Consider the following 109,653-nt stretch of genomic DNA (forward strand, 5'->3'; position numbering starts at 1 on the left):
CGGACAATGTAAGACTTTACTTCCTGTTTCGGGCGTTCCACTTCCTGTAGGGAGGTGACCTTTTACGGACATGTTGAGGAAGGGTCTGGGGTCCCACATACTAAGTTTCAAGTGGATACAACAATCCCTGTTGGAGCAGCATCAAAAACTATAAATGTAATTCTGTCTGCTGTCACCAGGGGGCGCTGTATTTGAAAATGAATATTTTCATATAGACGTGTTCAGGGCCGGACTGTCATCAATCCTTGCAAGTTTGGTTCAGATCGGACCAGGATTGGCAAAGTTGTAACAGTTTGTTTTTTTAGAATTTTCTACCACCACCAGGAGGCGCTGTTTTCAAAATGTACCGTTTCAGCAACATAGTCGTCTTCAGCAACTAACCATCATCAACTATAGCAAGTTTGGTTGGGATCAGACCTTCCATCGCGAAGTTATAAGAGTTTCATTGTCTGTTATGAAAAATTATTATTATCTCCGATTTTGGCGCCCCCTATCTCGTACGCCATACAATATTTTAAAAAGCTTTTGATAACTTTTGATGCTCAACTCGTCCACATTGATCTCACCAAGTTTGAAGGTGATCGCACAAAAGCTCTAGGAGGAGATAATTGAAATACAAGCTGTCATATTGTCTGCTGTCACCAGGGGGCGCTGTTTTCGAAATTGAATATTTTCATATAGACGTCTTTAGGGCCGGACTATCATCAATCCTAGCAAGTTTGGTTCAGATCGGACCAGGATTCACGAAGTTGTAGCAGTTTGATTTTTTGTCCCAAAAATCCGACTTTGCGTCGTTGCCATGGCAACACCGTTAAACGATTTGTCGTCATATTGATCACGCATCATCTACCATGTGTTTTGACTGTTGTCACCAATTTTCAGTGCGGTACGATTATCTGTGTAAAAGTTATTCCCGAAATCGTAAAAAAACTTTTTTTTGGTGTATTTTCTTTCACCACAAGGAGGCGCTGTTTTCAAACTTCACCGTTTTTTCATAGACGTCTTCAGCCATGGCCCATCATCAATGGTAGCAAGTTTGGTTCGGATCGGACCTTCCATCGCAAAGTTATAAGAGTTTTTTTTTTCTGATGCGAAACATCAGAATCATCACGAACTTTGCCGCCCCCTATCTCGTGCGCCGTGCGACATTTGAAATTTTTTTTGATACCGTGAGCTCCTCAACTGGTCCACAGGGACCTCACCAAGTTTGAAGGTGATCGCACGAAAACTCTAGGAGGAGTTAGTTCAAATACCATTGCTGCGAATTCGCCAAAATCGCCAAAAAATGGCCAATCAACCCAAGATGGCGGATTTCCTGTTGGGTTTGGATCATGGTCATAATGTAATTTTTTCTTCATCCTGACCCACTACACATGTGTACCGAATTTCGGGCATGTGCGATAATTGTGTTGGTCATGGTGAATTTGGACAGGTGGCGCCGCACTTATTGGCCCCTCCCACATTCAATTTTCGACGCACATTCCCCAAACCTTTTTCAGACGTAAATTTACACCACGATTGATGCGGTCACAAAAATCTGTGAGTTTTGGGGTATGGGAAAGGCCTCAAAAAGGCGATTTACTTTAAGGAATAATAAGAATAATAATAATAAAAATAACTAGTACCGCGCGCGGTTCTGAACGGGTTCGAGCCGACCCACGCGGGTCGCCGTGTGCCACGGCTCCCCGCGTGCCTCGCGCTCTCACCCGTTCATTCACCGCGCGCGGTACTAGTTATTTTCAGTACTAGTTATTTTCAGTACTAGTTATTTTCAGCGGCGTCCCCGCGCATGTCGTTCCAAATTTCAAGGGGGATTGGGCAAAGTATGGCAAAGTTATAGGGCACTTCCTGTTTAAAATGGCAGACTTCCTGTTCGGTCAAGTGCGTGTACGTAAACGTGTTCAGGGAACTTCCCTTGTCTTACATATCAAGTTTTGTGCAGATCGGATAATCTTAGAGTTTACTTCCTGTTTCGGGCATTCCACTTCCTGTTGGGAGGTCATCTCTTGCAGACATGCTCAGGACAGGTCCCTGGTGTCACATAAAAGGTTTCGTGCAAATCGGACAATGTACGGCAAAGTTAGAGGGCACTTCCTGTTTAAAATGGCCAACTTCCTGTTCGTCTCCGTAAACGTGTTCAGGGAAGGTCCCGTAACTCACATATCCAGTTTCGTGTCAATCGGACAATGTAAGACTTTACTTCCTGTTTCGGGCCTTCCACTTCCTGTAGGGAGGTGACCTTTTACGGACATGCTCAGGACAGGTCCCTGGTGTCACATATAAGGTTTTGTGCAAATCGGACAATGTACGGCAAAGTTAGAGGGCACTTCCTGTTTAAAATGGCCGACTTCCTGTTCGTCTCCGTAAACATGTTCAGGGAAGGTCCAGAAACTCACATATCTAGTTTCGTGTCAATCGGACAATGTAAGACTTTACTTCCTGTTTCGGGCGTTCCACTTCCTGTAGGGAGGTGACCTTTTACGGACATGTTGAGGAAGGGTCTGGGGTCCCACATACTAAGTTTCAAGTGGATACAACAATCCCTGTTGGAGCAGCATCAAAAACTATAAATGTAATTCTGTCTGCTGTCACCAGGGGGCGCTGTATTTGAAAATGAATATTTTCATATAGACGTGTTCAGGGCCGGACTGTCATCAATCCTTGCAAGTTTGGTTCAGATCGGACCAGGATTGGCAAAGTTGTAACAGTTTGTTTTTTTAGAATTTTCTACCACCACCAGGAGGCGCTGTTTTCAAAATGTACCGTTTCAGCAACATAGTCGTCTTCAGCAACTAACCATCATCAACTATAGCAAGTTTGGTTGGGATCAGACCTTCCATCGCGAAGTTATAAGAGTTTCATTGTCTGTTATGAAAAATTATTATTATCTCCAATTTTGGCGCCCCCTATCTCGTACGCCATACAATATTTTAAAAAGCTTTTGATAACTTTTGATGCTCAACTCGTCCACATTGATCTCACCAAGTTTGAAGGTGATCGCACAAAAGCTCTAGGAGGAGATAATTGAAATACAAGCTGTCATATTGTCTGCTGTCACCAGGGGGCGCTGTTTTCGAAATTTAATATTTTCATATAGACGTCTTTAGGGCCGGACTATCATCAATCCTAGCAAGTTTGGTTCAGATCGGACCAGGATTCACGAAGTTGTAGCAGTTTGATTTTTTGTCCCAAAAATCCGACTTTGCGTCATTGCCATGGCAACACCGTTAAACGATTTGTCGTCATATTGATCACGCATCATCTACCATGTGTTTTGACTGTTGTCACCAATTTTGAGTGCGATACGATTATCTGTGTAAAAGTTATTCCCGAAATTGTAAAAAAACTTTTTTTTTGTGTATTTTCTTTCACCACAAGGAGGCGCTGTTTTCAAACTTCACCGTTTTTTCATAGACGTCTTCAGCCATGGCCCATCATCAATGGTAGCAAGTTTGGTTCAGATCGGACCTTCCATCGCAAAGTTATAAGAGTTTTGTTTTTCTGATGCGAAACATCAGAATCATCACGAACTTTGCCGCCCCCTATCTCGTGCGCCGTGCGACATTTGAAAAAACTTTTGATACCGTGAGCTCCTCAACTGGTCCACAGGGACCTCACCAAGTTTGAAGGTGATCGCACGAAAACTCTAGGAGGAGTTAGTTCACATACCATTGCTGCGAATTCGCCAAAATCGCCAAAAAATGGCCAATCAACCCAAGATGGCGGATTTCCTGTTGGGTTTGGATCATGGTCATAATGTAATTTTTTCTTCATCCCGACCTTCTACACATGTGTACCGAATTTCGGGCATGTGCGATAATTGTGTTGGTCATGGTGAATTTGGACAGGTGGCGCCGCACTTATTGGCCCCTCCCACATTCAATTTTTGACGCACATTCCCCGAACCTTTTTCAGACGTAAATTTACACCACGATTGATGCAGTCACAAAAATCTGTGAGTTTTGGGGTGTGGGAAAGGCCTCAAAAAGGCGATTTACTTTAAGGAATAATAAGAATAATAATAATAATAATAATAATCCTTCCAGTTTCAAGAGGGTTCTTGCAACCTTGTTGCTCGAACCCTAATAAAAATAACTAGTACCGCGCGCGGTTCTGAACGGGTTCGAGCCGACCCACGCGGGTCGCCGTGTGCCACGGCTCCCCGCGTGCCTCGCGCTCTCACCCGTTCATTCACCGCGCGCGGTACTAGTTATTTTCAGTACTAGTTATTTTCAGTACTAGTTATTTTCAGCGGCGTCCCCGCGCATGTCGATCCAAATTTCGGGGGGGATCGGGCAACGTATGGCAAAGTTATAGGGCACTTCCTGTTTAAAATGGCCGACTTCGTGTTCGGTCAAATGCGCGTCCGTAAACTTGTTCAGGGAAGTTCCCTTGTCTTACATATCAAGTTTTGTTTAGATCAGACAATCTTAGAGGTTACTTCCTGTTTCTGGCATTCCACTTCCTGTTGGGAGGTCATCTTTTGCAGACATGCTCAGGACAGGTCCCTTGTGTCACATATAAGGTTTTGTGCAAATCGGACAACATACGGCAAAGTTAGAGGGCACTTCCTGTTTAAAATGGCCAACTTCCTGTTCGTCTGTGGAAACATGTTCAGGGAAGGTCCCGTAACTCACATATCTAGTTTTGTGTCAATCGGACAATGTAAGACTTTACTTCCTGTTACGGGCGTTCCACTTCCTGTAGGGAGGTGACCTTTTACAGACATGCTCAGGACAGGTCCCTGGTGTCACATATAAGGTTTTGTGCAAATCGGACAATGTACGGCAAAGTTAGAAGGCACTTCCTGTTTAAAATGGCCGACTTCCTGTTCGGTCAACGGCGTCTCCGTAAACATATTCAGGGAAGGTCCCATAACTCACATATCTAGTTTCGTGTCAATCGGACTATGTAAGACTTTACTTCCTGTTTCGGGCGTTCTACTTCCTGTAGGGAGGTGACCTTTTACGGACATGTTGAGGAAGGGTCTGGGGTCCCACATACTAAGTTTCAAGTGGATACAACAATCCCTGTTGGAGCAGCATCAAAAACTATAAATGTAATTCTGTCTGCTGTCACCAGGGGGCGCTGTATTTCAAAATGAATATTTTCATATAGACGTGTTCAGGGCCGGACTGTCATCAATCCTTGCAAGTTTGGTTCAGATCGGACCAGGATTGGCAAAGTTGTAACAGTTTCTTTTTTTAGAATTTTCTACCACCACCAGGAGGCGCTGTTTTAAAAATTACCGTTTCAGCTGTACAGTCGTCTTCAGCAACTAACCATCATCAACTATAGCAAGTTTGGTTGGGATCAGACCTTCCATCGCGAAGTTATAAGAGTTTCATTGTCTGTTGTGAAAAATTATTATTATCTCCAATTTTGGCGCCCCCTATCTCGTACGCCATACAATATTTTAAAAAGCTTTTGATAACTTTTGAAGCTCAACTCGTCCACATTGATCTCACCAAGTTTGAAGGTGATCGCACAAAAGCTCTAGGAGGAGATAATTGAAATACAAGCTGTCATATTGTCTGCTGTCACCAGGGGGCGCTGTTTTCGAAATTGAATATTTTCATATAGACGTCTTTAGGGCCGGACTGTCATCAATCCTAGCCAGTTTGGTTCAGATCGGACCAGGATTCACGAAGTTGTAGCAGTTTGATTTTTTGTCCCAAAAATCCGACTTTGCGTCGTTGCCATGGCAACACCGTTAAACGATTTGTCGTCATATTGATCACGCATCATCTACCATGTGTTTTGACTGTTGTCACCAATTTTGAGTGCGGTACGATTATCTGTGTAAAAGTTATTCCCGAAATTGTAAAAAAAAATTTTTTTTGTGTATTTTCTTTCACCACAAGGAGGCGCTGTTTTCAAACTTCACCGTTTTTTCATAGACGTCTTCAGCCATGGCCCATCATCAATCATAGCAAGTTTGGTTCGGATCGGACCTTCCATCGCAAAGTTATAAGAGTTTTGTTTTTCTGATGCGAAACATCAGAATCATCACGAACTTTGCCGCCCCCTATCTCGTGCGCCGTGCGACATTTGAAAAAACTTTTGATACCGTGAGCTCCTCAACTGGTCCACAGGGACCTCACCAAGTTTGAAGGTGATCGCACGAAAACTCTAGGAGGAGTTAGTTCAAATACCATTGCTGCGAATTCGCCAAAATCGCCAAAAAATCGCCAATCAACCCAAGATGGCGGATTTCCTGTTGGGTTTGGATCATGGTCATAATGTAATTTTTTCTTCATCCTGACCCACTACACATGTGTACCAAATTTCGTGCATGTGCGATATTTGTGTTGGTCATGGTGAATTTGGACAGGTGGCGCCGCACTTATTGGCCCCTCCCACATTCAATTTTCGACGCACATTCCCCGAATCTTTTTCAGACGTAAATTTACACCAGGATTGATGCGGTCACAAAAATTGGTGAGTTTTGGGGTATGGGAAAGGCCTCAAAAAGGCAATTCATTTGGGGGAATAATAAGAATAATAATAATAACGAGCCGACCCACGCGGGTCGCCGTGTGCCACGGCTCCCCGCGTGCCTCGCGCTCTCACCCGTTCATTCACCGCGCGCGGTACTAGTTATTTTCAGTACTAGTTATTTTCAGTACTAGTTATTTTCAGCGGCGTCCCTGTGCATGTCGATCCAAATTTCGGGGGGGATCGCGGCAACGTATGGCAAAGTTATAGGGCACTTCCTGTTTAAAATGGCCGACTTCCTGTTCGGTCAAATGCGCGTCCGTAAACGTGTTCAGGGAAGTTCCCTTGTCTTACATATCAAGTTTTGTTCAGATCGGACAATCTTAGAGTTTACTTCCTGTTTCGGGCATTCCACTTCCTGTTGGGAGGTCACCTTTTGCAGACATGCTCAGTACAGGTCCATGGTGTCACATATAAAGTTTTGTGCAAATCGGACAATGTACTGCAAAGTTAGAGGGCACTTCCTGTTTAAAATGGCCAACTTCCTGTTCATCTCTGGAAACATGTTCAGGGAAGGTCCCCTAACTCACCTATCTAGTTTTGTGTCAATCGGACAATGTAAGACTTTACTTCCTGTTTCGGGCGTTCCACTTCCTGTAGGGAGGTGACCTTTTACGGACATGCTCAGGACAGGTCCCTGGTGTCACATATAAGATTTTGTGCAAATCGGACAACGTACGGCAAAGTTAGAGGGCACTTCCTGTTTAAAATGGCCGACTTCCTGTTCGTCTCCGGAAACATGTTCAGGGAAGGTCCCGTAACTCACATATCTAGTTTCGTGTCAATCGGACAATGTAAGACTTTACTTCCTGTTTCGGGCGTTCCACTTCCTGTAGGGAGGTGACCTTTTACGGACATGTTGAGGAAGGGTCTGGGGTCCCACATACTAAGTTTCAAGTGGATACAACAATCCCTGTTGGAGCAGCATCAAAAACTATAAATGTAATTCTGTCTGCTGTCACCAGGGGGCGCTGTATTTGAAAATGAATATTTTCATATAGACGTGTTCAGGGCCGGACTGTCATCAATCCTTGCAAGTTTGGTTCAGATCGGACCAGGATTGGCAAAGTTGTATCAGTTTCTTTTTTTAGAATTTTCTACCACCACCAGGAGGTGCTGTTTTCAAAATGTACCGTTTCAGCTATACAGTCGTCTTCAGCAACTAACCATCATCAACTATAGCAAGTTTGGTTGGGATCAGATCTTCCATCGCAAAGTTATAAGAGTTTCATTGTCTGTTATGAAAAATTATTATTTTCTCCAATTTTGGCGCCCCCTATCTCGTACGCCATACAATATTTTAAAAAGCTTTTGATAACTTTTGATGCTCAACTCGTCCACATTGATCTCACCAAGTTTGAAGGTGATCGCACAAAAGCTCTAGGAGGAGATAATTGAAATACAAGCTGTCATATTGTCTACTGTCACCAGGGGGCGCTGTTTTCGAAATTTAATATTTTCATATAGACGTCTTTAGGGCCGGACTATCATCAATCCTAGCAAGTTTGGTTCAGATTGGACCAGGATTCACGAAGTTGTAGCAGTTTGATTTTTTGTCCCAAAAATCCGACTTTGCGTCGTTGCCATGGCAACACTGTTAAACGATTTGTCGTCATATTGATCACGCATCATCTACCATGTGTTTTGACTGTTGTCACCAATTTTGAGTGCGGTACGATTATCTGTGTAAAAGTTATTCCCGAAATCGTAAAAAAACTTTTTTTTTGTGTATTTTCTTTCACCACAAGGAGGCGCTGTTTTCAAACTTCACCGTTTTTTCATAGACGTCTTCAGCCATGGCCCATCATCAATCATAGCAAGTTTGGTTCGGATCGGACCTTCCATCGCAAAGTTATAAGAGTTTTTTTTTTCTGATGCGAAACATCAGAATCATCACGAACTTTGCCGCCCCCTATCTCGTGCGCCGTGCGACATTTGAAAAAACTTTTGATACCGTGAGCTCCTCAACTGGTCCACAGGGACCTCACCAAGTTTGAAGGTGATCGCACGAAAACTCTAGGAGGAGTTAGTTCAAATACCATTGCTGCGAATTCGCCAAAATCGCCAAAAAATGGCCAATCAACCCAAGATGGCGGATTTCCTGTTGGGTTTGGATCATGGTCATAATGTAATTTTTTCTTCATCCTAACCCACTACACATGTGTACCGAATTTCGTGCATGTGCGATATTTGTGTTGGTCATGGTGAATTTGGACAGGTGGCGCCGCACTTATTGGCCCCTCCCACATTCAATTTTCGACGCACATTCCCCGAACCTTTTTCAGACGTAAATTTACACCACGATTGATGCGGTCACAAAAATTGGTGAGTTTTGGGGTATGGGAAAGGCCTCAAAAAGGCAATTCATTTGGGGGAATAATAAGAATAATAATAATAATAATCCTTCCAGTTTCAATAGGTTTCTTGCAACCTTGTTGCTCGAACCCTAACTAGTACCGCGCGCGGTTCTGAACGGGTTCGAGCCGACCCACGCGGGTCGCCGTGTGCCACGGCTCCCCGCGTGCCTCGCGCTCTCACCCGTTCATTCACCGCGCGCGGTACTAGTTATTTTCAGTACTAGTTATTTTCAGCGGCGTCCCCGCGCATGTCGATCCACATTTCGGGGGGGATCGGGCAACGTATGGCAAAGTTATAGGGCACTTCCTGTTTAAAATGGCAGACTTCCTGTTCGGTCAAGTGCGTGTACGTAAACGTGTTCAGGGAACTTCCCTTGTCTTACATATCAAGTTTTGTTCAGATCGGACAATGTAAGACTTTACTTCCTGTTTCTGGCGTTCCACTTCCTGTAGGGAGGTGACCTTTTACGGACATGTTGAGGAAGGGTCTGGGGTCCCACATACTAAGTTTCAAGTGGATACAACAATCCCTGTTGGAGCAGCATCAAAAACTATAAACGTAATTCTGTCTGCTGTCACCAGGGGGCGCTGTATTTGAAAATTAATATTTTCATATAGACGTGTTCAGGGCCGGACTGTCATCAATCCTTGCAAGTTTGGTTCAGATCGGACCAGGATTGGCAAAGTTGTAACAGTTTGTTTTTTTAGAATTTTCTACCACCACCAGGAGGTGCTGTTTTCAAAATGTACCGTTTCAGCAACATAGTCGTCTTCAGCAACTAACCAGCATCAACTATAGCAAGTTTGGTTGGGATCAGACCTTCCATCGCGAAGTTATAAGAGTTTCATTGTCTGTTATGAAAAATTATTATTATCTCCAATTTTGGCGCCCCCTATCTCGTACGCCATACAATATTTTAAAAAGCTTTTGATAACTTTTGATCCTCAACTCGTCCACATTGATCTCACCAAGTTTGAAGGTGATCGCACAAAAGCTCTAGGAGGAGATAATTGAAATACAAGCTGTCATATTGTCTGCTGTCACCAGGGGGCGCTGTTTTCGAAATTGAATATTTTCATATAGACGTCTTTAGGGCCGGACTGTCATCAATCCTAGCAAGTTTGGTTCAGATCGGACCAGGATTCACGAAGTTGTAGCAGTTTGATTTTTTGTCCCAAAAATCCGACTTTGCGTCGTTGCCATGGCAACACCGTTAAACGATTTGTCGTCATATTGATCACGCATCATCTACCATGTGTTTTGACTGTTGTCACCAATTTTCAGTGCGGTACGATTATCTGTGTAAAAGTTATTCCCGAAATCGTAAAAAAACTTTTTTTTTGTGTATTTTCTTTCACCACAAGAAGGCGCTGTTTTCAAACTTCACCGTTTTTTCATAGACGTCTTCAGCCATGGCCCATCATCAATGGTAGCAAGTTTGGTTCGGATCGGACCTTCCATCGCAAAGTTATAAGAGTTTTGTTTTTCTGATGCGAAACATCAGAATCATCACGAACTTTGCCGCCCCCTATCTCGTGCGCCATGCGACATTTGAAAAAACTTTTGATACCGTGAGCTCCTCAACTGGTCCACAGGGACCTCACCAAGTTTGAAGGCGATCGCACGAAAACTCTAGGAGGAGTTAGTTCAAATACCATTGCTGCGAATTCGCCAAAATCGCCAAAAAATCGCCAATCAACCCAAGATGGCGGATTTCCTGTTGGGTTTGGATCATGGTCAAAATGTAATTTTTTCTTCATCCTGACCCACTACACATGTGTACCGAATTTCGTGCATGTGCGATATTTGTGTTGGTCATGGTGAATTTGGACAGGTGGCGCCGCACTTATTGGCCCCTCCCACATTCAATTTTCGACGCACATTCCCCGAACCTTTTTCAGACGTAAATTTACACCAGGATTGATGCGGTCACAAAAATTGGTGAGTTTTGGGGTATGGGAAAGGCCTCAAAAAGGCAATTCATTTGGGGGAATAATAAGAATAATAATAATAAAAATAACTAGTACTGAAAATAACTAGTACCGCGCGCGGTTCTGAACGGGTTCGAGCCGACCCACGCGGGTCGCCGTGTGCCACGGCTCCCCGCGTGCCTCGCGCTCTCACCCGTTCATTCACCGCGCGCGGTACTAGTTATTTTCAGTACTAGTTATTTTCAGCGGCGTCCCCGTGCATGTCGATCCAAATTTCGGGGGGGATCGCGGCAACGTATGGCAAAGTTATAGGGCACTTCCTGTTTAAAATGGCCGACTTCCTGTTCGGTCAAATGCGCGTCCGTAAACGTGTTCAGGGAAGTTCCCTTGTCTTACATATCAAGTTTTGTTCAGATCGGACAATCTTAGAGTTTACTTCCTGTTTCGGGCATTCCACTTCCTGCTGGGAGGTCACCTTTTGCAGACATGCTCAGGACAGGTCCCTGGTGTCACATATAAGGTTTTGTGCAAATCGGACAATGTACTGCAAAGCTAGAGGGCACTACCTGTTTAAAATGGCCAACTTCCTGTTCATCTCTGGAAACATGTTCAGGGAAGGTCCCGTAACTCACATATCTAGTTTTGTGTCAATCGGACAATGTAAGACTTTACTTCCTGTTTCGGGCGTTCCACTTCCTGTAGGGAGGTGACCTTTTACGGATATGCTCAGGACAGGTCCCTGGTGTCACATATAAGATTTTGTGCAAATCGGACAACGTACGGCAAAGTTAGAGGGCACTTCCTGTTTAAAATGGCCGACTTCCTGTTCGTCTCCGGAAACATGTTCAGGGAAGGTCCCGTAACTCACATATCTAGTTTCGTGTCAATCGGACAATGTAAGACTTTACTTCCTGTTTCGGGCGTTCCACTTCCTGTAGGGAGGTGACCTTTTACGGACATGTTGAGGAAGGGTCTGGGGTCCCACATACTAAGTTTCAAGTGGATACAACAATCCCTGTTGGAGCAGCATCAAAAACTATAAATGTAATTCTGTCTGCTGTCACCAGGGGGTGCTGTATTTGAAAATGAATATTTTCATATAGACGTGTTCAGGGCCGGACTGTCATCAATCCTTGCAAGTTTGGTTCAGATCGGACCAGGATTGGCAAAGTTGTAACAGTTTGTTTTTTTAGAATTTTCTACCACCACCAGGAGGTGCTGTTTTCAAAATGTACCGTTTCAGCAACATAGTCGTCTTCAGCAACTAACCATCATCAACTATAGCAAGTTTGGTTGGGATCAGACCTTCCATCGCGAAGTTATAAGAGTTTCATTGTCTGTTATGAAAAATTATTATTATCTCCAATTTTGGCGCCCCCTATCTCGTACGCCATACAATATTTTAAAAAGCTTTTGATAACTTTTGATGCTCAACTCGTCCACATTGATCTCACCAAGTTTGAAGGTGATCGCACAAAAGCTCTAGGAGGAGATAATTGAAATACAAGCTGTCATATTGTCTGCTGTCACCAGGGGGCGCTGTTTTCGAAATTGAATATTTTCATATAGACGTCTTTAGGGCCGGACTGTCATCAATCCTAGCAAGTTTGGTTCAGATCGGACCAGGATTCGCGAAGTTGTAGCAGTTTGGTTTTTTGTCCCAAAAATCCGACTTTGCGTCGTTGCCATGGCAACACCGTTAAACGATTTGTCGTCATATTGATCACGCATCATCTACCATGTGTTTTGACTGTTGTCACCAATTTTGAGTGCGGTACGATTATCTGTGTAAAAGTTATTCCCGAAGTCGTAAAAAAACTTTTTTTTGGTGTATTTTCTTTCACCACAAGGAGGCGCTGTTTTCAAACTTCACCGTTTTTTCATAGACGTCTTCAGCCATGGCCCATCATCAATCATAGCAAGTTTGGTTCCGATCGGACCTTCCATCACAAAGTTATAAGTGTTTTGTTTTTCTGATGCGAAACATCAGAATCATCACGAACTTTGCCGCCCCCTATCTCGTGCGCCATGCAACATTTGAAAAAACTTTTGATACCGTGAGCTCCTCAACTGGTCCACAGGGACCTTACCAAGTTTGAAGGTGATCGCACGAAAACTCTAGGAGGAGTTAGTTCAAATACCATTGCTGCGAATTCGCCAAAATCGCCAAAAAATGGCCAATCAACCCAAGATGGCGGATTTCCTGTTGGGTTTGGATCATGGTCATAATGTAATTTTTTCTTCATCCTGACCCACTACACATGTGTACCGAATTTCGTGCATGTGCGATATTTGTGTTGGTCATGGTGAATTTGGACAGGTGGCGCCGCACTTATTGGCCCCTCCCACATTCAATTTTCGACGCACATTCCCCAAACCTTTTTCAGACGTAAATTTACACCAGGATTGATGCGGTCACAAAAATTGGTGAGTTTTGGGGTATGGGAAAGGCCTCAAAAAGGCAATTCATTTGGGGGAATAATAAGAATAATAATAATAATGAAAATAACTAGTACTGAAAATAACTAGTACTGAAAATAACTAGTACCGCGCGCGGTTCTGAACGGGTTCGAGCCGACCCACGCGGGGAGCCGTGGCACACGGCGACCCGCGTGGGTCGGCTCGAACCCGTTCAGAACCGCGCGCGGTACTAGTTATTTTCAGTACTAGTTATTTTCAGTACTAGTTATTTTCAGTACTAGTTATTTTCAGCGGCGTCCCCGTGCATGTCGATCCAAATTTCGGGGGGGATCGCGGCAACGTATGGCAAAGTGATAGGGCACTTCCTGTTTAAAATGGCCGACTTCCTGTTCGGTCAAATGCGCGTCCGTAAACGTGTTCAGGGAAGTTCCCTTGTCTTACATATCAAGTTTTGTTCAGATCGGACAATCTTAGAGTTTACTTCCTGTTTCGGGCATTCCACTTCCTGTAGGGAGGTGACCTTTTACGGACATGCTCAGGACAGGTCCCTGGTGTCACATATAAGATTTTGTGCAAATCGGACAACGTACGGCAAAGTTAGAGGGCACTTCCTGTTTAAAATGGCCGACTTCCTGTTCGTCTCCGGAAACATGTTCAGGGAAGGTCCCATAACTCACATATCTAGTTTCGTGTCAATCGGACAATGTAAGACTTTACTCCCTGTTTCGGGCGTTCCACTTCCTGTAGGGAGGTGACCTTTTACGGACATGTTGAGGAAGGGCCTGGGGTCCCACATACTAAGTTTCAAGCGGATACAACAATCCCTGTTGGAGCAGCATCAAAAACTATAAATGTAATTCTGTCTGCTGTCACCAGGGGGCGCTGTATTTGAAAATGAATATTTTCATATAGACGTGTTCAGGGCTGGACTATCATCAATCCCAGCAAGTTTGATTCAGATCGGAGCAGGATTGGCAAAGTTGTAACAGTTTGTTTTTTTAGAATTTTCTACCACCACCAGGAGGCGCTGTTTTCAAAATGTACCATTTCAGCAACATAGTCGTCTTCAGCAACTAACCAACATCAACTATAGCAAGTTTGGTTGGGATCAGATCTTCCATCGCGAAGTTATAAGAGTTTCATTGTCTGTTGAGAAAAATTATTATTATCTCCAATTTTGGCGCCCCCTATCTCCTACGCCATACAATATTTTAAAAAGCTTTTGATAACTTTTGATGCTCAACTCGTCCACATTGATCTCACCAAGTTTGAAGGTGATCGCACAAAAGCTCTAGGAGGAGATAATTGAAATACAAGCTGTCATATTGGCTACTGTCACCAGGGGGCGCTGTTTTCGAAATTGAATATTTTCATATAGACGTCTTTAGGGCCGGACTATCATCAATCCTAGCAAGTTTGGTTCAGATCGGACCAGGATTCGCGAAGTTGTAGCAGTTTGATTTTTTGTCCCAAAAATCCGACTTTGCGTCGTTGCCATGGCAACACCGTTAAACGATTTGTCGTCATATTGATCACGCATCATCTACCATGTGTTTTGACTGTTGTCACCAATTTTGAGTGCGGTACGATTATCTGTGTAAAAGTTATTCCCGAAATCGTAAAAAAACTTTTTTTTGGTGTATTTTCTTTCACCACAAGGAGGCGCTGTTTTCAAACTTCACCGTTTTTTCATAGACGTCTTCAGCCATGGCCCATCATCAATCATAGCAAGTTTGGTTCGGATCGGACCTTCCATCGCAAAGTTATAAGAGTTTTTTTTTTCTGATGCGAAACATCAGAATCATCACAAACTTTGCCGCCCCCTATCTCGTGCGCCGTGCGACATTTGAAAAAACATTTGATACCGTGAGCTCCTCAACTGGTCCACAGGGACCTCACCAAGTTTGAAGGTGATCGCACGAAAACTCTAGGAGGAGTTAGTTCAAATACCTTTGCTGCGAATTCGCCAAAATCGCCAAAAAATCGCCAATCAACCCAAGATGGCGGATTTCCTGTTGGGTTTGGATCATGGTCATAATGTAATTTTTTCTTCATCCTGACCCACTACACATGTGTACCGAATTTCGTGCATGTGCGATATTTGTGTTGGTCATGGTGAATTTGGACAGGTGGCGCCGCACTTATTGGCCCCTCCCACATTCAATTTTCGACGCACATTCCCCGAACCTTTTTCAGACGTAAATTTACACCAGTATTGATGCGGTCACAAAAATTGGTGAGTTTTGGGGTATGGGAAAGGCCTCAAAAAGGCAATTCATTTGGGGGAATAATAAGAATAATAATAATAAAAATGAAAATAACTAGTACCGCGCGCGGTTCTGAACGGGTTCGAGCCGACCCACGCGGGTCGCCGTGTGCCACGGCTCCCCGCGTGCCTCGCGCTCTCACCCGTTCATTCACCGCGCGCGGTACTAGTTATTTTCAGTACTAGTTATTTTCAGCGGCGTCCCCGTGCATGTCGATCCAAATTTCGGGGGGGATCGCGGCAACGTATGGCAAAGTTATAGGGCACTTCCTGTTTAAAATGGCCGACTTCCTGTTCGGTCAAATGCGCCTCCGTAAACGTGTTCAGGGAAGTTCCCTTGTCATACATATCAAGTTTTGTTCAGATCGGACAATCTTAGAGTTTACTTCCTGTTTCGGGCATTCCACTTCCTGTAGGGAGGTGACCTTTTACGGACATGCTCAGGACAGGTCCCTGGTGTCACATATAAGATTTTGTGCAAATCGGACAACGTACGGCAAAGTTAGAGGGCACTTCCTGTTTAAAATGGCCGACTTCCTGTTCGTCTCTGGAAACATGTTCAGGGAAGGTCCTGTAACTCACATATCTAGTTTTGTGTCAATCGGACAATGTAAGACTTTACTTCCTGTTTCGGGCGTTCCACTTCCTGTAGGGAGGTGACCTTTTATGGACATGCTCAGGACAGGTCCCTGATGTCACATATAAGGTTTTGTACAAATCGGACAACGTACGGCAAAGTTAGAGGGCACTTCCTGTTTAAAATGGCCGACTTCCTGTTCGGTCAACGGCGTCTCCGGAAACATGTTCAGGGAAGGTCCAGTAACTCACATATCTAGTTTCGTGTCAATCGGACAATGTAAGACTTTACTTCCTGTTTCGGGCGTTCCACTTCCTGTAGGGAGGTGACCTTTTACGGACATGTTGAGGAAGGGTCTGGGGTCCCACATACTAAGTTTCAAGTGGATACAACAATCCCTGTTGGAGCAGCATCAAAAACTATAAATGTAATTCTGTCTGCTGTCACCAGGGGGCGCTGTATTTGAAAATGAATATTTTCATATAGACGTGTTCAGGGCCGGACTGTCATCAATCCTTGCAAGTTTGGTTCAGATCGGACCAGGATTGGCAAAGTTGTGACAGTTTGTTTATTTAGAATTTTCTACCACCACCAGGAGGCGCTGTTTTCAAAATGTACCGTTTCAGCAACATAGTCGTCTTCAGCAACTAACCATCATCAACTATAGCAAGTTTGGTTGGGATCAGACCTTCCATCGCGAAGTTATAAGAGTTTCATTGTCTGTTATGAAAAATTATTATTATCTCCAATTTTGGCGCCCCCTATCTCCTACGCCATACAATATTTTAAAAAGCTTTTGATAACTTTTGATGCTCAACTCGTCCACATTGATCTCACCAAGTTTGAAGGTGATCGCACAAAAGCTCTAGGAGGAGATAATTGAAATACAAGCTGTCATATTGTCTACTGTCACCAGGGGGCGCTGTTTTCGAAATTTAATATTTTCATATAGACGTCTTTAGGGCCGGACTGTCATCAATCCTAGCAAGTTTGGTTCAGATCGGACCAGGATTCGTGAAGTTGTAGCAGTTTGATTTTTTGTCCCAAAAATCCGACTTTGCGTCGTTGCCATGGCAACACCGTTAAACGATTTGTCGTCATATTGATCACGCATCATCTACCATGTGTTTTGACTGTTGTCACCAATTTTGAGTGCGATACGATTATCTGTGTAAAAGTTATTCCCGAAATTGTAAAAAAACTTTTTTTTTGTGTATTTTCTTTCACCACAAGGAGGCGCTGTTTTCAAACTTCACCGTTTTTTCATAGACGTCTTCAGCCATGGCCCATCATCAATCATAGCAAGTTTGGTTCGGATCGGACCTTCCATCGCAAAGTTATAAGAGTTTTTTTTTTCTGATGCGAAACATCAGAATCATCACGAACTTTGCCGCCCCCTATCTCGTGCGCCGTGCGACATTTGAAAAAACTTTTGATACCGTGAGCTCCTCAACTGGTCCACAGGGACCTCACCAAGTTTGAAGGTGATCGCACGAAAACTCTAGGAGGAGTTAGTTCAAATACCATTGCTGCGAATTCGCCAAAATCGCCAAAAAATCGCCAATCAACCCAAGATGGCGGATTTCCTGTTGGGTTTGGATCATGGTCATAATGTAATTTTTTCTTCATCCTGACCCACTACACATGTGTACCGAATTTCGGGCATGTGCGATAATTGTGTTGGTCATGGTGAATTTGGACAGGTGGCGCCGCACTTATTGGCCCCTCCCACATTCAATTTTTGACGCACATTCCCCGAACCTTTTTCAGACGTAAATTTACACCAGGATTGATGCGGTCACAAAAATTGGTGAGTTTTGGGGTATGGGAAAGGCCTCAAAAAGGCAATTCATTTGGGGGAATAATAAGAATAATAATAATAATGAAAATAACTAGTACTGAAAATAACTAGTACCGCGCGCGGTTCTGAACGGGTTCGAGCCGACCCACGCGGGTCGCCGTGTGCCACGGCTCCCCGCGTGCCTCGCGCTCTCACCCGTTCATTCACCGCGCGCGGTACTAGTTATTTTCAGTACTAGTTATTTTCAGCGGCGTCCCCGTGCATGTCGATCCAAATTTCGGGGGGGATCGCGGCAACGTATGGCAAAGTTATAGGGCACTTCCTGTTTAAAATGGCCGACTTCCTGTTCGGTCAAATGCGCCTCCGTAAACGTGTTCAGGGAAGTTCCCTTGTCATACATATCAAGTTTTGTTCAGATCGGACAATCTTAGAGTTTACTTCCTGTTTCGGGCATTCCACTTCCTGTAGGGAGGTGACCTTTTACGGACATGCTCAGGACAGGTCCCTGGTGTCACATATAAGATTTTGTGCAAATCGGACAACGTACGGCAAAGTTAGAGGGCACTTCCTGTTTAAAATGGCCGACTTCCTGTTCGTCTCTGGAAACATGTTCAGGGAAGGTCCTGTAACTCACATATCTAGTTTTGTGTCAATCGGACAATGTAAGACTTTACTTCCTGTTTCGGGCGTTCCACTTCCTGTAGGGAGGTGACCTTTTATGGACATGCTCAGGACAGGTCCCTGATGTCACATATAAGGTTTTGTACAAATCGGACAACGTACGGCAAAGTTAGAGGGCACTTCCTGTTTAAAATGGCCGACTTCCTGTTCGGTCAACGGCGTCTCCGGAAACATGTTCAGGGAAGGTCCAGTAACTCACATATCTAGTTTCGTGTCAATCGGACAATGTAAGACTTTACTTCCTGTTTCGTGCGTTCCACTTCCTGTAGGGAGGTGACCTTTTACGGACATGTTGAGGAAGGGTCTGGGGTCCCACATACTAAGTTTCAAGTGGATACAACAATCCCTGTTGGAGCAGCATCAAAAACTATAAATGTAATTCTGTCTGCTGTCACCAGGGGGCGCTGTATTTGAAAATGAATATTGTCATATAGACGTGTTCAGGGCCGGACTGTCATCAATCCTTGCAAGTTTAGTTCAGATCGGACCAGGATTGGCAAAGTTGTAACAGTTTGTTTTTTTAGAATTTTCTACCACCACCAGGAGGCGCTGTTTTCAAAATGTACCGTTTCAGCAACACAGTCGTCTTCAGCAACTAACCATCATCAACTATAGCAAGTTTGGTTGGGATCAGACCTTCCATCGCGAAGTTATAAGAGTTTCATTGTCTGTTATGAAAAATTATTATTATCTCCAATTTTGGCGCCCCCTATCTCGTACGCCATACAATATTTTAAAAAGCTTTTGATAACTTTTGATGCTCAACTCGTCCACATTGATCTCACCAAGTTTGAAGGTGATCGCACAAAAGCTCTAGGAGGAGATAATTGAAATACAAGCTGTCATACTGTCTGCTGTCACCAGGAGGCGCTGTTTTCGAAATTTAATATTTTCATATAGACGTCTTTAGGGCCGGACTATCATCAATCCTAGCAAGTTTGGTTCAGATCGGACCAGGATTCACGAAGTTGTAGCAGTTTGAATTTTTGTCCCAAAAATCCGACTTTGCGTCGTTGCCATGGCAACACCGTTAACCGATTTGTCGTCATATTGATCACGCATCATCTACCATGTGTTTTGACTGTTGTCACCAATTTTGAGTGCGGTACGATTATCTGTGTAAAAGTTATTCCCGAAATCGTAAAAAAACTTTTTTTTGGTGTATTTTCTTTCACCACAAGGAGGCGCTGTTTTCAAACTTCACCGTTTTTTCATAGACGTCTTCAGCCATGGCCCATCATCAATCATAGCAAGTTTGGTTCGGATCGGACCTTCCATCGCAAAGTTATAAGAGTTTTGTTTTTCTGATGCGAAACATCAGAATCATCACGAACTTTGCCGCCCCCTATCTCGTGCGCCATGCGACATTTGAAAAAACTCTTGATACCGTGAGCTCCTCAACTGGTCCACAGGGACCTCACCAAGTTTGAAGGAGATCGCACGAAAACTCTAGGAGGAGTTAGTTCAAATACCATTGCTGCGAATTCGCCAAAATCGCCAAAAAATCGCCAATCAACCCAAGATGGCGGATTTCCTGTTGGGTTTGGATCATGGTCATAATGTAATTTTTTCTTCATCCTGACCCACTACACATGTGTACCGAATTTCGGGCATGTGCGATATTTGTGTTGGTCATGGTGAATTTGGACAGGTGGCGCCGCACTTATTGGCCCCTCCCACATTCAATTTTCGACGCACAATCCCCGAACCTTTTTCAGACGTAAATTTACACCAGGATTGATGCGGTCACAAAAATCTGTGAGTTTTGGGGTATGGGAAAGGCCTCAAAAAGGCAATTCATTTGGGGGAATAATAAGAATAATAATAATAATAATCCTTCCAGTTTCAATAGGTTTCTTGCAACCTTGTTGCTCGAACCCTAATAACTAGTACCGCGCGCGGTTCTGAACGGGTTCGAGCCGACCCACGCGGGTCGCCGTGTGCCACGGCTCCCCGCGTGCCTCGCGCTCTCACCCGTTCATTCACCGCGCGCGGTACTAGTTATTTTCAGTACTAGTTATTTTCAGTACTAGTTATTTTCAGCGGCGTCCCCGCACATGTCGATCCAAATTTCGGGGGGGATCGGCAACGTATGGCAAAGTTATAGGGCACTTCCTGTTTAAAATGGCCAACTTCCTGTTCGTCTCTGGAAACATGTTCAGGGAAGGTCCCGTAACTCACATATCTAGTTTTGTGTCAATCGGACAATGTAAGACTTTACTTCCTGTTTCGGGTGTTACACTTCCTGTAGGGAGGTGACCTTTTACGGACATGCTCAGGACAGGTCCCTGGTGTCACATATAAGGTTTTGTGCAAATCGGACAACGTACGGCAAAGTTAGAGGGCACTTCCTGTTTAAAATGGCCGACTTCCTGTTCGTCTCCGTAAACATGTTCAGGGAAGGTCCCGTAGCTCACATATCTAGTTTTGTGTCAATCGGACAATGTAAGACTTTACTTCCTGTTTCGGGCGTTCCACTTCCTGTAGGGAGGTGACCTTTTACGGACATGCTCAGGACAGGTCCCTGGTGTCACATATAAGGTTTTGTGCAGATCGGACAACGTACAGCAAAGTTAGAGGGCACTTCCTGTTTAAAATGGCCGACTTCCTGTTCAGTCAACGGCGTCTCCGGAAACATGTTCAGGGAAGGTCCCGTAACTCACATATCCAGTTTCGTGTCAATCGGACAATGTAAGACTTTACTTCCTGTTTTGGGCGTTCCACTTCCTGTAGGGAGGTGACCTTTTACGGACATGTTGAGGAAGGGTCTGGGGTCCCACATACTAAGTTTCAAGTGGATACAACAATCCCTGTTGGAGCAGCATCCAAAACTATAAATGTAATTCTGTCTGCTGTCACCAGGGGGCGCTGTATTTCAAAATGAATATTTTCATATAGACGTGTTCGGGGCCGGACTGTCATCAATCCTTGCAAGTTTGGTTCAGATCGGACCAGGATTGGCAAAGTTGTAACAGTTTGTTTTTTTAGAATTTTCTACCACCACCAGGAGGTGCTATTTTCAAAATGTACCGTTTCAGCAACATAGTCGTCTTCAGCAACTAACCATCATCAACTATAGCAAGTTTGGTTGGGATCAGACCTTCCATCGCGAAGTTATAAGAGTTTCATTGTCTGTTATGAAAAATTATTATTATCTCCAATTTTGGCGCCCCCTATCTCGTACGCCATACAATATTTTAAAAAGCTTTTGATAACTTTTGATGCTCAACTCGTCCACATTGATCTCACCAAGTTTGAAGGTGATCGCACAAAAGCTCTAGGAGGAGATAATTGAAATACAAGCTGTCATATTGTCTACTGTCACCAGGGGGCGCTGTTTTCGAAATTGAATATTTTCATATAGACGTCTTTAGGGCCGGACTATCATCAATCCTAGCAAGTTTGGTTCAGATCGGACCAGGATTCACAAAGTTGTAGCAGTTTGATTTTTTGTCCCAAAAATCCGACTTTGCGTCGTTGCCATGGCAACACCGTTAAACGATTTGTCGTCATATTGATCACGCATCATCTACCATGTGTTTTGACTGTTGTCACCAATTTTGAGTGCGGTACGATTATCTGTGTAAAAGTTATTCCCGAAATCGTAAAAAAACTTTTTTTTGGTGTATTTTCTTTCACCACAAGGAGGCGCTGTTTTCAAACTTCACCGTTTTTTCATAGACGTCTTCAGCCATGGCCCATCATCAATCATCGCAAGTTTGGTTCGGATCGGACCTTCCATCGCAAAGTTATAAGAGTTTTTTTTTTCTGATGCGAAACATCAGAATCATCACAAACTTTGCCGCCCCCTATCTCGTGCGCCGTGCGACATTTGAAAAAACATTTGATACCGTGAGCTCCTCAACTGGTCCACAGGGACCTCACCAAGTTTGAAGGTGATCGCACGAAAACTCTAGGAGGAGTTAGTTCAAATACCATTGCTGCGAATTCGCCAAAATCGCCAAAAAATCGCCAATCAACCCAAGATGGCGGATTTCCTGTTGGGTTTGGATCATGGTCATAATGTAATTTTTTCTTCATCCTGACCCACTACACATGTGTACCGAATTTCGTGCATGTGCGATATTTGTGTTGGTCATGGTGAATTTGGACAGGTGGCGCCGCACTTATTGGCCCCTCCCACATTCAATTTTCGACGCACATTCCCCAAACCTTTTTCAGACGTAAATTTACACCATGATTGATGCGGTCACAAAAATCTGTGAGTTTTGGGGTATGGGAAAGGCCTCAAAAATGCGATTTACTTTAAGGAATAATAAGAATAATAATAATAATAATAATAATAATAATAATAATAATAATCCTTCCAGTTTCAATAGGGTTCTTGCAACCTTGTTGCTCGAACCCTAATAATAATCCTTCCAGTTTCAATAGGTTTCTTGCAACCTTGTTGCTCGAACCCTAATAATAATCCTTCCAGTTTCAATAGGTTTCTTGCAACCTTGTTGCTCGAACCCTAATAATAATAATAATAATCCTTCCAGTTTCAATAGGGTTCTTGCAACCTTGTTGCTCGAACCCTAATAATAATCCTTCCAGTTTCAATAGGTTTCTTGCAACCTTGTTGCTCGAACCCTAATAATAATAATAATAATAATCCTTCCAGTTTCAAGAGGGTTCTTGCAACCTTGTTGCTCGAACCCTAAAAAGATGTTAGCCACTTAACAAAGGGCTCACCTTCTGCGATATCTTAAAACAAGCAGACACACAAGGACATGATGATCTTTCTAATGATGGTGAACTTTTACAAAGAGCAAAGTAAAAGTCACCAGTCACAAAACACCTCAACATTTACTACCTTCCAATGCTTTCACAGTATACAATATACTGAGTCAATATGACTTTCAGTATGTCTAAAAATGGACTCTATATTTCATCATTTATGTACAGTAGTCCAGGAGACTATAAAATACCTAAAGTTTGTGTCTTAAATGCAACTATACTATAATGTACAGGTGTGGAGAAGTGTCAGGTGACACATTTAAAACACTATTAAAGAAACTATATCATTTGTTTATAAACTTCCTCCTATGTGCATGCAGTATGTGCATTTATTGTACATGTAAATGAATCAATGAGATTGTGCAGACATCAGAGACTGTATACAAAACATGGACATAGTCTCAGTTCAGTCAATGATCAGAAAAGAAGGTAAATGTGATGTCAATGATGTGGTTGTTGGTGTCAGATGGCTTCCTGTAGCTGCTGCATCCGCTTCAAGTCTCTAGTGCTTGCGTTCCATGCTACAAACGGATCTGGTCCAGCCTACATCCAGGACATGATCAAAACCTACACCCCAGCCCGCCCACTCCGCTCTGCATCGGCAAACCGGCTCGCTGCCCCCTCACTGAGAGGATCACAGAGGCATTCACAGAACTCCAGACTGTTCGCTGTCCTAGCTCCCAAATGGTGGAACGAGCTCCCCATCGACATCCGGACAGTGGAAATCCTCCACATCCTCCACCACCGACTAAAAACACATTTCTTCCGACTCTACCTCGACTAAGACGACGACAAAAACAAACAAACGTAAAGGTAAGAGAGGTGATGGTGTGGCAGATACACTCTTTTTACAGCTGTGGTGAGCAAATGAACAACACACTGAACCTGTGAATGATGAATGGACAAGGACAACTTATCACAGTGGCATTATTACAGTGTCCTTGAGAGGTAGCAGCAGAAGCAAACATAGACAGATCATTAAAGGAATGCTGCGTCAGTCTTTTGGGGAAATATGGTGAAGGGAATGAAACTTTCACTGCAGATAACAGGCAACATTGTCACTTTGGTTCACTCACGATCAGCCTGAGGAGGAACTGCTGCCTCCAGATATCAGCTGATCAATAGATGACTCAAAGAGACAAAAGCAGCCGGAAACCTCGAGTGAGAAGACGGGTCACATCTGATCGGATCGGCACCTGATGACAAACAGACGACAGCTGCGGGGTCAGTGGCGTTCCAACCTGAAATGACACAGTGGGTGGGTGGGTGAGAGTGGAGGGTGGTATTTCAGTATTTAACTATAATTAACTAATAATACTTTGAGGTGACCTTGTCAATATTACGCGGCAGCAGAGTTCAGAACACAAACCATGCAACAATAGTTTAAAGTCAAAGCAAACTCTGTTTTTATTTCACTAAAGGGAGCAGTTGAAGGACTGGGCAGGTTTGGTCCTAATGGGAAGATCCAAGGGACAGAGGAGATCACAAATAGGAGGAGATCCAATAAGGCAGGGCATGTGTCCAGAGAGACAGGGTCCAGAGAGACAGAGTCCAGAGAGACAGGGTCCAGAGAGACAGGGTCCAGAGAGACAGGGTCCAGAGAAGGTCTGGATGAACGAGACCATAATTACAAGGACTGGATGCAGCTGGTGAAGTTTGCTCTGCTCTGTCTCCGGGGCAGAGAGGCACACTGGGGCAGATCTAAGGCCAAATCACATTTGTAAGCATATCTGATCAGAATCTGATCTTCCTGGCCAACTGTTCACATTATATAATGCAAGTGATCAGACCTGATCTGTGTGTGTCCATATTGACATAGTCCAGTCTTCCACATGGATCTCTGCAGTTACAGGCCACGCCCCGGAAAAACAAGTGGTCTAAATAAAATACACATAATGGACGACAGAAATCTGCACCGGTTTCTGTCCCAAATGGTTACGTGGAGCCGCTGATCATTTAACGAGCCTCCAATTATCCTCCATCTCTCTGGATCTACAGAAGACCCTCTGAAGAGAAACACAGAAGACCCTCTGAAATCCTATAAATCCTATCTGAGTGACCGAGATGTTCAGATGGAAGCGGATCTGCAAATGTCCCACCAGAAACACATGTGATTTGATTGGTTAGAATCAGCTTTGGATCTCATATGTTTTTTTTTAGCTGTTCAGACTGACAAAAAGTCAAGTTAGACACAAACTGGATGTGCTGAAAATCTGATTTGGGCTGCAGTCTAATGCTTTTTGTTTAGACTGTCGTCCGAATGGAAGACTGGACAATGTCAACATAGACACACGCAGATCTGATCTGATCTCTTATAATGTATCATTTGATGAGCGGATATGATTTGGACTGCAGTCTAAACAAGGCCTAACGGTCCAGTTGTACACACCATAGCATTCAGCTGTTTTTTTTGGGGGGATTTTGAGAACATACATAAATGCAAAGTCTAGATTATATTTAGAACTCCAATCACCACACGGAGAACAACAAGCTGCTGTTTGTATGTATGTGTGTGTGTGTCTTCAATGATGCCGTCACATTGTTAAACACAAAAATAGAAATTTTTTTTACATTTTCATACAAAATATGAAGGAATTTTCATCATCTCAATGAAATACAAATGACAAAATAATATTTTGTATTTTCAATTCAATTCATTTTTATTTACCGCACATTATCTTAAGGTACTTTACATGGTAAGATCAACACCTTAGTACTTAAATACTTGTTTTAAATACATGTATCTTCCCTCTTACTACAGTTTCTATGTTGCCTTTGTTTATTTTAGTCACATATTAAGACGTGATGTTGTGATGAATGCCTTTATGAATGTTTGCATGTCTGCATGTTTTTGGACTGTGGGAGGAAACTGGAGAACCTGGAGAACCCCCCCCCCCCCCCCCACACACACACACACACACACAGGGAGAAACAAACTCCATGCAGAAAGACTCAGGTCACAAACCCAGGTCTTTTTTTCTGCAAATGCAAGTGTACTCACCAACTGTGTGGCTCCGCCCAGCAAACGACGGCATAAAAAAGACTCTTTCCTAAAACACCATGATAACACGTGTGGAGAACTGACCTGCTGAGTTTCCTGAAGGTGACGCTGCAGTTTATCTTCCAGCCCAGCTTGTGATTCACATGAGGAGACGACCTCGACCAGCTGCCCTTTAATGAGGACGGGGGTTTCCTCTGTTTTTTTCTTTCTAAAATCAATGACGAGCTCCATTGTATTGTCTCCATTCACTGATATTAACTATTCACTTCATTTTCATGCACAGTGTGGTCATTATGAAGAATGAGAGAATCTCTGTAAATGACAAGAAACACACGGTCAATAACAACTAAATAACCTACACACACACACACACACACACACAGAGCTCCACATGTTTCCAAGCATCCAAGCAAAAAACATATGTAATAATTTACACTTATTGTAATAACACTGTAACAATACAATTCTTTTTGTCAGAATAATCAAACTGTGGTGATAAATAACCTTTATTTTATAACATCTGTCCAAATCGAATGAGGTAGGCTTTCACTTGCTCTCCACCAGGGGCGTCCTTGTGATTTGCGTCTCCTTCTAACGAGGCCAATCACAGGCACGAGCCCGAGCACGTGCAGGCAGGAGAGGCTCGTCTTGAACACTTCACTGCACCAACCAATTAGGTTGCAATATGTAGCAAGCGACGACGTCGCTGAGGGAAACATAGATCTCCCACCTTGGTTGCTGCCCCTGAACGCATCCTATGTAGAAACTGTGACCTTGTCAAATCAAGTGGTTAAATCATAAAGAAAGAAAAAAAATCGAAATAAATAAATAAATAATCACCCTAATTGTAAAAAATAATCAATTTTCTGCCGGAGGAGGAGGAGGAGGAGGAGGAGGAAGAGGAGGTGGTGTCTCCATCTCTCCATCCAAGGCGGATGGTGTGTGTGCTTTGTAAGAAGAGCAGCAGCAGCAGCAGCAGCAGCTCCTCTGCTACGTCAGTGAACGTCACACAGCACAGGACCTTCTCTCTGTCTTCAGTCTCTTCAGTGAGGAAAAGAGAAGAAAACCTTCGCGGACCTAAAGGTAAGAAGAGAATTATCCACACTCACCTTCCTCATCATCGTCATAATGCATCCATTTCCTCCGCTGGCCTCGTTTTCCTCTTTACTTAAAAGGGATGCAGGATATTTATGAATACTAATAACGTTTATTATAACATTTATTAGTGACAGCTCATTGTGTCGATGGAATACAATAATGAATGATTAATCAGAGAAGAGATTAGAAGAGAATATGGTTGTAAATGATACTTGGTTGAAATGCGCCCTTGGTTGTTGTTCATGCTCTTGCTGGGAGGTCTTGTGCTTTCAAAGAGATCAACATCATCATTGTTCATCGTTCCCAGCGCAGACGAGTCACTCTGTGTTCAGACAGAAGCGCTAAAGAGAAGAAGGTTAAGATGCTGATGTTTTCATGTTTTATCACAGTTTTCCTTTTAATCATCGGTGTTGGATCCATGGCGATGGATTTGGCACCGGCGTCCTTGTCGTTCCGCATTTTCTCTCCGGTAAACGGACTGAAATGTGCAGCTCGGTTTTTTTCTTGACTACAGTTTCTGCACGTGAATAATCGACATTTTATTTATGTTTTTTACATTTGATTATTATTTGTTGGCGGGGACAGGAGGACTGTCCTTCTCCTGTCCAACTGCATCGTGCGCCACAATGACCTTGTGGAAACCCAGCAGGGAGAATGTGATGGAGGAGGAGGAGGAGGAGGAGGAGTTATGATGATGATGAGCATACATGTAAATATATATATTATGCATTTTCTTCAGTAAATACAATCTATTAAAAGATGTCTATTAGTCATATTTCTTAAAATATTTAGTCCAAAACATTACCATAAGACTTTTGTTACATATTTAGATTATCCTTAACATGCCCAACAATGATTTCAACTATAACTAAATGATTATAACATTATTGATTCTTTTAAAAAACCCAACAACATAGATATTGTTCTTGTAAAATAGAAATAACAAAAAAAAGACACTAGAAACAAACATAGATTGTCACAAGAACAGGTTGTGAAATGATTCCTCTGGGCCATAATAATGAATTGGACAGATAACTAAACAGAGGTATTTGAGGGTAGGCTAATTGAAGCGCTGGTATTCAAAATAATACAATGAAGAAGTGTCGGTACTACGTGCCAGACAGTAATGCTATATTATGCTATATATACCATACAGTATAATTATTTATCAATCACTTTGGGAGACATTTAGAAAATACAGGAAACATTGATGCAGTTTAAAAACTGCTTCTACAGTGTCTGACACAACTGACATGTGGCGCGTTTCCACTCTACAGTTCTGGCCCAGCCCGACTCTACACAGTTTAGTTGGTTTTCCATTACAATATAGTACCTCCTTCAACGTGGGCGGAGCCATCAGAGCAACTGTGGGGGGACACAGAGAGCAAATCTTACTTTGTGTTACTTTAAACCTGGAGTGGAACCCGAATCAATTTCACTGGTAAAAACATGTGTTTGTCAACAAAATCTGCAGAATTTCTGAAAGAGGTGGGAGACATCATCTATTTTCCCATGCATCACAATTCTTATGAATCAATTATGAAAACAAAGTAAAATAAATGACAGAAATCCTACCATTTTAATACTGTGCTGTACTGTAATATCTGATAATATCATGATATATAAGTCACTGTTAGTATTTCCAAAATCATATATTGAGATGAGATAAAACATTTTATATATATATATTTTAATGTCAAAGCACAAAAAGTGCTTATTTGTAATGTCAGTTAAATGACAAGTGTAAAATACGACCAGAACAATCTGGATTAAAAATGTTGGCTTCTGTGAAGAACGTGAAACCAAACTAAAATACTTTGAACATGAGCAACTCGTTATCACCTGGAGCTGGAGGAGAAACAAAGAGCTTCACCAAACTGAGAAAACATCAAAGTCATCACAAACTCTCTGTTGCTGTTTCCACTGCAAAGGATTTAGATTTGACTTTCTTTCCTTGATTTCCAGTGAAATCTGTTGTTCTCCTCTTCGTCTCGACCCTGAAACGTTGTAGGTGACGAAGGACAAGGTGTCCACTTGGTAGGTGATGAAGGACAAGGTGTCCACTTGTGTTTTCAGGATGACATTGAAATCCTTCTCAGATTTAGACCATTCTTTGTTTTCACTCATTTTTGGCCGTTTCGTGGGTGGATATTTAGTCTGGGTTAGGGTGCATTTCATGTGCATTATCATGTGCAATGACACATTGACTGATGCTCAGAGGTTCTGCAGCATGAATGTCTGATGTCTTCATACTGTGGCGGCCATTGCTGCAGTATTAAGACTTTCCTGTTTCTGAGCTGTGTGAGCAGTGAGCAGATCAGTAACATGCAGGAAACTGTGCATGTGTGGGGACCACTGGAGGTCCACAACCCAGAGCTTTAGGGGTCTATAAAACAAATAATAATAATATTAATAATAAATCACAACATGTGATTGTGGGTGAGACGGTGATGGCTGTCAGTAGCATGTGAATGGGTATGAAAGATGAGTGATAGAAGTAAATGAATGTGTGAGTGAATGTGTGAATGGCATTGGGATGAGTGGTCATCAAGACCAGAAAATCGTTATAAAAATACACATCATTTATCATGACAGGGGAGATTCAGTAATAACAGATATTATTAAACAGACAGGATTGTATCTGACAAACGAGGCAGATTCTGAGATTCTAAATTAAATAAAGACTCAAATCGGACTTTCTCAAGTCACTTGTGTCTCTCTTTTAGATTCTTTCCCAGGAGAGCCAATGGCTCTCTCCCTGAACTGCTCTGTGATTGGTTAGATCTTGGCTGTAACCAGCTCCAGGTGTCAGTGTCTCTCAGGTCAATTCAGTTACATTTTATTTGTATCGTGGCGATTCATAACATACATTGCGAAAAGATTGGAGTTGAACTGAAAGAGGAAACATTGTTGTCCAGATTTCTGCTGGCTGGTCTTTCCAGCCCAATGCTCCCTTCTGGAAAGGGTAACCAGAACAAGTACGGCGGGCACAACTCGACTGTCTTTCTGAAGGTTTATTCCACATACACAGTTAAGCAACAGTTAAGTTAAGTTGAAGTTAGTTTGAAGTCAGTTAGACGGTCAGTTAGACAGTCAGTTAGACAGTCAGTTAGACAGTCAGTTAGTTGTAAAACCGACAAGTCGTACAAGTTCTAATGATAGATAGCTTTACAAAGGCGCATACGAAGGCAATATATAACAAAACATGGCTTTGACGATGCACCTTAAAGGCACTTTAAAGGCAACGGTGCTTTGATACCAGTTACAACAATGAACAGATTAATAGAATGAAAGACAAATAGCTTTGCCTGCTAGAAAGTTCTACACCTCCCACTTGGCCTACTGATTCCTAAATCCAAGTAGGCCACAACAACCACAGATTTTGCCTTTCGAAATGGCTACATCGCTGGGTACGAACTCGTTACACACAATTTTACCTTTCAAATGGGTACTTAAAGCTACATCGCGGGGTATGAACGTATTACACACACAATTTTTACCTTTCAAATGGGTACTTAAAGCTACATCGCAGGGTATGAACGTATTACACACACAATTTTTACCTTTCAAATGGGTACATAAAGCTGCATCGCTGGGTACGAACGTATTACACGCGATATGAATAACAGATATAAATGACAACTAAAGGTTTCACATTGTCCTTGACGACACAGTGGCGCCCTTTACCGAAACACACCACCACCTCTCGTGGAGGATGGTGGAGGGGGGTGCTTGATCCTTTTTCTTTCCGAAACACACCACCACCTCTCGTGGAGGATGGTGGAGGGGGGTGCTTGATCCTTTTTCTTTCCGAAACACACCACCACCTCTCGTGGAGGATGGTGGAGGGGGGTGCTTGATCCTTTTTCTTTCCGAAACACACCACCACCTCTCGTGGAGGATGGTGGAGGGGGGGTCTTGATCCCTTTTTCCGAAACACACCATCATGTGGTGGGGAATCTATTTCTGTTCCTCCACTGGCAACAGAACCACCAGCCTTCTGACATCTCTGTGAAGGATGGTGGGGGGACGGTTCTCCTTCTCTTTGCCTTTCCCACCTTGTCCACTGGAAACCAGACAACTTTGGCACGTCCTCACCTTCACATCTCGTACTATGCCTTTTGCATCAGGATGGGCCTCCACAACTCGACCAAGCCTAAACTGGCCTCTCAGTGCATTCTGGTCAGCCAACCACACTAAGTCTCCCACTGTGACGTTCCTTGCGGGTGCGTGCCACTTCTGTCGAACAAAGAGGCCCAGGCCCGCCAGCTGGCTCCACCGCTTCCAGAACTTGTCAACCTCGATCTGGACCGCTCTCAGGCGCGCAACGGGGTAAGTCCGGTATTCAAACCCTCGAGAGTCCCCGCTAGGCCCAGCATGGCCGAGCAGAAGTGAGTTTGGAGTGATGACTCCTACAGTCTCGTCTTGTACCTGGACTCCTGCGCCGATTGGTCTTTCGTTTGACAAATTAGCTGCCAGGTAGAGGAGAGTCTGGAACTCCAGTGCTGTCAGGTGACTTTCCACCCCGATGTTGCTCAACGCTCTCTTGAGCGTATGGACTGCTGCTTCAGCTGCTCCGTTTCGATGGGGAGAGTCTGCTGGGTGAAACACCCATGACCAGTCGGTCCCAGCGGCGGCTGCTTTCTTCTGGACTTGATCCTTGTCGATGTTGTTCAGGAATTCGTAGAGCTCCTTTAAAACTGGCTTGGCGCCCACGAAGTTGGTCCCTTGATCCGACCAAAGTTTCCTTGGGTGGCCCCTGAGAGCTGTGAAGCGCTGGTACGCCTTTAGGAAGCCATCCGTTGACAGGTCTTCCACGATGTCAGCATGCAGTGCCCTGGAAGCCATACAACTGAATACTACTCCCCAGACTTTCATCTTTGTTCTTCTCTTTACAGTGTCTCTGACAACGTAGGGGCCAAAGAGATCCAGTGCTGTTAGCTCAAACGGTGCGGCTGGTTCAGATTGTTCACTAGGAAGCTCACTCATCGCAGCTGAAGACAGCGAAAGAGCAGAAGACAGACTGCTCTTGTTTAGTGAGCTCTGGCTCCAATGAGCTGTGGCTTCTCTTCAGTTCCTTTGTCTGAGCCTCCAAACCTGTCTGGGTTGGAGTTAGCAGTGGTGTGGTTAGCAGGAGTTGGCTGGTGTTGGTAGCCAAGTCCTCCTGTGCTAAGCTCAGTCTTTCTTCTGGTGCCTTGAGGTCTTGATGCAGAGTAGACTCTTCTGACTCTTTCTGGTAGAAGTCAGACTGAAGCTCCTCCTGATTTTGCACCAAGGTCTCCTGCAGCTCTGCAGTTTGGGTCTCTTCTGGTGCCTTGAGGTCTTGATGCAGAGTAGACTCTTCTTCTTCTGACTCTTTCTGGTAGAAGTCAGACTGAGGCTTAGTGAGCTTCTCCTGACTTTGCACCAAGGTCTCCTGCAGCTCTGCAGTTTGGGTCTTTTCAGAGCTCAGCTCGCTGCTGAGCTCAGACATCTTGGCCCTCAGTTTACTCTCCTCCTCTACCTTCTTGACATTGACTTTCGTTACTTTCTGTAACTCTGTCACTTGACTCTTCAGTTTCTTCTGCTCTTCTTTAAAGGACTCTGTGGGACCCGCTTGCGCCTGGATACTCTCCCAATCAGCCTTCCTGCTCCCGGAAATCTTAGGCAAGCTTATCGGTGTGATCTTTGCTATGGGTTGGGCCCACTGAGAGCTGTCTTCTCCCCCTGTGACTGTACCAAAGTTGCTGGTGGGCACAGTTCCCCTTTGTCCCATGCTAGTGTTGGTGGGAGCAGTGTGAAACCTTGGTGGCCGTGGAATACTGGTGAGGGTTGGAGGCTGAGTAAAGCTGACAGTGGGTCCATAATTAGGTTGTTGAAGCTGTTGAGGAGGTTGATGAGGGGGACTGGTGCCAGCTATGGTGCCCTGCCTGATAGCTGAGTGGGTGTGAACAAGTGGGGTGGTACTAGCACAAGTCACTGGTTGGGTAAGCCCACCTCCCCGCTTGTTATCCCGGCGGCGTGCCCACTCCTCCATCAGTACCTTCTTTTTAATTTCCAATGTTAAAAGGAGTCTCCACTTTTCTTCACCGTATGGCCGATAGTCTTTCCAAACATACACAGCGTCTCTGAGTTCGTGGAGTTCCTGATCCAGTCCCTGCCTTCTGGCCTCTTGCTGACACCACTGTAGTGCACTTTTCCTGCCGAGTTCCTCGGCCTGGTCGAAAGCTGAATTGAACCGTGCCACGAGGGTGCTTATCACCGGCTCAGCATCCTTAAACCACAACATTTCCATTGTCTCATGGTACCTTTGCCCAATGGCGTCCCTCTTTGTCAGAGTGTCTCTTAACTCACAGTTGTCGTCCGTTGAGTCTATCTGTTCCAGGTCTTCGATATATTCACAGCAGGCGTCGACGAAGATATCATAGTCGTTTTCCAACCCTGCCAACTCTTGCAACAATTTTCCTGTGCCTAGACGACCAGCTTTGAAATTAAGGCGGTTTATACGCGTCGTTAGGCTCCGCTGTGCATTTGATCGCCTCCGCTGTAGGCTTTCCAGATCTGGCTTGTCATCTGCCATTTTTCTTCTTTGAACTCCTGACTCACTCCGGAATTGGAATTGATTTGAGTCGACTCTCTGGTTCGTTGCCAATGACTCGTTCAAAGGATTCAGTTCTTTGCAAATGACACGTCCACTAATGGCACACGAATGTCCACGCCCCAAGCTGTCGACGTTACAATGTCACAGTCTGTGAGGCTCTCTGCCCAGAAGAGCTTTGCATTTGTATTCCTTGTGCAATCTTCACAGCCTTTCCCTCGGCTGCGGCACTTCCTTTAATCCTTCAACGGCCCCGATAGCTCTTTGCTCCGGCTTTTCCGTTGAGTGATTCACGCCTGATCCACTTCACCAGCGTCCTGGTACCTCACGATCGTCGTCCTCCGCTCGGCAGTCCGTACCTCCACTGATACGGCGCCGACAACGGTTTTACAACTGTCCAGATTTCTGCTGGCTGGTCTTTCCAGCCCAATGCTCCCTTCTGGAAAGGGTAACCAGAACAAGTACGGCGGGCACAACTCGACTGTCTTTCTGAAGGTTTATTCCACATACACAGTTAAGCAACAGTTAAGTTAAGTTGAAGTTAGTTTGAAGTCAGTTAGACGGTCAGTTAGACAGTCAGTTAGACAGTCAGTTAGACAGTCAGTTAGTTGTAAAACCGACAAGTCGTACAAGTTCTAATGATAGATAGCTTTACAAAGGCGCATACGAAGGCAATATATAACAAAACATGGCTTTGACGATGCACCTTAAAGGCACTTTAAAGGCAACGGTGCTTTGATACCAGTTACAACAATGAACAGATTAATAGAATGAAAGACAAATAGCTTTGCCTGCTAGAAAGTTCTACAATTGTCGTTCTGCAGTTTGACAAGATACATGTCTGTTGTCCCCGCCCGCCCCTGCTCTGCTGCTGTATACACACAAACGCTCCCACAGCTATTGACTGACAGATGAAGAGTGCAGAATACAAACAGTCTGATGTCATGTCTGTTCACAAGCATCAAAAGAGGCAGAATGATATCAATAACAGAAACATGAAAAGATTTTGTTCATCCCTTAACATCAGACAGTACAACATAAGCAGTAAGATTTAACACCTTTGTAGCAGCTGAGTCTGACACACACTCTAACACACAGTAAAGCAGGAGGAGCTGAGGGAGCTGCTCTGTTTGGTGTTCTCATTTTCTGCCTCTTACTCCCGCTGATTGGACTGTGCGACGCTCTGTCCGCAGAGATTCACCCTGTCACAAGTCACAACTCGCCTCGCTCCCTCCCTGCAGCCAGCAGCCAGCAGCAGTGCTGCCCACATAGAACAGTTAAGAAAATAAAGGAACACACAGCACATCCAAGATCAGCAATTAAACAGCTGTTTCAACCACCTGTTAGGTACAGTGTGTGTGTGTGACTGGAGACATTATGCTGCTGTGTGTTCTTTGCCCTGGAAGCTGCTGCTGAGATACAGCATCTCTGTCTCGTCTCCACACGGTGAGGTGACGGTGGTGGTAGCAATCAGTGTCAAGCACATCACTCTCATTAAGTGGCGTCTTCTGTTTTTAGTCAACAAAACATGTGCATAATGAGTAGATCTGTCTCATTTCAATTCCAATTCCTCGTGTCACCATTTGATTAAAAATAGAATTAGAATAGAAATTTCCATTGAGAATTGATTCAGAACAAATGTAGAGCTGCTAATTTGAGAGTCTGCTCTGCTGCTGTGAGCTAAGAAAAGATTCTGTCGTCACAGTTTGCATGATAGGGAGTTTTTATCTTTTTACTTTTATTGAAGATAAACTTTCACTTTCAAGAATGAGCAAATACATGACCATATTCACAAAGTATTCATTATACTTAAAATATTTTCTGTTCTGCTATTTCTTGTCGTGTGAGTGCAGCTCGTGTGAGAGCAGCTCGTGTGACTGCAGCTCGTGTGAGAGCAGCTCATGTCAGAGCAGCTCGTGTGACTGCAGCTCGTGTGAGTGCAGCTCGTGTGAGAGCAGCTCGTGTGAGTGCAGCTCGTGTGAGAGCAGCTCGTGTGACTGCAGCTCGTGTCAGAGCAGCTCGTGTCAGAGCAGCTCGTGTGACTGCAGCTCGTGTGAGAGCGGCTCGTGTGACTGCAGCTCGTGTCAGAGCAGCTCGTGTCAGAGCAGCTCGTGTCAGAGCAGCTCGTGTCAGAGCAGCTCGTGTGACTGCGGCTCGTGTGAGAGCGGCTCGTGTGAGAGCGGCTCGTGTGAGAGCAGCTCGTGTGAGTGCAGCTCGTGTGAGAGCAGCTCGTGTGACTGCAGCTCGTGTGAGAGCAGCTCGTGTGAGAGCGGCTCGTGTGACTGCAGCTCGTGTCAGAGCAGCTCGTGTCAGAGCAGCTCGTGTCAGAGCAGCTCGTGTGACTGCAGCTCGTGTGAGAGCAGCTCGTGTGAGAGCGGCTCGTGTGACTGCAGCTCGTGTGAGAGCAGCTCGTGTGAGTGCAGCTCGTGTGAGAGCAGCTCGTGTGAGTGCAGCTCGTGTGAGAGCAGCTCGTGTGAGTGCAGCTCGTGTGACTGCAGCTCGTGTGAGAGCAGCTCGTGTCCGTTCAGATGTCCCTCTACCCCCAGTCTGGGTGAGCTGGGATCAGCTTTTCCAACAGTCACTGACATGATCACGTTTTAGTGTTAGACTTCTTGGTGAATGATTCAGTGAAGGAAGATTAAATCCGATCTAATACCTGGTCGTGGATCCTCTGCATCAGTAATTTAGTCCATGGCAGTTTCAGTCTCTTCAAACATCCTGACACTTTGTGGTGCAGGTCCGGGCCCTGGGTGGCTCCCCTCATTGACTCCATGGCAAGAAATTCCTCTGTTATTTTGAACCCGTCATTGAGTCGTTACCATCCATGCTCTTGGCCATGGCCTGCCCATAAAAAGCACTCATGTTTAATGGAACAGATTAGCGTCTTCACAGCCACACACGACCAGGGGTGAGGGTGCAATAGGCACTTGAGTGAGGCCTGTATGTAGACAGCAGCCTCTGTTGCAGTCAAGCAACAGAGGCTGCTGCATGAATCTATTCCTATTAATGATCATTGGCACCATTTATGACAAAGGTTTTGGAAAAGGAACATTTATACTTTGATGCTACTGAGCAGATCATACCTTTGTCAGTGCAGCTAAGCTAAAATGCTAATCATTCTGTACATAGACACACTGAGTAACTGATGAGTGTGTTTCACCATGCAGCAGAGCTTTATACTGCAGTGACAGGAGGCAATGACAGCGACAGCAGCACAGACTCACACAGTTCCAGGTACATTGTTAATATCGATCATAACATTGAACAGCAAAAAAACATCATAATTCAAGGCTTTTCAACCTATCATTGATAATACAGAGCAAATACATGCATTAAAACAAGTGTTGTTTCTGTGCACGTCCAGGAACCTGGGTACATAAAGTGTGTGCTCTTAAACAGAGACAGGAAGTAATCACCACTGTCGAGTGACGCATGTTCGTCAGTAATGATAAACCGTACATTCTTCAGGGAGCTTGTACTGAACCTGCAGGAGACACCACGTCATCTTAATTACCCTGATTTATCTGAATCCATTATAGTACAAATGACCTACATTTTCAATGAATTGGACTCTTCTCTGTCAGGTTTTATTCAAACAGTGTCAGGTTTACATGTCAATGACCATTTCTTTCTGTTGTTTGCTATATATAAATATAGTGGGTGGAGCCCATTGTCATATAGAGTTTGACTGATTTGTCTTGTGACAGTTTTTAAACAAAGTTATCAAACATCTCTTGGAAATGATTCATTTATCAATTCAAAATGATATCAGGTGTTACAGATATGGTGAGTTGCTATATTATGCACAATTAGGTAAATTGGTCACTGTAAATTGACGATTGGCCGTGTGATGGACCGGCGAACTGTCCCGGGTGTACCACGCCTACCGCCCCCTGTCAACTGAGATTGGCACAGCAGTCTGAATACTGCTGAGCTAGACAGGATTTTTTTCTCCATTCATGATTATCACAATAATACTGAATACTGATTGTAAGTGCTTTTTATCACACTGACTCATAACATTGTGTATGGTCCCAACAAGGTTCTCCTGTCAGTTTCTAACCAGCTATCGCCTCCAGCTTCACACAGAAATCTGACCTAACTTGTAGTCAAAGAGAAAATGAAATAAGTGTATTCTTTAAAATACCAAAGTGTGACTTTAATGAATTTACAGACTCAAACAACGTCTTCCCTGCAATTAGCATCTAATTACAGAGATACAGTAATTAGACACTTGGTAGATCATTCTGGGACCTGTAAAGTAAAGACACACACACACACACACACACAGAGCATCTGCAGAGTGCAATGGTGACTATGTCTGCATAGTGGGATTTTCCTTAAATGTTACATATAATCCTTCTCCTTAATCCCTGCAGTATATTCTTGGTTGTGCTGGTGCTCTGCAGTACACTTTTATGATTAAGGCAGTTACTAACCCTCCACCACTTAAGGTTCCTTAATCATCTACTGGAAGGATTGTGATGCAAGGTTTTTGGTGATATCCTGATATATCGGGAGTGCTTGTGTCGATAATGACACCAATATACATACTGGTAACACATACTGTATGCTGCGTATGTTGTATATTGGTATCATTATTGATATACTGTATGTTCTTCCCTGCACCAAACTGCAGAGGCCTTGTTGTCGCTTCTGTAGTGAAATTAACACAATATTCTTCAAACTCTTATAGCAGCAGACGTAGGTATACATTTTCTGAATTGTGCAAAATAAATAAATTAATATAAGAGTGCTTACATTAAATATATATATATATATATATATATATATATATACATATATGTATATATATATATATATATATATATATATATATATATATATATATATATATATATATATATATATATATATATATAAATGTACATATTAATTAACCATCATAGAAAGCCTATATTGTCCAGTACCGATATTGTGTGGATAACATCATGCATTCCATAGTTTCTAGGTGTGTTGGTCAGATTTAGCAGAAGTCTCCACTCATCCAGAAAACATATAAAAGGCTCTGCTAAATACACACATGTGAGAAGTCTGGGAAACGCTGTCATACATGATAGTAAATAAAAAATCTGAAGGTTTTGATCTTTCTGTGTACTTTCTGTGGCAATATCAGATAATAATGTTGTCTTTTAACTGGAAGGTTGTGGATTTGAAGTGGGTTCCAGCTCATCATGTGACCCTCAGAGAAGGACAAGCTCAAGTTGAAGGGTATGAATGGGTGAATGTCAAACTGGTCATCAAGACAAGAAATGTGCTCTAAATACAGAGCATTAAGTCTGTCAGACACCACACTGCAGCTCCTCACTGTTGTTAATGTCACAAGAGTCATATTTATAAGACATGGTATTTTATTTGATGTTTTTTGCTCCCTGTTAGAAAAGCATCTTGCAGCGATGGTGGCTCGTCGTGTAGTGAATGCTAATGAGCTAAATATGAGTAAGTGCAGTGCACACTCAGCTCTGATGCAGCCTCTGTGCGTCCACCGAGCTGCAGGTTTTTAACAGCACCTCTCAGCCTCAGTCCTCAGTCCGACTCCTCTTCAGTCCATTTTGCAGGGAGCAAAGCCAAAATGGATGCAGAGAGCTGACGTCAGTGTGTTTGACATGGTGTTGCTAGCCGCTTTGGTGCCACCAGGGTGATGGTGCTCACTGAGAGCCTGAGCAGGGGGAGCAATGACGTGACGATTCTCCCACAGGGGACACATGTATGCACGTACAGCCCAGTGCTAAACATGAAGCTATGACCCAGTAAGTCTAACAACCAATCATCACCCTCCTGTCATGTACAGTATTTAGCCTGATGAGCCGGAAGCAGTGACGGAACATGCTGCAGATGTCTGACAGTGGTTGGTACAGAGGAACTGCACCCTGACTCTGTGTGGGTGTTTTTATTTCTCTTTTTATTTTATTTTATTTATTTTTTTATCACGTCAATACATCATGGCTCCATCTGCCACTTCTGTCCTTGTGGCCAAAACAAGACATGAATAATGGATGGCTCTGTCTCAGCAGGACTCCCCTTGAAGCTCAGACCAGAGTAGCTGATGGGAAAATGATGGATGACGACAGAGGGAAAATTGCTGGCATTGGCTGGAGCATCAGTGTAGCCTTGCTGTCGTGTGTCTGTACTACAAAAACAATACTATATTCTCTCTCACCCAGCTCAATGAGCTTTTCCTTATAGAGCACGTGTCAGAAAAACAAGCGTATATAGTATATCATGTTCTTGAAATATATCTTTAAATAAATTATAGTGAGATTAAATTAGTGATGAGCAGGAAAACTCATATATCATTATATTATTTGTCTGACTTCAAAGTACGATCAGCTAATATGACTATTTAAAATTTTATCGAAACACAAATCAATTATTATGCCAATTCTTAACCATTGTTTTTTTTTTTTAATCTAGTGTTGTTGTTATGGCGGGGACTGTGTGTACTTACCTATTGCAATTTCAAGAATAAATGAAATAACAATTTATGAAAATATTTCAGAGGATCTCATCGAACATCGTCGTTTTGTTGTTGTGTTTAAAGACTTTCGGCCAAAACTGAAAATGCCTTTTTGGCCATGTGCAACGTAATGTTTCGGTGCATCACTAATGAAAGGTAATAAATGTATTTTAAAGTCATAAACAGTAGAGAGTTTATTTTACAGTGTATTTACAGTGTATTATCACTCAAATCTCAGAGAAACAACCTGTGTGCTGCTTTATATCCACATATACTGTATCTTCTATCAGGATATAGCCTTACAGATATATTGATTTCATTTATATCGTTTATATTATATCGAATGATGCAAAAAAGTATATCTGAAGAAGAGATTGTTCCCATATCGCCCAGCGATATTTGTTAAATCACAGTATCAGCTCTGTCAGCAGTTGTGTTTCTTCTGTATCCTCCTCTGATTTATTTGAAGACAAACACTTTGGCTTTGGCGCACATGGTATCTTAAATGAACATACGGCTGAATATAATCTCTGAGTCCATTCTGGCAGCCAACAGGCTGCTTTATGATCCGTGTAGGTGTTTGTGTACTTGAGTCTTCAAACAGAGCGCTGACGCGTGGGCCGTGCTGACCACACACAGGATGCAATGCTGTAGTTCCAGTCCAGAGCAGACATCAGGGTACAGACAGAGACAGATCTGATTCATTTCTTTATGCATCAGCTGGGTTGCATTTGGTTCACAGGTGGTGTAACAAACAAACATATGATTGTCACTGTACCAGACAATGAAATCAATGGTGTTTTCCTCTGAAAACAACTGCAATTCAAGATTCCAGCTCGATTTCAGGCAGCGTGACATGGTGAAAAACTGTCATCAGCTGGTCATTTAGCTCAGGATCAGGGATGAGCTGTCAGAACTTATTTATTTTGTGCATCACAGCGAGTGAATCAAAGATGTGCAGTGAACGTCGCTCTGCATGACATTAGCAGCCATCTGCAGCTCAGCCGATCCAACGCTGATCTCATCATTCTCACCTCACTCTCACTCACTCACTCACTCTCTCGCAGCCTCATGTGACGCAAACTATCACTCTTTCTGCATTCACATTCATGATTTCATTCACATACACACTCATAGTGATACTGGCACCGCTCATCTCATCTCATCTCATCTCATCTCACCTCGCGGCGTCTGTGCGTCGAGATTTGATTCAGTGAAAGTGAGAAAAGCCCACGTGACAGACAGACAGTTACAGTGATACAGGAACATACAGCTGAATGTTTGCTCTCCAGAGGTCAGAGGTCATCGTGGCAGCAAACAGTGTGTTTTATGACAGAGTGTTTGTTGACTGAGTCTTTAACAGTGTGTGTGTGTTAATGCAGCTATCACACACTTTCTGTTTTTGCATTTATTTAAAAAATCTATCTGTCTGTCTCTCTATCTACCTGTCTATCTATCTATCTGTCCATATATGTCTATATATACATATAGATGACTGTGTAAATGTGTAAAATAAATAAAGCGTAATAAAATAATAGCAGTAGAGGGCACAATAAGTCTGTTCAGCCTATTGTTATAGTTATTAGTCATATCTGAACAACTGATAATACATTTCAAAGCCAATATAGTCCGATTCAGATATTGTACTGACATTATTATGTATCCTTAGACTGTGTATTCTTATATGAAATGTAATCATTTAAGTATATGTTTACTTTTGCCGAGGCCTGGTATGAGCAATGGCTGAGCAGTTGAAATAAGGTTGAATTCATTATTATTATTATTATTATTATTAATAATTATATTAATAATAGTAATAATAATAATAATAATAATAATAATAATACTATTAATATTAATAATGAAATACATGCTGCAAAAATCATTGAACTATGGCTATATGGTGTAATATCTAAACTGAAATTTGGTGAGATAGGAAAACTTCATTACACGTCATTTATATGATTGTTTAATAAATGAGCCTTTAAATGCGTTAAAGAAGCAAAGTGACATGAGTCAGATTACAAAGGTGGAACGTGATGTTTGCCACTTTCAATAATTAGATAAATCTCATGTTTAGTGAAATGTTTTCTACTACTCTTATTTTGGCTTAAAAAAGGAGACAGATATGTATATATATATATATATATATATATATATATATATGTATATATGTATATCTATATATGTATATCTATATACATATATATATATGTATATATGTATATATATATATATATATATATATATATATATATACATATATACATATATATGTATATATGGAGAGAGAGAGAGAGAGAGAGAGTGAGAGGGAGAGAGAGAGAGAGGGAGAGAACAGGAGGAAGATATCATGGTTTTGTGTGACACACAGTCTCACACACAGTGGTGTTGAGTATATGAAGCGTTCATTGGTTTCTTGCTCCTCATCCATCTTCTCTGTACCAGTATCCTCTAATCGCTTTCCCTGCCAAAAAACTGTCCAGTGCTAAATGATTGTTGGATTTCGACAAAGTAAAATGCCATGCTGCTCTCACTGAATCAATTCAGCTCAGCTCTTCACGTTCACAATCAGTTTGGCAAAGAGTAAATGTTAAATGAGTCATGAATGGCTGCTGTGCGGCTGGTGTTGACAGTTCTAACGTGGTTAGAAGTCACTCAGCAGCAGCTGAGACTCTCTTTGCTCGTGTGACGAGGTTGTTGAGATGCTGACACACCATTCAGCCGTTTACGAGATCGTGCAGAAGCAGATATGGAAGTAACAGAGTAACAGCAATTAAACTCCAAATCTTTAAGAAATGGGCCGTCAGCCTTGTCATGGTGCATGGTGGGCCACGGATCTGCCTTTGAATACTGGTTCATCTTTGCAACCCTAACTGTTTAATTACAGATATTCATTTAATAGATATAATAATTTCACACATACATGCAGAGAAACAAATCCACAGGCATGGTATGTTGTAGCAGCAGTAAGAAGACCTGAACGCTGCAGTCAACATGTCATAAAGTGGTCTACACACACACACACACACACACCTGCAAAGTCTTACTTTGAAAGAAACCTTTGCAGGTCTGGTTGCTTTTTCGCCTTTTTCTCTCCGGAGCTTTCAGAGGACATATTTTGATGACACCGTAAACATCCATCCATCGTCTACAGCTGACGTTCCCACCTCCCTCTCCTGGCCAGATGCATGTGTTCTCCACTCGCTGGCGAACACACACTGTGGAACCATGTCCACGCCGGTCAACATTGGTTTTTCATGCTTCAGCCGCTCCGATGTTTACTCATGTGTGGCCCCTCACTCGGTCACATGGTTGGTTCCTCCGTCTCTGACGACGCTTCCCTCTTTTATTGTCGGCTCTGCTGTGATTGACGTCATCTCTACATCAGTAAATCTGTGATTGACGTTTAAGAGCTAAGTGAATGCACACTACGAAGGGGCTGGTATATGACTATCATCATCATTCCAATTCAATATTGTTCAAATATACAGTCGATATGACTTCCTGTCTGATCCACATCAACGTGATGTATCGCCATTTTTTCCACTGCTGCGGAAGCTGGTGCAGAAATTAAGCTTCTTCTTCTTCTTCTTCTTCTTCTTCTTCTTCTTCTTCTTCTTCTTCTTCTTCTATTTGCCGCATTTGTCCAATCACTGTGGAGTTGGGACAGGCCGTCATAGGTCTGTCCCACAGAGAGCAGTTGAAGCTGAGCTTCAAGTGGTTTCAACGCAGAGGCTGCTACGGGAATACGAAAGTCACGGATCATCTTCCGTCATCCGTGATCAACAGCTGATTCTGCTGTTGCCGTCGTGTTCGAGTGCATTTTCAGTATTGAAGTGTAGATACAGCACAGAAGAGATCTGAGCAGAGTTTAGAGCAATCACCAGACACCGGTGTGTCTGTATTTCCCGCTCCTCTGACTTCGTCACTGCTCACAAGAACAAAACCAGTCTTGTTATTATTCATTCACTCTTCATTACACATGCCAGTGCCTTCATCGGACAGTTGCACTGAAAGACATTATTCATATAACATGAATACTGTTGATATGTTCAGTATTTCCCTGTCTGCAGTGAGAGAGCGAGCAGCTGCTGCAGCTGATGAACCCCAGGAAAGTCACTTGTTATTCAGTATCTGCAGCTTGTGAGAGGCTAATCACACGGTGATGAGCTGCTTCATCGCTCTCACATGAGCTTCAGGAGTCTGGTGGCATGAATGTCGTGACCATGGTGACAAAGGAGGATCAACCAAGCATCTGACAGACATCCATGCATGTTCTATCCTCCACACGACGGTCAACATTTACCATTTCTTTATCTATATATTCAAATAATAGTAATTTAGTGATTGATGTATAATCAAGGAATGGACACATTGTTGCAGTCTTCTTGTCGTGAGGCAACAGTGTTGCCACCACTGTTTTCTTTAGTTTTCTGCTGTAGTGTGAGGTGACCTCGAGATTGTTTAAATGTGCCTGCAAAACAAAACGTGTCATTATTCTAATTATAAAATAAAACAGCACGGCTGTCAAACGGTGCAGGTCTTCGCCCTCAGGCACCGTCAAGTGATCGCTGAGTGAACAACAGCAAAAACAAAAGTGAGCAACGAGCAGGACGAGATCAGGCCAACGACGAAGCACCAACACTGTCACAACATTTGTTTGGACTGTGATGACTGCGCCTGTCAGAGTGTGAAGCTGTGGAAACAAAAGAGCTGCAGAGTCACTCGCGTCTCAGCAGAATTACAGCGCGAAAACAGGAGGAATCCACAAATGAGCATTTAATGGATAAATACAATGCACCACTGACCTTTATTCTCTCCTGAATAATTGGAGTCTTATCTTAGCTCATGTTGGCTGCTTGTTCCTGTGGTTCATCCTCAAGTGTTTAGACCCTAATGTACATAATGACTATTGGGGATTAGTGGTCACAGTATGTTAATGCCAGGTGTTTTTTTTTATTAGTATTTTAAATGTTATTTAACCAGAAATAAAATCTCTTTTGCAAGGCTGTTCTGTCCAAGATATACACCAGTATATATACGTTAGAGTACACATATGACTATTTAAGCATACAGCACACTCATTACAATGTAAAGATAATGAAATATACATTAAATCTACTTTAAATAAATATATAATAAGTATGTATGAAAACACAATCAGCTTTTTTTTCAATGAATCAGTCGGACTTTTACACTTTTATTTGAAGTTGTCTCAACTTCAAATAATAATCTCTTGTTGTGATAGTTTGATCCTAGACCTCAATAACATCAATGAAAGTGCATCTACAGCCAGGTGTCATTGAAAAATACTTTAAAGTCTCCGATGAGACCAGATCCTTCCATTTCAGACAATGTTGTAGTTTAACTGTTTCACGTATAAATTCTGGGATTGAAGACAATAACAAGGTTTAGAGATTTGATGGGAATGGACTTGTAAATGGAATATGCCGGTGTTTGGATCAGCGGGTGGAAAAATCAGACCATCATACATCAGCATACAGATCAGATTTTTGAAATGATTTGTTGGACCAAATATTGATGCTGACGGGCCAGTTTTGGCCCACAGGCCACTAATTGTTGACCACTGCACTAAATCTTTAGATTAACATTTTGATGAGTAATTAATCAATAATACAAAATGTCTCTGTTTCACTCCAGTGTGCAGCACATGCCACACTTCATTACACATGTCTGTTTTGCAGCACGGTCCAGTGTGTGTCGCGTCTGTGCTGCACTGCACTTATGTGGTGCTGTGCAGCACATAAGTGCTGCTCAATCAATTTGACCACTGCGCTGCTCGGCTCCTTAAAGCTGTCATGCTGTTTTTGCTCCAGCCATTAGTGCTGAGACAGATAGAGACAGAAAGAGACAGATAGAGACAGAAAGAGACAGATAGAGACAGAAAGAGACAGATAGAGACAGAAAGAGACAGATAGAGACAGAAAGAGACAGAAAGAGACAGATAGAGACAGATAGAGACAGAAAGAGACAGATAGAGACAGAAAGAGACAGAAAGAGACAGATAGAGACAGATAGAGACAGAAAGAGACAGATAGAGACAGATAGAGACAGAAAGAGACAGATAGAGACAGAAAGAGACAGATAGAGACAGAAAGAGACAGAAAGAGACAGATAGAGACAGATAGAGACAGAAAGAGACAGATAGAGACAGAAAGAGACAGAAAGAGACAGATAGAGACAGAAAGAGACAGATAGAGACAGATAGAGACAGAAAGAGACAGATAGAGACAGATAGAGACAGAAAGAGACAGATAGAGACAGAAAGAGACAGATAGAGACAGAAAGAGACAGAAAGAGACAGATAGAGACAGAAAGAGACAGATAGAGACAGATAGAGACAGAAAGAGACAGATAGAGACAGATAGAGACAGATAGAGACAGATAGAGACAGATAGAGACAGAAAGAGACAGAAAGAGACAGATAGAGACAGAAAGAGACAGATAGAGACAGAAAGAGACAGAAAGAGACAGATAGAGACAGATAGAGACAGAAAGAGACAGATAGAGACAGAAAGAGACAGAAAGAGACAGATAGAGACAGAAAGAGACAGATAGAGACAGAAAGAGACAGAAAGAGACAGAAAGAGACAGATAGAGACAGAAAGAGACAGATAGAGACAGAAAGAGACAGATAGAGACAGAAAGAGACAGAAAGAGACAGATAGAGACAGATAGAGACAGAAAGAGACAGATAGAGACAGAAAGAGACAGAAAGAGACAGATAGAGACAGATAGAGACAGAAAGAGACAGATAGAGACAGATAGAGACAGAAAGAGACAGATAGAGACAGAAAGAGACAGATAGAGACAGAAAGAGACAGAAAGAGACAGATAGAGACAGATAGAGACAGAAAGAGACAGATAGAGACAGAAAGAGACAGAAAGAGACAGATAGAGACAGAAAGAGACAGATAGAGACAGAAAGAGACAGAAAGAGACAGATAGAGACAGATAGAGACAGAAAGAGACAGATAGAGACAGAAAGAGACAGAAAGAGAAAGATAGTGCCAACGCCACATAAATGTCACTGCTCCTCCTGGTTCTGTATTCATTCAAGTCTACAGCCCACTGTGGGGAAGGGATTTTCCCCCAGGGTTATTTAGAGGGGCTTATCATTGCAGTGTGTGGCGTTGTCTCACGCACACACACACACACACACACACAGTTGTACAGCATTCTTTGAGATGTATAGACATGGACATCATGTATTCCCTATAGCCCCTTACCCTTACCCTTACCCTTACCCTTACCTTAACAATCACAACTAAATTCTAACCCTAATCCTAAAACCATATCCAGACGGTGTTCTGGATCCAGTGGCTGAAAATGTAAATAAACATCCTTATAAGGTGTGACAGAACATGAGGACTGTCCTCATCATAGTTGGTGTATGTCAACAAAGCCTAAGCGCTGTCATCATTTAAATAAGACAAGTTTATGGCAGGTGGATTATTTGCCATGGTAGTTCTATTCTACAGTTCTAACACTACTCGGCTCTACTGGACTCAAGTCTAGTCGGTTTGGTATCAGGCATGTTGTTTTACATTCGTTCAGTACCTGCTCAACGTGAGCGGGGTCATCATAGTACTGATGTGCTGCAAGAAATGAGTGTAAAGCAGCTTTTAGTGGTTATCAAGACTAGAAAAGACCATTTACCACATTACACTGGTGCAGCAAGTCATTGCTGCGCTGACAGGAACACAACACCTGTGGAGTCACGTGTGCAGTTTGTGAATCAGTCTGAATACGAGGTGACATCACATCCTACCATGCTGTTTCATTTGATCCCAAACATGAATGAAGCTAACACGACCTTTTGCTTTGCTTCCTCCACAGGATCCTGTGTCGCAGAGCAGTGGAGCTGAGCTCTGTCCTTGGTGCTGAACTGATCAGCTGACACTCATCCCCACTGCACACTCATGTGCTTGGGCCACTCCTGATAGCTCCCATTTCTAACAGCAACTGACCACCACCTCAACACACCCACGATGGACGACGACGGACGCTACAGAGACAGCCGCTCGGACTTCGTCCGCGGCGCCAAGGACATTGCCAAAGTGGCCAAGAAGCAAGTGGGGAAGAAGATCGGGCGTGGCGCGGACAAAATGGCGGATGAGTACACCAAACGCTCATATAAGCGCTTTGAGGAGGAAGACGATGACGACGACTACGCCGCCGCGCCAAGCAACGACGGTGGATATTACCGCAACGACAGCAGGGCCAACGACGACGAAGGCCACAGTGACTCCACCGAAGGACACGATGAAGACGATGAGATATATGAAGGCGAGTACCAGGGCATCCCGAGGGCCGAATCAGGAAAGGCTGGCACCGTGGACGGGGGGACAGCGGCACAGGCGCAGCAGTTCAGGGATCTGTCAGCCTACGAGAGCGAGAGGAGGAAAGACCAGGAGGAGCTGGCTCAGCAGTACGAGACCATCCTGCAGGAGTGCGGTCACGGGAGGTTCCAGTGGACGCTATACTTTGTCCTGGGGCTGGCTCTGATGGCGGACGGCGTGGAAATCTTTGTGGTCGGCTTTGTGCTGCCCAGTGCTGAGAAAGACATGTGTCTATCAGAGCCCAACAAGGGCATGCTGGGTAAGATTTCCACACAATATTCACAAACCAAACCATAAAACCGTGTAAAACACGTGTAAACATGTCTGATCAACTATTTTCCTTTCTTTGTTTGCTCCTGTGGCACGTCTTTATTATTATTATTATTATTATTATTATTATTATTATTATTATTTATCTTTGCTATTACCTTTGCAGCTTATCCCCCAGTAATTGCTTTTCTAGCAGACTCACTGGCAGAGGAACTACAGCTATTTCAGATTCAACTGCCCATGCAGTCTCTGAACAGCAGCGGGATTTTTAATCAAGTCTCTCACCGTGTTCTCTGCTTTACTTCAGACCAGTTCTCGTGGGATTCTCATGCTACGTTCAAACTGCAGTCAGACTGGATTTATTTCCCTCATCAGATCTTTTCACAAACATTGTCGCCACTATTAATTGCAAGTGTGCATGGGTTGCAAAGACAATTTGAAGTCTAGTTTGAGTATTTGAGTATTCGTTCATTCATTCTGTAGAAATCGGATTTGAATCACATTTCAAAACCACCTCCAAATATAGCATAGATCAGACTTTCAGGACAAATCTGCAGCCTCACAGACTCACAGTGTCTGAGGTGTGTTTAGTTTACAGTCTCTGGCTTAGGGCTGTAAATGCTTTATGGCCAAGTTCTGCAGACTTTGCCTGAGGGAATTACCCACAGTTCACAGCATGTGGGTAGCCAACAATCGATCAGATCCTGTCTGATGGTAATCAGATGGAGTGTCTGAACAAACGCTTTAACAAAAACGAACCACAAAATACACAAATTGCAAATAAAATGCAAAAATATTGTATTTCATTTGTTTGAAAATACACTTTTTGTTTGTGCTCCTTCACTTGTTCTTTGCACCGTGGCTTTTTGTTTGTGATTCTGACCAAAGAACAAATCAGGCAGCGCAAACATAAAAGAGCACATTCTGATCATTGCAAACAAATATTTTTGAAAGATTAAATCAAAGTTTTATTTGCAATTTGTCTATTTTGAATTTGTGGTTCGTTTTTGTTTGCTCAATTCATAAAGTGTTGCTTGCTTCATGGAAATTGACACAAATTTATTTCCATAATGTGAATGGGTGAATGGAAGAACTGTAGATTTCATTAAATTTTATTAAAAGTAAAATAACTGCAAACCATTTACCATCTTATCAAACCTTAATGAGAACATATTTGGTCGATCACCTCCCGTAAACAAAAAAATCAAAATTGATCCGTCAAACTGTAGACAAGAAAAAACGGAACTTTCTTAACCTTAAAAAAGAACCTTAGTGGCCTGAAAGTGTAAATGAATGATTTTAAAATGAGTCGTCATTCACCCAGAAAGTTAATAAAATAACTAAATAATAAAAAATATAAAATAAAAAACTCCCAAATCACGAAGTTAAGCAACATTTTTGGGCACCTCGGTATAAAGGTGAGTGTCATGCTGTCTGTCTGTCTGTCTGTCTGTCTGTCTGTCTGTCTGACACCATGTCTGTTTTGCATGTTGTGAATTGGACTGCAAACCTATTGATCTTTGCTCGTCCAAACATCGCTGCACTCTATAATCAGCTGCCCTGCACAAGGACACGGTGAACACGAGCTCAAATATATGGTTCCTTTGATCAAACCAACAAATAGGTTGATGCAAGATTTATACATTTATAAACTCAATTGAATGAATCTGGTTCACACATGAAATTCTACTCATCTGAAATCCACGTTATTGAAGCGAAATAAAAATTGAAATGGAAAAGTTCTGTTGAGCCAAATCCATGTTAGTGAATAAAAATAATAAATAATACAAATAATAATAAAAATAGTGGAAGGAAATAACAAAAAGTAAAGAATGTGACACGTAAGCAAATTATTTCCAAAAAGAAAGAAATGAAGGAAGGAGAGACAAGTATAAATGATATTATATATGAATATTATCACCAAAGACGTGAGATGTTGATTATATGACGGGATCATCTGCATAAAGACAATCTACAACTCTGTCAAAGTGAATATGCTTTGACCAGACTCACCTCTGCTGTACTGCGTCGCCCCTCCACCCGACTGCGTTTGTGTCATGCTTTAGAGGAGGAGCTTGTTCCCTGCCCGTGTTATGCAACACGCTCGACTCATGCGAGACAACCTTGTTTGCTCTCCATCCCATGATTCCTTGTGTCCTCCTCCCCACCCTGACCCTCAACACAGTTCACACTCCGCTGCCTTCACACACTTGACGTATAATCCACAGTAACTTCAGCAGCTCCAGCCACACACAAACAAAAATGTGTTTAAATAAATGCAGAGGAGCACAGACTGGTTGTCATTGGTTTGTACATAAAGATTTCTGCAGAATAATTCAGTGTTTTCACCCAGGCCTCAGTTAGATATGAAATTGAAACTATCGTGTACCTTAGCGACATCATGACATTGTTGCTATGACTGTTAAGCTGTTATTACTGCGTCTGCCTGAGGCTCAAAGGAACCTTTGCTCATCATAATGTCTCCTTGACCTTTGAATGAAAACACGATCAAAAACTCAGGAAGAAGGACAGAAGGAAAGGAAAGGAAAGGAGGGAAATCCTCTTCATTGTCGTTATACAACTGAAATTGCACAGCGACATTTGGAGGTGAGATCAGGAGGAAACAGGAGACCTGACTCCTGTGGGAGATGCTGAGATGATACCGACAGGATGTGACAGCATGTTAGATGCAATTACCTATTTTTAGCACATAATCTAAATGAAGTGGATACATCATCTGCTGAGATATACATTCTTTTTTGCTGTATTGTCAAACCCATCAGCCCCATCAGCCCCATCAGCCACTGGCTCATTCAAAAAGCCCTGTGCACTGTGGCAGAAAGGAGAAAACCAGCTATAAATAGTGCTTGTGCCCTTCCCCCTCCTTCACTCATGTACACACACACACACACACATTTCTTGCCTTGTTCAACCACACATGCACACTGCGCTGGAGCCTTTGGGAGTTCTGACACACTGCAGACGAGCCACCATCCTCCCTCTCTCTCTCTCTCCCTCTCTCCCTCTATCTCTCCCTCTCTCCCTCTCTCTCTCTCTCCATCTTCCCCTCCCACCATTTGCCCAGCTGTCTGCTCTTCCTCTCTGCCATCCTCAAACTCTTCAAGCCTTATTTAGTTTGTCTGAACGTGAACGTGACTATTTAAAGAATGGGTAGGAAACAACAGCTGAAAGTGATTTTGAAGAACGTAACTGTTTAATTTTAATTCAGTCTATATTAAGGTCAAGTTAGATTTAAAGAAATTAGTGCCACAGCAAACCATTATTTCCATAATCGAGTAATTAATTAATGGATAACTTGTTAACAATTACATTTGAATGATTTATGGAGCAAAGAAACCACGACATATTCACATTGAAAAAGCTAAACAATCAGATTTAAAATACATAGAAAGAAAGGGCTTTAAAAACATCTCATCTTAAAGTCGAGGTTAGGTTATTATGAAGAATAATTGTCTGTTAAATGAACCTTTTGTCCTCTGTGTGTTATTTGTTGTAGCTTCTATCACATTAGAATCAGTCAAATACAAATATGACATGTGTTTTACTCTCAGGTAACTTTACATTCAGGCACAAATACACATATACTTCAGTTTTTGAAGTATAAATAATCGTTAACAGTATAAACAGACTGATGTCTGATCCATTATGTTCACCAGCGAGATGCTAGAGTACCTATGATGTTACTATGAGAAGCAAATAAACAATAAAAACTGAAAAATGAAGTTGTAATTTTGAACTCAGTGCAGACCACGTCTGCTGCTTCTTCTGAGAGAGGATTTTGTGAACATTTCATCCATTTAAGTCAATAAACTGCTCCAGGATTTGACTTTTCTGTGCAGCTTTGTGCTCACGTTGGACTCATAATCAATCCTTTTGCCCCATTTTGGATACATTAGAAACTGTGACATCAGTCCTTGAGCTATAATTTATTCCAGCCACAATTAGACATATCAGCAGATTGATGCCAGTGCACAGAGATAATGATCCAGCTGTCAGCATAGCAGCTACAGTGTGTGTGTGTGTGTGCAGTCTGTATGCTGCTGCTGCTGCTGCTTATTGTTGCTCGTTACACAGTCTGGTTTCCGTGACTTCAGAGGACATTACATTAACTTATATTCATTTCCTGGAGACTTACTCTAACACTTAACCATAACTACTACTACTACTAGTACTAGTACTACTGGCCTAACCCTAACCCTAACCTCATCCTGACCTTCACCTTCACCATCAATGTGATCATTGATGTAATGAGGACTTGCCCTTTGTTGTCCCCATAAGGACGACAACTCCTCATGATGCGACTGTGTCAACACAACATGACACACACACACAGTGCTTAACTGTGCGTAATGAACATTTATACTATGACACATGTGTAGCATATATTATTTAGAAGTGTTATCGATGTGATCATCAATAACAGAACTCTGATCTGAGTTCAAATAAAGAGGTTTTTTAATAGAGAGGTTTTTATTTTTAAAAGATGATAAACTATTGCAAGCAAACTTGTGCAAACTGTAACATGACATTTTATTCACTTATATTTCTGTAATACCAAATATTAGTTTCAGGGTAATAAACCAGCTGTTTCTATTATTGGATGTCTATGGAAGAGGATTAGTGCCACAAACAAAAACAAACAAACAAACAAACACAAAAGCCTCAGAACCTCAGAGTTCAGATTGTGACATTGACATACTGTAATTCTGAATGTTCACAATCGTCTTTTATAGATGTCTAATGAGAATGAAGCTGATGATTTCAGAACTTCCCACCTGAAACATTCATGTGTCATCTTTCCTCTTCCTTCCTCCAGGTCTGATTGTTTACCTGGGGATGATGGTTGGAGCGTTCGTGTGGGGCGGCCTGGCTGACAGGATTGGTCGACGGCAGACCCTCCTCATCTCCCTCTCCATCAACAGCGTGTTTGCCTTCTTCTCGTCCTTCGTCCAGGGCTACATCTCTTTCCTCTTCTGCCGCCTGGCTTCGGGTGTGGGGTAAGAAGACGGACGAGTCGCACGGGCAGCAGCAGCAGCAGCAGCAGCAGCAGCAGCAGCACATAGTCTGAAAACATGGCTGCCAGCAGAGATTAACTCTATGCCTGTTTTAATCCAGAGCTGCTCTGGAACTGCTCGTTGTTCTTTTGCATTTCCATTAGCAATCGTATCAAAATAACCAGCTCCATCCATTTCCTTCTTTGACACGCTTCCCTTGAGGTACCAGAGTAAAATGGTGACCAATGACTCATTTTTAGAGCCACTCATAGCGAGACTGTAGAATGTAAACAGTGTCCGCCATCTTTGCTAACACTTGGCGTCACTGGTGAGCACGTGACAAAGAAAACTGAGGTTGGGAAGCACAATTTTAAGCTTAAGCTAAATGCAAACCGCTGAAGTATTCCTTTAATTGGACACTCTAAATGTGAGTGTTGGGTCAGGAAGGACATCCAGTGTTAAAATCAATGATGTGGATTCTCCGGTGTGTCGACCCTGAGAGAGGGAGAAGCCCAAAGGACAAAAAAGGCCTAAATGTGAACGTGGTCTTACATCAGTTCACGTGAGATTATAATGTGTTGTAATGGAGCAAGAACAAGTTGCTCTTGAGTTTAATTAGCTGCACAATTATCAGTGGCTCTTAAGACTTTAATCCTATATTTCATCTGCTATGAAGCTGATATTTCACCGTCTCCCTCTGCATCAAAGTCTTTCTCTTCATTTGATAAATGTTCCTAATGCCCCCCCCCCCCCCCCCTTTCTTCTGCCTCTTTCTTTTTACACCTCCACCCTCCACCTCCACCTCTGCTCCACAGTATTGGCGGCTCTATCCCCATCGTGTTTTCCTATTATTCGGAGTTCCTGGCCCAGGAGAAGCGAGGAGAGCACCTGAGCTGGCTCTGCATGTTCTGGATGATTGGCGGTATCTACGCCTCCGCCATGGCCTGGGCCATCATCCCACACTACGGTGAGGACAGCAAACACTGATCGATCACTAATATACTGTATTCATCCCTTCACCTTCCTCCTGTTCAGTCTAATCTGTCCCATTTTATAACTTTCCTAAAGCACAAATATCTCGTTGGTTTCCTCCACACTAACCATTCGGAATGAATTAAATCGCCGATCACATCTAAGTTTATTCAATTTAGTCGCAACAAAAATGGATTTCACCAGGTTTTTTCTCGATGGTGAGCTCGTCTTCTGTGGACAAGCTTCTCATGTTTTTCTGGGTCACAGCCTGAGGACAGGAAGTGTGGAAAACCAGCCCAGGATCACTGCATATGTGCTGTAGTACACGAGGGATAGAGCAAGATGGAGGACGAGGATCCACTGAAGAACAATTCAACTCCCCATCATTTTATCTGGGTCTGTTAGTCCAACTAACTGGATTTAGGACAATTTCAGGGAGACTAACATGATTTAAAAGTCCAGTTAGTTTCAAACAAAATAATCATTCTAATCTTTTTGTAAACATGAGCGTTGTTAACCACATGTTAGATGGTAGTTTGTGGTTTGTGCTGTTAATATAAGAGCAGTCTAAACACGGCGTGACCTGTAAAGGTTAATGTGTTTGTATACGGACGATGAAACATAAGGAAATCCTGTTGTTTTGTGGAGCTCGTCTTCCACCATGAAGCATGAACTTCATTTGCTGTGTTTCCCACTTTATACATCATTATGGAACTGTGGCAATGAAATCAGTGGTTCTCAAGCCAGTATCCAGGGACTTCCAGGAGTGTTTGAGCGGGTCAATTGAATTTCCTCTTGTTTCTTCCACTCATCAGAAGTTAATTTAACAATGTTAGATATAATCAGGTCACATTTGATCAGTGCTCTCCTACACTCGGCCATTACAGCGTTAACTGCAGCTGACAGAGGAGCCGACATGTTCATGTGTTCACCTTACGTTCACATTTCAGACACTTAAAGCTTCAGTCTGTAATTACGTTCTAAAAACAGTTTGTTATTTGTTGAAATGCAGCAGATGAATTGTGGTGTAGTAGGAGGCTGTGATGGACTGGTGAACTGTGCGGGCTGTGACCCCGTCTATCGCCCCGCGACCCTCATGTGGAGGATAAAGTGGTAGAAGATGGATGGATGGATGGATGAATGGATGGATGGATGGATGGATGGTGTAGTAGGAGTCGGGAGAAGGTTGCAATAGCAATAGCATTCCACTCATTCCTGTCAAAACTAAACAAAAAGCCAATGGAAGACAGAGCCCAGTAATTACAGTTTATTTAACTGTATGTTATTTATTGCACTGTATAGTGTGAGGTGGCAAATGTATGACTGTATGTATGAGGAGCACAGCACCACTGAGGCAGAGCGCTCTCTGAAGATTTGAAATGAGGTGCACGTTCTGTTTCCAGCATCCTCGCAGTATTTGGATTTGCATATCGCACAGCTCAGCCTTTTCATTTTAACCTTCCTCACATTTCTCCTTCTTTCTTCAAAGACGACAACATTTGTTTTTAGTCACGTTTGGAGGAACTCCGTGAAGGAACACAGTCACATTACATGACATTAGTCTTAAAGTGGCTCGATGTCCACCTGACTTCTCAATTATGACAATAAAGATCCTTTCCTTCCATTCCTAGTTTTAAGAATTCTAAATTTGCTGACCTCATTATTGGTACAAGGAAATACATGAATTTACAGGAATATTTGCTGCTTTTGCAGTGTCATGATTTCTGCTGCCTCTTCTCTGACCTCTCCTCCGTCTCTTTCCTCTCCTCCGTCTCTTTCCTCTCCTCCGTCTCTGACCTCTCCTCCATCTCTTTCCTCTCCTCCGTCTCTGACCTCTCCTCCGTCTCTTTCCTCTCCTCCATCTCTTTCCTCTCCTCCGTCTCTTTACTCTCCTCCGTCTCTTTCCTCTCCTACGTCTCTTTCCTCTCCTCTGTCTCTTTACTCTCCTCCGTCTCTTTCCTCTCCTACGTCTCTTTCCTCTCCTCTGTCTCTTTACTCTCCTCCGTCTCTTTCCTCTCCTACGTCTCTTTCCTCTCCTCTGTCTCTTTACTCTCCTCCGTCTCTTTCCTCTCCTACGTCTCTGACCTCTCCTCCATCTCTTTCCTCTCCTCCGTCTCTGACCTCTCCTCCGTCTCTTTCCTCTCCTCCGTCTCTTTCCTCTCCTACGTCTCTTTCCTCTCCTCTGTCTCTTTACTCTCCTCCGTCTCTTTCCTCTCCTACGTCTCTGACCTCTCCTCCATCTCTTTCCTCTCCTCCGTCTCTTTCCTCTCCTACGTCTCTTTCCTCTCCTCTGTCTCTTTACTCTCCTCCGTCTCTTTCCTCTCCTACGTCTCTGACCTCTCCTCCATCTCTTTCCTCTCCTACGTCTCTTTCCTCTCCTCCGTCTCTGACCTCTCCTCCATCTCTTTCCTCTCCTCCGTCTCTGACCTCTCCTCCGTCTCTGACCTCTCCTCCGTCTCTGACCTCTCCTCCGTCTCTTTACTCTCCTCCATCTCTTTCCTCTCCTCCTTCTCTGACCTCCCCTCCGTCTCTGACCTCTCCTCCGTCTCTTTCCTCTCCTCCGTCTCTGACCTCTCCTCCATCTCTTTCCTCTCCTCCGTCTCTGACCTCACCTCCGTCTCTGACCTCTCCTCCGTCTCTTTCCTCTCCTCCGTCTCTGACCTCTCCTCCGTCTCTGACCTCTCCTCCGTCTCTTTCCTCTCCTCCGTCTCTGACCTCTCCTCCGTCTCTGACCTCTCCTCCGTCTCTTTCCTCTCCTCCGTCTCTGACCTCTCCTCCGTCTCTGACCTCTCCTCCGTCTCTTTCCTCTCCTCCGTCTGTTTCCTCTCCTCAGTCTCTGACCTCTCCTCCGTCTCTGACCTCTCCTCCGTCTCTGACCTCTCCTCCGTCTCTGACCTCTCCTCCGTCTCTTTCCTCTCCTCCGTCTGTTTCCTCTCCTCAGTCTCTGACCTCTCCTCCGTCTCTGACCTCTCCTCCGTCTCTTTCCTCTCCTCCGTCTCTGACCTCTCCTCCGTCTCTGACCTCTCCTCCGTCTCTGACCTCTCCTCCGTCTCTTTCCTCTCCTCCGTCTCTGACCTCTCCTCCGTCTCTGACCTCTCCTCCGTCTCTTTCCTCTCCTCCGTCTGTTTCCTCTCCTCAGTCTCTGACCTCTCCTCCGTCTCTGACCTCTCCTCCGTCTCTTTCCTCTCCTCACTCTCTTTCCTCTCCTCCGTCTCTTTCCTCTCCTCCGTCTCCGACCTCTCCTCCATCTCTTTCCTCTCCTCCGTCTCTGACCTCTCCTCCGTCTCTGACCTCTCCTCCGTCTCTGACCTCTCCTCCGTCTCTGACCTCTCCTCCGTCTCTTTCCTCTCCTCCGTCTGTTTCCTCTCCTCAGTCTCTGACCTCTCCTCCGTCTCTGACCTCTCCTCCGTCTCTTTCCTCTCCTCACTCTCTTTCCTCTCCTCCGTCTCTTTCCTCTCCTCCGTCTCCGACCTCTCCTCCATCTCTTTCCTCTCCTCCGTCTCTGACCTCTCCTCCGTCTCTGACCTCTCCTCCGTCTCTGACCTCTCCTCCGTCTCTTCCCTCATACAGGCTGGAGCTTCCAGATGGGCTCGGCCTACCAGTTCCACAGCTGGCGTGTCTTTGTGTTGGTGTGTGCCTTCCCCGCTGTGGCAGCCATCTGTGCCCTCACCACCATGCCTGAGAGCCCACGCTTCTACCTGGAGGTCAGGATGTCAGCTCTCACCCTCACACTGACATTCAGGACGTGCTTGTTGCATAAATGCATAAACACACGGGGAAACCCTGTGTGCACTTGCTTTGCCACAGACCAGAATGATGCTCTAGAATGTTTTGAATAAATGAATAAATATCAACCCTTCAGTGAAATACAGTAATATAACTATTGCTGATCGAGTTTTGAAAATATGGCAATAGATTGATACAGTGGTGCTATATTAGGTAACAGTTCATTAATCAACAATGATACATTTAAAATTGTCATTCATTATTATTTGTACAAACGATGTATTAATCCATAAATGAATATATTAATGGCAAAGGATTTCTTTATCTTATATTTTAGTGGGAAATTTAAAATGATTTCAATTAGTTGATAATGACAGATTTAAGAAAAAAAAACATTTAAAAAGCGAAGCTAATAATTGAATTTCCTAAAACTTGCTTGTTATCATGCAGCTTCATTTGCGTGTGCCGGTGGAACAAGGACAAATTACTCCACTGGTGACAGCATGAATGCTAACATCATGTTTTCCTGCAGAATGGGAAACACGACGAGGCGTGGATGATCCTGAAGCAGGTCCATGACACCAACATGAGAGCCAAGGGTTACCCAGAGAGAGTCTTCTCTGTGAGTCACACTCACACTCACACTCACATCACTCTCTGTCTGCATGCATGTGTGTGTGTGTGTGTGTGTGTGTGTGTGTGTGTGTGTGCCAGGCATATGCAGCAGTGCAGCTCTGTACTGCATACATTTGCATACTGATAAGTTGAGGGTTCGATACGCAGTACAGTGAGTACCACTAGTTGTTACAGTTGAGCACTTACAGTATGTCAGATCAAAATATAATGTCACAAAGCTATTACGTCTTTTATTAGCCGCTCAAGTCCCTGGACGAGAAAAAAACGTCTTCAGCTCGTAAAACTTTTCTTGGCTGAAATGTTGGACCAATATAAACCTTGTCTTTAGTCTTTTTAGTCAAAGAACAAGCTCTGGTTCAGTGTCTCCGTCAGCTGGACATGGACTTACACATACTGTATATGTATAAAAGGACGTCCTGAACTCAGAGCTTTCAGAACACTGAGGATTTAAATGTGCTCATTAACATTATTTGGTGACATATATTCACAATCTCAATATGCTATGTATGGACTTTATAAGGTGGTAGTATCACAAAAATACCTCATATATATATATATGTATGTAATATGGTCTGTTCTTACATAACAGAACATGTGTTAGCACTATTAAGTGTTAATAGTGTCCAAATAACTTATGTTCCTCATACTAAAGTGACATCTTGATCACTATTAATTCACTAGTAGTTGAACAACTATTAACAACACATCAAATCTAAAGTCGCCTCCTTTCCTCCTTTTCCTAATCTTGTGATAAAGTCCAGACTAAGCAAAGCATGTTGAGATCGTAAATTCATGTACAACAACTTCCTTATTTACTAATAAGCAATAACTCTGAGGTTAGTTAATGGCTTACTGGTTGTATAAGAAGGTCATGCAGAATAAGGCATAATTAAAGTACTTAATAATGATAATGAATGAATTAACAGCCAATATGTTACTAATGTGCATGCTAATAAACTAATGAGTTTGTTTCAGGTGAGATTCATGCTAAATATGTCATGTGTTAGATTAATGTAACATGTTACGAAGACAGTAACATTGTCACGTCATTTATTACTTTTAAACACGAGTAACAAGTAATATGTAAGGTAATCTCCATAATCCATAACGTGGCTATGAGATGATGAACGATTGTGCCGTCTCTCCCAGGTGACCACCATCAAAACCGTCAAGCAGATGGATGAACTGGTGGATTTGGGTGATGGTGCATCCTGGCACCTGAAATGGAGGACAAAGCTCACAACGCTTTTCCATCAGGTGACAAACGCTGGTGGCTGCACTGCGTGCACTGCGTGCACTTGCAGCCTATATCGTGCATGCATACGTTAATATCTGCATGCAGTGATGTAGGTTCCTGGAAACAGCGACGGACGTGGATATTTGTGTTTGTGTCGTCATGTTCTGGTTTATTATTTTACTCGGTCTGTTTTTCTTTTCTCCTGCAGGTGTGGAGTAATTTCCAGGCTGTTTTCTCACCTGAATACCGCCGCACCACGTACATGATGATGGCTGTGTGGTTCTCCATGTCCTTCAGGTAAGACCTGGTTGAATAATCATGCACCACTGCAGCTTTTTTCTGGGTCACAGTGTGACTTACACATCAGCAGTAAGTCAGGCAGTTGCTGGCTGGAGTAAATCACAGCAGCACCGCGTTGATGTTTCTGGGCTCGACACCTGATCGGAGTTTACATGTCAGACGTGCTACAAATAAAAAATGCATGCAGCCCATTTCAGTTTCATCATCGTAAATGTAAGTAATACTCGCTGTGTTTGTCTGAGATATTATACAAACACAAGTAAACAACAACTTTTCATTTTCATATTTTCATGGTTCACAAAAAGTCCATTTTCCTGCACCAGAATAAAATAACAACAATAATACTTATAGTATTCTTATTGTACATTCATTTGTTATATTACTTATTTTATATCATGTGTAGTTCTGTCTGCTACAAACAATAAACTAAACCAAACACCAGTCAGTCAAGGAAACGACAAAGAAGCTTTTAAAAATGGTGCAAAGTTCTGAAGATGCAGGATTTCGGCAAAATCCACTCGGATCAAACACGACAAAATAACCTCTTCAGTGGTCGCCATGTTTGTTGATGCCTGAACCTTTGCACTCAGCACTGCCGCCTAGAGGAAGTTTTCTGCGTAATGTGGTAATATCACGAGTGTGTCTCCTCTTTATTGTCCTCCTCCCTCAGCTACTACGGTCTGACTGTGTGGTTCCCCGACATGATCAAGTACCTGCAGAAGCAGGAGTATTCGTCCCGCACCAAGGTTTTTGTCAAGGAGAGAGTTGAACACGTCACCTTTAACTTCACGCTGGAAAACCAGGTCCACCGTCAGGGACAGTACTTCAATGACAAGTGAGTAAAGCCTGTGTGTCTTTAACAGTTAGAGTGACGTTTGTTTTGATTGAATATGAATATTTATGTGTAATAAACTCATCTTTGAAGCGGAAAGTGTCTCTTTGGATGTCTTGTCTTTTTGTCTTTGTCTCTTAATCAGTGCCCTGGTCTTGATTCTGTCCCCCCTGTCTTTGTGTGTAATTGCTTGCAGGTTTATGAACCTGAGAATGAAGTCTATGGTGTTTGAGGACTCGCTGTTTGAGGAGTGTTTCTTTGAGGATATCACCTCCAGCAACACCTTCTTCAAGAACTGCACCTTCATTGCCACCCTCTTCTACAACACAGGTGATATTAACATCCATATATTAAGTAAGGCATGATATACCAGGAACAATGTGACAGAGATGAACGGGTGTGCAAAATAGCGTTTATAAATATAAAAAAGCACTAAAAGAAAAAATATGAAACCTACTTTGTACAAGTATACATATGCACACCTAATTAACACCTTCATTATATTCATACCTCGCTGTGGAAGTGAGAGCAGATAATTACTGTACAGAAATACAGAAATACAGAAGTGTCACTTATGCAAGGCCACCCGACAGTTGTTTACTGCATTTATTATTATTATTATTATGTGATAGAAACTCTTTCTGTCCTGAACTCTGGAAAATGTAAGAAAACATCTTTAGTTCACAGAATGACTACTTTATATGAATAAGCTAAAAACAACTAAGTGTTATTAATGCATGATCAGCTACTGGTTTCAGTTTGATGTAGGACCCATGATGGCCGGTTTTCCTGGCTTTCCCCTGAACTCTTGTTTGCTTTAACAATACAACCCTGCTCTTGTTCTGTCTCCTCCTCCTCCTCCTCCTCCTCCTCACCCTCCTCCTCCATCACCTCCAGATCTCTTCAAGTACAGGTTGATCAACAGCAAGCTCATCAACAGCACTTTCCTGCACAACAAAGAAGGCTGTCTGCTCAGTGACATCAGTGATGACAATAATGCCTACATGGTCTACTTTGTCAGTTTCCTGGGCACCTTGGCCGTGTTGCCAGGCAACATTGTCTCTGCGCTGCTAATGGACAAGATTGGACGCTTGAGGATGCTAGGTAACGTGGGCACATCACTCAGCCTTTATGAGCAGCCGCGGCATTTGACCCTTTCATTTCCTGAATAGAGTCGTAAGAATAAAGAACATCAACATTCTCCTCCACGCTGCAAAGTCATTCTGCTACCAGTCAATATAATATATCACAGGTTTGATAATATCCTGGAGAAACCTGAGCATTAATAAAGGCAACGATGCTGTCCTCTTATTCACATGCAAGGTTAGGTCAAGTGCAGCTTTAAATGTGAGTACAGAGAACTGGGAGTGACGTTCACCGCCTTCCAATCAAAAAATGACTAAAGTGCCAAATGAGTTGTGAAACAGTAAAAGCACAAACATGACAGACAGAAAATACTAACTCTGAACTCTGAGTTATACGTGAGGATGCTGCCAGCTAAATTCTTGAACTCTTGAGTTCCAACTCCAAATGGAATGCAGCCGTACAAAAGTGAATAAAACCCAGCAACAGTCATTTCTTTCTTCACAATATCTAAATAATGATTGCATTTTCTCGGGAAAAGAATCCGATCCAGTGTAATTGTGTGTGATTTCCTTGTCTTGTTCCCTCTCTTCACCTACAGCGGGCTCCAGTGTCATCTCTTGCATCAGCTGTTTCTTCCTGTCGTTCGGCAACAGTGAGTCAGCCATGATTGCTCTGCTCTGCCTGTTCGGGGGAATCAGCATCGCCTCCTGGAATGCTCTGGACGTGCTGACTGTCGAGCTCTACCCCTCTGACAAGAGGTAGGACAAATCTGCTCAGCTCATTTAAGACTCACTCAGTGAACACACGTCATAATAGCTGCTCCACTGTGATTGGTTGGCTCACAGAGATGTAAAGCACATAACTGTCTTATTATAATCCTCATTTGATCTCCTTATTAGAATTTAAAGTCATTTAAAGACACAACACATGGTTGCTTTTGCATGAACATCTGATGCACCTCTGATTCTAATTCTAATTGACATGTGATGAGGGGCTGTAGCGCCATCCTGTGGTCATATACAGTCTTTGCAGTGAATAATGTTGAGACTCAGTTGAACAGTTTAAGGCAGACGTGTCAAACTGACAGTGGCCCATCACTTAATATCATGTGAAAACATGACCCACGACCTCAGCACCGACCGACACAGCTGCCAGTGAGGCGATAGAATATAAGATAATATACGTATGTTTGCTGTTTTATAACAGTCAAGACATTCGCTCATAATTACCACATTATTAAATGTATTACATGTATTAATAAGCTTGTTTGGTGTATTCATTACAGTTGTCCTCATTGTTAGTGATGTCATTTTGCATAAATGTCTCTGTTCTTGACATTAATAAATAAATATGCTTTTATTGTGAAGTATATGTCGTTCCATATCAAAACGAGCACTTTTACTTTGAAATTCATTGAAATATCACCATGAATATCTTAATCGCGATATCATGATGGAATATTGTGTTTTCATTCTAAGCTTGTGCTACTGAACAGTTGTAGATTGGGCCCCTCTGGATCAGATCAAACGCTCATTGGCCCCCAGGTCATTTGAGTTTGACACCCCTGGTTTAAGGGATAGTTCAGGTGTTTGGAATATACTGACTTGTGCTGTTGGAAGATGGTTTTACTAAGAAAATCAGGTTTTTCACCCAATAGTTCTACTTTTTTTTGCTCCAATGGCCAGAACAGATTCCTTGTCTTGTGAAAGTGTTACTTGGCAATAAACCTGATTGTGATTGTGATCTACGAGGAAGTAACGTCTGTATGTGACTCTCTTTTCCCCCAGAACCACAGCGTTTGGCTTCCTCAACGCCCTCTGCAAACTAGCAGCCGTGCTGGGCATAAGCATCTTCACCTCGTTCGTCGGTATAACCAAGGCTGTGCCCATCCTCTTTGCCTCCGGGGCGCTGGCAGTGGGCAGTTTTCTGGCCCTCAAACTACCAGAGACGCGAGGTCAGGTGCTGCAGTAGTGTGGACGAGCCGACAGCCTTCGCTCAAGAGTCCTCCAGGTCACACCTTCTAACCCCGCTCGACTTTACTGATATCAAGTAACAACACACATGTGCTTGGCTGTAAATATTTAGGATTGGTGATTATTGGATATGTATCCATCCATGCTATAATTTTAACGCCTGACTAATTATCCATGAATACAGGTTATTAGATAAGGGCAGATCAGTCAGATCTGCTCTCACCTGGGGTTAGAGGTCAGATCACGGGGGCTCTTGATAATGAGCCATGCAAATAGACTTATAAAAAATGAGTTCTCCTCTCACCTCCATATTTGAGAGCAAATGACTTTTTAAGTTTTGACAACTTTGCCATTGACATCTCTTTTTTTTTTACCTTGATTTTAAAGCATTAGAAACATGATGGGGGGTAAAAAAGCAAGACACGCCTCTCTTGTTTTTCCTCTTGCCCAAGGTCTTGTGTTGATGATCAAACTGCCATTTGATATATACACACATATATATACATCATAGAACATTCCAGGGTGGTTTGAGTGCCACAGTCTGTTGTCCCTTCACAACATTTCCCAGAATTGTGTGGAAAAAAGGAAGCTGTGAGTTGTAATCCACACGTAAAGCACAACCAGTCGTCAACAATGTTTTAGAGACTTGGAAGAAAATGTTCACAATCTCACTCACGTGGTTTTTCATCCCCCTTTGTAAACACTGCCGTTTATTTCTTCAGGACGTTTGTCTCTTATAACGTGTTTATTTAACTGTGACTGTATGAAAACAGGTGGTGAATCTTTCACCCCTCCCCCTTCCTTTGAGCATACGGCACAAGATATTTCCACTTAAATCATCGCATTGCACTTGGACGTAATCAAAACTTTAAAAAATGAAATCAAATATTCAAAATAGAAAGGCTTCATTTATAGTTTGGATGGTTTTAAGTGTAGACACAAAGTGTGGAAAGTGCATAAAAGATGGCAGATCAATTCTAATTGTTTGTGTGACCTGAACGTTTATATTGACATGAGTGTGATATTTAAATCTGATTCATGTATTTGATATTTTTTTCTTCCACCATTTCCCATTTGGCAAACTATCGTACTCATGGAGCGGCAGTTGTTTACTGTTAGCTGTAAGTGAGAGAATCCTCATTTGCATTTGATCGTGGAACACGTCACAAAAGAAAAGTCAGAGTTGTTGTATTTTAACTTGTGTCCACGGGACACAGAACATGCTGGAACATTTCCACCCACTTCTTAGAGATGGCAAACTAATGTGACTCAAATCACAACAGCAGATTTTATATTTCATTTAATCATTAATCATCATTTAATGAGCATTTACAGCCACGTCTGTATTTGTTTTTACTTGGCAAACACGTTTTCCAGTTAAACTTAAAAAGGCTATATTCAGGCTGACCATATGGATCCTTGTTTTCTTAAAGTATATATAAAACAATCACCTGTAGAAATAATTTCCTATAATCTCCAACATTTATTTAAGCTTTGTTCCTACAACACTTGTCGGAGTGTGTTGTCTCACTGGTCATTTTCGCCTCTGGCTTCACAAAACTATCTCATCTTATTTCCAAATTTTAAGGGCAATTTCAGGGCACTGAGCCTCAATCTCCCGTTAATTCCTTACCCTGCAGCATGGTGGGGATTAAATGATGGATAATGTTGCTTCTTTATTCACCCGAGAGAACTCACTGCCAAGGGCTGATTGTCATATTTCCCACTCACAGATAACAGCACAAAGGCAGCAAGAATAAATGCCTCCTCCCCCTGATATGAAAAAGGAAATGTGATATGTTCACAATAAAAAAAAGAGAAAAGCAATCATTGAAACGTTAAGAACGGTTTTGTTCCAAACTGCCATTTTGTAGGATAGCAGCCATACATAGACTCAAGACAGTTGGAAAACAAAGTAGACAACCCATTGCACTAAGTGTACCCTGTAGTACATGCACAATTGTGAAGGCCTTGTTCTTTGAGACGCGTCCTTGTTTGTGAAGTCCTGAGGAACCAGGTGAGGGTTCAAGCAAGAGCACAAAGACCAAAACCTACCAAAACGACAATGTTCAAACATGAGTGCATGCAGCTGTGAACGTGCAGGTGCTTTGAGCTGCGATGACCTGCCCCCTACATGTCACACACACACACACACACTCATTTCTCATTTGACCTCTGACCCATTAGTGTGCCATGAGTTGCCAAATGTTTTTTGTATGGCCTGAGTTTACACGTTACACCATCAATTATCTGTAGTAGATATGAATATATGTAAATAAAAAAGAAATGAATGAAAAAAAAAACAATCTATAATGTGATGAATAATATAGCTCTTCAAACCTTCTGACCCTGGGAAATAATAATAATACTATATTGACGTCAGTCTTTGTCGGTTCTCCGCCATTAGCTGTGTAAAAATAAAATGAAATCAAATATGGTTTTATTTTCACAGCTCATGTGAAAAGTTTTCTTTTTTCTTTTTCTTTTTTTTACTGCAAGTTCTAAAAGCTTCAGAAGCCCTGGATGGCCAGACAGTAAATATTTGCCCTCCTAAAAGAGCACATTGACAGTATATAAAAGCACATTAACTGTACAAATATAAAAGCTACTTGCTGTGCGTGGTCCGACTTCACCCATTGAATCAAAAACAAGGATGTCAAGAAAAGTGTCGTATTTGTCCAGATCGTCTCTCTTACATACATATCTCAGCTTATGTTACAGGGTCTTTTTATATAATTAACCTTGTTGTTTTAAGCAACAGTCCATTGTGAGTGCAAAAAGTTAACAAAGCAATAAGTGTGTGGGTACTTTGTCTCTTATTCTCTCCTCCTTTGTAGCTCAAGGGAATCGGAGCACGTTAATATATATCCAATGAAAATGGGAGTTATCAGCTCAATAATGACAGTAATCTCCAAAACAAACAACCCAAGGTCTTGAGGCTTCTGTCAATAAAATTGCATCGCCATTAAATCAGTGTAACAAAGAATTTGATCACCTTTGTCATTGTATTGTAACGTAGAAACCGTAGTCAACTGTTTGTAAGTATAGATGCTGTTTGTGAACCATGAATACAAAAAAAGTCATAAAAAATAATGTGTAAATGAACAATAATGTATGTTGTCTTTGAGTTTGTGCATTTTTTTGTAAATGAGAATGGAACATAAGTGAATACATCAATGTTAAATACCAGTTATGAATCATAGTTAGCTTCAGTGTGACGACACCACTTCTGTTTAAAGGTGTGTGAGATTTTTTTTTTCTTATATTTTCTCATTTTTTTGATGGGGTTTACACTTTGTTGTGAAATTGACCCATTGGAATCACAATGGATAACAAAGAACTATGAAAAATAAACAAGTGGAAAAATAATAATACAATCTTGCTCAGTCTTATCTTTTTCGTGTTAGTTTTTATATAATATTTTAGTTATATATACATATAAGAAGAAAAAATTATATTTTTTCACAGCTTTATTTATTTTGTTCATGGAGGCTTCTTCGTTGAACGAGAAGCAAATTCATTAGGAGTTTTATTTTAAATATTTTGTCCAAAACATTAAACTGACTGAATAATATCAATTAAAAGTGTAAATTAAATTAAGTAAGAAATAAATCATGGTGTAAATAATGCTGCAAATAAAGCTTGTGGAACGATAAAATGTGATTCTGAGAGAACAAGAAGAGAACACATTCATTTTAAATGTACATTATATGATAAACAATACGTTTTCTTTTCTTTTCTTTTCATTGACAACACTCCTTACCAATAGGTGGCGGTAAAGCCAGATGACGTAGTTTGCTAACAACACTTCCGGTTGACTCGGCTGACTCTGCGGCAGGTAAAAAGCTAAATGATCGTATTTCATGCACCAGTTTACTTCTCCAGTCGTTGTGTTAATGTCGCGTTGAACGTGGACGGGTTCGTCATGTTAAGTGGATCAGAACCATGTGAAGACAAAGTTATATTGTCTTCGTTTGCTGTCATATTAGTGCTGTTTTACAGCGAAAGCTAATTGCTAATGCTAGTAAGCGTCATTAAGCGCAGTTGTTTTAAGGTTAAAAAGTGATAAGTTATCGTAGTTCTACGTCATGTCACCAGCTTATGTCGGAGTGAAAATGTTACCTAATGTCTGCTCATGTTCATGTTAATCATTATTTATGATAGAGCTTCATTATCACCCTCATCCCCATTTGTTGTTAAAAAGTTAAACTATAGCATCCGTGTTAACCTTGCTAGTTTAATGGTTTTGCTATAACAAGTTTTCATTGTTATTTGTTTAAATAACTCAGATAATTATCAATATATGTGTTTTTGTCTAGAAAACATTAGCAGTGACCCAAGTGTAAGGATGGAGAGTCAGAATACAGAATACGAGTGATTGTCATGTGTTCTTGTAGCCACAGCCTCTTGATGCTGCCCAGTGTGGTCCACTTGGCTCGGCCTGTCTCCATCCGTCTGGCCCACTTCAGACCACACATGGACCCAGACCCAAGCCGCCCTGTTGAGAGGGCTATCAGGACCAAACTAACCAACGCACTAAAGCCGGATCACTTAGAGGTTCTTAATGAAAGCCACATGCACGCTGTGCCGCCTGGTTCTGAATCCCATTTCCGTGTCCTGGTCGTGAGCTCCCAGTTTGAGGACCTGCCACTGATTCAGCGTCACCGTATGGTTAATGAGACTTTGAAGGATGAGTTGAGTTGCCGCATTCATGCACTGGCCATACAGGCTAAAACTCCCGCGCAGTGGGGGAGTAACCCTACACTGGCTAAGAGCCCACCGTGCATGGGGGGGTCCAAGGGAGATCACACTGTGGAGGAGAAACTGAAGACTGGACAAGAATAAAGTGTTGGTCAATGAAGCTGTGAAATGTGCTGCTATTACCAGAGACGGGGTCAGGATCCACACATGGGTTCTGGGAGCTTTTGTTTGGGTCACTTGGGTCCAGTGTTTTACCCACAGTACCCCTCTATTCCACATGAGGGAGCTGGTTACAACAAGTCCTTTTTGTAGCAGTATATTCTGTTAGTCTGAAAGGTTCTCATTTTTTCCTTTTGATTTAAAATAAATAAATAAGATCAAGTCATTCTCAAAATATATTCACCCTGTTTTATCTAAACTGCAATGTGATGGGAGTTAATGAGGGAGGAGAAACACTATAATACTACATATACACTATACTATACTATATAACTGTTCATCAAGGCATCAAGTAAGTTGTTGAAATGTTTGTGAGATATTTATTGACAGCGTTACCTACATGTTCTATGTGCTCTGTCAATGTTTAACCTTTTTTATTATGGAACGTTTTTCACACCTACAGACACAACACATGTTATAAATGATAGAAGACAAAAGCAGCTCATGGTGGCGTACGGTGATGCTGCTGCTGCTGCTGATGCTGCTGCTGCTGATGATGCTGCTGCTGCTGCTTCAGTTTCCCATGAGAAAACTGAAGTCAACGTTTTAAGGTTGGCTCACTGGTGCTTTCATTACTCATTCATTACTTCATTACTTAATAAAACACTGTTAAGAGAACACTAATCATGTGGTATATTACACCCATCTTCTATATCTTTGCTTTATGTTTATCTGCCATGGACCCTTTTTGTTTTTAGAATATCTAGACAAGAGAATGTCAGTATAATTAGATTAGATCAGAGTTAGGATGAGGGGGAACACTCCTCCCTGTTCTGGTCTATAACAATCCCCCGTTTACTGTGTTGAATATAATTCAAAGGACCAATAAATCCCTGCACATAGAAATGTTTGTGTGGAATATTGATTTATTCAAAGTGCAGTTATCATAATGTAAGAATGAAACGCATGTTCAGCTAATTTTTACCTAATCTATCAATTAAATGAGATGTCTCACCCTAACCCTAAATACAATGTCAGTACCACTGACTCAACACATGGGGGCAGTATGTGCACAAATGTTAGGACAAACTAAAACACAGCGAATACGTTGATAAATCCAAGATTTCTTCATTAAAATTAGAATTAAAAACACTATTAATCCTAGAGTTTTAACATTACTAGTAGTTTCAATGCAACAATCAAGTAATTATTAATCAAACTATTTAGATAATTGATTCATCGCTTATAGAGTTTTGTTTTATCTAAAACCATTTGACTTACTTTTTAGCTTCTTACATGTAAATATGGTTATTGGTTATTTACAACAATAACAATAATAAAACAATACATTACATTTTGGGGTTTGCAGCGATATTTTCTGACATTTTGTGAGCCAAGCAACTGATTGATGAACCAAGAAAATAAGAGAGAGATAATTATTTTGTGTAATAAATTATCTGAACCAAATATTTATCGAGACAAAAAACATGATAAGAAAAGAATGGGATGATGTGACAAGAGGGAGGGTTTGATAAATTATGCTGAGCAGACACATGTTTTATCAGAATAAAAAAAATCACAGAAGAGTGAAGACGAGGAGTGAAGAGTTCTGAATGAATCGCAGGAAGGGAGACGAGGTTATGTGGAAAAGAGCCAATGAATTGTCTTTTAGACGCGTTTTCTACAGAGCAGTGATCTGTTCACAGGATGAGCCACTGGTTGATTGATGACTAAGTTCTGTTTATTTTTTATTTTTTTTTACCACCTTTAAAGATAATTATACTGGATGTTTGGAGATATTTTGGGACTGTAAGTGAGAAGAGGTCACCGAACAGCCATTCAGCAATCATGTTGTTGTGTAGCTCTTACAGTATAACGTCAGTTCTGCAGCGATGGGTTGAGCAAAAGCACAAAATGTTCAGTAGCTGCTGCTTTATCTCAAAATGATGCACTTTTCACTCTGTGTGTGTATATTTTCTGTCCTTTCATCAACATGTTTGTTGTTTTATCACTTTTATTTGAGTTGTTTTCCAACTCAAATAAAAGTGATAAAACAACAAACATGTGTCCATAAACGTTGGTGAGAGTCTTAATCAATAAAGTCCTTTAGCACCAATTACCATTCACCTGCCAGATGAGTGTTCTCCATCTATGTGTCCAGATACAAGAATGACAGCTCTACAAAGCTATTCAGGGCGATTGTTGACTCCTGATGACGGGCCTTCAGTGGTGGAATGTGGTGTCACCTCAAGGTAACGCATGTTGTCTTCTACAATGATTCTCCGCCTGGGACTGACAGCCTGTCACGCCTCACAAAAGGCTCTGGTGAGGCGGGTGAACAACTGGTGTCACTGGTTTGGAAAAAGGAAAACAGTAACACAACCACTTTATGACCCCTCGCTCGCCCATTAAGAACCAGTAGGCCTTAAGGGGGCAAGAAGCAAGGCTGTGGCTGAAAGAGAAAGCAATAACCTGGGCTGCACTGCCCCGGGACCCACAGACTGTCTCTGCTCCCAAGATTTACGTGTCACAATTCCAGGTGCCGTTATGATGGAGAGGAAAAAGACGTCAAGTCGTCAAGGGCGATGTGGTGGAGTGCACGGACTTGTCTTGTACTTAAAAGGTTGGACTGTTTTACATGTGTCAGTAGTTTATCACCTATTTAGTCCGTGGCAGTTATACAGCAAAATAACAGCCGGTCAAGTCACTATAATATATGATGACTTATTTTAAACACAGGTCAAAAACACCAGCACTATAATTGAGTTGCGTTCCTCCCTGTTTCATGGTTGTTGTGTTGCTTTGACTTAAATACATGTTACTGATGCAAAGCAGTTTACTCACACACTTAAAGCAAGAAAAGCAAGAATTTGAGCGTAGCCTACGGCAGCGCAATTAAGTCATGACACTGTTCAAGTGTCTCTCTGACCCTCACTGAGAAAACTGTCTCAAAAACAAAAGCAATTTTACACTTATGCAAGATTTACACAATCAAAACAATCTGCAGTGTTGCTGCTTTCATTATGATCATTTTTAATCCAAGGTTTTTGTATGAGGCACTGAAACATAGCACTAAATTTGCCCTGCACGCAACTGGAGCCAAGAAATAGTCTGATACTGTGTTCCATTCACATCAGAAGTGATGTCACAACCCCGACTTCACCTCTGTGAAACAAACGTTTCTAGTCTTGATGACCGCTCCATTCACACGGAGCCGGTGCAGCCATCAGGAGCAACGTGGGGTTACGTGTCTTGCCCAAGGACACACCAGCATGTAGACTAGCAGAGCCAGGACTCAAACCCACAAACTTTGAGGTGAAAGACACCTTCCTCTACCACTGAGCTACCGTCAGCCCAGGTAGGAAATCCCAACTCACAGAAAAAAGGTTTAACTATTAAAATCAATTACTTCTTATCTCTACAATGTGTCCACAACTGGATCTATGAACTATGAGCCCATTTATAAACCACACACCAAACTCTATAGATAAAATCATCAGTTTGACATTATGGCACACAGGTCATGATTTCAGGAATGTACCAGGACATCATACAACTACAGAACTTAAAGTGTCATTGTAAGAGTTAGATACATGTATCAACTCAAATTATATTTACATTTAGTTTAAAGCTAAACAGACATGATACATCTTTTCTGTAAATTGTTACATTTAATTTCTGTAATTCAGTTTTTCTTAATATACATGTGTCTGTGATAGGTGTGCATATAATTAAGATGTTAATTGCGTGTGTAACATAATACGATTGTTCACTTGTAGTATTGTTATTGTACTTGTGTATTTTTCTATTTCTTATTTTATATGACAGTGGATTTAAGTGAATTTCCCCAGTGTGGGATCAATAAAGTCAAATCTAATCAAAAGATGATTTTTCAAACATCAATATTTCAAATGTAACTGTATTTACTGTAGATAGTAAGAGTTTATCTTTATATTGAGCTCATGTTGTGATCTACTGTACGGTTGCTACACCAGGCCTTTCTATCATGCCCAGACTCGAGCTGTGATGGATCTGTCTCCAGTCCCAGGTCTGGCCCAATGACCTGGAGGATACAGGAGGTCAGTGGGAACCTACCTTGGCAGCGCTGGCTCTGCGTCACAGTCCGGGGACAGATGGTGCCAGGCTGGGCTGGGACCCCTGGCAGGGCACGGTTCCCGCGACCAACAGCCACTGATTTACGCTGTGACTCCGGACAGAGGGCCGCGGTGCGGGAGGTGCCCTTCGGTGCAGCTGACCCTTGCTGGTTGCAGGGTCATCCATCGGGAGGGACGAGCAGCAGGAGCAGCAGGAGCAGGAGGAGGAGGAGGAGGAGGAGTGAGGAATGGGCTACGGCAAATGGGTGTCTGAGAAAGGGTGGTTGTGTCATCCCAGGGGACTGGTTTGGTCCTCTGGCCCCCCGGTCAGCTGGAGGATCTGTAAAGCATGTGTAGGAAGAGTGGACTGTTTAACACATTTCATTTAAACCCTCAGCAGCTGCAGCACATTTATTGTCTTTCATGTCAACAAATATACAACAACACACACAAACACCAACACATTATCAGTGTTTGTGTGTGTTGATGTATTTTTATTTTCATATGTTAGAAAACAAAAAAAAAAGATCATTTCCATCAGAATATGAAGAACTGCCTGAAACACTGTAGGCCAGTGACCGTCTAGTCTGGTTGATTTAAGGTTGTGGGTTCAATTCCTGCCTCTGTTAGTTTACATGCCAGTGTGTCGTTGGGCAAGACACCAAACCCCACGCTGCTCCTGAAAATGTGCTGCACATATCTGCGCTGTATGAAAGTCGTCATCTCAAGACTAGAAAATCACAATATGACATCCATCATCATTTCACCGCATTTCAAAATAAAAGTACTTGTTTTGATATGAGAAATGTATAAATAAATAATAATAAAAAATTAAAATACACAAAGAAAAGTCACAATTCTACAGTATCCTGTCGACAAACTGTGACACAAGTAAATAAGTCCTAAGTCTGATGTTTTGCTGAAGTTATAGTCTGTGCTGCTTTTCATGGGCAGAAATAATTCAAATGATTTTTACACTTTGTCCTTCATCTGAAAACAGGCTCCGTCAAGCAATACTAGGGAGCGTTTGTGTGTATACAGCAGCAGAGCAGGATTCTTCCCATTAAACTGCTCCTTTTTTGTGTTTTCAGTCATTCTCTCACTTTATTAGGGCATTATTAGGATATGAAATAAATCACTTCCTGTGTGCAGCGTGGGAATGTCGCCAGGCGACACTGCTACACTCACGATGGCCCTGACAGGCTTCAGGGACAGACAGACGGACACTTGTCTATTTAATATTTAAAGGTTACGGACGACAGCTTTTAATTTGAGTGGTTTTACACGTTTCACCTCATAACAGCAACACCGTTAAAACGGTTCAACTCAAAATCATCAATCCTAATTTCAGTTTAACAGTCACAGAGACGCTTTTAAAAGCTCTTGTGCTGCTCTGGTGATTCATCTTCCCAAGGTTTCATGTTGTAAAAAAAGAAAAAGTTGAACTTAAGGTGATGGTAATAGGCTATTAGGCCTTTTAATTGGAAAGAACTACCCCCCCACCCCCCCCTCTAACGCTTTGGCCATCTCTCTCACCACACAACCAACTAATGAAATCAATGAATAGCAGGATTGAAAGGGAGGACAAAAGCAGAGACAGGGAGAAGACAATATCCTTGTGTGGAAGAATTAGTTACACTCAGTAGTCTAAGTATTCAAAGCACAGAGCTGAAAAACACAGAAAGACAGGGGGGGAGGAGGGGATTAAGAGAAAAGTCCACACAGGTGGGTTTGCTGGTAGGGAGGAGAGGAGAGGGGCGGGGGGTGGGGTCACATGACAGGACGTTACCTCGTTTGATAAACAACAGCCGGGGCCCACAGGAAGGAGGAAGGGAGTTCTTTTATAGGCGGCATTAACTGCCTCACCACATCAGGTATTCATTAGGGTAAATCTCCCAGGTGCTGTACACACGAGTCACACAAGTCCGACATCTTAGGAGGTTTGATTTTGATGCAAAACAACTTTGACTGATAGACCAGAGGACCTGAGAGAGGACCTCACAGACCGAGACACAATCTTACACCTGAGGGTCTCATCAGATGTTCAGAGTCAAGAAGCTTTAATTGTTTGTTGGAGTCAAATTTCACTTCGAATGATTAGGTGAGCAGTGAAAACCGTCATAAATGATACAGGCCTGTGATGATTCTATTTGATTTCACTACTTATTCTAGTGCTGTTTTTGTATTTCATTGCCTTTTTATAATTCAAATTTTAATGATTGTCAACCGATGAAATGAAAGAAGTCTTTTGTCTCTAAATTGTCGTATATTGTGGTTATTACTAATTCATTCTGACTCACACTACACTAATGAAAAGCATGTGGTTTGGACGTCAATGCAAAAATAAGTATATATATAAAAATAAAAGTATAAATAAGTGGTGGTGTTGGTGCCCTGCTCAGAGATTCACGACATGTCACTCATTAATGTGTTGTGTTTCCCTCACACAGTCATCACTATTATTCTGCCTCTTTCTCAAATGACCAAAAACAGAGATGAGATGCTTCTTATGAGGTTTGTGACAAATCAGCTGACAGCAGTGTGTGTTTTTTTGCAGCTGAGTATCACCTGATCACAGCAGTAAGTCCTGGGGGGGTGTTCAGACATGGGGCTGGTTAGGCTGGTTTGTGGGCCACAGACACAGGCCAAGGCCGGAGCCCGGAGCCCGGAGCCTGGAGCCCGGAGCCCGGAGCCTGGAGCCCTGCACACTCACTTACTGACACGCATGCTGCTTCCCTTCCCTTCCCTCCCCTCCAGGGCACTAACCAGAGGAGTGTGCATGTCAAGACAGATGGGTCACAGATAAGACTCTTTCTCTGTGGCCTCCCTCTTTACCCTCTTTCAACTCCCTCTCAACCTTTATGCTCAACCTCTCTGATCTCTCCACTTTGAAACTGTGTCTCATTCCAATCACACCCCCTCCATCAGGGGTGCTGTCAGACATTTTGGACCCCGTAAAAAAATATAGGGCCCCGACTGCACCACCAACAGAGACTAAACAGACCCGACCTGAGGCTGCAGTGATTCTATTTAACTGACTATTTTAAATATCAGTGTTAACATTAAAAAATGGTATTCCCTGAGACAGTTTGCAGTGATAATAAATATTCTACCTAAGTAAAAGCAGATTATTTAAAACTGCAAAACTCTTAATCTCAAGATTATATTGTATTAGCAGCCTTTAAATAGACTTTTCTGACTGGAAACGAATGTGTTTTTGTTCTAACTGCTCACTCTCTTGCTCACATAGAGAAAATCAGTGAGTTTAGTTAGCTGCTGCTCTACTGCGGCCTGGTTTAGTGAGTTTGTGTCTGAACTGAGGATTTCCAACACACAATTAACTAATCATCACATTTGAACTTACTGACAGAGGCAGCAGTGCAGAGCCGGCTGCAGAAACAGAACGTTTTCTTTGCTTTAGGCTGAACGATGGCTCTAATTAGATTATCTAATAAGTTGTAAGCACTATTTAATGCATTAATGCTTCATACAATATGCTTTATGTATTATTAATGCTTAATACTCGTGATGCTTTATACAATCTCACATTTTGTTGCCAGTTTCACTGTTGTGTTTTCTGTGTACTGTTAAGTCTAGTCTAAGTTTAAGTCTAAGTCTAATAATACAATAATAATACTGTAATACAAAACATGACAAGCTGGTGCATTCGATCGTGAAACCTCCCACACACAAGTCTGCGACTTCACCTCCAGACTAACTTCCTTAGTCTGAGTCAAAAGAAGATTTAACCTTTTTCATTGATGACGTGTTTTCGATCGCAAATTAAAAAGAGAATAAAAGACACAAACGAAGACGTCGCTACACAAAAAGTCACTTGTGAATGTGAGTCTTCTCTCTCCATCCAGATCCACAGTTCATCGGTAAAACCAAGGTTGTGAACATAACTTCAGCTGCCAGTTGGAAAAGCCTGTCGAACAGCAAAACTCCAGAAAGCACACAGAGCGCAAGCGACACTGTCAACACACCTTTACCCTTCATCACCATAAAGAAACATATGCTGCTCACAAACAGACACATGTCACCAATGAAAATAAGACTCATTGGCTGAGGTTATACAGCAGTAAACATGTCTGTGAGATACTGTAGACATAAGCAAGTGTGCACGATGGTGCCGACTATGTGTCAATACATCCACACTACAGAAAACCTGCACTATCCCTTTAATGAAGACAGGTTCATGGTTTATCACACACAAAAATACTTTATCATCAGATAGAGTCAGTATGTTTAAATGACATCAGTCAAACACAAATTATTGTGAGACTTTTAAAATACTAAAACTACATTTGGAAAGACAGACACTAAGATAATGTGACTTGTTGAGTTGAGCTTCATCTGCATGTTTCCCTTCAGACTCAAACAGGTTTCTGCACATGTGCCACAGTTCCCACCCTCTGGATTAACCTGGAAATAAGAAGTGTGTCTGTACTTTATTTACATTTCTAAATAAATTGCGTACTTTTACTCAGAAAGTTGACCACCTGATGACCACTCAGAGCTGCTTTACACTAAAGTTTTGGAAACCACAGACAAACCCGCTTGGGAGCCACACTGTTACCCAAATATAAACCTTCTGCGGCCCACACGGACATGCTGGCTGCGTAGCCTCAAGCTAAACTGGAAACCACCGACACTAACAAGCCAAAAGGGGGCGTAGTGGTGGACACACATCATTCAATAAAGTGATTCCCCACCTGTGTTTGTACAGTGAGACAAGGACGAGCTGTGATACAAGCACAGCTCAGCCTAACTGTGCAGAAGGTGGCCCCCGGTGGGCTGTGATGGCACTGCAGGTGAGCCACAGAAACATATTAGTTTTCCGCTTTGTAATATCAATTATTTCTGTTATTCATCTTTTATCTGAGTCTTAGTCACACTCTGTGAACCTACAGGGTGAGGGTGGTTCAGTGGTGGGGCAAATTGTCTGTGGATTTCATCCCTGGCTTTGTGTAATATGCTGCATATACAGTAGATGTGCGGTGTGAAAGGCTTGGATTCCAAGTTTGAGAGTTCATGTGTGCTGGGTTGGCCGTGATGGAGCGACAGTGTTGGAGAAAGTATGAATATCTATTTATATACAGTATATATAATATTTTTGGTGTGGCACATGAATTTCATTGTGAAGTTTAAAAACGTGTTGTCCTCATCACTTCTATGGCCCTTGTCCACCTCCACTGGCTGTCAGTTTGCACACTGCATTGATAAACTTCCTGTGAACTCTCTTTATTCGCTTTCATTCAACACTTTAAACAGTCCGTCTTGTGTGTTTGAGCTGCTCGTGCGTCATATTTCCTCCTGATTCCCTAAAAACCTTCCCACAGTTCCTCCTTCACTCCCACATACTCACGGCTGAACCCTGACACATGACTTTCCCTGCCCTCGACTCCTTCCCCTCCTTCCTCAGCACTATGTTTCAAAAAGGATTAACTTCCCTTAAACCCCCCCCCCCCCCCCCCCATCTGAAATACTCAGCACTATATGATCACGTTTACGTCTCATGCACAGGCTGAAGCTATTATCATGTCACAATATTATATATATATTATTGATTCTGCCATTGGGTTTCACACAGGGCTGACATGTTCAGTTATTCAAACACCTATGTTTAGATTATTTTAGATTATAACCCATATGGACTCACAACAGATCTATGAAGCATGTAATATTCTTTCTTTATATCATGTGTGCCACACAAAGACCCAGACACACTCACAAATCTACACTCATAAAACCAGAGGAAAAATAAGCCCATTGCCAAGTGGAAGGAAATAATAATAATATATTTTTAACTGGAGGGTTGCTGGTTCAAAACTGCTCCCCGGGCACAGATGAGTACTGCCCATGGCTCCTCTGTGGACTTGTGTGTGTGTTCTCTACTGATGTCTAAAACAAGGACTGAGGTCATATATTCATTACTGCTAATTGGTGAGTGTGCAAATAAAAGTCATTCTAAATTCTAGAATATCGACAGATTGTCACAAACATGATGAAAACTTTGCCATAAAGTTTGCTAAATCTTCGTTCTTCCCAGAGGATGAATCTGACTGAATTAACATGCTTATGAGTCTTCCATACATGCAGACTCAGCTCTACTAAGGGTAGATAAATATGTTGCATGCAAGTGTTAAAACAACGATGGGGAACATTATATCCATCAATAAATGCACTGTATTATAGTGTGAGTGAATGGCACAGACTGTAGTGTAAAGCAGCTTTGATCATAAATACAAACCGTTCACCTGAAATATTTACTGACATATAAGTAAATATTAATATTATACTGTATATTATCACGGACATATACAGATCTGAACTTGTTAATTCAAACTTAAATCCATAATCTGGATCAGATCTGGATGAAACTTAGTCTGATGGCAGTGTCTGATCCTTCATACACAGACCACATTTCACCACATTTCACCACATTTCAGACCAAAATCAGATGATTTCTGACAGAAATATGATTGATCATGATTCCTAGGAAATACCAGATTGATCATTGTTAACTGTAGACAGGAAGTTCCTAACAGCACAAACTTACAGATCAACTCAAGTGAGTGAAAACATAACCTCCCAGGCGGAGGTGATAATACCATAATAACCTTCCAGCTTAATGTAAATCCTGTAATTTGAGAGAATGAATCCTCTGCACCTCTTCTGGACTCTGTTTGAAGACTCGTGTTAATTCATGATTGGTGTGTATCATACAAGTGATCCCAGGGTCCCGGGGTCTTCTTGCTGCAAAGGCAGTATAGAGTAATTATTGCTTTTAAAAGTATATCTTATTTAATGATCTCTGTAAAATGTGGCCGACTTTGCTCCTGGTGTGAACGACATGCAAGCCAGACCAAACCGGAATATCTCTGTAGTGTCACAGTTCACAGAGTGAATCACAAAGTAGGGCTGGTTGTTTACAGCTACACAAACACTAACACTGTCCTGTACTGCAAAGAAACTAGTCTAAAAGAGATCCAGCAAATAATAAAACACTGGTGATGGAGAGATACCCTTGTGTGATTAGCTGTGTATAAAAGCGTCCATCTGTCCATCAGGACAGAGCGCTGTGATCCCAGTGCATGTGTCATTTAATAAACTGTGGATTCAGTTAAAGAAACAGCATTTTTTTACAGTGATCCTGCCTAAACTGCAGCTTTGAAGTCAGATTGTTGGTCTGTAAAAGTTCTTCATTCATTCATTCATTCATTGTCTTTATCTTCCATATAGGGGCCATGGGGTCTGGAGGCAGTTCCAACTGACATAAAGCGACAGGCGGGGTAGTTCATAGTTTGTCTTACTTGAAGCTCTTACTTACTTCTAGCTCTTATTTGTACCCAAATGTTTAAATGCACTTATTGTAAGTTGCTTTGGATAAAAGTGTCTGCTAAAGGACATGTAATGTAATGTAATGTGATGTAATGTAATGTAATGTAATGTAATGACGTAAACTCTGGACACGGTTTATGTCATTAGCTCTCACACTACTGTCACTTCAGGCCTCTGCATGTCTTTGGACTGTGGGAGGAAACCTCTGTTCCTGTGGGCACTATGGAATTGTCCGATTCCATACTGGTCAAACCCGGGTCATGAACCCAGGTCTTTTTGCTGTAAGGCGACAGTGCCAGCCACTACCCCACCATGTGCCCCCTTCTTAAAGTTAATTGACGGAATTCTTGGGCCAAACCTGGATAGTTTCTCTGCATCACTCGTGTATTGATTGTGTCCCAGTTGCTGCTGAGAGGATGCTTCACTGATGCTCCTTCCATGGGGGCGTTTTGCATCTTATATTAACCCATAAGCGATATTGTTTGGACTGCAGTTCCGGTCAAAAGGGTCAGCGATACGCGAGGCCACTGAACGCATGGTTAATCTCAGCTCCTCCAGATGCACCCGGCGACTCAAAAGAGCCGTGAAGGCTCCACTCGGACTTCCACAAAACGTGAGCTATTGTTCATGTGTCAGCTCCGTGATATATTCTGTCCTACGCTGCGCGGACAAAACAGACCCCGGCCATTATACAGCGCCTGCAACACCGCCAGCCCGGGTGACTGTGGACACCAGGCAGCTCCACCTCGGGGTCTCAGCACTCTTTGTCTGTGGTGACCTCTCTTTCTTTTACCCCCCCTCTGAACCTAAAACCTCTGTCCTCCCAACTCCCCCCTTCTTTCCCTGCCCTTCTTCTCCCACACACTCTTCACACACACACACACACAGATAAAGAAACGGGCCCCATCCAGTTTATTTTACTGGCACTTTGAAACCGGGGGCCTTTTACAGGGGGAAAGGAGGGGAAAATAATAGGAAGGGGTTTTAATTAGGAGAGTTATTAGGGCTCAAATAAAACAACAGGGTCAGGGGAAGCGTCAGGTCATGTGGGAGTGTGTGGGCTTTGATATGAGGACGTCATCATCTTTGGTTTGACCCTCACATGCGGCGACGCTCGGGGTCAGAGTGTTGAGAAGGGATGAGTGTGTTTCCAGAGGGTGCAGATGTTTACATGTGATCCCAGTTTCTGACTTTCTACATGCATCGATCACTCCATATAGTTCCAGCTGAGTGTCTGTGTGTGTGTGTGTGTGTGTCTGTGTGCACACATGTGCAGTCCCCTTCCTCTGTGATCAGCACATCTGCAACATCCTCCACTCTTTACCAGCGTCACACTCAGTTATACCTCAGCGAACGCTTCCCCTTTGGTCGCGTTCTCTTTCCTCCACTTCCCCTCTTCCTCTCCTCCTGAGTGGCTGCTCCCTTCGGCTTTCTCGCTGTTTACCAAACACACTGACAGCCTCCTCCCTCCTGGCTCCCTCCTGGCTCCCTCCTTCCCTCTCCCTCTTCCTCACTCGTCTTTGTTTGTGCTCATCTGAGTAGAAAGTGGTTCCTAACTCGTGGTGATGGTGCTGCAGGAGGCCTTAACTGTGCTCACGGAGACAGAAACAGGCTCTTCGGATTTCGATGACTGCTGCTGGCACCCCAGCCACCTCCTCTGGGGGTTTAGAGAGCATGAGAAAGGATGAGGAAGAGGAGGGGAATCCCCAGACTTTACCACAAAGAGAGCCTGCCCTGTGATCAGTGGAGTTCAAACAGCAAATCATCAGAGGACGGCAAAACGGACATTTTTGAATGTTTAAAATAACAAATGACCAATTTTGAGCCACACAGCGGAACGTGTGTGGATAGCACTGTTGCCTCGCAGCAAGAAGGTTACCAGTTCTGAGTGGAGTTTGCATGTTTAGCCCATTTGTTTGCATGAGTTTTCTCCTCTTACTTGAACATACACACACATCGACAGTGTATCCTAACGTCTGTTAGACGTCACTTATGAAGCTTTCTTTCTTTTTCAAGTTTTTAAGAAATTAGAAAGAAAACATAGTAATTAATGATTTTTATGATACAAAATCAATCAAAAATACACGTTAGACACACTGTCCTTGTCCCAGTAAACGAGCACTAACAGGGAAACAACTTATTGAATGAAGTCTGTGTGACTTCACTTCGCTCGGTGGCTCCTTTCAACTTGTTAGTATTAGGAATTTTCTGGTTGACCTATGATGTCACTGACCACACAGACCAGCCAACTGCTGGCTAGTTGGTAGCATTTATTATTTATATTATATAGCATTTATAATTTATATTATATAGCATTTATAGCACCACTTTGTGTCATTCCATCATCTATTAACTTCAGAATATTACATTCTCTGAGGTGACAGAGGATTCACTTAGTCTGAAAATGTACTGACGGGGATTGCACCATGTTTTTCACGTCTTTTGTTTACTGACTTCTTCAATTATTTCCAGGTCAAAGCCTGAGGTTAGGAGCTGTGGAACATGTGCAGGGTGCCGAGGTCAGTCCGGGTCAGTTTGAACCCAAACATGCAAGCAATTCAACTCGCAACTGCATTCTCTGGCTGTGTTAGTCCCACTTTGAGACATGATGTAAGTTAATAATGACATTATTCTAACACCGGGGGCCACATCCAGTGCACTCCTAGTGCTGGTCCCGAGCCCAGATAAATGCTAAGAGTTGCATCAGGAAGAGAATCCGGCGTAAAACCTTTGCCAAATGAAAATATGTGGAACAGTGAAAACAACTGAAGATGGAGCTGCCAGGCAGGAGGAAAAGAAGAAGACTGCAGAGACGTTCATGAAGGTTGTAAAGAGGACATGAGGACAGTAACAGAGTGATAGCAGAGGACACAAGGGATAGGACAAGATGGAGTCAGACAGTTTGTGGTGGTGACCCCGAAGACAGAGAGTGTTAGAACACTGCCTGTTGGTCTGACCTCGTTGCCAGGACGACATGTGTTTTTAAGACGCTCTCTAAAGCTGATGGGAATGAGAGATTTGGATTGAAATCCAAATAACAGCGTATATTCAAAAAGCAGTATTTGGCACAAAGGGATCAAGCTTTTATCTCTAAATGTTTGCATCAGTCACAGTCAGAAGCCACTGATTAGAGCCCCACAGAGGGAGAAACCAGCAGACAGATGTGCCAGACAGATGTGTGTGTGTGTGTGTGTGAGAGAGATGGGGGTAAAAGCGTGCTGCTCAGTTAGATGTAAGTATTATAAGTGGCTTGCTCCAGGATGACCAAGTAGGTCAAGAGAATCAAGGCGGGAGTGCAGGGGAGCACAAAGCTGTGAGGGGAAGGTCAAGCGTGAAATCCCTCTCTCCTCGCCACTGTGACCCCCCAGGGAGATCTGCTGGACACGCACTGAGGCGTGTGCACGTGTGCAGTTGTACTGGATTGGAATAAAGACATAGGTATGATATGTGGCAGTCATGGTCACTGTATCAGAGGCCAAAGAAAAGTAATGTCCTCAAAAACCTGTAATGTCCTCAAAAACCTGTAATGTCCTCAAAAAACACACCTGCACAGCAACATTGTATTATTGAGTTCAGATGTATTATCAGTTGATTTGTTCCCTCCTTCAAGGAGCTTATGTTTACCTGTAAGTTTGTCCTTCTGTTCGCTACTTCCTGTCTAGAGTCTTTGACGGCTCAATCTGAATTGTTTATTATACTCAAGTATGTTCCCATTCCATTTTGGTAAGAATTTACTCCTTATTTCTTATATTGGGTAAATAAATAAATACATAAATGAATCATATCTCTGTCAAAACAATATGATTCATCTAATCCCAGATTACAGATTACAGAAGTCCCTATAACAAGTTCAGCTATGTACTGCACATGTCAGTTACATTGTAACATATGAGGGTGGATTGTGTCGTGCTTGTGTAGGATGGTGATACAGTAGCTATAAACAAGTAGAGATCAGTCAGAAAGTCAAAATGATTCCGTAAAACACAGGTGAGGCAGAGGTTAGTGTTCTCTGAGTGTTCTGAGAGCTCTTGTTCATGTTTATTCATATCATGTTGTGTTCATTTGTAAGACCTTCCATCTCTCCAAACAAGCATTGCCAGTTTTGATGAACTCAGCCTGAACTTAGACATGGTTCACAATGTTGACTGAGTGAAACCCTAAGGGAAGTTTTTAGAAGTGTTTAGAGTCTGCACTCAGGCTATTGTAGTTTAAACTGTTGCCTGTGTCAGAGTTTCTCATCTGCATGTGGCTTCAGATATAGGATATCTAACATTGTTCTCTCTCTCACCCGGTTTGAGCTTCTCCTCCCTGTCCTGTCTCTCACTCTCACCCTCTCTTTCTCTCTTTCTCTCTTTCTGCAGGAAACCGTGACTCCTGGGCTGCAGGATCCACATCCATTTGCAAGGCTATTAGTATTAGTATCCAAGGACTGGGGAACAGCATTCCATACTTTTAAAGACGCCCTGCAGACGCTGCACATGTTTGCTTCTGTCAGAGATTTCATCTTTTTAAAGTTTGCTTTTTTCTCTCTTTTCTCTTCTCTCTATAATATAATAAGCTGTAAACTGTAAGTGTAATATTTCTGCTGTACTATGTCAAGTCTCTTGAGATAATGCATGTTGTGATGTGGCGTGATATAAAAACACATTTCTCTAACAGAAATGTGTTTGTGTGCATCAGGTGCAACTAATGGAAACAAACCTGTTCCAGTTATTACTTAAATCTGTTTACACAGACATATATCATGGGGGCGTGTCTTCCCTGTAGGGCCAAGGAGCAAGTCCCCAAAACATCAATGATTAAACTTTAAGGTGAAGACATGTTATGGTTAGGATGAGGTTAGGTTTAGATGAAGCTTAGGGTTAGTCTGTGTGTTAATCAAAGACTGCTGTGCTAAGCTTTGATGAAGCTATGAGACGGTATGTGATGGTGTGCACGGTGTGCATGAGTGTACGTGACACAGATTCTACCTGTTTGCCCTGCAGTCTGACGGCTCGCCCTGTCACAGCCTGTCGCCTCCACGTCACCGCTGCACAGAAGCTGCTTTTTCTCGCACTCTCTCCACTTCAGTGAGCAACACCCCCGTCCTCGCCACCACTCTTTGTCCAAAGTCTTAATGTAACTGTCTATATGTGCTTAGATTTCCTGCTTTTAACTCTTTAAATAAATACATTATAACTGAGGATTGTGTCACTTTGCATACACTGAATATTTCTTTTAACACATCATATTCTTCGTCTCTGTAAGCAAAACGTTTAAGTAATAGAATAAACGACTCGGATTACTATGTCCAATAGTTTTTGATTGCGTATATTAATCAGGAATTTGAGATGGAAACACTTTTCTCTTGTCTTCTCTTGGCCGTTTACTTGTGCTTGTGTTTTGTGAAATCGCTTTTATTTTCACACTAAAATCAATTTTCCCCTCTCAGTGAGAGGAAGCAACGCAAGTTTTTTCTCATGGACAGAATCCAGTGTCTCTTTGTTATTTGTCCATTCTTTTGACAAGGATACACACTGGCTCCCAGGACAGGAGGACGATTACTCTAAGGTCCACAGAAAAACTTTTTCTAGGTGAATCCCAGGTTTTTTTTATATATTTTTTGGGCATTTTCTTCACATGGAAGAATATCATAATCCGGCAGAAACACATAATGAGCTTATTTTAAGACGTCAACTGAAGATGACGAAACACAATAACAATGCAAAGTAAAATATCACAATAAATAAATACCTAAATATTATGTACAATATATAGAAATAATTAATAATAAACATGACAAAGATCTAAATCATGTATCAATGTCAATCATGTCATTTTTAGGTTTAATTTTGCATCAGTAAGTCCATATTCCATAATGTGGCTGTGATGTATCTTATTGAATATTGTCCTTGAGATGTTTGGTACATTAGAAATGAGATGAAGGCAAATCCAGTGCAGTACACACACACACACACACATGCTCTCTCATCATTAATGAAGCACAGAAATGTTGATTTGTCCTCACAGGCTTCACGTAATTGAGCTCCCAAACACTCACTTGCAAAACTAGCCAATATGTGCTGGTCTGTGTGACAGTGATACATCGTCATTGTCTCACGGGCAGACACTGTGTGAGAGCGGGGAGATTGATTTACCCCTGTGAGGGAAAATTGTTGCACTGCTCCAGATTAAGATAATGAATGACCAGAAGCCCATTTGAGCCTGTGAGTGACACCTCGTAAGTGATGACACCGAGGTTTCATTTAAAATGACGTCTCAGGGAAGAATGCAGCTGTCAGAGAAACATGCACGACTGAATTTTGGAGTGTTTGTCTCCACTTTTTAAGTTCTCAGGGCTGTTGATGTGTTAAGTGTGTTCCATGACCCTGTGGGTGTCGAGGAGGCATTAGATCATTTCCAAAAACCTGTAAATGAAAGCGGTGGTTTTCATCTGTCAACAGCCATGGGCTGTGTGTGAGGGCGAGGCTGAATGAGGTGAACAGGCTGAGTAAGAGCTCCACACATGAAGACGTTGTCTACTTGTGCATAAGGTGGACAAAACCTGCTATAATATCTCTGGTGAATGCTGACTGTGCATAATCCTTATCTTATCTTATCTATCCCATAATATGTCCAGGCCATTGTCAATGAGTTCACACAATGCTGCTTTAAAGGGCCATAAGATGCTTAGGACACACACTGAAGAAGCCAGAGGTGTTATCACACGTTACCAAGCAACCGAAGTTACCGAAGCAGCATCACTGAACCGATGCATTCAATTCAGAAGAAACAGAAACACACAAGAAACTAAAGAAATGATTTTCCATCACAGCAGCTACTGTGGGATGTTTTTACAACAACAACAAGGGTTTCTGGATGAAACTAACATGACACGTTTCACTCAGTAACAATGAAAATAGAATTATGGCCCTTGTGGTAGAGCAGTTTGTCTTATAACTGGAAGGTCGAGGTTTGATCCCCGGCTCCGCTAATCTGCATGTCAACATGACAGAAAACGAGCTGCATATATGATTACCATATGATTACTATAGTGCTTTATAAATGTGTGTGAAAGGGTGAATGACAAAACTGTAAAGTTATAATACAGATAATTTATCCTTATTTTATTACTGTTGTAGTATAAAAGCTGCAGGAGACAGCTGTTGATTCTTGTGTTTGATCGACAGGTTGTTAAAACACTAATGTTCCTGAGCTTGTCTAATCCATAATATTGTTACACATTTGATTATTTTTTATTGTCCAAAGTGCTTTTAGACTCTTCATTTTGTTTGCCTTCTCGCTGAGATGCTGCAGGAAATAAACATTCAGAAGATCCTCCAGAACCAGAAGAGCATCTACGCCATGAAACGCTGGCGATGTGGATTCACCTGCCACATACGTCTGTGATCCACAGTTCCAAGTATTTACACGTCATTGTCAACAGGGCAGACTCATGAAGGAAGTGAATACTGGACGTGCCACTCCAAAACAGGAAGTCACACACTTGAGACAAAAATAAGTCGTGTACATGAGCAGTGAACTGCAGACTCAACTCAAATGAAAGGAAATCACGACACATGGTGAGGCAGAGGGGGAAATAACATAAACCAGCTCAGAGATTCAATAAAGAAACTCATCACAGACTTGAAATGAATCATCACATGAGTTATACACGTCAGAGTGAGAGATGTTCTGATGTTTCTTTGACATCAGCAGTTAACTGTACCGTGTTTGCAACGTTTAACAGGTGATAACTTGACGTGAGGTACTAATACGTGTGTCACGAGCAGGAAAGACAAAGCAATTTTTCTCTTGTGGGCCGAATACAGTTGTACGGTGGGCCAGGTGTAGCCTGCGAGCCTTGAGTTTGACACATGTGCCTAATAATCTTATGGAAAGAAGAGAAAACTCAACAGTTCACACAGTGACTTGATCTGCTAAACAAAGAAGTGTTGTTCTCTCTCTTTATAAGTTTTTCACGTATTATAATACTTATAATGTAATACTTTAAATGGATACATTGTCATCTGAATAATAAGGAAAAGAAAGAAAAGAAAACAGATGACTTGTGTGAGTTTTTCTACGGCTGATGAAAAATGTGAGCAGCTAATGGTCAAATAATAAAGCTGCTGTGTTTTTGAAAGTCTAAGTACTGAGTACAGTGGAGCTCAGCGCCCGTGAGCACAGGAGAGAGTGAAAGTGTGGAAGTGTGTATTAGCGAGCGGGAGGCGGACCTTGAGGCGGACCTTGAGGCGGACCTGTTGGCGGAGCAGGTCAGCGGGCAGAAAGGCGGTGGGCCGTGCCCAGGACCCACATCCCCTCCCAGGGGTCAGGACGGAGAGGATGAAACCTGTCATTAGGGAGGTGAGGGGAAGAAAGCTCCCAGTGGGGGGGGGGCTTTGTCCTGGGGGCGGGTGGGTGGGATGGCTCTTTAGTGCCTCAAATAACACGGCCCCCGGCAGCCATTGTTACACAGTGAAAGGGCCCAGTGGTGGTTGGGGGGGGGGGGGGTCACGGGGGAGAGGGGGCAATTCTGAGCTGTGGTCAGTGGGAGAAAGGAGGCTGTGGGTGAGGAGGGGAGGTGTGTGTGTGTGTGTGTGTGGGGGGGGGATGATGCTTTCATACAGTTGTTTTCCTCTTTTTTGTTGACAGCTCATCCAGAACCAGGTTCCTGTGGTCGTCACAAACTTTTCTGCTTCTCTACAATTCATGAACATAATTATGTCAATTTCATTCATATAAATGTATATATTTATTTTTTAACACTTTTTTAATAGGTGTGTTTTTGCAGGTGTCTCTGAGTCTCTCGTGTGTGTGTGTGTGTGTGGGGGGGGGGGGCGGGGCATGACAGTGCAGGTTGAATGGCAGAGGTTCAGAGCTCAGCTCACAGAGTCGGGACCTTTCACTCGTCCCAAAGTGTTTTAAAGAGGGATGGCTCACACAGATAATGGACAACCAGAGAGAAAAGACCAAAGACAAAAAAAAAAAGCTTTTCCACTTTACTGGAGGTCGTCGTGGACGCAACCTTTGACGGCCTGTCACTCCTCTGAGCTCCAGACAACAAATAGGACGCAATATATCTAGATGACAGCTTAAGTTGGTGATTTAATCTGCAAGTGATTCTCTTTAAGGATTAGGAATAGTAAAAAAAAAAGAAAAAAGTATGTGTGCATGGAATTGTCAGGAAAAAGGAGTTCTTATCGAGGTAGTGTTTTGGTACTTAAGGAAAATAACTATTATTTCATGTGAGTTTTGAATGAAAGTGACTTAAACTTTCATTTTTCTGTTCATCTTAATATACAATGTTAAGTTTAAATAAATGACTTATTTCATACCTTTCAGTGTAAAAAGTAAATAACATCATGTTACAGTAAATATACAGTGTCTCTGACACACTGTGCTTTTTATACATTTTACAGTAAATTACTCCGAGTACAACTTCAGAGTTATGCTATATTTTATTGTGTTTTAGCAGTTTTTTTTGTGTATAAATACTGTTTCATGCAAATACCACACCTGTAATTTAAACACAAAATAACTATAGTATTATATTGTAAATGATAACAGTTAATGCATGTGGATAATACCTGCATACAATATAAATGAGTTTTTTGCCAACAAACATGAAAATATGCTTTTCTTTTCGAGGTGAAATGTAGTACTTGTACTTTCTTTGACCCAAGGTTGCATTAGTGTTTTGTTTTTTTGGTGCTAATGATGTATACTTTACTTAAAAACACCAAAGCTGTTCCCAGAGCCAGAGCACCTAATAAACTGATAAACTGGACCAATTACTGACTCCATTAGAGGCCTTTCATCCAATCCTACAGCAGTGATGACTTTAGAGAGCCAATAAAACCGCTAGGTTGTGACCTCAACGTTAAGGGACCTCTGCAGAATGAGAGGGGACAGACTGAGGTCAACAACATCTCACACTTGTCGCACCCTGGGGTGAATGTGTGTTTACATCTTATTCCTAAATCAACACAGCCCATAATGGGCAATAGACTGTAGAAATTTAAATTCAACTTATGTAAACTTTCAGAGATTTGATTGTTTCTTGTATTTTTAGACTTTAAAGCTTTCAAATTTAAACATTGTATGATTTTGTTATTTATTCGTTTGTGGATAGATGTCTTGTGTGTGTCCTAAAGGAATAGAATAACTAACGCATATGATAATATCATGGATTTGATCAATTGCCTTGAACCTGCTTGTTTTGATAAGTTTGTATCATCCCGCAGATTTTGGATTAAATGTTTTATCAAATTTAAGTTGATATTTTAAGACTTAACTTCCTGCTTGAGATCTGAAAGAATGAAATGTATAAAAACACCTACAAGTTGTGGAAATGATAGACCTGAGACGTCTGGGTCAAGAAAATATCCTATTAATGATAATCCATTCAAATGTTTTTCTATATTTCTTAAGAATTCATCAAGAACAAAAGCTGGTGCAGACAACAGTGGTCAAAACATTCAAATCGGTTTATATTGGATTTAACGTGGTGAAAACACACACACATTAAAACTCTAAATCAAAATCTAAATAAAAAGGGATTTTTGGATTTGCATTTGATTTCCCTGATCTGTTATATAGTTTGACATGATTTCTCACTGAGACCTAAAATAGAATATGAATAAAATATGAATCTCTTTCTTTAGATAGACCAGGACGGGCAGGTGATGCAGTTGAGGAAAGAGTCCGTATGAGTCGTGTGTTAAGAGTATTAAGAGGTGATGAAATTAGCAGCAGGCCTCACTGAGAGACTTTTACACCCTGTATTAGTAAAATAGGGGGAGGAGGAGAAAAGAGGCGGGACTAATCACTTTCCCTGCTGACTTTACCTCCCTCACCGGAGGGAGGGAGGTAAAGATCACAGCTCCAGCAGCATTTCGCAGCCATCCTCCTCTCCTCCCTCCTCTCCTCCCTCCTCTCCTCCTGCTCTTTTGAAGGAGGTCCCAGGGTGTCTGCTCCTCTCTTTCTCTTCCTCTCTCTCCCCACTGGGCTATTGAAGGAGTGATGGATGGCTTTATAAGAAGACAAGATCCATCTCTCATTCACAAAATCCCTTTCATTTTCTGTCATTCTCTGTCATGTTTCAGCTTCTCTCTGCTTTTCACTGATAACAGCCCTGACCCCCCCTCTTCCCTTTGATTTCCAGACTGAGGTCTGTTGGTCACCTGCTTTCTTTCTTTCTTTCTTTCTTTCTTTCTTTCTCTCTCTCTCTCTCTGTGTGTGTGGATGAAGGAATGTTCCCCTTCTCCATCGTGTGCTCCCTCTCTCCTTATGCTCGAGGCTGGGGACAGATGTGGAGGGCTTCCTTTCCCAGCATTCCCTGGGGAGTGTAGAGACAGGTCTTAACACCCATACGGAGGAGGGGGGGAGGGAAAGGCAGGAGAAAGAAGGGCAGTTTGTTGTCCAAAAAGGTCACGTATTGGGAATTTAGTGATGAATAGGTTATGCTTTGTGTGGACTGATGTGGGGGGGGGGGAAGGAATTTACTGGATTTGTCTGTAATTAGGTTATTTTCCTTTGGAAGTGGCTGAAGACTCTGGGAGGTGAATAAGATCAGCGCATCCTGGGAAACAGTGTAGGTATTGTGCTAATGGAGACATTAAATGTCTCCATTAGCACAATACTGCAAGAACATCTTCATAAAGTCAAGTGATATAGTTCAGGGTTTTTCTCAGTGTGACATAACACTGACAACCATAGTGAGCTGTGGACACTTGTGCTCGAATATGTCTGAAGAAAGAATGAAACAGGATTTCAAACAGTGTTGTCACAGAACTGTTTAGTTCCTTCTTTTCCCGTTCTTTCGTTCCGCTGTTCTGTCGCAACCATAAAGAACTCTGCCTGTTTAGAACAGTTGCTGAATATTTCATTATTAGAAACAGGAACATTTAAAGACTTCATTTTAAAACTTGAAACAAACGTCTACAATAAATATCGTACCTAAAATATAACCAAGACAACCTCTACATCCCAGCATGTGCTCTCCACTACACATCCATTCTAAGATGACTTTCTTGCATCAGCTTCGTGATTGGTCAGTCATGACTCTGCGACAAGCAATGCAAAAAAAAAAAGAAAAAAGCATTGTTACCACATGTCAGTAACACTTCCACCATGTCAAAAACCATGGAGAGAAAATCCACCATAATATCCATCAGCACTGATGACGTCACATTTTAACGATGTCTTCATTGAACCACATCTTACATTATTGTTCGTTATGTGATGCTGCTCACACACACACACACACACACACACACACACACACACACACACAGATATAAACATTCATTCAGTCATCATCCAACGCTTCATCCTCCACATGAGGGGGGCAGGGGGTACTGGTGCCAAAGGTGGGGTCCACCCTGGACAGGTCACCGGTCCATCACAGCGCGAGGTGCAAACACACTTCTGTGGCAGAGATGACACTACACATGATGTACAGCAGGCTGATGGGAAAGTCTTCAGGTATGGAGGTCATGAACCAAAGCACTGGACATATGAGAAGTCGTCAAGCTTCATCCTCTAAACTTGTCCATCCAACATGTCCATCCAACCATCCAATCATTGTCCAGATACATTTTGAAAAAGAGAGAATTCTGGGATTATGACATAATCATTTTCCCAAGGTAGTGTATTGGTCGTCTACATGAAAATGCAACGGTGACATTTTGAGATTCTGTGGATAAAACACAGATATAATCATTAGCCCCACAGACAGTGATGACACTGACATCTCACTTTTAGAATCCCATTCAGTCATTGAGACAGATTATAGAGCAGAATAATTAGCAGTTTATACACTCTGGTTTCAGGTCTAACCAGGATACCTTTGCACAGCGAAGCTCTTATCTCTTCTTTCTCTGAGTGACGGCACACTGTGGCCGTGCTGGGAGGAGGAGCCACTCACAGCACAGCCATGAAAATCGGCTACATTTAATCAGCTACGGTGGAGGATTTAAAGAAAGGGATCAAGAGAGCTTTGTTCTAATGGATTGGCCACAGTTTAGGGGTCCACCACACCGACTTATACCTAGTTAGAAGCACATCATCTGCTAACAATATAACTCAAACCACATGGCAGCTCTCTGAAACATACCCAGTTGGATCTTCTCGCACATTTAAAGGAGATTTTGGTTTCTTTGCGAGCATCACGCGTCACGTTCTGCTGTTCTGCTGTTCTGCTGTTCTGCTGTTCTTCTGACACATGATTCTGATTGATACTTTGGTTAATCGTTTTTATCCATGAACAAAAAAACTGAAAATTAAGCAATAAGTCAGCTTTTGTGCATTGGAAGCACATCAAGTGACTCACACATACAGTGGGCCAATTCTTTTCGTCTGTCTGTACATTAGAATTTCAAGCTTACGGCCATGGCAATTCTTACCAACACAGTAAGGCCATACAAGACGGAGGCGACATTCAGAGAAGGGCCAGTGCAGTCAAACAAAGCACTAAATCAAGTGGCTTGACACATGCTCACCAGACAGTTTGCCGTTTGTCACAGTGCTTGAATGGAACTAAAAGCAAAGTTGTGGACGCATCGGGGTGATCGGCATTGCTCAGATACTGCACAAGAGGCCTTTTCAGACAGCTGCAACACTGATTACATTGTGTGAAGGCCAATCAAAGGGGAAAATGACGAGAGCGGTCATGCCGGACACACACAATGCACAAATGGCAGTGGTCAGATGGTGGAGGAGAGAGGTGGCACTCTGGGGATTTTAAAAGATGAATTTTGGAAACTCTCTGCATATAGCACCTCATTAAAAGGCATATAGACACCTTTGTAATATCTGATTGACATTAAACATCTCACATTGCTAAATGGTCAGGTTTGTGAGTAAAGCCTTAAAACTCCATACAATAAATAAAAAAGCCTTGGTTTAAATGGGTTTTTGATAAATGGGAATTATCACTGTTATAAAACACTGTTATGCTGCTCACAAACAGACAGAGGCGTAAACATTCATTCACATTTTCTTTTGGTCACATTTCACTCCCGTGGTTCTGTTCCTACCTTTGCATTTAGTGACTTATTTCAGTTTATGTTCGCTTTACGTTAACTCTGCTTTATCACTTCACTACCTTCCTTGAATCGAACCTGATTTTTTGGCAGTCCGGACAGAAAAACTAAAAAACACACGACCGATGTCCGATTTTTCCAAAGCCGATTTAAACCACATACGGATGTGGTTTTGAATGCGATTGTGGTCTTTGGATTTTTACAGTTCCGTTTCAATGTGAACATCATTCGACGCTCAGACGGGATTTCAAAGCGTCTTCCCCAGGGACTCCAATGAATGCGTATGTTGTGTATCGTCTCGTCATCTTTGCGGCATCGGACGTGATCCACATTCACTTTAGTCAATGATTTCAAAGTGTTCTGCAACGCTTCAGTTTAGCAGCATTCAGCACGAGTGGGACAGGAAGTCAAACACTGATACAACATTATTAAGCGTCCGTTTTTCATTTCAGAATAAAAGTCATATTTGGTCTATAATTATAGAAATCCACGTGGAAGACTAGACTAGACAATATGACAAATATGAACACACACCGATCGGACTTGCAATTTATAATGTCAACAGTTGGTCAGGAATATCAGATTCTGATTGGATCTGCTTAAAAATCGGATTTGGACTGCAGTCTAAACAAGGCCCTGGTCTAACAGAATAGGGATAGGGCAAGATGGATGCAGATTATCCGCCGTAGTGACGTTGGCGAGCTTTATGCAGCACTCAGAGTTAACATGACTTATAAAAAAACAGGTATTGTATGTGAAAGGCTTTAATGGAACGGGACTGTTTTGATCATCTGCCATAAATCATTCATTCTTATTGAGTTGAGGTCAAATGTCAAACGTTTCCACAGAATTCATGACATCACAAATCCTGCATATACCTTTTACTGTCAAAGGCTCAGGTGTTTTTTTGTAATAACTTCTCACACTTTGTCTCTGTTTTAGAAACTGGATACAAACTCGCTTTAACTTCTGTGAAACAATTCATTTATGTTTGAGCAGAATTCAGAAAGCTGAAGGAGGAATCTTTGATGATTTTCCAACACTATTCTTCTCTTGTCGTTTTATCAGATCATGTTTACAGACACTTTTAATCCAACAGTTGTGCCTGAGGAGGGAAAGTCTCTCTCAAGTGATCTTTCCAGTCCTCACACAACCACCTCACAGTGCGGTGGTTTTGGTTCATGCAAACAAGGACAAACTGAAAATGTCTCAGTGTTTGAGTCACATTGTCTTTCCAGTTTCTGGCCAGTTGTTACTACAGTTGAGACGATTATGAACAGTTCTTACACTTTTACCTGCAGAAGAAAGGCACGACTGTCTCTGAATCCACATTATAACTGTATATATTATCCACTTAGCTCTATTGTATATGGGTGGTGGCAGACGATGGTACTAGACGTCACATGACTATTTCTTACCACGATCATGTATTTGCATGTAAGTCATACACAGGTACATGGGCACTGGTGGATCTTATCTCATAGACAGTGGAGAGTGATTTGTAGCATGTACCTACATGAACCCTCATGAAACAACATTCTGTGAACCTGAGTTATCAGATTTTTATCTATATGGAACACTGAAATGCTATTTCTTGAAGAGTGGAAGCAGCTTGCATCGTTGTGATATCACTATTCACTACAGTGTCATAGCTCCGCCTCTCCTCCCCTGTTGACTAATTGGTTGATGTTTTTTTTTTTTTATTAAACGTTCAGGTGTTTCAGCTTCGTAAATATGAATCTCTGAATATTTGCTCCTTTGTTACACAGAAAAAAACTGCAGGGAAAACTGATGTACAGTTTGTAAATCATAAATATTAGAAGGGACTCGACAACAAACTCTAATCAAGAAAATCAAAAGATCAATAGGTTATATTAAATATATGATATGTGATAAATGATATGATATAACATAATTGCTAGTTGTGCCACCAACAAGACATTTCATCTTTTACATGATCCCTGTACGTATTTTCTCCTTGTAATATTTGGGATGCACAGGTGTAGATTTGAAGCAGAGCAGGTGAGAGGAAACAAACAGATTCAGGGTCACATGCAGAAACACTCTGTCATGAAGGTTGTGCCTTTATTTCGTCTCCTGAGGCAGAAACACTGAGCTCGGCCTCTGAAATATGCCGGAAATGTCCCAGTGTTTAAAAGAGAGCCAGTGTGGCGCGACGTGTGACACCGACACTGCTGTGTTGCATGTCATGCCTCTCATACTGTTAAATTCAACATACAATGTCAAATCCCACAGTGTGACCACACACACACACACACACACACACACACACACACATACATATATAAAGTAATGGTCTCTGGAGTAATGAAGCATGATTGCTGTAAAAAAGGGGCTTTTCTTTTGGTGTCTTCCTCTGTGTTCACGAGGACAATGAAGATGATTGTGACAATAATGATGATAATGATAACAAGCACTGGCCGTTATCTTTCCCCTTTAGTAGAAATCCTCAAAGCTTTAACAGCTCTGTGACGTCTCTGCTGTGGACGATTTTCATATAGAGTATAAATATGAACTCATGCATGCACACACGTACATAAATAGAGTATATATATATATATATATATATACACATGTACTCATGCATGCACACACGTACATCATTGCTACCTGCATATTGATAATCATTTTGATCATGTGCCTCACGGGAACCGGAGAGAGTGTTTGGCTTCAGGGCGTCCCAAATGGGAGCCAGTGTGTGTGTGTGTGTGTGTGTGTGTGTGTGTCTAATGTGTTTGTGTGTGTGCGTGCCCATTCATGTGGGAGGGCTGCTAGAACAGGGGATTTTTTGTGTTGGGGAAGAGAGAGGCTTGGGCACTTCATCTTCTCTTCTGTGCACTGCCAAAAAGGGCAGAGGTCAAAAGTCAGGGCGATTGGAGAATTCCGCGCTGCATGCCGACAGATCGGGTTTCAGGAGTGGGGGAGGGTTGTGGATCACCCTGGAGGGATAGGTGCCGGAGTGAGTGAGTGAGTGAGTGAGTGAGTGTGTGAGTGTGTGTGTGCGTGCGTGTGCACGAGTACACACATATATATGCAGTGAGCGTGCATGTGTGTGTGTGTGTGTGCGTGCTCTGCCTGCATGTGCACATGTACGTGTTTATGTGTGAGCGTGTTCGGGCAGCCCCCCCTTTTAAGAAAAAAAAAAACATCTCGTCACAGCTTTAAAGCTCCGAGCATTTAGAACTTTCTCTTGATGTTTACGGCTTTGTGGGAGACGTGTCCTTCATGAGGCAGCTCCTCAACTCCTTGACCTCAAAGTCACATCATCTCAACTTTTCAGATATCTATTCCAAAAATGCTTTCCAACCATTTGGGCTTCCATGCAGGAGTCCAGAACCGGACTGTACTTTGACTCTATGTTGATAGTTAAAGACATAGCTCAGGTTTGTGGAAGCGTGGTTGTACAAACACTGACACACAGTCGCAAACCGATGCTCACCCTCACTGCAGGCATGACTGCCAGTGACGTCACCATTAGAAATCTGAACCAAATCACTGAGATTAATGATTGAGGTTTTACAACCGGAAATTCACCAGCTGTCAATCAGACTGGTGTCCACTCATGTTGTGCTTTATTGTCTATTTTTCTCTTCATTTAAATGAAACATTTTTGCGTTGCCCCCTAGTGGCTATTCTGGGACAAAAGTAAGACAATAGGCTCACCAGATAAAATCTACAAAAGCATAATCCGTGCAAGTCTTCAATTTCGTAAGAATTTATTTGACATTTTACACCTGAATGAACTCGTTTACGATTAGAAAGTGAACTTTGTTAATGATTCTCTTTACTGCACCAAAGTCCCTCGAGGAAATCAATGTTTTTAGCTCAAGGGCAAACATGAGCTGCTGCTCTGCTGAGGTCATGTTTTTCGTAGCCTTGTGTCACTCTGGAAATGTGAAACACTGAAGTTTCAAACACTGAAGTTTCAAAAGAAAACTGTGGCTCAACAACGACTGTGTGCCTTGATATGAAATTGCTGGTTTTCTCTATGGACTTTGGTGCAGGGAATGAGCAGTTCACAAGGCAACTTCAGGTGTAAGTAAAACAAAGGCTTACTAACAATGAGATAAATGACATAATATTAAAATATCATAACCTTTAAAATGAATAAAATGAATGTTATGTCTTCTGTTGAGTGGCTGAAATGTGATTGTTCCTGGATTTGTTTTCATGTGCGCTGAAGGGAAATTCTATTTAGCAATGATTAAGACCGCAACTTTTTCCTATTAAGATTCAAATTGCTGTCTTTCTAAAGAACAACACAGCATTTAGAGAAGTCACTGATTGAAGAAGTCTCACGTCTCTTTTATAACTAACAAAACCCTTTAGCGGATCTCGCCTGTTAACAGTTCAAACTGTCGACTCAACTGCAATCAATCCAGAGAGACACATCCTGGGATTAAACATTCAACACAAGGCGCAGTCGCTCAAATGGTTTCACATGCAAAGAAGCACAGACCTCAGCGACTCGTGGAGCCCATTGTGGCCTTTGTAACTTATCATTAACGAACATGTGCTCTGGGACTCCAGTGGCTCCCGGGGAGCCCGGACTGATTGCCACAGCTGTGCTTCTATTGTGCTCGCCCATGGTGTCAAAAAACAACATCGCGGCTCTGGTCATGGGCTGGAATTTATTGTATTTACCTTCCAAGGCAAAAAATCCTTCACTGATCCAATGAAGAGGGCGTGAAGACGGCGCCTCCAGTGGCAGCGTGTTGACACTTTTCTCCTCTGACTTTTCCAACTTTTCTTTCAGGTGTTTTTTTGTACACTGTGCTGTTTCACTGTGTTTTATTCTATTCTCGGCCGTGTCTGGGGATCCCTGTTGTTTACAGCAGGGATCAGCTGTCAGCGCTCCACTACACAGCTGTGCGGCCCCAGGAGCGACCTGAGGAGCGACCTGAGGAGCGACCTGATGTACTGAAGACGAGGTGAGAAGCTACAGACCTGGCCTCCCGTCCACACATCGGGGAATGTAAGATCTGTCCTGAATAAGATGAATGAGTTAGCACCAGAGGGAATAAACCGGCACTGCAGCATCATGGCGTTCACAGACACATGGCTAACCATGGCTAACCATGGCTAACCTGGCTAACCAGGGCTACTCTGGATAAAGTCCCTGAGCTGGACGGATTCCAGCTGCTATGGGCGGAGCGGACGGTGAGGAGCTGCAAGATGAAAGAAAGGGGGCGGGCCGTGTTTGTGAATGATATGACGGTGTAACTGTGGGCACACAGCTCGCTATAAGCACTCTGAACTGTTAGCAGTTAGCATGAGATGTCCCATGTTATCATGTGGTGAGCAGGCTGCAGACACAGCATCATCACTGCCTATACTGCATATGCTATTCTATTTTTGTATTTTTCTATATTGTATATTCACATCTCAAAATCTTTGTGTTGTACAGTTGTTGCTGCTGTGACACTGTAACGCTGCTCACTAGCATAATCAAATAAAGGACTAACTTAGCTTAACAATCAGAGAAAGATCGTGGAGGCAGTTAAGGTGTTTCTATCGGGATGAAGGTGGTGTAACTGCAGTTGTTTCACTGTTAAGACAAACGTCAAATATTCAGTGATAATACAGAAATCCTACTAAAAGCTCATTGTCAGCTGTTTTAATGGGACAAATGACACTGTCAACGCTTGCTTTGCTTTATATTCTGATTTCACAATACAGCAATTGTAGATTTATGCCTCTGGCATTCTGTGGTAGAGGACGTGCTCTACACTTTCCCCGGGTCAAAGAATCAGTGAAGTCATACTAAACTAATATCCACCCGCTGGAGAAGCTGCCCGTCCAGAACATCACCTCAGCAGAGCCTCAGCCACACCTGCTGTCCACTGTGGCCCAGGTTACACTGTATGTTTAAAAATGCTGACACTGTCACGCACATTCACTTCCTGATTGGTTCTTATTGGCCACTGTGTGAATATCACATGGTCACTTTCTGATCCTAAACAAACCTAAACTGCAGAGGAGAGAATCCTGCAGCAGAAACACTGGATGCATATAGTTTTTGATTTAAACACAATGATTTAAAAATACTTTGAAAACCACTGACTTCCCTCAATGAAAGTAAAAAAAAGTGTGTTAGTTATTTAAAGTATCAGGTCCTTTTTATGTTTTTTAAAACCCTGTCAAACGAGTCAGTCATAAACGTGAGGCTTGACCTCCGTGCTGCTCCATTTTTCCATTCCCTGGTCTTTATGAGAATCTGTTGGGATCAGGACCGGCTCTCAGGCTCTAATAGGACCCGTTCACAATGTGGCCTTTCTGTGACCGGCCAGCAGGGTTCCTGCGAAAGGGGAAAATGTAAACGGGGATTAGCCTGACTAATGGCCCCAACTTGTCATTGATGTTAATTAGTGTTAATTGCGAGCGTCCATGCCTCATGTTTGTGCACACGTGGTCAAATTCCCATGTTTTCACACTCAAGTGTGAGAAATGTGTGGTTTGTGTGTCCGTGCTCTGGTGCTAATGATGACGGCGTCCTTGTGTTTGTTCTCTGCTCTTTGTCGCTCTCACCACAATGACTCCCTGTCAGTGGGTTTGATCTTCACAGCTCTTCAGCATCCTCTGTTGTAGTGGTCAGGAGAAGAAGCCGTCATTCCACCTCAACTCTTTGCTCAGCTCTTAAGCCGTCCGCGCCTCCTCCCCGTGCTTCTGTGTCCACTGACCTTCTGGTATGACAGTGCTTGGATTTGGGATTTTTTTTTCTTTGCTTCCAAAGTTGCTCCACTGAGACATAATCGGCCACTTTGTTGAGCCAGTTAACCGTGCATTGTCCCGGCTCTGATGCCAGTTAGCCCCGCCTCCCCTCCCCCCCCCCCCCCCCATTGTGTACATGTTCAAACACATGAACACACATTGAGGAAATGGGCGACACTTATACATGCACACACAACACAGAGTGCTCAGACTTGTTTTTGCTTTGACATGAGCAGCCACCCTCTCCATGCTCCATGTCCCTGTAGGATTCAGTGGTGTGAAATGGGGGCCCCACAGTTTGCTGCTGGTGGGAGTAAAAGGAGAAGAAGGGTAAAAAAAAAACTAAAAAAAACAGCCTCTCTCTGGCCAACACCTGGTATCACTTTATTAACCCTTGGCTGTTTTGACCCCTGAGAGCCAGGGAACAGCAGGGCCAAAGGGGGCCGCAAGGGAGTTAGAGGTGGAGGGGTGGAAGAGGAGAAGGGGTGCGAGGGTTGTATGAACGTCAGCGCGCAGCCTTTGATGGGGGAAGTGATGCCCCTGCATCGGAGCCCCTGCAATGACTTTACCAGTACTGTGACCCCCCTTGACCCTGACTCCCCCCTTTACACAACCTAAAATGGCACCTCTCTCTCTCTCTCTCTCTCCCCCCCCTGCAGCTGCCTGCTCTCATTGGGCCGCTGTGTCGGAGAGAAGGAAGGAATGGACAGAGAGAAGGAGAGAGGAGGAACGAGGGGAGAGGAGACAGGGAGAAGGGGCTATGCAAAAGGTCAACTGTTGGTCAGAGGTTTTTATTGGAAGTGCAGAAGGGAGGGAGCCAGAGTGGGAGAATGCGTTAAAGACCACCGTCTGAGATTTTAACTGCAGGGAGGGGAATTTGGCCTTTTTCCACCCCTGCACACGTTTAGCAGTTCAGAGCTGGAGTCTCTGAGCAGTCGCCTCATCTTTGGAGAAGTGAAGTGAAGTGAAGTGATGCCCCTGAGCAGCACGGGGTCATTTCAATATCGACAGCTTTAGCTGTGTGATTGTGAGGCCGACTGTGTACTGTGTGTTGACTGGAGCTGCTGCACAGCAACCACACAGCAGAGCTGAGCATGAAGAACAACCGCGGGTCACATGCACTGCTTATTTTGGTATTAAAGATCTCCTGGGTCAAGTCATTATCAGTGAACAGTAGGCAAGCGCACATTCTACCAGAGAGACGTCACACTCGAGGATTAGCGCTGATCCAATCCCAGGTCGTGATCGGTCCAAGACGAGTCTGAAACCCCCGTACGAGCCCCTGATTAGCTCAGCAAGGATTCAGGATCCACAAATAGAATATGGAAGAACAAGTTAGCTCCTCTGACCTTTCATCACAATCACCATTAAGATGCTCTGACCAGTTTTCACCTCAACTTTTAACAACTCATGCAGAATGAGGCCTGGACTGTAAGTATATTCTTACCTTGAGGAAACAAGGAAAACAAGCTCATCTAACTAACACAGCGACACATCTGCTGCTTCTTCTCACCACTGGACGGTTTTTACAACTGGAAACTGAACTCAACTGTCCACACAACCGTCCATAGAGGAAAATCAACCTTTTCAGTTCACTAGGAAACAGGAGATGCTGCTCGACTGCTGCTTCTTTTGCTAAGTTTGAGTCGCTCGTGTTAACCCAAACAGAAAAGTCACAAACAAACACTTTGGGCAGCAGTGAATCAGACCAACGTCTGTGTGTCATTATGTTAAATTGCTTTTTTCTTCTGTGGAATTTGGTGCAGAGGACGACACACTTCAAGCTTATTAAAGATATCATGGCACACATGTTATTGGGCGAGCCTTTTGTTAAGTGGCTAACATTGATCATCCCTTGAGTAACCCACGATCACTGACAGTGAGCATTCATGTTCCAAGCTGCTGCTCAGTGCAGGGCAGTCGTTGCTCATAAAAACACAACACAACCATCCCTTTAAGCAATTCATCATCTAGTTTATAAAATGTCACACTTTCCCAGAGCCCAAAGCCTTGAAGATATTTCTGACTGACAGACAGAGGACTCTTCACTTTGAAGAGTGATCTATGAGCACAGTTTGACACTATCTATCTATCTATCTATCTATCTATCTATCTATCTATCTATCTATCTATCTATCTTTTTATCTTAATTTCAACACGCGTGTGCACAAACATGGCAGATGTGTCCCAGCAGCCTGTCTCTCTGCTGGGACGTCTCTGGGACACGTTGGACACGTGTCCAGATTGCCTCCACTCCAGCGTCAGGACGACAGGGTGAAGAACAAAGTTGTCTCCTGAGTGAAAGCACCGCAGTGCAGCGTCGACACTGTTCTGCTGCAGCTCAGCCTGGACCGGCGAGTCAGTCACAAGGGCTCAGCCTTCAGCCGGGGTGCAGAGGTTAATTTACTGCCTGATCGCATGACCGCAGTTTGAGAGTAAAGGAAAAAAAAGGCCAGTAAATGTTGTGTTATGAAGGTGGAGCAGAAGGAAGGCTGAAGAATCCCAGCATGTCTACAGAGTGTGCTGCTTGGTTAAGTGCATCGGTCACACAGTGAACGCCTTATAAACTGGAATTACCAATGAAGACAGAATGTCTGTGCCGAGCGATAAGTAAATTAGTCATGATTGTCTATCTTTTAAATAGATAGATCACCTTTTCTGTCCCACTCTCTGTCTCTTCTTCCTTTATTCCTCTGTCTCTTTTTCTCTCTCTGTAGGCATCTTTTTATGGAGCTGACATTCCTGGAGTGGTGGAAACAGAAGCCCTTGTTTAGAGGCGAAACCCTCCCACCCTCGTCCCCTTTTTTCATCTTCCTAGTTTTGGAGCCCAGGGTCAAAGGTCGAGACCCCCTCCAGCTTCAGAGACATGTCAGGTCATGCAAGCCACATAGCATTCCCTGTAAAGCCCCCACCACCCGGTACACCCTGCCTCCCCTTCACCCCAGCAAAAGTCCTGCTGCCTCTGAGCACGGACAAACCTTCCTTACACAAGAGGTGTGAGAGTGTGTGCGGCTGAGTAAGCGCGTGTGACATTTTGAGAGATAGTGAGTTCTCGCAATCACTTGAGGAGTTTATGTCACTGAAGACTGGGTTTTTTCATGGAGTTTATATTTTACAGCTGCAGTGTGCGGATGTTTGATTAAATAAATCACATCACAAATAAGTCACATTATCACTAATGCTGTGTGACTGAGGGAGTGTTTGTGTGTATACAGCAGCAGCAGCAGCAGCAGCAGTGCAGAGGGCGGGTGGAGACATGAAGTGTTTCTCCCTTCTTAATCTGAAGCGTCTTCGTCTTCAGTCATATTCCAACCATTGCTTAACGAGTACAATGCTGCTGTTGCCTCTGTCCATCTCAGTGCAAAACCAATACTGAACTGTTGCTATAGGTGACATGAAGCCATAAAACTGAGGCCTCAGCCACACAGGAACTGTACATAACTTTATAATATTTTTCTTTGTCGTATTTAAAACGTTATTTCCCAGAATACCAGTTCCATGTGGATAAAAGTACGATATTATAAAAAGTTGTTTTGCAAGAGGGAGCATTCGTGTGCATACAGCAGCAGCACAGCACTGAATGACTTCTGAAACATTTCATGTGTTTTCAGTAATACTCCAACCTGATTGCAGCCATGTTGCTTTACTAGCACAATGCTGTTGTTGTTTCCTCCCTCTGAAGTTGACATCAATCATTTCAGTGCAGCGCTGGAATGTTGCCCTGAGACACAAACTCTAACTCGGTGATATTTTGTTATTAAAAGGTTTTTCTGGAATCGTCTCGTCGTCACGAAACCCCTCAAAACGACTCTAAACGCTGCAGTACATATGCCAGGACTGTGAGGGGCGCTGTAACGCTACTACAGAAGAAACAGAGAATTGAGTACGCACACACAGCATCCACACTGTGTACAAACTGTTTTTAAAAAATAAAATGTCCGACATCATCATTTACCTAAAGTAGCATATTGATTATATACATGAACATGCAAGTGTGGCGTTTTGAGATTTTCCCACCCTGGAACCTGTTTTTTAAAAATCCTGGTTCTGTGTGAATAAAAAGCTGAAGAAAAAAAACTAAAACACACAAAAATCAATCAAATCAAAGACAATAGATCAACAGCACTGCATTTTCCTCATAGCAGCTTAAGTAAAGAAATATTCGCCATATCTGTGCATTGTCATTGCGCTTCATCTGAATGATGGAGCTTTAGGGTGAACATTTTTCCTTGAGCATCACAAAAGGAGCTGAAAACACTCACAGCTTCCAAAGGTTTCGATATTTTCACGTCAAAAAGCATCCTGTGTGTGTGCATGTCTTACAAAAGGTTGTATTTATGCAGGTGAAAGATGTGAACGGACTCTAAAACATCATTTGGACAATGATTTAAATAGAGCAGACGTTTGTTCTCATTTCAAAGCTACAAGCTACACTTTTAAGAGCTCACACACTGAGATGAATCCACATGCAAAGTAAATAAACATAAGAGACTGGCTGCTGTAATAAATTAGTCATGGGTATTGATGATGTTTTCGAAAAAAAGAAATATCCAGAAAGGTTAGACTTATATTTTCCTGTGTGAAATGATGAAGTGGGTTCATCTGTCAGGATTATGAGATATCACTTAACTGCCTTTTGTGTTGCACGCACAAGCACCGTTGCGAAATAATGCAAAAATAGGAAATAAAAGAGCGTAAATCACGGCAGAGCTGAATTAAAACTGTCAGGAAACAATTAGGAAAACACCATCATTCCTCCAAACAGGGGCCAAAGTTGAACAGATAGCAAAATACGTGTTAAATGAAAATAACCAATTTTGGGAGTGTATCACTGCCAAATGTCAAAGGTCACGAGACTCAGTGGGGCCTTCGCCGGTGTCCTCTTTGCTTAGTCAGCGGATAGAAGCATGCGCTGTAATCCCACAAGAAATGAGATGACAAATGGCTTTGAGATACACAAACAGGGCTGAGACGGAGTGCAGAAAAATGGGTGACCCCGTCCAACAGATAAACAAATAACTAAATAAATCCTGGGGACACTAGGGGTGAGGGAAGCTACCCCCGAGGGGTCAGAGCAGGAACAGATAAATCTCCCTTAAAGACGCCATGCTTCTCCGCAGTTAACCTCTTAATCAACCCCAATCGGCCAGAGGAAACGGCGCTGACTCTCAAAACCCGTCCGCTCACGGTTTCACAGTACCAACCAGAGCTCTGTGTGTGTGTGTGTGTGTGTGTGTATTAATGAAAGAGCATTCACTCCCTCCTAATGAGAGTTTAATTACAAAGTGCTTCCTAAAGGGGACGAGCCTTGAAGTTCATTATCAGTGTTTTTTTAAGCCATTTCAGAGGATAAGTGAAGTTTTAAGTTCACTTATTTTTCTCGGCATACACTTACACTTAAGCCTCTTTCACATTAGGTTTTTGTTTAAAAATATTTTAAAGGAAAAAAATGTCCCTGTATATACTTTGTTAGCCTTTGTTAGGAATAGCAGTCGATAACAGCACTGTACATTTTGTATTTTGTGCACACAAACAAAGATTGCTTAGCAACATGTCTAGGAATAAAGATTAACAATGCTTACTGACATTATAATTAAAGTGAGAATCATGTATATAGAATAGAACTCGGAGCTGGGAGTGACATCACCGCTGAGCTCATTACATTTAAGAAGTCGAGGAAAACACCATGGATGTTAGTCACATACCACATGATAGCATGGTTTGTATGGTGGCTGGTGAGGTTGGAAATCAAAGCACAGAAACGTTAATGACCTCGACGTCTGACTTCAGATACAACACACGAGCAGAAACTCATTTTCTCCAGGATTTCTGACTGTGATTCTTGTGTCAAACTGAAAGACAGTCTAATATTTAAAAGTATCACATATAGTTGAATCACATGAATCAATTCCATTTTCCAGTAAACTTCAATCCACTTCTTCCTTGTCTGTCCATCACCGTGTCATTCCTGAGCAGAGCGTCGGCGATTAACCGACGGCGTGTGCACCAAAGCGTCCCCATAGTTTTCCTGATCGTTTCCCTTACAGCACTCACTCATTCATTCATTCATGTTCACGGGTCATGCGAGACACGAGACCCTCCTAACAAACATGTCATTCTTAGCTTTGAATTTCTATTTCGGTGGCACGCTCACGTTACATACCTGCTCACTTGACGGCTCCTTTCCGCAGTGGTATCATATTTAGCCGCGGCTGAAACTGAGCGTTGCATTGTGGGCCCTTGTGTTGTCAGACCCTCCATAAATTAACAAGTAATCCGGTGGCCTCTGCATTTCCTAGGCCATCCGGTGTGGTCATGTTGACCACCCTTTGCCCCCCCACACTGACACCCTCTTGTGTCAGAGGCTCCGGCACCAGCTGGTCCATCCATCCATCACTGAGCATCCAACACGAGCTGCACACTCGTCTGTGTTTGATACTCGACCATGATTGGAGGATTCCGGTTGGTTCAGTTGGAGAATCAATGACAGAAGAGATGTTCAATTCACACCGTTTTGGTTCCCACCATTATGAACCCTTTAATGGAGCCGTTTGGCCTTCGACAGCCACGTACGCCTGAGTGTTACATGAAACAAACCTCACAAGTGCTGTTTGACCTCAGTCAGCTGAGGTTAGGATCTTACATTTGAACAAGTGGAAGTTGAAACACGCTTTCTTTTAAACAACAAAAGGACACGTTCATGTTCTTTTCTATCTACAATCTACAAAACGCTGCTTATATGAGGAACTTGTAGCGTCTTAGCTACAAACTTTTGTCTCTTTCACTGTATTTCACTGCTGATGAAGTGTAAACTGTTATGTAGCAACTATTGAATTTGTCTCTTAGTCACGAGGCAGCATGTTCATTTTATGTCCATTGATAAGATTGTAAATATGTATTTATGAAAGTCTGCAGTAGGATAAATATAACCCACTCAATTCCAGGAGAAAATAGATAAATAAATTGCAAATCCTGTTTAGTTGTGACCATTCAGTTCAGACTAAAGTAAAAGACACATATTTTCCTTTGTTCTTGGATCCATCAACACTATCCATTTATCAGTTTACATGTTTTTATTGCACTTCACTGACAGTTCTTGTATCACATGTGTTTGTGCTGTGTGTGTCATATATGCTCTTGTTTATTCTAGTCATTTTTTTATGGTTTTGTACAAACTTAATTCTGCCTTGAGGGACAATACAGCTGTGAACTTAAATGAACTGGAGGTGTGCTTTTTTTATGTTATATTTTCATTTTCTGTTCACATATGAAATATCTGTGTTCAGTTTGCACACAGTAAGTTTTACAGTGTAAAAGTCACACTTAAGTGTCAATTTAACTTAGATTCTGATTAGGACAATGTAATCACAATTTATCTCATTTAATTTTAACAGAACAGTAAAAGTTAAATATAAAACAGTTAAACTGACTCTTTTAGTTTGACATGAACACTGTTAGACTGCTTCAAAATAGATTGATTGATTTTATTTTATTTTATTTCAGTAAAAGTGCCCGACCCTCATGGGTTGACAAGACACCAAAATTGAGGTAGCAGTAGTCCATCGACGAACCATGACATGAGGAAGAGAAACAATAATTAAGCAGGTAAATATATATCTATATATATATCTATATATATATATATATATATATAGATATATATATATATATATATATATATATATATATAACTCAGGTATATAACTCATATAACTCAGGTTCTAAATAATGAAATTCTAACTTCTTTCCCAGG

At 42.4% G+C, this 109,653-nt stretch overlaps 3 protein-coding genes across 3 annotated transcripts; 2 read left to right on the plus strand and 1 right to left on the minus strand.

The window, feature by feature from the left end:
- The first annotated feature begins 27,046 nt into the window (after positions 1–27,046).
- Positions 27,047–68,214, plus strand: sv2a (synaptic vesicle glycoprotein 2A). The gene is made up of 13 exons (XM_058647842.1): positions 27,047–27,360; positions 48,294–49,055; positions 53,904–54,084; positions 54,897–55,048; positions 58,624–58,757; positions 59,312–59,401; positions 60,565–60,672; positions 60,861–60,949; positions 61,623–61,787; positions 61,981–62,114; positions 62,682–62,888; positions 63,469–63,628; positions 64,658–68,214. Exons 2-13 carry the CDS (start codon positions 48,446–48,448, stop codon positions 64,839–64,841), a joined length of 2,214 nt encoding a protein of 737 aa, XP_058503825.1. The 5' UTR covers positions 27,047–27,360; positions 48,294–48,445; the 3' UTR covers positions 64,842–68,214.
- Positions 30,293–32,335, minus strand: LOC131471343 (uncharacterized). Its single transcript, XM_058647843.1, has 2 exons — positions 30,939–32,335; positions 30,293–30,875 (listed from the first exon to the last, which is right to left on the minus strand). Exon 1 carries the CDS (start codon positions 32,251–32,253, stop codon positions 31,336–31,338), a length of 918 nt encoding a protein of 305 aa, XP_058503826.1. The 5' UTR covers positions 32,254–32,335; the 3' UTR covers positions 30,293–30,875; positions 30,939–31,335.
- A 399-nt stretch (positions 68,215–68,613) lies between the features above and the next one.
- Positions 68,614–70,607, plus strand: bola1 (bolA family member 1). The gene is made up of 2 exons (XM_058647845.1): positions 68,614–68,681; positions 69,241–70,607. Exon 2 carries the CDS (start codon positions 69,254–69,256, stop codon positions 69,686–69,688), a length of 435 nt encoding a protein of 144 aa, XP_058503828.1. The 5' UTR covers positions 68,614–68,681; positions 69,241–69,253; the 3' UTR covers positions 69,689–70,607.
- Positions 70,608–109,653: the final 39,046 nt, after the last annotated feature.

Source organism: Solea solea, chromosome 13 (genome assembly GCF_958295425.1).
Source record: "Solea solea chromosome 13, fSolSol10.1, whole genome shotgun sequence".
Classification (NCBI taxonomy): domain Eukaryota; kingdom Metazoa; phylum Chordata; class Actinopteri; order Pleuronectiformes; family Soleidae; genus Solea; species Solea solea.

Excerpts from the sequence above, each read along its gene's own strand:
- LOC131471343 (XM_058647843.1), bottom strand. The coding sequence starts at position 32,253 with ATGAAAGTCTGGGGAGTAGTATTCAGTTGTATGGCTTCCAGGGCACTG.
- sv2a (XM_058647842.1), top strand. The coding sequence starts at position 48,446 with ATGGACGACGACGGACGCTACAGAGACAGCCGCTCGGACTTCGTCCGC. Across the intron at positions 54,085-54,896 it reads CGCCTGGCTTCGGGTGTGGG|TATTGGCGGCTCTATCCCCA; the intron begins GTAAGAAGACGG and ends TCTGCTCCACAG. Across the intron at positions 61,788-61,980 it reads GGACAGTACTTCAATGACAA|GTTTATGAACCTGAGAATGA; the intron begins GTGAGTAAAGCC and ends AATTGCTTGCAG.
- bola1 (XM_058647845.1), top strand. The coding sequence starts at position 69,254 with ATGCTGCCCAGTGTGGTCCACTTGGCTCGGCCTGTCTCCATCCGTCTG.